The sequence below is a fragment of the Misgurnus anguillicaudatus genome, chromosome 13 (assembly GCF_027580225.2).
Source record: "Misgurnus anguillicaudatus chromosome 13, ASM2758022v2, whole genome shotgun sequence".
Taxonomy (NCBI): Eukaryota; Metazoa; Chordata; class Actinopteri; order Cypriniformes; family Cobitidae; genus Misgurnus; species Misgurnus anguillicaudatus.
Genome location: NC_073349.2, coordinates 11,980,050 through 12,092,500, shown reverse-complemented (window position 1 = coordinate 12,092,500; position 112,451 = coordinate 11,980,050). Strand labels below are relative to the sequence as shown.

General features: G+C 37.7%; 2 protein-coding genes and 2 long non-coding RNA genes across 6 annotated transcripts in view; 2 read left to right on the top strand and 2 right to left on the bottom strand.

Annotated features, from left to right (window-relative positions):
* The window catches only part of acss2 (acyl-CoA synthetase short chain family member 2), a 22,777-nt gene extending 19,546 nt beyond the window's left edge, over nucleotides 1-3,231 (top strand). For both annotated transcript variants that reach the window (XM_073875037.1, XM_073875038.1), the window contains exon 18: nucleotides 1,826-3,231. In XM_073875037.1, the coding sequence (XP_073731138.1) occupies nucleotides 1,826-1,953 (128 nt within the window). In that variant the 3' untranslated portion in view covers nucleotides 1,954-3,231. The remainder of the gene's footprint in view (nucleotides 1-1,825) is intronic.
* Nucleotides 3,232-8,005: 4,774 nt separating this feature from the next.
* Nucleotides 8,006-10,624, bottom strand: LOC141369279 (uncharacterized). The gene is made up of 4 exons (XR_012372864.1): nucleotides 10,156-10,624; nucleotides 9,956-10,024; nucleotides 9,748-9,860; nucleotides 8,006-8,957 (listed from the first exon to the last, which is right to left on the bottom strand). It is a non-coding gene; the product is annotated as an uncharacterized lncRNA (long non-coding RNA).
* On the top strand, nucleotides 10,623-15,027 carry LOC129419463 (uncharacterized). Its single transcript, XR_012372865.1, has 5 exons — nucleotides 10,623-12,387; nucleotides 12,978-13,037; nucleotides 13,137-13,227; nucleotides 13,324-13,403; nucleotides 13,624-15,027. It is a non-coding gene; the product is annotated as an uncharacterized lncRNA (long non-coding RNA).
* Nucleotides 15,028-52,651: 37,624 nt separating this feature from the next.
* mtcl2 (microtubule crosslinking factor 2) lies at nucleotides 52,652-112,241 on the bottom strand. Of its 2 annotated transcripts, none has more exons than XM_055188084.2 (14): nucleotides 111,163-112,241; nucleotides 109,539-109,763; nucleotides 101,446-101,604; nucleotides 78,175-78,234; nucleotides 73,314-74,573; nucleotides 70,596-70,715; nucleotides 70,131-70,256; nucleotides 69,021-69,251; nucleotides 68,799-68,945; nucleotides 68,257-68,427; nucleotides 59,093-59,353; nucleotides 58,092-58,162; nucleotides 56,567-58,001; nucleotides 52,652-56,462 (listed from the first exon to the last, which is right to left on the bottom strand). In XM_055188084.2, exons 1-14 carry the CDS (start codon nucleotides 112,015-112,017, stop codon nucleotides 56,310-56,312), a joined length of 5,274 nt encoding a protein of 1,757 aa, XP_055044059.2. In that variant the 5' UTR covers nucleotides 112,018-112,241; the 3' UTR covers nucleotides 52,652-56,309. The 2 variants fall into 2 exon arrangements, with proteins under 2 accessions (XP_055044059.2, XP_055044060.2); XM_055188085.2 differs by having other exon boundaries at nucleotides 68,257-68,424.
* Between the last annotated feature and the right edge of the window lie 210 nt (nucleotides 112,242-112,451).

Here is a 112,451-nt window from a genome sequence, read left to right as displayed (position 1 = left end):
ATTTACATTTATGCGCTAGCAGCACTGATCTATATAAATGACTGGATTGCGCATGACGTCACAACTGTGAAGCCACCGCGCCGCCATGTTGGTATACCCAAATATTCTATTAAATTAATGGACGCAATCAGATTTTAATGATAAAACATCACTTTACTAGTCTTTGTTTTTATATCTAAAGTCTCCCTGTACATTATTACAACACAAACGTCCTAAGCATGTACATAGTTATTTACTGAAAGTTGTACATTTTAGTTTTTAATCAGTTATTATACATTCATCTTCATTACAGTATCAGATCAGCAGACAGACCGCAGCATATTTAGTATTAATGACAAACGTGCTCATTCTAAAATCTATATAAATAATCATACTTTGTACCGTATGTGCATGCAATAATTTGCTGGTTTTATGTTATGTAAACTTACAAGTTACCGGAACTTATTTAGAGAAATAACGCTGACCGTGTAGCTGAATGTCAAAAAAACCTTTATTTATACCCGTGTCATTAACAGAACGCAGCAGACGCACTCACCTTAACGGTTTTTTATAAATCCATTTTCCTGCCCGATTAAAACATAAACATTGCAAATAATAATATCAGAATTAACAGTTAATTTACGTACACATATTCTAAAAATAATCTTGCGTGATTGATACGCTGTAAAGCTGTTGAATTTAAAACATGATTTTGAATGGAAGTCAATGACGCCCTCTGCCGGTTGGGTATACCAAGATGGTGGTTCGAACTCTGCGCTGGCTTCACCTCACGCTGTTTCATTAAGCGTTCTATGCGCAATCCAGTCATTTATATAGATCAGTGACTAGCAGACGTTTTTATTACGAGTGTCTTACAGTACAGTGCATTCTATCTGTACATTATTTCTGTTTGTGTTCTCTAAGTATCAAACCGATGGCTTTTGCATTGCAATGCAGTACATGATTCATTTAGCTACAGGAACATTAACAAAAAATGTATTAATATTAAAGGGACACTAAAATAGGCTCATTTTCCAGCTCCACTAGAGTTTTGGAATCCATTCAGCTGATCTTCGGGTCTGGTTGTACCACTTTTAGCATAGCTTAGCATAATCCATTGAATCTGATTAGACTCGATTAGGAATGAGAGTATGGTTCCTAGCCATATCGCCCTAGAAAATCGCAACTTTTAATTTTCTGTCGGTCTTAGTACACAATATAACTACAGAAAAGACAAGTTTTAAATAGGAAAAATATCCAAACTCTCTGGTTATTTTTGAACACGATGCTAATGGTCTGATCAGATTGGATGGATTATGCTAAGCTATGCTGGGGGTGGTGGCACCGGACACGGAGATTAGCTGAATGGATTCCAAAACAGTAAGAATCGAATGTTTAACTCTAGAGGAGCTGGAAAATGAGCATATTGTCCCTTTAAAGGTGCAGTGTGTAAATTTTAGCGGCATCTAGTGGTGAGGTTGCGAATTGCAACCAACGGCTTAGTCCACTGCTCACCCCTCGCTTTTGAAACACATAGAGAAGCTACAGTAGCTGCCAACGAACAAATATGTCATTGTAGGAGACAACTTGGTAAAAAAAATTGTCTGTTAAGGGCTTCTGTAGAAAAATGGCGGTACAAAATGGCGACTTCCATATGTAGATAAAAAGGTATCATTCTAAGGTAATAAACACATAACGGTTCATTATAAAAAGGTCTTTATACACCCCATATAATATAGTTTTGTATATAATTTTGCATTTCTGTCAAGAGATTCTTCAAAAAATTACACACTGCACCTTTAATATATGTGTTAATACTCACAAGTGTACATCTTTATATCCAAAGGTAAGATCATGCGGCGGATCCTGCGGAAGATAGCGTCTAATGAGCGGGATTTAGGTGATGTGTCGACACTAGCGGATAGCTCCGTCATTGATCAACTGTTTGAAAACCGCTGCAGTACCGCCGTGTGACCACCAGTGTCACTCAACTCAAACCTGCTGTCAGGCCCTGTATGAGCTGCAAGGGAGGTAAAGTCTGGAGAGCTAGATTGTAGAATAAAGCTAGCAGGCCGACAGAACGCTAAAGGCTTATTCAGAGATATATAAATCCTACTGCAGCTCGGCGACTTCTTTTAAAAAGATCTGGGATTGATTATGGTCTTTCTAAAGGATTCACTTGTATATTAAAAAGCCATTTTTCTTCCCCAAAACTTTATTTTTGTTATTTGCCATGAAGATTTTTTTTAATGTGTGTTTGTTTTTTGCTTTAGCACTATTGTGCAAATGTGTCGTCTCCAATTTATTTGAACACAAACCTGGGTTTCTATTTTAACTGCTGTCTCCATTTCTAAACGCCAGTGGTGTCCTTTTTGTCTCTATTATGTATTCAATTACCTCCTTTATTTGAGTTATTCATATAACATATGACTACATTGTTCTGTCAATTATCAATGTGCCAACATAACAGAAAACTTACATTTCACTTAAAGTGTGAAGATTATGGTCCGCTTTGCTCAGATTTTTAAGGAAAGAGCATTTTCTATACAAGCCAAAGCATACAGTAATGCTTAGCAGGATAACATTGTGTAAAGCAGAAGTATGTAAAAATATCCCTGCAACAGTTTGCAGCTGTTCCTGATGAGTTTGCTTGTGATCTGTCTGATAGTTAATTCCTCTGTGGAGGTTTTAAATAAGCTTTGATTAACCTGCAATAGATAAACACTGTGTATGTGCATCTTAAAAGAGTCGATGGAGATCTAAAAGGACAATAATAGCCATTCTGTTTGTAACGTCAACTTTTATTTAAATCAACGGAAGTGTTGAGGACCATGTGCCATTTAGAAATACTGTGTCATTTAATTGTGCAGACATTTATGAAAGGTCTTTAAGGAGAGGAGTGGTCAAATTCCAGCTTTCACCTGCTCTGAATTTGTCGATATATATTTTTTTAGGGTTTCAGGTTCAGCTGGTGCTGTTCATTCAGCTAGGCATTAATTGTTTTGTCAGTTTTTGTGAGCTTTTTATTGATCCAGAAGTGGATGAATATTAGCTGCGTTTATCAGTCCTCTAAAAAAAACACTCATACTTTTGGGATGAGCGACTGTACCTTTAAATTCAGTTTAATGTATGCGTTTCTTTTTAATCATTTATTTCCTTTTACTTGTAATCTTTTTATTTGAGAGAAAAAAAACAATGTCTCATACTAAACTGGGTGAATTAAAAGTGCTAAAATAAAAGTTTTCTCATGTCTTTCTTGTATTTGTGTGCCTTTCATTTATACATTGTTTACATTTTTTTGCACATCTACTTGTGTCCCTGCTGTTGGTTTCCCAATCTCCACAAGATGGCAGTCACTCATTCTTTCCAGCAGGACAAAGGGACTCTAAAGAGAAACTGTGGCTCTACTAAGGATGTAAATCAAGGGTTAATTTTATTTTCCATCACACAGAACCCTTTTCTGCATGAACTACATGCATGTTAAGTTAATTAACCCATAAGTTCATGTTTGGTGCTCTTTTTCTGGGAGAAAATCCCATAGGCCATCTGTTACTCAAGCAGTGTGAATCTGATTGAATAATTCATGGCACATTGCTCACTTTAGTCTGGGGATTGTGTGCAGCAGAGGGCCAGTCGGTCACTCGTTTTATGTCTACGTGTTTGTGTATTCGCACAGGTTTATTTTTAAAATGTCCTCAGAAATAAGCTAATTTGAGATGACATTTCAGGTGGTTATCACTATTTTAAAGGCTTCAAATTGGACCAATTGAAAAATGCTGTTTCACGTATGAACATGTTTATTGTTCTCACACTGTCCGTGAAAAAATAATGGTTCCTAGCTGTCACTGGGGCGGTACTTTTTTTTTCAAAAAGTACACCTTTGCACCTAAAGAGTTCATAGTATCTCAGAGGTACATATTGGTACCAAATGTATAAATATATGTACGTACATGGTACATATTAGGACATCTTTAAAGGATATTGCCCCAGTGATGGCTTGTGACTATTTTGTTAACAAATTTTCCAGACAGTGCATAAATGTATAAGCATTTTAGAAGGCATGTGTGTTTATTAGGATAAGTCTATTAATTATAAATAGCTATGTATAAAAACAATAGAAGTACACGTCTGTTTATGTAAGTAGATGTGTTGTTATAAATATTACTGATGATCAAGTAAAATTGTGGAACAATTTTTTGTTTATTAATTATTGTCCCTAACACCCCTTTATGACATGGGCTGGGGACAGGCTGTGGCAACAATGAGAGAGGCAGCATTAAAGTAATATAATATTGTTGTTTATTATTAGTGCTGGGCAAAGATTAATTGCATACAAAATAAAATTGTTTTTTTTTGCATAATATGTGTGTGTGCACTGTGTGTAATTATGTATATTTAACCACACACACATACATTCATTTCAGAATTTTTTATTTAATTATAAAAAAATTAAATATAATATTGAATTTATAAATAAATAAATATATACACACATGTAAATGTTTTTTAAATACTTGTATATGAATGTGTGCGTATTTATATATACATAATAATTACACACAGCACACACGTGTATATTATGCAAAAAAAAAACTTTTTTGTATGACATTAATCGCGATTAATCATTGCCGAGTACTATTTATAATATTATTTTTCATTTAGTATAATGATTTATTTTGATCAATATTGTTATTATTAGTATTATTATTTTATTATTATTTACAACCACTTTTTATCATCTCCCTCATCCTTCAACTCCCTTCCTAACCTAATGAATTCATTTTATGATCATTATTAAAGTTATTGATGTTACTTTTGATTGAAATATCCATTGCTTAACCTGTATGCATTACTCTAAATAACTCTTATTGATTTTTATTATACACACGTGCAATCACAAATACACCAAAGTTATCAGAATGGATTTGCAAGGGCAGAAAATATGTACGTTTGCTTGTCTTTTTTTCCTTTTGTATTATCGCATAAAAATGGAGTCACTTGTGTTTATAAATGTTACAATAACAGAGACTGAAAGTAAATTTTTCGGTTAATGCATTTAAGTTTATTTAATTATAAACACGCATATGCTGCTTGTAAACTGATCCAGTTCTCTTTATAAACCCAACAATTATCCATCTGAAGTTCTGGCCTGTCTTATATTAAGTATATTTATACTCTTTCACATTCATATACCATACACACCCTACTGAAAATCCAGCTAAGACCAGCATAACCTGTTAGCAGGTTTAAGATGGTCCTCCCAGCCTGGCAAAGCTGGTCAAGCTGGTGGGCCATCTGGTCTTTCAGCCTAAAGTCCAGCTTAAGATGTGATCAAAACACCTAGACCAGCCTGCTACACCAGCAAAAACCACCAACTCACCAGCTTATGCTGCTTTTTCCAGCTAAGCTTCTCCTTTTGTCCGATTTCTTCATTTTCCCCATCATTTATCTCTTCTCCATCCCCTGTGCTCTCGTGTCTCAGGCCACATTGATGTTTGTTGTACGATACTACTGGGAGCCAACAAGCCCAGTGTCAGATAACTCAGTATTTTCCTGGATGTTCGGCTGTACAGACGATATCTCAGTGGTGTCCGGCTCTTTTGTGTCTGGATGACTGAAGGACGTGAGATCTCTTGTGTGGTTTGAGATGCAGTACAACGAGAGGCAGGTGCAAACTCTCTGTACTGTAAGGATTGACTCGGGGCTATTTCTCAGTTGTTGCTGTTAGAAACAAAAGCTTTGTGTGCTTCACTGACAGTTGTAAGACCAAAACTAACTGTTGTATAAAAATAAAATAAATCAATTATTAAAATAACTGCTTTTCCAGATTCTGCATTAGAAGTGTCATGATGCTAAAGTCACACAAATCCTGTTTCTATCATCAGGTTGATCCTCCTGTTGAAGCTGTCTGCTTTATATTATCTGGCTGACTGCGGGGCACAAGGGGAGGTCTCTAGTGTGTCTGTCAATGTTGGCCCAGCTGTCAGCAGCATTTGACCACTGAACATATGCACTACGAAGCTGCTGTCATTGTTTCTCCTAATAGGCCTTCATTACACACACACTTGTCACACTCCAGGAAGCAGACACGCATGGGACAGGTGGGAGAATAGAGGGCCCAAAAAGACGAAGAGCAAGAAACAAAAGGAGTTATGAGGGATGCGAGAGACACAATGGAGGAATAATAGTGCTTCTATCAACCCAGAAAACATGAACAAGATCAACCCAGTAACTTTGTTTGGTAAGCCATTCTTTGCAAGCATGTCACTGCATGAAAAGAGCTGTATACGGACAAATACGGGATGGGAAATCCCTGCTAAACTTTAGGTTTGCCAGATTTTCGAGGCAGAGTGCTTGGAAAGGTAATACACCAAAGTAAACTTGTGAAACATCCAGAAACTTTACGTTTGTGGATGTATATAGGAACTGGTGGAAGTTTCCAGGAATCCTGTGAGGAGAGGTGGGTGTGAGGTGTGAAGGGCTTTTTATATGTTAATGACCCACAGGTAGAGGTGTCTTCTTTGTTTTCAGAGCTGAGTGGGGTGGGGTGGGGGGTTAACCATGTCTCTTTAGACAGCACATACAGTATTGTGGTACATAAAAACTGTTTTCTAAATACGTTTATTATTAATATAATTTAATTAGTCTATTTAAGAAACTTAGCATCCTTCAAAATAACTAAAATTCAATGGACACAATTACAATTTTAATGTGTGAAAATTATGTCTCTGACTCAAGAGAAATGCAACAAATGTTATTTAAGAATATTTATTTCCAACACTTTGAAAACATGTCTTGAACTGCCCTAGGTCAGAATATTGTGCACGTTTCTCTCAATGCTGCATACATCATTTAAAAGAAGCCGTTCAAATGACATCATGTAACACATTTTTGCTAGCTAGGATGTTGATAATGCTAAGTTCACACTACATGATTTTAAGCCAGATTTAAGCCCGATTTGCAAGTCGTTCGCTCGCCGACAGGTCGGGGTGTGATCGGGTGCAAATCGCGGGGGATTAGCGGGCGATCGACGTTCGCGAATCTGTTGGTATGAAAGAGCCAACAACGCATCAAAGACGCTCGCAGACGCCTCGCAGACGCGTCGCCGACACCACAAAAATATCTAGCATGCTAGATATCTGGAGCTGTCGCGCGACTCAACCTCCTGTGATGTCACGAGCTACAGCCAATCCGACCCGGGGTTCAGGTCACACGGAAAGATGAGTAGCATGTCACAGTTATGAATGCCTGTATGACGTTTCACATATATATGTACAACAACTGCGCTGAGAAAAAGAGACGGTGGAGAGAAATAGCAAACGCCGTAAAACAGCCAGGTGAGCAAATGTTATTATTACATTATCTAAATGTTATAGGGTTAAATGTAAATTAATTCGTCATATTTCCATATACATGGATATTATCATAATCCTATTTTTGGGATATGTCTGTAAAACATTATAAAGTGTATAATTATTTTTACTGTAATTCTGTTTATTGTTATATATTGTGTATTAGAGGATATTCAGCTACATTACAATCTGCCTTTTGTACCAGTCGAAAGAGCTTAAACCAAGGAATAAATTCTCATATTTAGTTTGAATAAACAAATAAAATAAATGAAAGGGTGAATGTAAATATTAACTGAAAACAATGCATTTCTTTATTGATTTTAGACTTTACTGTTGCACAAGTGGACTCACAAACAACTATATACATCAACTTCGTTTGGGAACCATAGCTTTGGAATTGAGGGATATTGAAGACCCAGTTCTCTCATCACATCTCAAAAGAAGCATAATTGTGATGATATACAACGGCCAGGAGACTGACAAAAGTGGATCAATGTTGTCACCTGAACAACCTACCTTATGCATATATCATACATGACATGTGCGGTCCCGATGTGTTTTTGTTTACAACAAACTATTGACTTTACTATGTATTACATTTATCAATAAGGTGATTAAACTTGTTAAAGGGTTTAGATTGAATTTCCCAGTGCTGTTTCATGAAATAAATGGTCTATCGAAAGTAATACATTTAATGCAACAAAGTATAAAACACATTGAGTCATATTTTACAAAAACAGGCAATATGAATAGTGCTTTAGTGCAATGTAGTACATTAGAATGTATATCATGTGAACAGACAAAATATACATTGTTAGAACACATGCAGCGCGCCACATTAACACAATTAAACATTACAAAACTCCCTATGTAGAGCCCCTTTAAGGGCTGGGTGAGATATAAATATCTTAATATAATTGTGTGTGATTGGCTGTTAGATTAATCCACATTGAGTAAAAATGCCCAGAGCTTATCATCACAATCGCCATAAATTTTATCATGATCAGATATGTTGATGTTTAATCGCCCTAGTATAGAAACATTGTTAATGTTCTGTGAATATTGAGTGTGGATCAAGAAATAAAGTTAGTATAAGGCACTTAATTGCAACATGCAGATTGCCTTTATTACATTCCTGCACCTTTTGATTTGTATGCAATTAAAATTTTTTGAATAATAACACAACAATAAACAGAATACTTAAAACAATGAATAAGTGAACCACATGTGTGTTCTTTACAAATACAGGACTTTAGAACACACAAGAAAACAATTGTCCTAAACTGACAATAACTGGCTTTAATCTGCTCTTTGAGGGATAACTCTACATCAGTTCCTTTTAAAATGTGATGAACTTGCCAATAATCACTACCCGCTGGTGAGACAAAGTAGTCCCGCATCAGATTGCGTTGCACTTTTGCTATTGCCATACAATTGCGATGTGAGGTGTATTTCATCGGTTGAAAAGCACCCATCCCATGATTCTTCCACTGCCCATCATCCATGTTGTGGTCAGCAGTCTGCTACAGCTGGAGTGGTAGCAAGTACCCCAAAGCAATGTGGAAACTGCCACTTCCTTTCGAAGTCCATGGCTATTGTATGCCACTCTCCTTCCGTTGATGGTGTCTAAAACAATAGGACACACCAAATGTCAGTGATTAAATTATTATATATTCAAGACTACAGTTTACAGTGGATTTATTTGCATAGCTATATGCAGAACAAAGTTGGATAGCCATGCTTTTGTGAGTCAAACACCTTGGGTCTCATTTATAAAACTGTGCGTAGGATCCTTACTAAAAGTCTACGTATGCACAAAAGCCAAAATGGCATATGCCAAAAAATATTAAGACAGACAAAGCAATGTTCCCTTTCTGCAAGTGTGCGTACATGAATTATCTTCAGATCCCACCATGCAAGCCCATTCTCCTATTAATTTTTTTTTTATAGATCACAACCTTTGCGTGGGAACTGGCGTACACATATTTCAAGACCTGTTTTGTGCGTACACATGCTTTTTAAATGAGACCCCCTCATACTTAATCCATATAAATAAGTATAACGATAAACTAAACAACATGTAGAATAACAAATATTACAATATTAGGTTTGGAAGTAATTTTATATTTATTGCTGTGTTAGTTATCACAATTCATGTTTCTACACAAAATACTTTAATATACACATAGTGTAAGCTCAGATAAAATTATGAAATTAATGTATACAGGTATGTATAGACATAAAATAGAATTACTTTTGCTTTCCAGAACTATATCCCTTTTTCTAATAATACTTTTTACTAAAATACTTTTATCAAAAACAGTAAACTGCTGATGTCCACAATGTTATGGGTGTTCTTTTTTTAAAATGAAGTAGTAGATTTTATATATATCTTTATATTTTGTAATAACCCTACCTTCAAGAAACCGTCCTTTATAACCTGGTACAGAGCAGAACATCCAAAACTATTTGTGAGATGGTGCTGGTCCCCCATCCTGGACTTGAACCTGAGGGACTTGAACGTGTCACCTGCATGACACAAAAAAGTTCAAAAACATACCCAAACAGAAAAAACGTTATGACAACATTCAGTTCATATTCGTTTGAAATGAAATCACACAAACCTGTTGCATAGAATCGCAGGGTCAAAGATAAACGCTCTCCAAATCATATTTTGCGAAGCATTGCCTATTCTATTTGAACGATAATTAAATCAAGAAACACAGCTTTTAAGCACAGTAGACAACACTTTGATATTTTAAATGTGATCATAGCCAAACATAAGCATGCAGCTATATTTCCTATATAAACAAGCTGTACTCACCTCAAATCTTTAATCCCTGCTGTCCGCGTGTGGTTCTGATCCACCTCTCCACATCACATCTCTATATTGTTTTTCTTTTGCGGCTTTGCATCGCGCAAACGGTTTGCAGCACTAATTTCTGTCTGAAGTTTATAAACAAACAAAAGTTTTGCGCGTCTTCTTGTTTCTTCTTCTGTGGGTTTTTACCGGCGTGCGTGTAGTTTCGCGTCATTTCCGGTTTGTTTTATCGCGTGATTTTTCGTGACAGAACGTGGTTTGTAGACAAGATAGAATCGTTGGGTAATAGAGTTGTTCTCAACTCGTGTAGTGCGTTACCTCCTGTTGTGGGGCATTCACGTTGTGTCGTGTGGTGTGAACTGCTCAACAACGTGAACACTCCTGATTTCACAGAGAGCAAGTCATGTAGTGTGAACCGCACAGTTCGGACCTACGTTTCAAAGTCATGTAGTCTGTACGAGCCTTAAATTAGTCAGTGAAATGTAAAGCTGCTTGATTTTGCTGATGTCTCATGATTTGAAGTTCACTGTTTCTATTGTTATTATAATTCTACCCTAACATTTCATTAAATCTTTTAAAATAGAAACAAAAATATCAATAGACAGGTCCATAATCTAAAAGACAGTCTTTCACATGTGAATGCAAAACATGTTCGGTGATACTGACTGACAAACTTGGGTAAACATATCTGCAGATACCTGTCCGCTACTGTACTTCTAATCCAGAGGTGCCCAAAGTTGGCCCACAATAGATCTTTAATTTGGCCCATCATGCCACGTGAGATAAGGAAAAAGAAAACAAAAGTCTTGACGCAGATGTTCATATTTTTAATTAAACATTTTCTAAAATGTATCATTTTTTGTTGTATTTTTACATTACAAAAATGTAAATTAATATTAAATGCAAGGGATTAAAGTGATTTTTTTATGTTTCATGCATACTTGAAGGTGTATAAAATGCACCACAAAACTTAATGAACTCGGGTACTACAGGCTAAAAATGAAGAGGTTTTGGCAGGGGCACACAGAGAAAAGGATATTTAAAATTGATTTGCAAAATGATTTCTTTTTTTTACAAAAAGTCTTGGAAAATAAAACTGCATTAGTTATGCATAAACGGAGTAATGTTTGCTTATTTATTTTTTAAATATTAGAAAATTATAAATTAGGGGTTATCAGAGCAACTTTAATTTTAATATAACACAACACCATTTACTTTTGGCCCACGGCCCTCAGTCAGGTTTGGCCCTTGTAAGGAAAATGTTCGGGCACCAATCAATGTATAGTCTATCTAAGGAGGTAACTGTTAGCATATGAAAATGCATGCTTGTACAAAGTCAGACCACATATTATCATGTTTGTCTTCAATCAATCAATTTAAATAAAAGAAATGGGGACTTTATTAAATAATAAGGGTCCATATATCACAGTGATAAAAGACATACATATATTTTTACTTTAACATGAACTAATGCTGAGTTAAGGCATATACTATCATAAACTAATGAAGAGTCATCATTAACATGACATGCTTTTCATTGTTAGTTAATGCATTCATTTACAATAAATTAATTTGAGTTCATGTTGTAATTAAGTAAGTTCAGTAAGTTACATGTCTTAACTCAGCATTAGTTTATATTTACTTATATTTAAGTAAGAATTCATTTAGGTATACGTTCAATGTTTCCAATGATGAGCAGTTAATCCACTAAACCCAGAGATAATTCCTGAGGCATGTTTAAAGAGTTTTGTATTTCCTCAAGTAAGTGCTGATTCACAAAGATTTTATATTTAAGAAAATCTGAGCATCATTCAAAATAACTGTTAACATGTTTGTCAACTAAACATGTTTTGTCAACGTTATAAACTTTATAGAAATATTCTTTATTTTTTATTAATGACCAAGTATAAAGAACAATGCATGGTGTGAAAACGCGGATTATATAAAAGTATATAATAAAGTGCGAGCAGAGGATCAATCAAACTTGGGCTGGAATGATTGTAGTGCATCCAATGCATCTTGGAATTCGTAGTTTACATCTACAGCAGCATATGGTACAGCAGTGACAACGCCAGAGAAAAGGACTACATTTCCCAGAATGCACCTACACCCACTCATCTGCCCCCACTTTTCAGGTGCGACTGCTTGACCTATGGGCTTGACGGGAAAATTCAAAATCGCGAACCGTTACAGCCTGTGGACGGTGTCTTTGTTTGTTTGCTTATCAACAGTAAGGTAAGTTTGATTTAATTAGTTTGTCTGCATCGCGCTTGATCGGATGCCTATTTGTTCATATTATGTTATTTACTATGATTCGTTTTTGTCTTTATACTAGAACTGTTTGAATTTTAAAGCACAAACAGTAAAACATTAAGGGTATACATGGTACACAGCGGTAAACATGAGGTTAAAAATACGCGAAGTAACATTCAAACCGGGCTGTTAAAAGAATCAATTCGATGTTTAAGTTTTTAAAAACAATAAAAGAAGCCAAGATGAAACGTTCTTTGCTTAAAACAAACATGACAACAGTAACCTGTGTGTTGGAAATGTTAGCAGCTAGCAATTGTCTCTCTGCTATTTTAAATGATACACAAACGATCTTTTGTTGTTTAAAAGCTCATTGCTTTAGTGCTGGTAGATGCTGCTTATTTTTCAAGACGGTTTTAATACCTTTATATTGATTTGTAACAATACCAGCTTCACTTTGAGAGAACCTAGATGCTAATTGTAAAGAAGCTTGGAGTCATAATATATTTTAACGTAATATGTTTGCTGTTCTTCATCTTTTAAAATATGAAGTCTATCCATGTTTGTGTTTACAGAGGTCATGTACACTGTGGTCAACTTTGTGGACGCTGAAGAGGTTTCTGGGTAAAGATGATGTAAGTTTATTCATTCAATTTTTAAAATCAAACAGGTTAAATAGTAAACAGATGTGTTATGATGTATGTGATTTTGATTTTTAATTCTGTGTTTGACAGAAAAATATAATTAAGTAACAGTGGAAGCTAAAACATCAGACTGATCCAGTCACTGAAGAAATTGATGTCACTGCAATCTGGCCAAAATGATGTAAGTTTAATAATGAAATTATTAAATCAAAGAGGTTAAATAGTAAATAGATGTGTTATGATGTATATGATTCTATTTTTATTCTGTGTTTGATAGACAACTAGATTGGAGTAGCCTACTGTAATGAAGCTGCAGAACGTCACAGAGACTCTGAGGACATCAACGCAGAAAATCTAGTAAGAAGATGTACATTATGAAGTTATTTGATCATATATTGTTGTATCTTTGTACAGTTTAATGTAAACTTTCTAAAATGTACAACTTTATGTCATTTGATTTGTCGTGTGTGTGTGTGTGTGTGTGTGTGTGTGTGTGTGTGTGTGTATCTGTATCTGTATATGTATATGTGTATTAGTATTATGCCAAATACTTATATGTACTTTTATATTTCCAAAGGGCTCCAAAGAGATGTCTGTCCAGATGAGGGTGCATCAACGTTACCTTTGCTGACAAGTATATGCTTTTAGCAGTTAACTTAATTCAAACCATTTAAGGAAATCGGTTGCCTTAAACCATTAAGTTTTTAAGAACATACATTTGAGTACTGTGAACTTAAGTCTTGTGCAATTGTGCACTTATATTTAGGTAGTGTGAACTTAAGTATAAGTGCTTAACTGCATGTGACTCAATTTGTTTAAGTTCACAGTACTCAAGTCTATGTGTTTTGAGACTTGAATGGTTTGATGCAACCGGTTTTCTTAAATGTGAGAAATTACAGTGTTACAGTAAGAAATGTTTGAATAATTCCAAGACAGAGCTCTGTGATTGATTCTACACTGCAAACATCACTTTCTAACACTTTTTGTCTTGTTTTCAGTAGAAAAACTACTGTATTTTCTTGATGAGCAAAATTACCTTGGAAAGTGTGTCTAGTTTTTAGACAAAAATATACAATTACAGATAATTTGTGCCTAAACAAGAAAAAGTATCTAACAATGGGGTGAGAAAATTGTGTTTTAATTAGGTTTTTAAGAAAACTTAAGATTTTTTCTCACACTATTGGCAGATATTTTTGCTTGTTTTAAGCACAAATTCACTTAATGTGTGTGTATTTTATTTATTTATTTTGTCTAAAACTAGACTTGTTTTCTTGGGTCATTTTGTTCCTCAAGAAAAAGCATTTTAATTTAAATAATATTTCTACTGAAAACAAGACAAAAATACTATGTAAGAAAGTGATTTTTTGCAGTGTTGGACTGATTTCTTAAAAGCAAGATCAATATAGTTGTTGTTCATTTTATTAAGATATTTACTACATTACAGTGGCAGCTGGTGACTTCTTTTTTTGTGAGCACTTGATGCGAAGTTTGTCACAACATGTATATAGCCCGTCATTTGTGTGGTTCCCAATTTCAAAATATGTGTTTTGCGTGTCGAGTGCGTGTATGTGCATCACGTGTTTTGACTAAACACGTGATGCACGTGGTTTACATGAAGCAACAAACACATATTTTAAAAACACAAGCAACACACATGACACTTTGAACACTTATTTGGAATTTGCAACCCTCGGATGAGCAGTCACGAGCAGCCCCTGCTACATTAGATTGTACTACTTTGAATGTAGTTTTCATTGTTGCTTTTATTTTGTTTTATTTTACTCTAATATTGCTTTCTCTGTCTGTATGTTTATGAGTTTAAATTGTATTGTTTATGTATGCAACTTTTAATATTTGTGTATTATATTATTTTGTGATTGCGACAATTGTGGATTGTTCAGTTTTTTATTAAATAAACGTTTCAAACTCAATTCAAGTTTTTATTTTTTTTAAGGGTTTTGGGGATGTATAGTAGTATATAGTGGGGGTTGTAGTCTATCTGCATAGCAGGCAAATAACCAATCAAGTCACTAAGCTATGAGGGCTTGGGTTGGGCTTAAAACAAAGTGTAACCAATCAAATCATCTCAACTGGAAAGTTTCAAAGTTGTGTCCCAATAGTTGTCAGAGTTTTGGGAGGGGGTTTTAAAAGCAACCAATCAGTGTTGAGAATAAAACACCAATGGGGACACTAGAATTGTGCAAAGGTGTGAAAGTCCAGTACCTCTGTAGGTGTGAAAGTGGCCCCTGCCAAAATCTTCAATGGGATTACTTGCCATGGCAACAAATGGCTGCATATTCCACGGGGATATCCCCTCAGCAAGATACATCCGAATTGGTATCATTACGGGAGTTTCCTAACTTGGTGGAATTAGTAGTTTACCCTCAGTGGAACTAGTAGATACTTCCGAAAATCAGTGGTGTTTACAGGAGTTTCCTAGTACGGATACACCTCTTTTCATGCAGTGTGTACAAAAAATAGGTAGTTCAGATTGCTGTTTGGTGAGGTAGGTAGCAAGGCCAATTGAAGAGTTTGGTTCCAAAACGCAATAAATCAATTTTGACAAATTTCGGATAAACGTGTTTTTTATACAAAGAAAGTGACAAGATGAAAACCACTATTTTCTTTTACAAACTTTCGCATAGCATCTTTAGGTTATAAAAACATAAAAAATATAAATCCATAACTTGATTTTCAAAGATTTATTATAAAAACGAATTATTTTTTCCACAAAATGCAATAAATCCATGACAGTTTTTTTCAAAATGCTATAAATCTATTCAATCAATGTATAAATGTGCATTCATCCTTGCCGTTTTATAATCATTTAGTTGAACAGTTGTACGCAGTGATTAAAAATAAACATTAATGGCATTAATCAAAACACTTACTTTGTCATATTAATAACACTGTCATTGCTGCCGTTATACTGGACGTCGCGGCTTAACATTTTTCACAGCGTTCCGCTGTAAAATGTTTTGGTCCTGCTCGGTTTTCGTTGACTTTGAGTAAAATTATGGAGATTTTCATAAGATCCCCTGGGGTCAGTGTGTTAGCATGAGAAGCTTGATGCTGTCGGGAGAACAAGCAACCGTCTCCCGAGTGCCTCTCGCGTAAATTATTAGATGTTGATGGATTACGTTTCTTTCCCGTCACAGAAAACCATCACAGGTTTATCAATGCCATTAAAGCATTATTTTGTTTTTGTTTGTTTGTTTGTTGATCACGAAGTACAAAGTAGATGAGGAAAACTAGGATTCCGTGTACTCAACGCGCCACCATTGTTTGTTTACATTGTGTGAATGGTGCACTGTAATTTGTGGAGCGGATTTATTGCATTCTGTAGAAAAGGAGGACTGGCGTTTATTGCGTTTTAGGAAAAAAGGGAGACAAGATGACAGAATAACACAGTGGATATTGGATTTTGCGTAAAATTAAGAATTTACTTTTAAATACTGACCTGATATAATACTGATTTTGGCAATAACTCATTTTTTTTTCCAAAATGGCGTTTATCGCGTTTTGGAACCAAACTCTTCAATTACAATAACACTGCCCCTTAATCTGCACTATCCAACCACGGCACTGCCATGTAGTGCAGAGAGAAAGAAAAAAATAATTGACAGCACAATTAAGTTGCAATTGCAACAAACCCCCATCATTGTGATCAGTGTTTGCATTTCATCAGCTCATTTGCATTTTAAAGGACACACCCAAAAATAGCACACTTTTGCTCAGGCCTACAAAATTGCAATTTTAACATGCTGTAATTAATTATCTGTGAAGTATTATGAGCTAAAACTTCACATATGTGCTCTGGGGACACCAAAGACTTATTTTGCATCTTTAAAAAATCTCATATGACCCCTTTAAAATATCTTTCTCAAACTCTAGAGACAAATGTTACTATTTAAAAAAAAAATGAAGATTTAAGTTCATTACTGTATTTCTATAATAAAAAAAAAATAATAATTTATCTAATTTTTCCACATTTATGGATATAATTTATCTAATTTATCCACATTTATCATTTATCCACAGTTTCAGTATAAAGATAATTCCTTAGGAAATCTCCAAAGGACTTCCCCATTCATTCCATCCTCACAGGGAGTCAACAGGGGCAATATTCCCCTAAAAGCCCAGTTTCAAAGATGGGAAAAAACCTCATTACACATCACTTTCAGTTTCTCTGTTGGAGTCTAAGGGGATCTAAAGCTAAATATAAGGCTGACACGTTTGGCAAGAGAGAGTGAGGAAGAATAGAATAGAGAGATATGAAAGAGAGAAAGGGAAACATAAGAGTAGCTGATGATCTCATCCCTAACCAGCACAGACTGTTTACATCACTGTCTACCATCACAGATACTGCAGGTGCCCTTAAAACAGCTGCTTTTAAAACAGAGATCATTTTCACCCCTTTAACACTTGTGTGTCATTTATTATGCATGATTTATAATTCATTCTTCTCAAAAGGCCCAGCGAGCATAGGAATTTGTCCATAAAGCACTGATGCACCATTGATGTATCCGATATCACTTAAACACACCATTACTGGTGATCAATAGGGACAGATGATTGATTGACTTATTGAATACACATGGATTGGATGGCTTCCAGTTGATGTGACTGTATACTGAGTTTGGTAACAAACCCAACAGGAAAGTCTCTACATGTAATTTTAACCACAGATCTCTAAGCACAGAAAGTAAAAATAAAAACGCTATTACGAAACGCTCTGTCCATCTATTTTTTCCGTCTCTTGCTTGGTTTCTTTCTTCGGTCTGTCTCCTCCAATCCATCTATTTTCATCTCTATCTTCACTCACTCTGTGTTCACCACTTTCTAACTTCCTGGCTCATTACCTCATCGGATAAATCTCCGTCTGACAGCCGTGAAGTTGCCCATGCTTGTGAGACATTCCCTGGAAGGGAGATACTGGTGTTTCACGGCAATTGTTTCAGACAGCCATACCAATCAGTTGTGGAGTTTGACTTTTCGGTATTTAAGGGTGCAAGTGTTTCTGTAGCTCAATTGGTGCATTGCATTTGCAATACAAAAGATAAAATGTATATCTTAAATGCACCGTGAGGATGAAAGTGTCTTCCAAATACATAAATGTAAGTTATTAAGCCTGCATGTTATGTACACACCCCAGAAATTGAACATAACAATGTTTGCTTGGTTACTAAATTGGATTGGATATTAATCAGTTTAAAGGTTTGTTTGTTTCTCTTTGTAATATTTAATGTCGTAATTGTGTGGTTTATGATGCATTTGATTTGACGGTGTTGAAAGTTTAACAATGCCGCTTGTGTAACAAGTTGAGCCGAGGTGAATGGTCATTGAGGTCATCTCCTCTGTTTGTGTAAATCGCATTCAATGGACCAATTAAAATGAATAATCATGACATATTTACTGAAAGCACCATATGCCAAAAAAACAAGAAAGTTCTGAAGAGAGTTATTGTTAAATTTGTTAATTTAGTCCTAGATTTGCTATAGGCTATTTTCTAGTGCTCAGCAACAACAAACAACCTTAAATTAAAAGAAAATGACTTCATCCAGACTTAGATGTTGTTTTTGCCTCCAGATATATTTGGAGATTGCAAACTTAAACAATATATTCATCCTAGAGACTCAAAATAATGTTGCATTACAGCTAAATTTAATCGTAATATGCACCATACATTTTGCATGTACAGAAATCAACAAACGGGATTCACATGAAACTTTAATACTCATGTGGGCTGGGTTATTAGACATGTTGGGTAAATACTGGACAGAAAACACTGCTAGGTCAAAATTGACACAATGCTGGGTTGTTTTTACCCATTAACCCAGCATGTGTTCTGTCCAATATTTACCCATGAGTTAAAAATAACCCAGCCAGTAATATTCAATGGTGCTGGTGTGTTTATTTATATATTTTTATAATCGTAAATTATTTAAATAGACCATAGATCATGCTTCATGTTTCACCATTTATGAATGATAGTTTAATGATGCCAGTGGCCGGAGGCAGATTTGAGGTTTGGCTTTGTTCCCATTTGAGAGCTTGTGAGGGTAAGTAATAAAGAAAGCATCATTAGACTGCCGGTGTGTCATCCTCTTCACAACTGTCCTTCTGCATTATAGGCATATAATCATCTTTGTATTTACATCCTAAGGATGATCTTAATGGATAATGGCAGTGCATGAAAAACTTAAAGATGTCCTCATGGCTTAGGTGGACTGGGCTTCTCAACAATGTTGATGAATTATGGATAGTGGAGTAAAAGAACTGGGAGTGCGGATTTCTGCCACAGAATGTCTGCATATCAAAGACTGTGAACATCAACATATAGACACATTAAATGCATTGGATGATACTTGCATTATGTGTATACTGCATTTGCATAGTAGGTTAGAATGTAAGTAAATTATAAAAAAAAATGATTTTTGAGCAAAACCTGGAATTCTAGAATACAGATCCTGTGTCCTAAATTGTCTACTTCCATACTATGCAAAAAAAAACTGTATATGAGAAATACCCAGATGGTTTACTGCTTCCACCGTTATCAATCATTATACAACAGTTCTTTCTGGTTCTCGAATCTGATTGGCTAAGAGCTATACGATATTGTACTGATAACAGCACTGTAGCCGCTTCACCTTTCGTATTATTCCGCCACCTAGTGAATGGAGGTCCTAAGCAGGCTCATCTCTGAATGGAAAAACACAGACGCGCTGTTTTTGAATCACTCTCCGTGTATCTCATTAGTTTACTAGCTCATAAATCAGTCTGTGAATCCCAATCGGAAGTTATTATTGGATGTTACGTTAAAGTTAATGGGAGAAATGTCTTGTCACATCGTGTGGAAGATTAACACTTGGAAAGAGGAATATAAACACTCGTTTTTTTCTGGAGCTATATCTTTTATCAGAACGCGAAAACACCGTGGAACTGCAGGTAAGCCCCGCAGCTTTTAAATGTGGACATTGATCATTTACTTTATCGTGACGTGACTATTAAAACATGTTATGAGATATCGCCACTGGTATATTTATAAGCAGCATGCAAAAACATATCTCTGACACTTATAAAAAACAGTTTTATATAGTACTGACAAGAACAAAGTTTAATAATAATAGTTGAGTGCTCGTATCGCGTTAAGAATAAATGAGAAAGCAATAGTAACGTTTCACAAGTATAGTTTTATTAACTTTTACCTCGCGCCAAAACAATAACAACACAAAAGACACTAAATATGATTAAAAAAACAAGTACAAGTTTGATCATGACACCAAATACTGCTGATTTGATCTCATTTTGACGATCATAAACAAACAAGGCCAACATGAGAGCCAGGGTATCTCTTTCAGAAATGTAACCCAGAGAGGGCGGTGGTCAGCGGGGCGAGTGAACACTGACGTCCGCTCATGCTTTGGTTCTCATTCGTACCGAATCTCACTAAGCAAACATTCAAACAGGCGCTATCTTTACTAATCGACTGCAGATTTAAATATAATACAGATACATTCTCGACTGAACTAATCTTAAAACTACACTTTGTGACCAAGAAACGGTAATATAAAGAAACGGCTTTTCCGTCCATTGAGTTGTTATGAGCTTCAAAGCAGCCGAAAGTTTTACCTGTCATTCTGGCCGCCCTCAAATCCGTGGCGGAAGAAGTAGTTCTCAAACAAAGAGGCTTTTAAAATAACTCCGTTGTTGTTTTCTAGTTTTCGTTTTTCAAACGTGTGCCGTCGAACTGTTGTATAAAAGCAATATCGCTCTCGGAGTCGTGTGATATAGCTCTATATCATCACGGCTGTGATTGCCTCCGGCACTCGGCCTGCGGCCTCGTGCCTCTGGCCTAATCACAGCCGTGATGATATAGAGCTATATCACACTCCTACTCGAGCGATATTGCTTAAGTATGCAACGGATGAGCACTATTTTATCCCATGAGGCCACGGGAGCCGAGGAAAATGTAGTCAATTAAAAATACTGGGAAACTGTGAGCCAAGCGGCTCTTTTCAAATGTGATATGTACCAGGAAATATGTTCCTTGAGGTTGCACTTGTTTAACAAAACCTAAATTTCTTTCATGGTTGTTAGTACATCATACGTGAACAAACATATGGTTCACATGACAATGAAAACAAGGCAGATGTAGCAAGTCTAGATAAAATACTGCTTCCACACATACTAGAATGTACTGTAACTAGGCATCATATGTCACCATATCCGGTAGTCTTCTGTATATTAATTTCTTTATTTTTTGTGATCACTATCATCATCTAGCGATGTAGCTGTCAGGATCCCTTCACCATCCACATCATCAGTCACACCTTCACTCTCTCCTGAATTCTAATCCCCCACACATGTGTCCCATCACCGTATCCCTTTAAATATCTCTCAGCTTCCTTCCCTCTTTATCTGGTCTTATCACAAATGGACACCTATACTCACCTGTACTACTTACCTTGGACTTACCTGTAATATCCTCGTTTGCCCTCCGGGAATCCTCCGATCTTCTCCTGCAAAAGAGACATTATTATTTTCCATCTAAGTGCATTCCAGAACTTCATATATCCAGTTTACTCACCTGTTATTACACTCAATGTGTGATTATAAAGTACTATTATACTTATCTTCAGTCTACTTCCTGGCTCTGAGCGTGATACAGTATCAGACAACAAACGGAAATGCAAAATTACTTTTATTTAATTGTAGTAAAACAAAATGATTTAGTGTAGAACAATACAATTCATATTTTTCTTTATGAATTGGCATTAAGATATGTTTATATTTTGTAAGCAATTTTCTGAAATCGTAGTTGCTATGCTCGGTGTGGGTCAAAAGTTATTTATAAATATTAAAAATGTGTCCTTTTCAATTCATGGGGAGATCAAATAATCTCAAAGGGTTATAGTTTAAATGCACAGGCTGTATTTTGACAGCAAGTAAAAAGGTGAGACTGCGTGAGAATATTCTGGATCTTTCCTCACAAATATTAAAGGACAAGTTCGGTATTTTACACTTAAATCTCTGTTTTCAGATTGTTTATGATGAAATAGAACGGTTTTGACTGAAATTTGGACATATGATGCTGGCCCGAGAATTTTCGGTTTCTGTAATATCAAGCCCCCACCTCTACAATGGCTGCATAGGTGCACTGGAACAATCCTTCCTAAAATGCATTAAACTTTCGTGTACAAAGACGTGAAACTCACCGAGTGGTCAGGGGTGTTCACTGATATGCTCACACAAAAATCGCTGCAAAAGATACTTTCCAACAGGTGTTTTAGCATTCGTTGTAAAGTTGTGGGCCTATTTTTCCAAACGCCTCACACCCGTATATTCTTCCTTTGAGAGCTTGAATAATAAACACTCCAGCCCAGTTGGTGGCGATAATCCGCCATTGCCAATTGCGAGAATACAAACAAAGTTCCCGGCGCGGAGTAATACCGTACCTCACAGCACATCTAATACAAGTCAATGGAGTTGGACAGAAACTACGATAAAACCTGTTGGAAAGCATCTTGCAGCGATTTTTGTGTGAGCATATAAGTGAACACCCCTGACCACTCGGTGAGTTTCACGTCTGATGAGCACATTTCGGAGTGTAAAAATGACAGATGGGACACCCTACGGACTCGTAGACTAAGCTAGCATGCACAATTACAGGCCATGAGACTAAAAAAGGCCACATGAAGTGTGCCATTTGGGACAGGGCCAACATAGTAATAAAACTCACTCTGTAGAGCAGTTTGTCCGTTTAGGGCTACTGTAGAAACATGGCGGCAATTTCCATGTGAGGAGACCCGCAATGTATGTAGATAAAAACGGCTCATACTAATGTAATAAAAACAATACAGTTCATTTAGCAAGGTCTTTATACACCACTGATAATATAGTTATGTAGATTATATTGAATTTCTGTCAAGAGATCCTACTAAAAATTACACAATGCACCTTTATTTCTGAGGTCATGTCTCTCTCAAGATTTTCTGACATTAATTTACATACCAACAACACTTCCTGTCTACACATGTAGCATCTTAGTCAACTCGAAAATTGTACGTACGCAGCAAAATAATTTATCTCCCAATGAGGGCTAGAAAATGTAAATTTGGGGATTTTTGTCATTAGTGAATTAGATGAGTGTGCCTGCACGGCTGCATTGGAAAGCAGAGCTGAGATGTAATACCATGTGATTATGATAGGGGGTGCTGTTACTTTGAAGTTAAGTGTCCAAGATTTTTCTTTTGTGTTTGGCTCAGGGGAAAGGAATCTTAAATGGTGCCAATTGGATGAAATAACAATGTTTAAAACTATGGGCTGACAATATGAAAACATTTCTTGATAGAATGACTGCATGTCTAATCTACATCATCTCTCTCTCTCTTTTTTTTCTTACTCTCTGTTTTTCCTCCTAACTGAAGCAAGAGCTTTTTGCAGACGTCCGATCAATCTTCCATCTCTTGGCAACTCCAGTGTTACTGTGTCAAAGCATAAAACACATTCCCAGCAGACATTCCCTGCAGCAATGCCACGGGCAGTTATTGTGCTCGGGTGTTATGGGCAATCCTTGATGAGCCTCTTATTTATCTATGTCAGCTTCCCAAGTCAAACAAAAGGAGGGTTGGTGATCTATTATATTTGGAGGAGCTCCTCGTGGTAGCATGACCTTACATGGCTCTAATAAACATGCAGCTTTGCTCTGCTGGTCTTTGGCTCACTTACAGATTAATGCTCTGTTGTTGTTTTCACATTGTGTATGTGATGTGAATCGTGATTTGGTCAGACACAATGTATATCTTTGTCTCGCTATCTCTCTCACAAATGCATGCATCTCAGATCTCTTGCCCTGCCTGTCTGGAGAATGCCAGGCTGTAGTGTTGCCGTGGCAACCAGGACACATTTATGCTGCTGGCTCCTCCATCCCTGCTGAGATCAGCAGTAGAGAAAAAGAGCAGGATAATATAGCACAGTATTAAAGTAAAAATATAGAGACAGACAAGCATAGTCAAAGTGTGTACTATTATATAAGGAATAATTCATGATGTCTCTCATCTAAATATGTATAATGCAATATAATATACATAACTACACTCACCTAAAGGATTATTAGGAACACCTGTTCAATTTCTCATTAATGCAATTATCTAATCAACCAATCACATGGCAGTCGCTTCAATGCATTTAGGGGTGTGGTCCTGGTCAAGACAATCTCCTGAACTCCAAACTAAATGTCAGAAAGGTGATTTTAGGAATTGTAAGGGTGGCATGCTTGGTGGTGCCAGATGGGCCGGTATGAGTATTTCACAATCTGCTCAGTTAATAGGATTTTCACACACAACCATTTCTAGGGTTTACAAAGAATGGTGTGAAAAGGAAAAAACATCTAGTATGTGGCAGTCCTGTGGGTGAAAATGCCTTGTTGATGCTAGAGGTCAGAGGAGAATGGGCCGACTGATTCAAGCCGATAGAAGAGCAACTTTGACTGAAATAAGCACTCGTTATAACCGAGGTATGCAGCAAAGCATTTGTGAAGCCACAACACGCACAACTTTGAGGCGGATGGGCTACAACAGCAGAAGACCCCACAGGGTACCACTCATTTCCACTACAAATAGGAAAAAGAGGCTACAATTTGCACAAGCTCACCAAAATTGGACAGTTGAAGACTGGAAAAATGTTGCCTGGTCTGATAAGTCTCGATTTCTGTTGAGACATTCAGATGGTAGAGTCAGAATTTGACACAAACAGAATGAGAACATGGATCCATCATGCCTTGTTAGCAATGTGCAGGCTGGTGGTGGTGGTGTAATGGTGTGGGTGATGTTTTCTTGGCACACTTTAGGCCCCTTAGTGCCAATTGGGCATCATTCAAATGCCACAGCCTACCTGAGCATTGTTTCTGACCATGTCCATCCTTTAATGACCACCATGTACCCATCCTGGCTACTTCCAGCAGGATAATGCACCATGTCACAAAGCTTGAATCATTTCAAATTGGTTTCTTGAACATGACAATGAGTTCACTGTACTAAAATGGTCCCCACAGTCACCAGATCTCAACCCAATAGAGCATCTTTGGGATGTGGTGGAACGGGAGCTTCGTGCCCTGGATGTGCATCCCACAAATCTTCATCAACTGCAAGATGCTATCCTATCAATATGGGCCAACATTTCTAAAGAATGCTTTCAGCACCTTGTTGAAACAATGCTACGTAGAATTAAGGCAGTTCTGAAGGCGAAAGGGGGTCAAAGACAGTATTAGTATGGTGTTCCTAATAATCCTTTACGCGAGTGTATATTATTATCAGTGGTGTATAAAGACATTCCATCAATTTTCTAATGGATGTTTAACTAGAAAGGCTTACCAAAAATTTATATCACTATTTGTGTTCCCCATGGGGATCAGACCCTTGCACTACCAATCGAGTTATTAGAACTTTATAGCTACATGAACTTTAAGATACCATCATATTTATATTAATAATATTTTTTATGCAAATGTGTGTAATTAAAGAGTAATTAAATAATTATTAATTATTTTAAAAAATATGTTTGACTTTCATTCAAAGGCAGGACTTCCATTCCTACTACAAATCACCCATTACAGTTTCTCCCATTAATTTTTGATACGAGCGGTCCGTCTCTTCCTGCTCATCCCGTCTCTGTTCCCGCCCATTCAGCTGCTCTGTTTAGGAGGCAGCCGTCAGTTGAGCCATATGGTTGCGCAAACAATCTCATCCAGCCAAGCTGATCACTATCTATATGACAAGTGACATGAATAGGAAATAGTGTCTCGTCTTCCAAGCAGACATACTGTTCAAATACTGCTTTCTGGAGGCTGAACCCGACCTGTCAATCTCACAGTGTCACCTAATTATTATCGCAGTACGTCTTGCCAATTGTTTTGCCTGAGATGTCTGCTTTTTGTCTACAGATCCATTTTGCCTTGTGGTGGGGATGTAAATAAGTCTGTTCCCACGGTCGCAATAGTGTTGTTGTTAGTAATATCACCTACTGGTTAAACGTGTGTGACGAGATTCTCTTTGAGTTGAATGTTGAAACTGTGTGTTTGATGTGCAAACAGCTTTGATTTACCTTTCTCTATTACTTTATGGTTATTTTTACTCTGAATCACCTCCATGTGATGTAGTGCAAGGTCAGCAAAAATACAGCTGGGCACTTAAGCCCCACTCAGTCACTTCTCCTATTTCTCTTTTTCAAACAGGTTCGATCAAGTCACTGTATTGGTATACACATGCTTTGAAATCAAAGCACAGGATCATGGGAAAGCCCTACAGACGTGTTCAGCCTCAGTACATCCTGCTGAAATAACAAGCATTGCTTGTCACCAACATGTGTTGTGATTTTAGTACTGGTTTCGCCATCAAAAAAATGTAAGTGCAACAATTTTTACACTACATTATTTACTCATTTGTAGGGTGACTTTGACCAGTTACTGACACTTTAAGGCAGACCTCATACCAGGTCACCAGCTACCAGCACCAAAACACAACATATGCTGGTCTTGCTGGTATGCTTTTTTTCAGCAGGGCTGGCACTGAAATACTTTTCTCAGTTTTCACAATAATAGAGAAGTTTACCTACTTTCCTTTAAAGGAGTCGTCCCCTGCATCTGGCCTAGATATGTATAGTGTCCTTTTCTGATGACATCATCATCCATCTCTCTGAAATGTAGCATCTGCATGTGCTGTCTCTCAGACATGGGGCAACTATAAATTTACCTGTGACAAAAACATGCATGCAATAATAATTCATGTTCAAGGACAAGATCTGGGGTGCTTTCCAACCACTTGCCGATTTGTATTGTTTGTGGAGCTGGGAATGTCCAGCTCTTTCCAAGGCAACATAATAACTAAGGGCATTTCTTTTAATACAGCTGTGTATGATGTCAGAATGATAACAAATATACGCTAGGGACCCTTACAAAAAACCCTTAAGGGACTTCAAGATGCGTTTTTAAGCATCTCGAACCTATGTAGTGTTGGGTGTAACTAGTTAAGTAATTAGTTAATGTAATTTAATTACTTTTTCCTTGAAAACGTAAAGTAAGGGATTACTCTTATTTTTCTTGTAATCTAATTATAGTTACATCTGATGTAACTAAATACTGTGTATGGACTGTAAAGCGATTATGTATACTATTATACAATAGTGGATTTAACATGGTTTTAGTTTACAATTCTCATTGATTATTAGCATTAATATTAATGAGATGTTGGCTGTTTATTAATACTTATAGCACATATTAATGCCTGATTCTGCAAAACCTTATTTTACATCCTTAACCCTCCCCATTTCTACCTTTATTTTTTTGACGCGCGGCCAAGATGGCGACTTCACAAACCTATTGGTGACGTCACGGACACTACGTCCATATTTGTACAGTTAGTGGGCGACACAGCGAGAATGTTGCTGGCTGGTTGTCTGAACAAGGGTTTATGCAAGGGTTAGTATGTTGTGGTCAGTGTTCAGCTCACACAAGTCTAAACACAATGATTACTGAAACACACATGATGAAGACTTTACATTTAAAATACATGGCTCAGGATTTAACAACTTTCTCTACAAAACATTTGGTTCAGTATAACAAAACAGCACAAATTCTAAAGGCACTGTAAATTCAGCAAAATGAAAAGACTGTAATCTTTTTATGTATTTGTTCCTCATATATGATGTATGCCAGCATTTGTGCATTAGTGTTTTTTATTTGTGCAAACATAAAACAAAGTCAGCAAAGAAGTGCCTGTTTTGGGTTTTTATAACAGCCATTTAAATGAATTTGGCTGATGAAAGCTGTTTAACAGCATGCTGTTGTAAGCACCATCTCCCAATTCTGCTTTGATGTTTGCTTTGTCATTTTGCTAATGGGTTGTTTGTTGTTTATGTAAAACCACATAAAAGGTTTGACTCTAGTAATTTATCAATTAATATGTGAGCTTTTCTTCTCTCTTTCCCTTTTACTTTCTAACACTATTTCTCTCTTTGTCTCTTTGTGTCTATTATTTGATTGTTTTTTGATAAGGAACTGAAATGAAAACTAAATACAAATAAACAATATTTGGTGCGGTGCAAATCCTACTGCTGTAATGCCAAGATGTTTTAGGTGGTTACTAAAATTTCTAGTGTTGGGTCAAAAAGGAAGAACCCAACCCAATGAGTTGTTTTAATGGCTGGGTTCGTCCCTGTAACCTCTGCATGAGCAAACCTGATCACAGAGCAGTCTGCTACTATATCTGGATTGATCATAATACTGGCTGACCATGTCTGATTAAAACTGAAGCTTGGCTGTAATCCGGGACAATTCACCCTTCAGTCCGGTCACACACACAGACACATCACTTACCGTCCAAGCACTTTCTTTGCCCCTCATGAGTTACGCTGTGCTTTGCAAGATGTCATGGCACGTCAGTTCAGACTGTTTTTGTCTACGCATACATCACTTTGCGTTTGACATCTGCTATAGCAGCCTCCAATCACAAGACACTGTTTTACGCAATACTTGTTTATAAGCGTTGATGAAACGGTTGGATGTGCTGTTAATCTGTGTTGACACACCTGTCCTTCATGGGCAGAAGGGCACTTGATAATTATTTCAAGATTGTGTTTCCACAAAAGTGGTTGTGTGATTTAGGACTGCTGGATTATGAGTGTATATAAAGGGGGGCAGAATATTATAGATTTGGTGGTTGACTGGACCCACATCCAAACACTCTAATGATGGTAAGTTTAGCACAGACATTTTTGGATAATGGAAAGCTCTAGTTCGCTTAATAGCAGAGCAATTAAGGATAGCCCATAAGACCAATAAAAAAAATAAATGCATGAATTATTTCCTTATTACTAGGTACTGTGTAGTGATCTACTGTGGAGTCTAGCCATCATAAATCATTAAAGTGATCATTTAGGTTCTCAAAATAGCATCAATTAGTCAGTCGCTGTAATATAGACACTGTCTCAGCTGAAAGGACACAGAATGATTTCCCAGGAACGCCTCTGAAGTTTCAGTCATTAGCTGGTCTCTGAGGTACAAGTCTGTATTGAACAGCATGTATACTGCTTGTCTGATCTTACAGACGAGTAAAGATGCAGAGAGATGTGGGACCTGAGGTGAATTCTAGCCAGTTACGTACATCTGTGACTTATAGGACCTGTTTACTGCTCTCTGATGGCGTTGTTAATGTCTGTGCTGGATAAATGGCCAGAGGAGGGAAATTTATAGTAGATGGGCTGCTTTTCTGAACAGTGATGGAAAACCTTGTATTGATCCTACCGGGTAATCCTATACGGCAGTTGTTTAAGGACAAGGCAAAGTGAAAAGAAGAGAATCTGGTTTACAGTACTTGATTTACAGCTGTGTTTGGTCCCTCTCACTTTAAGACTTTTACACATTTAACCGGACGGACGGACGGACGGACGGACGGACGGATGGACGGACAGATTGATGGATAGACAAATGGACTGATGGATGGACGGACAGATAGACAAATGGACTGATGGGTGGACGGACAGATAGACAAATGGACTGACGGATGGACAGACGGATAGATAGACAAATGGACTGATGGGTGGACGGACAGATAGACAAATGGACTGATGGATGGACGGACAGATAGACAAATGGACTGATGGATGGACGGACAGATAGACAAATGGACTGACGGATGGACAGACGGATAGATAGACAAATGGACTGACGGATGGACGGACAGATAGACAAATGGACTGACGGATGGATGATCGGATAGATTGATGGATGGCCAGATGGATAGATTGATGGAATGAATGAATGGATAGATAAATGGATAGCTAAATGGACTGATGGATGAACGGACAGATTGATTGATTGATTGATTGATTGATTGATTGATTGATTGATTGATTGATTGATTGATTGATTGATTGATTGATGCATGGATTGATGCATGGATGACTGGACAAATGAATGGATGAAGAGAAGGATAGACTGATGGATGGATGGATAAATGGATTGATGGATAGATCGACTGATGGACTGATGGATAGACTAATGGATGAACGGACAGATGTATAGATTGATGGATAGACGGATGTATGGCTGGACAAATGAGTGGATGTAAAGATGGATGGAATGAATGGATAGACTGATGGATAGACGGATGGATAGACTGATGGATAGACTAATGGATAGACTGAAGGATGGACAGATGGATAGACTGATGGAATTAATGGATGAATGGATAGATAGATAGATTGACTGATGGATGAACAGACAGATGGATAGATTGAAGGGTGGATGGATGGCTGGACAGATGAATGGATGGACAGATGGATGGAATGGATGGATAGACCAATGGATGGATGGATAGACTGATGGATAGATTGATGGATGAATGAACGATGGATAGATTGATGGATCGACAGATGGATAAACTGATGGATGGATTGATGAATGGATAGATAGATAGATAGACTGATTGATGAATGGACAGATGGATGATTGATGGATGGCTGACTGGACAGATGAATGGATGGAGAGATGGATAGACTGATGGAAGGACGGATAAATGGATGGATAGATTGACTGATGGGCTGATGAATGTATAGATTGATGGATGGATGGACGGATGTATGAATGGATGTACAGATGAAATGGATGGACAGATGTACTGATGGATAGACTGATGGATGTATAAATAAATGGATAAATGTATGGATGGACTGATGGATGGAATGGATGGATAGATGTACTGATGTACTGATGTACTGATGAATAGACTGATGGATGGATAGACTGATAGATGGATGGATGGATGGATGGATAGACTGATGGATGGATAAATTAATGGATAAATGGATGGATTGACAGATGGATAGATGGATGGATGAGTGGATAGATAGATGGATGGATGGAAGGACTGGTGGATGAATGGACGGCTGGATGGAATGATGGACAGATGGATGGACTGATGGATAGAAAGATGGATAGATATACTGATGTACTTATGAATAGACCGATGGATGGATAGAATGATAGATGGATAGACTGATGGATAGACAGATGGATTGATAGATGGACGGATGGACTGATGAAAGCACTTGATGTGCACTTTTCCTGGGCCCACTCTTGTGCGAGCTTCACAGCAGACTTCTTCCCGAAAGTCAGTGACGTTACATCACGAAAGTGGGGATTTGTACTAGTGCCATTTAGGACAGAGTCATACTATGTTTTGGTACCCTCACACGTCACAGATAAGAATGCTGATCTTAAATTCTGTGTGATGTCCAGACACTGGCACAGAGGAGTCACAAAATCAAAAGGTCAATCCCCTGTCATAAACCAGCAGCAGTGATGTCCTCCTATCAGAGCTCTGATCTGACAGCATCACTGTCGCAGTGAGGTCAGCAGAGGTCATGAAACTTGACTGCTATGCATGCAGATGACAGAGTCATGAGGATGAGCAGCCGGGATTATTCAGCATATTTATTTTCAGTTTTTAACTGCTGGCTGAGGAAACAGTACATGCGTGTTTTAGCTGTGCTTTAGCTGTGAGAATGCCAGACGGAGGGACCATCTGGGGTGCTTGACTTTTAAATAAAATATGCACTTGAGAAACACTGGTGTTGACGTAGCCTAAAACACTCACCCACCTACACACACAGAGTTTCACACAGTTCCAGTTCTCTATTTTGATTGGCCAAAGAGCATTGCAAGAGTGCTAATATTTAGTATAGCACACCTGCCCTTGTGCTTGCAAAGGTTTCTAATATCTAATAAACAATACTTTTTTATTAAGGAGACTTTAGTCCTTTGCCACCCTACACACACCCACATCTCTTGATCCACATCTAAACAGCCCTTAATGTTCTACCTCATCTATTTGAAGTGCTTGTTGTATGTTCAATCAGGCTTTAGTTTAATTCAAAAGCATTGTTGAAAGTCTCAGTATGACATCATGAGGGCGTAAACTTACCATCACCTGTTAATGTCTAATCAGTCATAATCATGTTTGACAAATTTATATTTAAAATTAAAGAGCAAACCTTTTTGAATACGGTTTGACTGGTGGATAATTCCTACTGTAATTATTGGGAGTCTGCACTGTCAGAACCAATGGTCAAAAATGGTCCCTATGCCTGTGACTGGGGCAGTACTCTTTTAAAAAGGGCACCTTTACACCTCAAGAGAGTTCATATTAGTACCTAAAAGGTATATTTTGGTACCAAAGAGTACATACTCAAAGTATACATATCTTTAACTCAATGGATATTAGGACCTTTTTAAAAGGTACTACCCCAGTGACAGCTTGGGACCAATCTTTGACCATTTTTATTGATCTAATCACTAATAATTAAAATGGTAGCATGGTTTTTCTCATCTGGACCATGCTGTGTTTGAATTAGGTGCACTTGTTAAGGTGAATTGTTAAGGTGATGCAGCTATTTATCATATCATCACCGCAACCAATGAACACGCACGGACGAATCCCCTCCCGGGATAATCCTCCATTAACCCAAGTGCATGCTGGGAAATATCCACTGCTGTATCTCCCACGTTGCTCCCTCCACGTTGACTACTGTTTCCATGGAAACAAGGAGAGCGCACGGGAAGCAAGTGGATGAGGGGTGCACAAAGAGAAAGAGAGAGAGTGTGTTGGGGTTAGGTTTAGATATTGGAGAAAGCAATCCACGGGCGGCAGTATTGAACGGTGAAGTGAGCACTTGTTTTTTTCTTAAACAATAGATTTAGGGATCATAGGAAAGTGTTCATAAACATTCTTTATTATGTTATATTTCAATCAGTTTTTATGGGAATAGAGATGCTTAGAAACTTAATTTCTTAGCTATATTACTGTCTGCAAATTGTACCTGCTTACAGAAGGGGCATGTTGTCTCGCTCTAAAATTACTTTTTCAATATGGTTTTTCCACAATTCTTTTTACATGCTAATTAACATGACTGAATGAAATCAGTGCAGATAAAACCAGTGAACCGCTGCTTTTTTCACACATTTATAACACACACACATAAAAAGGTGAGACTTTGCGATCCAAAAGCCTTGACACTGCGATTTCCAGTCTGGCACAGACAGCTAAAACATCTGCTATGTTGCGCTCCTTAACCTTTTTCATTTGTAAAATCTGCAATTTTAAAGGTCGTTGTAAATATTAATTGAATTAAAACGAGCAGAATCGGTGCAATGCAGTAAATCATAGTGTTGGTGCATAATCCTTTCATATACATTTCATTGAGTCAAATGAGGTCAAAAGAGGTTAATTGTGGTGCTTGCTAGGACAGTATTACAATTGCTCAGACTCAGTGAATTTAACACACCCTAAATCTTATTATCAATTACTTTTTTTGCTCTTTGACCTCTGTATTGTATCGCCAGCAACCCACCATTAAAAACCTTTCTAAACAACCACCCATAGTCTAGAATTGTGATGATGGTGCATTGACAGCCATCATTCACTTGTGTATCTGTGGACAGCAAGGAGAATCTGAGTGCTGTCAACATCCTCTTCAAATAGTATGTAATAGAGTTTTGTGTTAAAATGTGGCATTTTGATTGTGTAACTGAAGGGGCGAGATGGAAAAGTGGGAGAAATTGAGAGAGACTGGAATTGGTTGACCATCATGTAAAGTGAATGGAATGGCATATTATGTGTTACTCCTAACGCAAGACATTAAAGCAAATTCAGCACAATTAATAATAATGAAATTAGTTAAATGTGTTGTGTCTTCAATCTTAAAGAGGCGTTATCCCGAACAGGGATTAGATTAGTCCTAGACTAAAATAAATGTAAGAGCTGTCCAAACTAAAAGCAATTTGTACTGACATATCCTTAAATACATCAGTGTCCTTTGTTTTGCCTTAAAGGCATGTTTGGTTATATTTCTAATTAAACTGAGCCTAGTCCTGCCTTAAGCTAATCCCTTTCCCGGACAAAAGTGTAAAGCTTAATTTTGGACCAAATTGACCAACAAACCCTGTGCTAGAGTTTTACACCCAATGAGATTTGTGTATGATTTTATGGTGCAGTGATGGATTTACTGTACGTGTTGGTGCATGATGATTATAATAATCAGCCAAACTTTCTTTCTAACAGTTTTGTGTGTCAGAAGGGAATTGTACTTTGTCTTTCTCTCCTCCTTTGATTTAATTACAATTCATAATACCACCTGCACAGCATTATTATGATGGTGAACATTTCCAACATTTAATATTTTCAAAAAACGAAATGCAAGAGGGAACACACACACGTATGCACTGTTAAAAATTCCTTGTTGCGCTTAAAGTTTTAGGTTTAATCTACTTGAATTTAAAATTAATTTAAACTTTCTTGACTAGTAGGGAGTTGCTTAAGTTATTTCAACTTTATTTTCATTATTGCATCCCAACACGAAGGCTGCATCCTCCGAAGGTCATATTTGAAGGCCAACGACGGTAATAATACTGTATTCACTGTATAAAAAAATCCAGCCTGATCTCACGAGAAATTGTACATATTTTACGCGTTGACTAATTCGTATCAATTCATAAGTAGTTAATCGCGCAATATTGTACGATTCTCATGAAAAAACAACAACAAATCCGAACCCCTTATCTAACCTCAAACGTCACAGTGGTCAAGGCAAATCGTACCAAAGCTTGCGAATGTGGTCAAATTAGCCAACTCGTAAAATATGTACGAATTCTCGTGATATAGCGTTGAAAAAATCATATCAACATAGGTTTTCGTTATTACGGAGCCCCTAAGGGGACATGGAGCAACAATTAAATAAAGATTAGTTTCGCGTGCGCACGTGAAACTATGGCATGCTCACGTGAAACTATCGACTGTGCACATGAAACTATGGCATGCTCACGTGAAACTATCGAATGTGCACGTGAAACTATGGCATGCTCACGTGAAACTATCGAATGTGCACGTGAAACTATGGCATGCTCACGTGAAACTATCGAGTGTGCACGTGAAACTATGGCATGCTCACGTGAAACTATCGAGTGTGCACGTGAAACTATGGCATGCTCACGTGAAACTATCGAGTGTGCACTGAAACTATGACATGCTCACGTGAAACTATTGAGTGTGCACGTGAAACTATGGCATGCTCACGTGAAACTATCGAGTATGCACGTGAAACTATGGCATGCTCACGTGAAACTATCGAGTGTGCACGTGAAACTATGGCATGCTAACGTGAAACTATCGAGTATGCACGTGAAACTATGGCATGCTCACGTGAAACTATCGAGTGTGCACGTGAAACTATGGCATGCTAACGTGAAACTTTTGCATGCTCACGTGAAACCTTTGCATGCTCACGTGAGTTTCACGTGAGCATGCGAGACTAAACTTTACATTTTTTTTACTCCAATGTCACCTTATAGGGGCTCTGTATGTTTTACTTAACAAATTAAGTTAAATAATTTTATGTCAAATATACTAGTCAAAATTTAAATCTAGTTGACTTGCTTAACCAATTTAATTAAAATTGCATACAGCACTGCAACAATTTTTTACGGTGTTGGCAGATAAAAGCAATTTTCCCCACTAGAGCACATCGGCTTTCTTGATTTTGCCAAGTGTTTGATGTCCTCAGGGCAACATTATACTGACCCTGGGTAACATTTTAATCAACTTATCAGATTTGAGAAATAAGTTTACAGTTTGTTTCAAGTTTAAGCTTACAATAAGGATCACACTCTTAAAACAAACGGTGCTAAATAGCACTAAAAGTGGTTCGTAATCATATGGAAACCATTTTAAGTGCCATAAAGCACCTATGTAGTACCTGTGAAGAACCATATTGTGCTATATAGAACCATAACAGTATAGTGGTGCTATATCTCCGCCGGATGGTTCTTCATAGGTGCTTTGTAGGTGCTATATAAACAGCCGCGTTGCAGTTCGTACTCGAATATTGTATCGGCACAAAATTTTGTATAGGTGCAACCCTACAGTACATTTGTGTGTATAATGTAAACCACCTTGTATAAAGCACAGAAACTGAATCTATAGTCATGGGTTTTCCCCAGTAATGAGATTGTGTGTATATGATGGATGGTGGAGATCCTCCTGTCCCCTCTGCAGAGGTTGAGAATGTCCTATATTATCAGCTTTTACACTGACTCTATCTCTCTTTGTGTCTCTCTCTCTGTTATCTGCACCAGACTTACCCAAACCTCTAGGTCAGGCCAGAATTTAGCCCCGTGTCCTGTTCTGAAACAAACAGTATATCGATGTGACATTGATAAATGAGATTTCTTTAATGAAAAAGAGGGATTCATCATTTTAGACAAATGTAAGTCTGGTAAATGCTGATATGAGGATTTAATTTGCTTGTTTTTGTCTACTAATGTAACACTATGGCTCTTTTGCATTGGGTAATGTTGAGGTACCAGCAGGCTGTATCATATCAAACTATTCCTTTGGGTTGTTTATCTCGTTTCAATATGTGGGATGTTTTTAGAAAAAATCTTGGGATGTAAAGTCTCTATGATAAATGAGCGTCTGCAAGTCTTTCTGCAATAAGTTTATCATACTTTGCACTCCTGTTTTTTACAGATACACTTTTACTTTATTCACATCCTTTCGATTCTGTTTTCAATCTTTGTCCACAACAGTGATAGTAAGGCGAATGAAAATATATTGAGAGCAAAAATAACCTATGGGAATATTTACTTGACCTCTTCCTTCATACACTGTATTGAACTACAATGTGCGGAACATCTATGAGGCTTTTTGTCTACAAATATTTATGGCAAACCTTAAAGGTGCCAAAGAATGCATTGAAATAATATGTTAAATTGTTCTTTAATATTTTTATGATTTACATGTCCATTTAAAACCCTAGGATTTGAAATTTAAATGAAATGGTCTATTTTTGCCCTATTTGAAAGGGTCGTAAATAATAATGTTGAGCTCTGCTGAACTTTAGCCTAAAGGCTAGCATATAGCATTAACTAGCATGTAGCGCTAATTCAACAGTCACAACTTTGTTTTTAGCAATGTAACAATTTTTTACTTAATTTAATGTCACTGTAACGAATTGCTGTAAAAATTAAAGCATTATTTTAAAAATACAGTTTTCTACAGTAATCAGAAAAAACAGGCAAAGTCTGTAAATTAAATCACAGCATTTTTGTAAATTACAGTTTTTACAGTATTCAGAAAATACAGGAAAAGTCTGTAAATTAAATTACAGCGACACTACTGTAAGAATTACAGTAATGGGCTTGCAACCCTGCTGACAGTATTTTACTGTAAAATTTACAGGTAATTTTTACAGTGTGTAATTTAATATCGGGGCGTACATCTCAATTCTAATGTCACAGATATTGATTTGTTTTCCAACAGTCTTTTGCGTGCACAAGGTTAACATAAAAATGAGGAAACAAACATGTTTGCGGCTCATGTTACTACAACGTACAAAGCTCTTTTTATTTATCTATGCCTAGATACAGTTTTTATTCTATGGCACCTTTAAACCCAGTTAACCTGACACTTACAATGATTAAAAACCTCAGATTCTGATGAAAAATAAATAAACACTTTTTCATCATTGTGAAGGCCATCTTCAAAATGTAATGCTGAATGCTAGTGAGAACAAGGTATTCACAAACATTTTTAGTGCTGACAACGTGATGTATGACTATAAACAGGAATTCAATCTAAATAACTTTTTTTATACTTTCACTGTAAAAAGGATTTGTTGGTTATGGTTCAGACCTGGTTGTCTTAATAAAATTTGTTAATTCAACTTAAAAAATATTAATAATATTTTTTATGCAAATAATATATATATTTTTAAATTATTATTATTATTTATATTCACTCAAGATTTTAAGGCAACCAGGTAACTTACTTTTTTAAGTTGAACTTACTTTATATTTTGTGATATTTTACAGCAAAGCAAATCAAATGTAAAACTTCACATGGAGGAGACCTGCAACTTATTTAAAGGAGACATATCATCAAAATCGGACGTTTATGTACTATAATTGGGTCTCTGGTGCTTCTCTTCACCTAGAAAATGTGAAAAAGTACAACCCAGTAGCTTAGTTTTGTTAAACCATTCTTTGCAAGAATGTGAAAAAATAGGTCATTAAATTGGGCTTTCCTTGTGATGTCAGAAGGGGAAATACCGCCCTTTTTTGCACTATCCAACCACAACACTACAATTTACAGCAGAGATCAGCTCATTTGCATTTTAAAGGACACACCCAAAACAGCAAATTTTTGCTTACACCTACAAAGTGGCAATTTTAACATGTAATAATAAATTATCTTTATGTTTTTTAGCTAAAACTTCACATATGTACTCTGGAGACACCAAAGATTTATTTTACATCTTACAAAAGTCTTGTGAAATGTCCACTATAAATATCCTTGATAAAAACAGGATTTAGATTAAGCATTTATTCTTATTTTGTCAGCTCCCTGTTGTGAACCGCTCTGTGCTTTACACATGTCTAGTCTTAAACTGTACTGCTGTTTTAGTCTTTGATTTATGTAAATGTAGATAAATGACTGATTTAATTCAGTAGACCACAGACTGGAGTTGACAGAGAGATTAATGGGTCGCAGCTTTATGGCAGGTGGTTATGTGCCACTGTGAATGAGAATATGTGACTTTGGGGTCAAGGCGAGGGGTTTGTCTTTTCAACAGGAGATAACCTCCATCCAATATCTCCCTCTCGCCTCTACATCTTCATAAACAACAATGTACCAGGCACCTGCTACGATTTCACTGTAAAACCTTTTTGCTGACACAAGCTTCTTTTCATGCCTGTTTGGTTCATCTCTATGCATTAGTGATGCTCTTCACACCCACTGCTCTATTACAACCTTTCTGTGACACTTTTTCATCTAATTCATCTAACACACAGGAAAACCACTCAGCTTTTTCATACGTGTATGTACAGTTCAGTAAAAACCCTCTCTCTGAATCATTCACCTTTAGATAAGAGACCATTAAGACATGTAACCAGCTCCTGTAGACAGTTTTCTCGCTCTCTTTTTAAGCTTGACTGTTATTAGAGTGATACAGTAGGGGTGTCTGGATGGGGAAAGATGATGGGGAAGATAACAGTATGTTTGAAAGTGCAGTAAAATGGCTTTTCTTGGAGATGGCCATTTTAGAGACTTAATGGGGATCTCAGTTGTATTTGGTGTAAGCATCATGGCGCTAGCAACGACAAGGTCAGGGGCTTTATTTCCAGGGAACACTTTCATGGGTGTTTAATGTACTGTAAATCGTTTTGAATAAAAGTGCATCCATTAAATGTCAGATATTTAAAAAGAGAGATATTCCTTCAGATGCCTAAAGGCAGCAAGAGCTATAAAATGTATCACTGTTTATTTTTACAGCTCTTGCTTTTTTAACCATTGTTTCATTTCACTTATCATTTTTTTTCTTAAATAGACACATGGCAACCCAAAGACAAGAATAACTCCTCTACTGCCCAATTAAAATGACATTTACTGTACAGTATAGTTTTAAGTAAGAGTAGGCAGTGAAACAGACAGAAAGACAGACCCCATTTTCAACCCTTTCCCTCCAACAACCTGTGTCAGTCTGTCTGTGTATTTGAGTTGCTATCTGACAGCGATTTAAAAAGCAACTGAATCAATAGCTTGAACCGAAAGGCCCTCTCTCAATGTGTGTGTGTGTGCGTTAGAGACAGAGATGTGTTTTTTATGAGATGTGACCGATGAATATAATGATAGTGATTGAAAATGGAGCCCAGATGGGACAGCTCATTATATTTTTCAGTGTCTAATTTTTTTATTCTTAAAAAAACCTTTTATGTTGAGTCTATAAAAATCTTGAGAGAATCCCTCTTGGAGAATCTGTGTTCAGATCTTTCAGATCCAGATTTCTTCACATAACACAATGGAGTTTTGGCTAGAAAGATGAGAGAGAGGTTGAGCGAGAGGTTTGTGCCAATAGGTTGGTAAAGGTTAAGTGGAGTTCAGGCTAGTTTAATCCCAACAAACTCATACAGTATATGGTTTATTTTCTAAACTTTAGAGTTTACATCAGCATAGCTTAAGCTGGATGTGGTTGTGTAGACGCTGCACTGTAATCACATAATATGAGCTTTAATTATAGGTTGACTTAATTACTGTGATTCTTTATGGTCTTGTTGTGTGGATTGAATGTGTTTTCTGTCTGGGACTCTATGAGTTTATTTTACCCTTTGTTTTTTCTGTGTCTTAACTCAAATTATTTAACAGACCAGCTTTTCTGAGGTATGCAATCCAAATGTACTGTATCTTGTAGCTCTATACTATAGTTTGTTAGCAATTTACTTATTTTTTTATATTTTTAGTCATTTTGGTAACAATTTCTAAGACAAAGAATTGTGAACATCATTCTATGGAGATTTGTTGCATTATACCAAATATATAGATGACATTTCACAACATTTTATGTTTTTTTTACCTTTAGGGCCCTATTTTAACGATCTAAGCACATTGTCTAAATGTTTAAATCAACATGATCTCACAAAGTTCCGTAGGATAGTCACGGAATTTTGTGCTCATTTTTCCGTGGCATTCTCAGGGACTGTGTTTTTCCGTGGCATTCTCATTGGTTACTCAACTGCTTTTTCCTATTTTCAAACCATTTTCGCTTCGGTTTAGGGTTAGATTTGGTGTTTGCGTTAGTATGTCACTTTAAATATTGGTTTATACTATTTTTTCTGATTTATTCTTTTATATTTTCTAAACTTTAAACAATTGTCGCCTGGCGTTGGGGTTAGAGTTGGGTTTGGGTAGGGATGTCATTTCATTGAAATCTAACCCTAAACCGAAGTGAAAATGGTAAGAAAATAGGACAAAATAGTTGAGTAACCAATCCGTGAGAATGCCACGGAAAAAGACAGTCCGTAGCAGGCCCACGGAAAAATGCGGAGATCCGTGAGAATTCCACGGAAAAATGAGCACAAAATTCCGTCACTATGCCACGGAAATTCGTGAGATTTAAATGGATGTGTCCAATGCCCCTTTTGCTAAATTAACGACGGGAAAAATGGTTTGTGCGCCGAGCGCACGGTCAAAAAAGGTTGTTCATATTCTCCTAATGTGTAAGGGCTGTGTTTTGAGTGTAACGTGTAATAAACCAATGAGAGTCTTATCTCTCATCCCCTTTAAAAGCCAGTTGCGCTGGCGCTATGTCTAATACCTATTTAGATTACAGACTTTGTAAATTGAAAAACTAAGCGGAAGAAGAAGACCACCAGTTTAAGAATAATGTTAAAAAAATTTGTTGTTTTAATTTTTATTGAAATTTAAATTTTTTGGATTAAAACCTTTAAAAGCCTTTTTCTTTCAGAAGGACAAATAGCAGGCTTTTAATTGCTGTAAATGTATTGATATCCTACATAATCATTGTAATCTCATAAAATAATTAGCAAATATGCAAAAAAAGGTTTGTACTCTAAAAATACAAACAAGAGATAAAGAATTTACAAACGCGCGGAGAGCCGAAGCGTTTCAGCACTAGAACAGCACTATGTGTGTTTTACAAAGCATTACTTAAAATGTTTCTCATCTCACCATATCCACAGGTACAGTGTCATCATATATAATAAATCTGTAAGGTAGCATTTAAAAACATTTAAAAATAGATGGATTTGTTTAAAGCAAAGCATTTATTTACTTACCAGGCATACAGGTGAAGCATCTCTTTACGCCTTTAAACGTCTCATAATTAGTCCTCATTTATGTCCAAGAGACTCAATAATAATCTTTTACATTTCAATCCTTTAATCTTTCATATTTAAAAGCGTTTTTGTGCGACTGCGCATTCATGTATGTGATAAGCAAACCCGCGTTGTCGTCCCGTTTATAGGCGCATATTAATAACGCGCTCATTAAATAACAAAAACACTATTGCGCCTATTTTAGTTGCCTCAAAATAGCAACGCGCCAACAATGCGCCTGAACACACCTCGTTTTCAGATCAAAACGCCCATGAGCGTAACATTGGGCGCAAATGCATTTGCTATTTAAACAACGTGGCTCTAAACGTGAAAATGATCATTGCGCCGGGTTGAACCTAGTCAAAGACACTTGCGTCGGGTGTATGATAGAGCCATTTGACTGTAAAATCCAGGCTAAAGTCTCATAATCGGTTGATTGTACTCGTTGATATAACATTGATTTTAATCTTTGACCAGTGGCGGCCTGTGACTTCTCTTCCGAGGGACGTGAATTTAAAATATGTGTTCGGCGTTTCATGCGTGTTGCTCGTCATTTCAAAATATGCGTTTGTTGCGTCATGTGAAGCATGTGCATTATGCCTCTTGTCAAAGTACAAGCCTGCTGCACACGCGTCGAAACCGTTTATGATAAAAGAGACGCTTACGTTCACAAAATACACACAAGACTCTCCATTAACCCTAAACTCTGATGACACATGAGATTAAGGGAACACATATTTTAAAATGACGAGCCACAAATATGGTGTGCTACATACATGTTGTGACGAGCTTCGCATCATGCTCCCTCGAAAAAAAGAATAACCTTACTCAGTCAATATTAAAGATATTAAAGTAAAAATGTAACAAAATGTTCTTTACATTATGTAAAACACGAAACACACTGTCCATTAATCTTCTGTTAAATGTGAGCATACCAATCTCCTCTTAATACACTGTGCCCACTCGACCTGTTCGTTTATTCCCACTTTCACCCATAGGAAACGCACACCCTTCCTTCACATAAAGACAAAGTGCCAAAAAACACCTCGCAAACATCTCGCCGCACTTTCCATCGTCCTCCAAGCAATGGAGGGCAGAAAACGATATTTCCCCTCTGGTCTCAGATTCGCTCATAATTTGTGGAGACAGCTTGCCTGCATCCTGTGTTTGTATTTTATCCGCCTACCGCCAGTCTGATGCCTGACTGATATAATCTGCTAGAGTGATTAGTGGGCTGGAGCCGTTTACTCACCTTGTTGTTCTGCTATGTTTGCTTATAAACATTGCAATGTTGTTTACAGTACTGTACAAAAGTCTTAGGGTACCATACAGACACCTAGCCTGACTACATCAGACTTCATACTTCTGCTCAATTTCATTTCGTTTCTGTCTACGAAGCAAAGTGAAGTAGCAGAGGAAGATATTACCAGGCTAACGCACACAACTGTAAGATCTGTTGTTTTACTTTTACACTGTAAGAAATCCACCATAAAATTATGGGAAACAAACATGTAAACATGTAAAAAATACAGTGGCATAATATGTTTTATTATACTTTTTATTTTTATTATTACAGCAAAGTTTTGTATATTTCACAGTTCTTAACTGTATTTTTTCTTGGTAAAGTTTTGTAAATTTCACAGTTCTTAAAGGTATTTTTCATAGCAAAGTTCTGACCATTTCACAATTCCTTACTGTATTTTTCAGGGCAAAGTTTTGTACATTTTAAAATTATTTACCGTAAATTTTCATGGCAATTTTGTGTACATTTCACAGTTGTTAACTGTATTTTTTAGACAAAGTTTTGTATTTTCAAATTTCAAACCATGTGTTTAATTAACTGATGTATGTATGTTGTTATAAATCTGCTTTGTATTTATCACTTACCATAACAAAAGTGGTAAAATGGACAGCCACATGGTGAAGTTTATCACAAGTGGCCTTTCCATTTATTGTTGCCAAAATATGTAGAGATGGTTAGTGCAAAGTGTCATTCACAAAAACACACAACACAATTGTGGTAATACATATGACATGAAAATAATGCTATAAACATTATCTAAACAACACAAAACGTAACATAAAACTAATGCAGCAAATAATATGAGAGTAAACATAATTATTTAAATATTGTCAAATGTGAAGGTTCACGCAGGGAATTGTGGAAATGTTTTTACTGTTATTCACCATAGATTTTACGGTAACTTGTAATTTTAACAGAAACCAAAATTTTAAGAATATTTTACAGTAAATGTAGAATCCAGTTGAGATTTTTTACCATAAAATTTTTTACCCTAAAAAAGGTACATTTGACTTTTAAATTCACAAACATTTCTTACAGTGTACATCTTCATATTTGGAAGATGCTTTTATTTAAAGTGATTTATAGTGCATTATAAAACGGCTAGTTCCAATCCTTGATTCTGATTGGCCAACAGGTGTGCTTTATTCACAATAAAACACTGCTATGACCGCTTTACCCAACGGTTCTATTTAATATCACTGCGCCCTTAGCAACACCCTTAGCAACACATAAACATATAATGAGACAAAGTCTGAGAACAGTTTGTTGTTTTTATTTGAGCTTTCATGTTGTTGTTCGCAGTCAGGGACTATTTTTTCTAGCGGAAGGAATGCTTTTATTGATTTAACTTCATGAAAGTTGCACTAATATTTTTTTTACTTTAATATTGTGTGGTAACCGTTTTATAAAAGCAATAAGGTACTCGAGGCAAGTGCTGTATCGTGAATAAGTAACGGCTGAAGGGGTTGCAGGCACTCCGCTTCGCGTCGTGCCTAACAACGCCCTTCAGCCGTTACTTATTCACGATACAGCACAGCCTCTCGTACCTTATTGCTTACTTACAAGGTATACCTTTTATCATTATGTCTGCTCCCCTGAAAATAAAGTAATGCACACTAAATACTGACTTTTGCAAGTACTTGTACTATTTGCACACACATTTACCAGTTTTATCGGATTGTATCTTAATGGAAAAGGGTGAAAAATAAATATGGATGGTCATTAAAACTTTGCCAAAACAAGGCTGGTGGTAATCTTAGACTTTTGAATTATACTATAGGTGTGAAATAAACTGTTAAAGATGCTGTTTATCACTCTTGAGTCAAAAATAGGAACAGTTTTTTTATGATCTCTTGAAGGTATGTGCACATTTCCACGGACTTTCCTTAGTATTTTTACTGCAGTCAATAGGTCAACTCTAAGTTCCCAGTTCTGCTTCTCTAGAATGACTCTTGCATTAGCATTGAATATGATTGATTTGTACTGGGGGGCTTCGGTCTCAAGAGATCTTTCCTGCCAGGCCAAAGCACTGACGGCGCAATATAGAGGCTAAGCTTCAGAATTGAGTTTGCTCTTATGTGCTGGTTTATTAGCTCAGTGCTCGGGTATTTCAGGTACTCGCAGCTTTGAATCTGTGGCCATCAGTGTTGGGCAAGTTTCTTCCAAAGTGTAATACATTATATATTACAAATTACTGTCATTTGAAAGTAATTACATTACAATATTACTGTATCTGAACTGTAATGAGTTACACTTTTGCATTACTTTTGAGTTACTTTCATCAAAAGAACAGAAGTATGACTAGGCATTATAAAATGTTAAAATGTAGTTTGTTGCTGCTTATAAATCTAGAAGTTATGTGTTGGCCCTCGAGCTTTGAATAGGCAAAGTGAAGATTTATGGCAAAAAACAGTAACAATCACTGTCAGAATCAAAAACATAGACAAATGATCTGGTAAAAGTCTGGTAAATTATGGTACATATACCAAACACAATAGAGCCCACTATAATGCAACCTATAGCCTAATAACATGGCAAGACACGCAACCTCTTTTCATTTCTATTCTTAAGTGATCACTTTTAATTCAGATTCACAGCACAAACCTGGCATGCACTGGATTGACACAACTTATCAAAAAGTGCTATTGGAGGATCAGGCCTCAAGGAATACAGCTCATTTCAGTACAGTATAAGGATTACATGTAGGCTAACATATAATTGCTTAATAAAACACAGACAAACAGAGGAACACTGCTTTTTGCCAAACAATGAATATAGGCTCCCATACAAAGGCTGGTAAAACTTTAAACAGTGATGTTTAAATGTATTAAATTATATTTAGATAACCATGTTTAAGTCTTCACTAATGTTATGTTGTAGTTTAGGTTGCTGTTTGTAATAAAACTGTAGATAGCATAGGAATAGCCTAGCACTGTAACGTTAATCATAGCAAAGCCTACCTTGTCATTGCTGGTGTGATATGGATTTTACTGGCAACATTTGTAAAAGTCTCTTTTACTTCTGAGGTTCAAGCAGCACAGGAGACCGATAGAAACTTTCTGTTGCTTTTACTTAGTGCTCTTATTCGCAAAATTATGCATGTGCGGCGCTACCGGACCTGATTGCGACCACTTTAGTCAATGCTTACGGCCGCGGACTTCCATATGTCTATATTTGACGCGCACCGCGTCCAAATCGCATTTCAAATCCAAAGTTAAAGTAAAAATTAACATGTTGCATACAGCACGTGGAAACAGACATGCGCTGCGTCCTAAACCGCCTACTTCCATACTATATAGTAGGCAAAGAGTACGAGAAGTAGTGCTTTTCGCCCACTATATAGTATAGAAGTATGCGGTTTGGGACACAGCCATAACTATTACACGCAGCTTTTTCATGTGTGGATGCTGGTCGCGCGCATTGGTCAAAAATAAAAAAATAAAAATAACACAGTCTAATTTAGAAATGCATTGTTGTAACGCGCTCGTTACTCAGACTGTAACGAGTAAAATATTACCGAAATTTTATTAGTAATGCGTTATATTACTGAATTACAGCAAAAACTAATATATTACTGTAATATATTATATTTTGTAATGCGTTACTCCCAACACTGGTGGCCATTGAGACAAATTAACTCATTTGTTTTGTGTCTCTCTCTCATACCATATTTCTCACCTGCATGTTCAAGGACGCAAAGAACCGGCACACACTGTAACTACGACCTCTTTCTCTTTAATGTACAAAAGCTCTGCAGTTACCTTTCCACAAATGCTGAAATAAATGTCATCCATCTCAGGAAATGCACAAGCACATATTTTTCCTGGATTGGCTTGACGCAGCATATAAATAGGCCTAGCAGAAAAGCAGGGCTATTGGCTTCAGATCTCCAGTGGCTCTCCATGACAGCAGTGATTATCAGTTTGGTTGATGTTTACGAGATAAACTTTATCAGTGTCTTCATCACTGACCTATATAAGCTCCAGTGGATGCATTTTAAAACATAACCTCACGCAAGCTGCCGATTTACATCTTATCAGGATTGTCTAAGGGAAAGGCAGCACTGCACTGATCTCCTGTAGATCTGCTCTGGGCTTGTTGCATGTGCCAACCAGGTCACGTTTAAAAAGTTTTGGGGATGAATGTTGCAGGATTGTGAGATGTGCTCAGTCGTAATATGACCACATAATAATAATAAAGTCAATATGTAAAGTCAAATCAGAGAATTGGAAAGAGTGAGAAAATATATGGTACTGAATTGTGGCCTTAGATTGTTAAACATGTTTTTATGACATCATGGCTCGATGAGGCACTTGAACCATTCAACGGGTTGCTATAACCAGGCTAAAGTGTCTAGCACGCCAGGCGTATGTTATAATGTAAGAGTTATAAAACTTTATTTTATAACATTATCAAGGAACATGATTTCATGAGATGAAGACTACAACTCATATCGTTCAACGCAACAACAACATCAAGCTATGCCTTTGTTATTGTTTTGCAAGCGGTGAAAAATACATATTGTGCCTTTAATGCACAAGCTAACATGAAAAATTTTATTGGCATTTAAGGTTATATTGCTTAATGTTAGTTTATGATCGATAATGCATTTAGTAATGTAAACAAATACAACCTTATTGTAGTGTGTTACCCAAACATTTGGGTCAATGATGTGACGTTAATTATTTTGTGTCCGTACGGTTCAATTAAATGTAAAAGGATTCAAATGTAAAAATAAATTTGCAGATTACTCGCATACATTCTCTTTTTAGAGGACCAAGTCTAACATACCTGTTTTATTTAATTCTGAAAAAATATTTAGGGGTCTGTGTCAATTATTGTAACTAGAATTTTTTAATGAAAATATAAATAAATTAATACAAAATGTGGAATAAAATATAATCATCTAGTTTAGTATAATATGATTTTTTACATACATTTTACATCATTTGTCAAAGATTATTATGAAAACAGCTGTTTTCAGCATATGTCAGGACAAATATTACAAAAACGCATTAAAATTTACATTTAGAAATAACTAATAATATGTAGTGATGCACCGATGTATCGGCCACCGATATTTATCGGCCGATTTTTGATGAATTTGAAACCATCGGCATATCGGCAATAGCACGAGAAAGGCCGATACCCATTGTTTATTAATTAACTGCATAAAGAAATCCATTATATGTAAAAAATGAGTTAATGATGTTAATAAAATAAATGCTGAATAGCAAAAACCACATTTGAAGGTTGTCATGCTGTCTTATTATATTTGTTTTAGCTTAATTTGTGCCTCTCTTATTATGTTGGTCAGTTGAATGTTAATTAGATCCAATCCATGTTCAGTAAAAATTATTTGATGCAGAAATAAACTAGCTAATAGACCAACTGTATAGTATTGTATACAAGTGTTTAATATCGGTATCGGTATCGGCCAGAAGTTGTCTGTTTATATCGGAATCGGCCCAAAAAAATCCTATCGGTGCATCCCTAATAATATGCTATTTTAAAATGATTTAATATTTATCATTCTTTGGCGCAGTTGGCGGTTACACCATTTGACATTTTCAGGTCCATTCAGTCTTATGCTGTGTTTACACCAGCCGCGGTAAAGGCATGAAGCGTGAGTGATTTCAATGTTAAGTCAATGTGAAGACGCGTTGACGCGCGTCTGGAGGTCTTGTGGCACCGATGAGGCATTTGGCGCGATTCCGCCTCAATTGGGCGAATTGAGCACCTGGCGCGGTACGCGCGAATGGTGCATTTTGTGCATTTTGCGCATTTTGCATTTGACGCGAATTTGCAGCTGACGTCCAAGTTGAAAATGTGAACTTTGGCGGAATTTCAGACAGGAATAAAAAGGACCTCTCTTGAAAGAGTGTCAGTGAGGACTTCGGGCAACCTGGTAAGTTGTAATACACATTTCACTTTTAAGTCACATGACGTTTATCGACCCGCGCCGTTTATTTTCCCCCTATAGTAAGGTTACCAAATACAAACCGGTAACTCTTTCGATAAATGCACAACATCAGTCATCTTGCAAACAGACAACCACATAGCACCCCTCCCACAAGAAGCGGATTTTGCCTCTGACGCGCGACAAATGCTTGCTTTTTCCACACGTCTACTTCGCTCTAGACGCGCGAATGCATTCAAACTGTTCAAGCGGCAAACTAGGCACAGTAGACGCGATTTTGATGCCTGAAAGGTGGTTGGTGTAAACGCAGCAATTGCAAATGTAATTTTTTATTTCATAAAATTAACATAAATACACTATGTGCATTGAAATATAACTTATGCATGCTTTTAAAACAAGTTTTTTAAAAAGATTTTTGAATTTCTCATCTTGCCGAACCGTTTTTGTCACTGACCCATTACATTTATGCTTGCGACTTGCAGTACATTACAATGTATATAAAATTTTTTCTGTACCGTGTTTGTTGGATTCAAATCCATGACTTTGTGCAGATAATGCAATGCTCTACCACTAAGCCCTAAAGGAGGTCAGGGTTACACTTAAAGGGATAGTTCACCCAAAAAAATGAAAATTCTGTTATCATTTACTCACCCTCAATTTGCTATATATCTGTATACATTTTTGTTCTGCTGAACACAAAGATATTTTGAACGGTGAACCCTTTATAGTCTTTGTTTTTCCTTCTATAAAAGTCAGTGGTGCTCCTGCTTTCTGCTTCTTCACAAATATCTTCCTTTGTGTTCAGCAGAACAAAGAAATGTATACAGGTCTGTAACAACTTAAAAAAGGTTTGTGTTACTCCGTGACCCTGAAGACTATACCGGTGGGGGTTATACAACTGGCAGGAACTACCAAGCCAGGCAGTTTTCAGGTTAGAGGCCAGTTTAAAAGCAGCAGGATGATTGGATGAAGATTGGGCTGATATATTTATCATACATATGAATGGTGTTTCTGCCTATGCAAATTAGGACATATTAAATAAGTGTAAAGCTCATGTGCATATTCAAATTCATTTCAAAAGACTTACTTTTGGGTTTATTCAATTAGTGTAAAGCTCATTTGCATATTAAATTGAATTTTCAAAGCAACCTGTAATACAAACAATTACTTTTCATGGGTACTTTCATTGTGTAAAGTTTCATTTTGATCGGAGTAAAGGAAAAAAATAGCCCCATTGGGATGTATTGTTGTCTGGCCTTATTGGCCCACATTTCGAATTGATGAGAAATTAACATATTTCCTCAACTAGGATTTCTTAGGACTTTTAGTATGTTGTTCTGGACACCTCCTAGAGATGATCTATGCTGAAAAAAATTATTTTACAATTACTTCTATTTTTTGCTCCAAAATGAGTTAGTTTGCCTGGACTATTAGTCTAATTTAAGGCATTTGCGTTATACCATTAAGAGTTGAATATGTATAATGTTAACATAGAATATGTATAATCATAACATTACCTAGAAAATGCAAACATAGCCATCTATGTATACTCTCTCTCTCTCTCTCTCTCTCTCTCTCTCCCTCGATCTCTCTTCTCCTCTCCTGCTCTGAATCACATCATGAATATTAACGGAAGTGTCATCCTATTATGACAGGAAGTCTCTTGTTTTTGAATGTCGCAAGTGTTCGCTCATATCCGGTATCTCTCTGTGTTCAGTTTCAAATGTAAACCAGTTTATTTTTAAAAAATGAACCCGGAGAAGGAAAACCACAGATGCTCCAACTCAGACAGACCCACAAATTACGTTTTTTTTTTACTTTGTCAGTTGCTGTTGTGTATGAGCGAATACAGCTGGACTACATACAACAGCTGGACATGAACTCTTACAACCCAGTGCTCCATTAAACACACAGCCCTGTCACGCTCTCTTTAACCCCCTCTGTATTCACTGTATGCTCTTTTTTTCTCTTTCCTGTCTTAAAGCCTTAAAGAGATAGATGAATAATCTCTATTATATGTGGTTACAACAAACTGGTGCATTTCTTTAAAACAAAATGTATTCATGATTTGTAAGAACGTGCTTCCGCAACAAAATCTATAAAAGGATTCTTTGGTGTCTTTGTTATTGTGTACTGTATAAGGTGTGTGTTGTGGATTATCATGTATTGTCTGAATCACAAACATAACCCTACTGCTTATAAAACATTGCAATGTTAAAGATATGAACAAGATAACGTGATTAATGTGGAACAAAAATAAACATGGTCTATCCCAACGATCACAATGTGTTGATTACTGAAAAGCTCTGAACTTTTTCAACCATTTTGAGTTAGCTTCCCGTATGATGTATATAAGTTGAATATGGAAAAAAATGATTTAGTTTTAATGGCAACTGGTGTATTTTAATATATTTCCGAAAACAAAATGGCAATGCTAATCAAGTAACTTCAATTGGTAACACCTAAAAATGTGTTTCACTTAAAGTTTATTTTTTGGTGTTTCCAATTGAACAAATTTTTCAAGACCCAACTTTCACTTTTTACAGTGCAATTCTCTCAAGCATGCAACTTATATTGCATGCATGGTTAAAGATTTGTTGCATAAAACAAAAAAAATTCATTACTGAATTACATTCAAAGCATCAGCCAGGGCCGGGTTTCCCAAAAGCATCGTATGGCTAAGTAGATCGTAAAAACGATCGTACGAATCATCTTAGAATTACGGGCTGTTTCCCAAAAGCTTCGTAACTTAAGTTGCACTTGGAAATCATCGTAGATCTACGAGTGCTCTGGAGTAATCGTTCATTCATAAGTGCATCGTAAGACAACAGAGTTACAAGGTCACCTGCAGGACAACCAGCAAATTGCACTCCTGCAATGACGATAATGTAGTTTTAAATGTTTATTTATTTATTGGGTTCTTCTTTGTTTATTTTATATTAAATATATAATATAATATATTTAAAATTCAAATTAGAAATCAAATTTAAATGACTAAACATAAATTAATAAAGAAGGAAAACGTATTTTGTACAAGTTGGTAAAAGTTTTTTGTATTTTGGTAAAAGTTGGTATAGCAAATTGATAAATGGTTCATACCGATTGCTGCTATAATTCATCTAAACATTGTTTTGAAGGGAAATGGCATCTAATTAAAGAAACCAAATAAATATTTACGGTACAATGCAATAATCCATAATAATAAATAAACATAGATAATAAACAACAAATAATAATAATAATCTAAACTATAATAGAAACGCAGAAGGCATTTCGTAGTGGGACGAGTCCTAACTAAATATGGAAAAGAATATTTAATAAATTGTTAAAACATTTAAAAAGTCATTGAACAATAATGAAAATATATTATTAAAAATATTAGTGCACATCGGCTGAAGATCATTAGCCTAAACAAGCTTCTGCTACAAATTCGAGTCATTCTATTGGTAACATTTCAGAACTTGACAAATGGATAGCGACTCGTAAGTAGCACTTAAAACCCAGCTGCGAATGATCGTTTGGGAAACGCACGTAAATGAACAACGAATGTTCATTAAGTAGCTCGTAGAAAGCGATCTTAAGTGCTAAGTTCAATCGTTATCGGGAAACCCAGCCCTGGTCCCCTCCCAGATGTCAAATAAAGAACAAAAGAAAGTCTATGAAGAAATCTTCAATGCTTTTATTTCATTTTCAAAATGTTTCTATTTACACAAAATATTCCCACATTATTATTTAGGTGAAGAAGGGTACAGAATTTAAGCTCAAAGTTGGGCAGAGACATTCAACGTTTCCTACACGAGGATAGAAAGAGTACAAATTGCGTATTTATGTACAGTATACTTGATTTCAAGTTAAAACATATTGAAAGGTTTAGCATTTTCCACCTGTCATCATCTTTCTATTCAAAAAAAGATTTGAATGAAATGGTGACAAAACAAGAAATATACACGCATTCTTTTAATAATAATTTAGCAAATAATATCGACAACAATAAGCAAAGAGGTGTTTTATATATTGCTAGGCATTAACACAGGGTGATATGATGACATGACGGTGATCAGTACATCAGTATGGTGACGGCCAATCAGACGAAAACATCTCATTATTTTATGTAGACACAAAATTTGATTGGGATTTGATTTAAACTGCAGCATTTGATGAACTGGTTGAGAGTGAAGCTCCTGAGCTCAGGTCTCTCTCTCTGTTTGACTTATGTAGAGGTCATACGACCAAGCTCAGAAGACCAACCAGGTTAAGGGACACTTAAAAAGGATGGATCATTTGTCTGATATGAATTTGTAAAGTGAGCTACAACATCAGATTTAATTTATGGAACATTCAGATTCAGGTTACAAATGGCTTATAAAGAAAACTGATTATCATCAGATCTCACTTTTGTCTTCTCTAATTTGCACTTATATTTATTCATTTTCGAGAAATAGATGGATAGAAGCAAAAGACACCTGAAGTTTCCTATTTGTAAATAGGTAGTTCCTCCAAAATGTATTCCTAACAAAGATCATTGTTGCTTTAATTTAAAAAGGCACTCCAGTGACCTTGAAAAAGCAAAGATGAATGGGTTAAACGTAAGAAAGAAGAGTTTAGAGGTAGCTGTGGGAAATATGGCAAGGCTTTGACCATCAAGTTAGAGGTACTATCTGGGATATACAGGCTGGGTTTTTAAATAGCTAAACATTAATTGTTTTTACAAAGCTAAATTAAGGAATGTAATAATGTTCTGAAACTTCACAATGTAAAAAAAGTATTTGAAAGAGTTTTGTTGCAAAACGAGATAAATCCTTTTTTTTTTTTTTTTGTCAAAACATGTTTATTATTATGTTATCATGTTATTATTTAGTTTTATGGTGCTACTTAGCTGTATTTTTTAAGTTATGAAGGTTTAAATCAAAACAAACCAACTGCAGTTGCATTGAAATTAATTGGAATGCACAACCAAAAAAACAAGATTTCTGAACAATTAAAAAAACGGTGGTTATCTCGTTTTGCAACGAAACTCTTCATTTGCACTTTAATTTTTAATGATCAAATTGGATTTAGAAAACATTTCAACTTTCATTTTTATCTTGACTGATGAGTTGCTGCACTCTAAAAATGGCTGGGTTATTTTTGACCCACAATGGGTAAATATTGGACAGAACAATGACCCAAAAATGACCCAATGTTAAATTGTTGTTATACCACCATGGAGTATAATAACCCAGCAGTTGGGTTAAAATAAGCCCGCATTTGGTTAAATTTTTAACCCAGCACGTGTTCCGTCCAATATCTACCCACCATGGGTCAAAAACAACCCAGCCATTTTTAGAGTGTGTAATGTATGCAATTAGGTTGAATTAGCTTAACTTATTTCAACTTTATTTTATGATTTAAATCACTAAAGATAAAAATTGAAATTTTGAAAAAAGTTAAAATGACTTGTAAATCCAAGTTAATTATACTTAAAATTTTAATTGCATGTTTTTTTACACTGCACTAATGTCTTATTTATAAAAGAGTCATTAAGTCATTTTGGCTTGAGAGATGCATACAAAAATGTCTCTTCTAATTTACTGTCATCAAAGCCCATAAAAGCACTTGAGATAGGACTGAACTTTCATTTCTGAGCACCACTCCAACTGAAGATTGGAGAAAATACTTCACTCGCGTCAGGCAAACGTATGAATTACATAAGTGCATAGCTACAGTATACAGCAAGGGGTCAGATTTTAAATTATATTTAGGATTATCTGATAAATCTCACGGTGGCCAATTACCATTCAATGTTTTGGCTTAAACATCTCTGTTTAAATATCAGCATTATAAACATGTTGTCACTATGTATGAAGCTTGAAAATGTGTATTGGAACTAAAGAAAATTGGATTATGGATTTAAATCAGACTAGATGTCATATGTAATTCCTTAAAGAGGCAATGAGACGCAGCTACATTGAAAAAAATATGGTGGTTATTTTTCCAAAAATGACGAACCCAACCTATTGGGTTGTAATTAAACTAATAATGGGTTGTTTCAACCCAAAATGCTGGATTGTTGTCAAATATAAACATTTTCTGCTGTGATTTAACCGAATGGTTGGGTTCATCCAGTCTTAAAGGGATAGCTCACCATCATTTACTCACTCTCAAGATATTTTGAAGAATGCTTGTAACCAAAGCGAACAGAAGTCTCATTGACGTCCATACTCAAAATATCTTCCTTTGTGTTCAACAGAACAAAGAAATGTATACAGGTTTGTAACAACATAAAATTGAGCAAATGACAGAAGTTTCATTTTTGGGTGAACTATCCCTTTAAAATCAAACCCAAAAGTTTATTCGTCAACATATTTTCAGCATTTTGATGCCTCACAAAAGACATCTAGGAACATAACAGCATAAACTATTCAGCACTGTACCGTACTTCCAATTCTCAAAGCCTCAATTTTACTCTTGTCAAATTAAACATGACATCTACACTGATTAACATCCATTAGGATTATAAAAGCATAATGGCAGAAGATGGAGATGTTCAACAAAAGATGGATGAAGCAAAATGTTGTAGCATCTGTAAAGCTCATGTGGATGAGGCAAGAGGATAGTTCATGTTCACACACTTACAGTACAATATACCAAAACAATTGCTGCCGTACTGTATCTTTCTACTCTACAGCTACCAGCATGCTCTCTATAGACATCTTCAAACAGCATAAGAAGAATATGAGTCTTTATCAAAACACAGATTCATAATTCAATATGAGTAACTTCACTGCATCAAGGCCTGGCTGCTGGAAAATTGTACAGATTTTAAGAGCAATGCTGTCTGTGGGCAGTTTTCTGTTGAATGGAGGCCATTTTGGGGCTCTTGTGTAGTTCAGGGCATGCTGCATTTTCCCCTTTATATCTACATGATTTTAGTAAGCACTGCTGACATTTGGGGTGGTTGTTAGTCAAGTCTTCCCATGTCCTTTGGCTGAATGAAGAACAGAGTAATGGCAGATTTTGAGAGGTCTGGCTGGTTGACTGTGGAATGGTTGAACGGTGAATTTCAAAAGGCAGGACTGGCTGGTTTACTCAAGAATTAACGGAAAATATGGTTGAGTTGGTGGACCTAAAGGGGAGGTCAAGTCCCCCCTTCCTTGGCATTAAAGTGTGCTGGTTAGATTGAGGTCTGGTTCTGGATAAACTAGGAAAAGTGTCCTATTTGTGTTATCCTGAAATCTTCTGAAGGTGCGAAGTAATATGCATGTCTGGGTGGTATGTGGCAGTGCACTTGTGTGGCAGTGCGTGTACATGAGTTTTTATGATGGTTCGTGAGGTCCATCACTCATTACTGGTATCCGGTCGTTCTTCGTTTGCCGTAGACGTCTCTTGCGGGCGGTGTTTGCACTGGCCCTGTATGTGACGTGTGGTGGTACGAGAGTGCCGGGCAATACACGTCGTGAGGTTCTGTGACGTACAGTCACAAACCGAATCCTGGAAAGAAGATTGAAAACATGTTGTACATGAGTATCTCAATTATAAACAATTTTGATGCTCATAAAATTTCAATCCTAGAATCAATTACTAAAATGTCTCACCTCCAAGGCAATACAGCTTGTACTCATCGTGTCCTTTCCGGTGGCTACCAACTCGTCTCTTTGTGTTTTCATAAACCTCTTATTGACGATCTTTGTGATGTTGTCAGTCGCAATTAAAGCTCCAGGAAGGCATTCAGGTTTTGGTTCGTCCACTGCTCCTGTCCTGCTGCAAACATTGCGAATGAAGTCCTGCACCATGCCATACTTCGGAGCTCCTGTTTCTCCCAGGCCGATACCCATGCTAGGACAGGAAGGTTTCCCGGCAGCTTGTCTCCCTGGACACGGATCTGCTTTCCATAAGGACTCAACACTTCCCGAATGTTCCACCACACTGAAGAGACTGGATAATCCATCATTGACGCCACTAAGTACTGGACTGTCACGGGTGGTGGTGGAACGTGCCCAAGCGGAGCCGTTCTGAGATCCGTTACGGTTATTCAGATTCCAGACACTACGTTCCCTTGAAGATGTGGAGGCGGTCTCAAGTTTAGAAGACGAGGTGGATACCCTGCGGGTAAGTTTAGGTGAGCCATATTTTGGTGAGCAACAGGGTCTATCTATGCGGCTGTGGACTTTGTCCAGTGACGAAGAGATCTGTCGGGAACGTGCAGATACAAGTGAGGTGGACGGGCGAGGAGACCACGCTTTCCCTTGAAGGCCTCTAGTTGTCGGAATGGGGCCGTCTGTTTGTAGGCCAATGCTGACGAATTGCGCCGTTTGCGTTCCTGTGCTGGAAACACCCACAGTCTGGCTCCCCGTATCTTTGCTGCACTTTCTCTCCAGGGAACTGGAGCGTATGGCCTGTCGCACACAGTTGGTCATTTCTTTCATGTCATCGCTAAGGTTCCCTAAAATCTCCAGTCCGTGGAATGGAGCAGAACCTCCCGTCCGTCCCTCAAGCAGGTCTCTATGTTGCTGTGAAAGTGAACTCAACCACTGCTCATAAGCTGATGATGAAGCTGCCGTTAAGGGTGCAGATACAGGGACCTGATCCGATTGGTCAATCATGGCAGCGTCCCTAGACCCGAACCCTTGTTGGGACTTCTGCTGGGTCTTTTGCTTGGCCGACCTTCTTTCCATTCTCCGCACCGTTGGAGGGCTATAATAGATGCGGATTCCAGTCTTATCTGGAGCAGTGTAGCTTCTCTGGACGTAATCCTTGCTTAGCTCCAGTCCTGGGAAGCTGCTGTTGGAGTTAGTGCTTGGGCAATCCCACGTCTTGAATTGGTCAACTTTCTCCAACATGGCAGAATCACCAGTCAGGTACTTCCAATTCTTCTTGTTGAGATCACTCAAGTCAGTACGTGCCAACAGGAAGGCATGAGCAGTAGAAGGGTGCTCCACAACGTTCTCCTCTTGTACCTTGTGACCAAGAAGTAAGAGACTGGTGTCCAATAGATTCTTACATTCTGAGAGGGCGGAAATTGATTTGGTCCTGTAATGAAGGAAGGAGAATTATAAAAAATGTTGAAATGTATGTTGACAAGAGAGTGAAGTGAGTTATACCTCATGTATGTCATTTTACCTTTGTAAGGCTGAGCTGTTGTTGGCTCCATCTGTTGATGTTTCCTTCTCTGAGGTTTTATCATGAAGGGGCTGAAATGGAAACAGTCTATTTTAGTGAGGTTTATTAGGGCCTTGGTCATCCCCCCCCACACACACATACACATTTCTCCCATTCAGCTATGTGGTATAACTGAGTCAGCTTATTCTCTTCAGGAAATTAGGTCATTCAGCTAGATTTCTCTGTGGGGATAATGACTTCATAATGTCCATATAATCAAAATGACCCAATTTCTCTCAATTATACATGGTGGATATCATTAAAATAGAGAATTGGGCTTGCTTGTCACAAGGAAAAATATGCAGAGAGCGATAGAAACATAACCATACTTTAATTTCCAGTGCAGACACACTGACCACACTGTCTGAGGCTTTATTCCAGTTTTTCTACACGCTCTCTGAGTCGCCACATGGAAATGCAAAAGCAGCAGTTTCAGACTGAAGTGATGTAACATGTGGGGAGTGTGTCTGCAGGCGCTCTGAGGAAGTGTTCAAAGATAATGTCATGTCCGTCTATTATGTAAAGGAAGCACAGGGCCAGTGGAGGAAGTGTGGGGATAAAGTATGTGCAAGATAAATAAAGTTTAGGGAGAAGCATCCTCACTACCCCCCCCCACATTTTTAAAGGGCTTAGGAATCTGTTTTGCATACAATGAAATAAGATGGTAATTTATAATTCCAGAGTCCAAAAAGCACAGTAAAAGTGTCCTAAAACCTGTAATTTTGTTAGTAAGTAGGTCATTAAGTTTTTAATTAAAAATAAATCATAAGCTGTTTTGGAATATTGAGTAAAAGTTGATTTCATTGCTGTTTTTGGAGCTTGGCATTATAAATCACCATCTGCTTAAGTTATTAGGACATCATGCTTATGAAAAATCACTAAAACAAGATTGGAACAGCAAAATTGACATGACAAAAATTCAATTCATGGTTGTTCTTTTAGGCCCTGTGATAACTGCTGACCTGTGTGCCTTTGCTCTGGGATTCTCGTAAACGTTGTTCCCACTGGCTTCTTTCCTGGTTAAAGTGCTCCAGAAGCTCCAGTCTCTCTCGACTCCAGTTCCTCTCACTGATCTGCAGCTGCTTGGTGAGGTCCATCACGGCAGCGTAAGAGTCCGCCAGCAGGTGTTGATGCTCCTCTCGCTCCTTTTTCAGTGCTTCTTTGAGGTCTGAAGGATCTTTTTCACCACCAGCCACAGACACCTTCCCCACCTTTCCTTCCAGCTGATGAGTAAAACAAAATTATAAAGAGTGAGCTCAAGAGTGGATCCGTGCAAGACACATTCAAGAAGCGTTGTACAAAGATTAAAAGTGCACACATTGAAAAAAGATAGATATTAATTCATCTAAGTTGAGGTAAGAACATAGTAAAATATTGAAAAAATTTGGTGTTTTCCTTTAAAGGCACATATTAAAGGTATAGCGGAAGATTTCCGTTTTCCGGGTGGATCATCAAGACTATTGGTCATCCCAGATGTCAATCATTCTGATTATATGTTGACGTATAACCGTCGTACGTGCTCGCCTCTCGGTTCGCTTGCTGCACATGCGCACATTCACGTGTATGTGTGTTGTGCTACGGTTTCAACCATTCATTGAAGCTTGCGTTCTCGCTGTTTTTTTTTTTCAAAATGTCTGAGGGTCGCAAGAGAAAAAGTGTCTTCGAATTGTATGACAAGAAGAGAAAGGACTATAAAGAAAGAAACAAGACCAGAATGTTTATGGGAGACTATTTCACACGCTGGCGTGAGCTAAAAGGACAGGTTGGGCTTCCCACGCGAAGTTTCTACTGGAAAGGTACATTTTGTCATGCTATTTGGAGAAATCCATTTAAAATCACTGCTAGTTAAAAGTTGATGTAAGCTATGATTGGCGATTCTAGCCCTGGCACAAGTCACGAACCGCACAGACACGGTAAACATGCCGACAGAAACTTGTAAACAGAGCGAAGAGAAGAACTGAGCTCCTGCATGCTCTCTCTCTCTCTGTCTCGTGCACGCGTTTAACAGGCGTTCCCTCTCGGGAGTGTTGCGTGTGCATTTTTAAAAAAATATCGAGAAGCGGTTCTTTTAAATAATTCGAGAAAATCTTCCGCTATACCTTTAAGCAAAATTCACTTTTGGAAATAAATGTGTGTTTGGCAGTGTGCAAACCCAACAACCCTACAATGAAAAAAATCCACCCTCTACATTTTTAATTCTCTTTAAACCAAAGCAGTCTCATTAGACATGCTGTTTTGATTTTCTTGTTAATGTGATGTCACACAAACAAAGCCCCACCCACAGCCACTGACTGATTAATTTTACCCAAAAGCTTTTCTAGATGTGTTTGTTAGCACATTGTAGCACTAATGCGGCTAAAGATAATATTGTCTCAGACTGTATTCACAGGAATCAGTGGCCGGTTGCATAAACATAGCCGTGACGTTAAGACTGCGTCTTAAGTATGATTCTGACTAACTAGCAATTAGTTAGGGCTAATCAGTCTTATTATTTGGCTTTAAATTAGACCAATCTACCTTTCTATGTAACATACTTAAAACAGTTATGATCAGTCTTGAAAAAAAAAATTCATGACTAACTTTAAAAGATAGTCTTAAAGTTTTATGCAACCGGCCACAGATCTATTTTTAACCGAAAGCGCTCACTGTCTGTTGGTAAAGGAGTAAGGAGCTGTAGCTCATTTGCATTTAAAGGTACAGACATGAAAACAGCGCTTTTTTACTCCCACGCAAGTAGGGACATTTTGCTATAATAATTGATCTGTGGGGTATTTTGAGTTGAGACCTTACAGACACATTCTAGGCACACCTGTGACTTACATTACATCTTGTAAAAATAGGCATAATTTGTGCCCGTTAATGCAAAATAGACATCTACATTCAGATGTACACAAATTGCTTTACACCAATAAATGAGTGCAATATGGTTAACAAAATCAATTTATAAGCAGCACAATGCTATGTTTGACAGCGATTTTACCACACTGTAAAGAGGGTCCTTACTATGGTAAAATAACTATAATGCATGGCCTCATGTTGTTGTTTTTAAGTAATGTGATTATTACTCAGCTACATTTATGTGACTCAGTCTGATAAAACCCAACTAAAGTCATTTTTTTTTGTTATTTACTGTTTTACCGAAAATCATCCTACATAATGTAAAGAACATTTTGTGAAAATATAACCGTGATATCTTTCATATTGACTGAGTAAGATCTTCCCAAAGATTGAAATCAATGATTGAAACTTTTATGCTCATAATCTCATTAGATTTTGAGACTTTAGCCTGGATTTCACAGACAGGTTTTTGAACACCTGCTGTCTATATACTGTAGCTCATTGGCCTAACTCACATGTGTCCAATTAGATGTTTGTGATATTTCATTATATTTTGCATTATTTGTAGCAATAATAATTATGAATCGTGCCTTGTCTTATTCTCCATTCTCATTATATTCATTCTCCTTGCTTTTTTCAATTGGAGTTGCTAATCTGCAAAACTCATAAATTTTACGAGCTTAAGCAAGTCTGGTTATTAAAACGCAGCCCCTGCTGGGAACACATCAGACAATCTTGTGACTTGCTTCGCACGCTGATAATGTCTAATGAGTTTTGCTCTGGACCGAACAACGAGGTTAATGGGTTGATGTGGTTTATTAAAGAGGTTGAAAGACATTTATTCCAAATACTTCACCATAAACCATAATGATTATGGGAAAGTGGCAACCTAAGATCTCTGCAGCTTCACATCTTGCAAAACAATCCCACATTGAGTTTTTCTGGCGTTGTGTACAATCTGCTTTCTCTACAGGATGTTAATGTGGCTTTCATAGTAACTATTTCATCGTAAATGAACATTAGGTGACGATCAACAGGAGACTTTATAGCATTACAGTAACAGAATTACATTCCCCCTCTGGTATCAATAAGCTGTCATGTTAATGCGGTGATTAATCATTTGTCTGTGACAGGTTGTTATTAGTGCCATAGAGGTCACAGCTAATACTATGGCATTAGGTCGCTCCTCTCCCATTCCTCCCTTTATCACCCTGCACCACAGTCTTACAAAAACAAAGGAAGTGCCAATGAAAAGGAGGCGTGGCTGAGAGGAAAGCAGTTCTGTATTCTCAACCTATCAGAGCAGTGATGTGAAAGCGGCGATCGAGTGGTTCATTAGGTTCTTTGGAGAGCCCAGGAGTATTTCTTTAAACAAAATATGTCAGTGTGTTTGTGTGTATGCACTGTGAAAAGGAAGGAAAAGGGGTGGTGAGTATTTTGTCTAATCTACCATAACAAGACTGAATGCATGTTCTTTGCATGTTTAAAGTCAGAGTGGCTATGTTTACATGCACAAAATTGTGTAAGTCCGACTGTATTTAATCCAATTGCAGGTTACGACAATACAGTTTACACGTACCCTAAGCATTCTGCACAAGCGCACAGCCAGGGTTGCCAGATTCGTGTATCAAAACCAGCCTAATGGACTAGCCCAAAAACATCCCAAAGACTATTTAGAACCCAAATACCAATAATTAATCAACGAAACTCACTGAAACAGTTTAAAAGTACCCCAAATCTGAAGTCCGCAAAATAGCAAAGGACTTGGCAACGCAGCCCACAGCATCTCTTGTCGAGTTTACGCTTTATCTCTGGATAAATGAAACAGTCAAAGTTGAGTTTTGAGAAAGTTGTTTTCAGATATAGGCAAAGAAAACATGTATGTAATGTTATCAAATGAACGCTGCACAATGTACAACAGGTGACCCCTGTTACCTTAACTCTTTCCCTGCCAGCGTTTAAAAAAAAAAGTTGCCAGCCAGCGCCAGCTTTTTTCATGATTTTCACAAAAGTTCAATGCCTTCCAGAAAATTTTCTTCTTTAAACATATAAACATACAATATATCAAATGAAAGAACAGACGGTATTGCGCAAATACTCATTGGCAGGTTAGCATTAATTGACGAGATAACTCGTCAATGGCAGCAAAAGAGTTAATAATGCGTGTTGCCATAGCCATTGCATGTTTCTGTGACAAGAATCATGTGATGCGTAATTAAGAGGTAAATATAAGACGTGAACTTAAGAACAATTCTTCTGTGCATGTGCACAGGGGTTTTTTACATCTGAAAGAAAATAAGAAAATACTACGATACATGCGTTAACATGCATACTTTTCTCCTGATTATCAATCACAGATCGGACTACATCACCCCTTTTAATATCGACCTCAATCGTATTGATTAAGGTGTTTGCATGAAGGCTTTTTTCATCTAATTGAGCCATCAATACGATTACAAACGGATTATTTAGTTGCATGTAAACATACCTATTGATAATTTAATTCTTTGGAATATTGTGGTATTTTTTTTACAAATGGCTTATCTGTGAGCTTTATTATTTTATCAAAATTCATAATCTTTAATCAAAAATGCTAATATCCACCCCTACTCACAACGATCTCTACTTCTGGTCACGAGGTGCGAAAAGATGGAAAAGATCACAACGATTACCAAGTAGCACCATGAGCCAACTTTAAATGATCCAGTCAGTTCTCATTGGACAAAATTAAGTCCCGTCCTACCTTTTTCTCATTTCAGAAGCCATTTCACTTGGATATACGTTACGATGGGGGAAAACGCTTTGGTAAATCATTAAACAAACCAGTGTTCTCATATAGTATCTATTTGTTTCTCACCCTTACTTCTTAAAGGGACACTTCACCCATTTGCATTAAGCTTTGTATAGTTAGAACCCCAGTCATGTTTTTGAATGGTCGTGCATTATTTCATCAGTTGCCGCTGAGACAGGAGAAATAAAGATTTCAGTGTTGCACTTTCTTCTTTCAATGATGTAAAAATAAAGTCCAATAACTTTGTTGAGGGGGTGAGACTACAAACACCCTTTTCTCTGTCAAATAGGCACCGAATTCTAAATGTATGTTACATTTCGACTACAAATATGACGCACTTTTAATAAAGACAGGTAAAATGCTCCTTTAATCCGACCCATCAACCATATCAATGTCTTTTTTTATCCCCGGCTCATTATTTAAAGTTAGTTCACCCAGAAATTAAAAATCATTTACCCATTACATCTTTTAATGAAAGCATAGACCATGACTAGTTGCTTTTCCATTACCCTCCAAATTACCCTAATTGAAATTAAGAATTCAAAGCATGCCCAATAGAAGCATGTCAGTTTCACAAAAAAAGTTTTTATGCTTGCATGAGGTGGTTTTTTAGGCAATTCAAGAAAGAAATATATCGCAAAACAGCAAATGGAAATTTTTTTTTTTTCCCGCATTTATAGGTCACTCGACGTGCAAAAGCCACATGATCATTCTTTAAAGATGCAATATTGTGTACTACAACCTAGACTCTAGAGCATACATGGGCAATATAAGGCCCGGGGGCCGGATCCCGCCCGCATAGTGCTTCAATCCGGCCCCCGGGATGCGCTCACAATTTGTATGAAACTGTCATGGTTGCAGTGTTTCCCATACATTGATTTATCTGTGGCGGGCCGCAAAGAGCTGGTTGGATTAAATAAAGATTTACTGGGTCGTGGGTCATTACTGGGTCCTGTTTAGTCACTATTTTATAGACAACAGAACAGATAATATGTAAAAATAGCATTCGGTTGTGTTAAAATGTAATATAATGTGACAGATGAAAGAGTAAAACACGACCCAATGACGTGCAATATATGCTAATTGGCGTATGACGTCATCCCCATCACAGTCTCTCAAAATCCTGTGGGAAACACTGCCTGGTGGTTAATACAAAATAAAATAAAAAATAAATTATAATAATAAATTATCTTCTCATGTCTTGTGTGTTCGTATGGTGTGTGTGTTATGATTGTTTGCACGTGGGCATATCGCTTATTTTTTACCATTTAATCATGTAACTATGTTTAATTGCAATTTTCCCAAGTGTGGCCCTCCGCTTACTTTGCCAAAGTCACTGTGGCCCTCGAGCTAAAACTGTTGCCCACCCCTGACCTAGAGTATGCTACAAGTACAATTTAATTTCAATTAAATTTTATTTTATTTATATAGCGCTTTTCATAATTGTTTAATTGTTTCAATGCAGCTTTACATTAGTAGCAGGTTTACATTAGTAAATATAAGAGGCATTTATTTTTATTAAATGCTTGGATAACATGCCTGCATCTCCTTTGATTAAAATGATAGGTAGTAAAGTTGATGCGATATTTGTAAACATACCAACATCAATTGCCATGATATTAGCAATGACTTTATGTTTTAGTTGCATAACATTGGTTAATGGAAACGTCGTCATTTCGCAAGAGTTTTTATCAACATCGCTAAATTTGTAATGGAAACCAAACTTTAGTTCATGAAGATTTTCAGACTTTTAACCACACTCTGCATGGGTCATTATTCAATATAATTGCAGAATTACTTTAATGGTCTTTTAATGTTTTTTTCTTGACAGTCCTTTGTCCACTTTCACAGTGTTGAATAGATCAGCTCAGATGTTCTTCTAAATGTCTTCTTCAGTGTTCCACAGAGTAAAAAAAGGTCATATGGGTTGAGAATGACAGGAAAATGAGTAAATGATGACAGAATTTCATTTCAAGCTATCATTTTACGTCTTAAGGAACATTGCGGTTATGAATGCGTCAAGGAGCTGAGATATTAAACTCATCTTTCACCATCACGCTCAGCAACAAAGCCGTAATGCAGCACACACTGTAAACACACATCTCACCCCACATCATAACTGCTGACACACTGCAGATGGCTTACACAGACTACTGGTGCATGTCCTGACCAACACTGGCTTAAATGAATATCTAATAACAAAATTACAGTTGACATTCTGATCATTTCAGCCTGTTTCACAGCACACTGACTGGGAGCTAATCTGGCAATAACTAGGGAAATGTATCTGGCTTCGGTGTCCAATTGCTTCTCTGCCAGAGGTTTTCATAATAAATCTCTCAAGAGGAATTACTGTAATCTTTGTGTGTTAAATCAATGACTACAGGCCTAAAGAGCAGGAGATAAAACGACTCAAGTGTGGTGAGGCATTGAAATCAATGCTAAAGTAATTACTTTACACCTACACTGTAAGTTATCTATACAATTATTCACCTCTGTGGACTCTTTCAAACATTATGGTCTTACAGTGTATTTAACAGAGATGTTTTTACATACTCACCATAGTCTATCATGTTAAAGGGGACATTTCACAAGACTTTTTAACAATGTAAAATAAATCTTTGGTGTCCCCATTACGTATGTGAAGTTCTAGCTCAATACACCATATAGATAATTTTTTATAGCATGTTAAAACACACTTTGTAGGTGTGAGCAAAAAATTTGCTTTTTTTGGTGTGTTTTTAAATGCAAATGAGCTGATCTCTGCACTAAATGACAGTGCTGTGGTTGGATAGTGCAGTATTATCCCCTTCTGACATCACAAGGGGAGCAAGATTTCAATTACCTATTTTTTCACATGCTTTCAGAGAATGTTTTACCAATACTAAGTTACTAGGTTGATCTTTTTCACATTTTCTAGGTTGATAGAAGCACCAGGGACCCAATTATAGCACTTAAACATGGAAAAACTCAGATTTTCATGAAATGTACCCTTTAAAGTCCCCCAGCAGTCGATAACTTTTTCATGCACAGCTTGAATGTTACTTCCCCCCTACCTCATTTAGTATACACCGAACCATGAATATGCAAATTAGTTCCCGCCTCTACTTAATCGCAAAGCTCAGACCATAGATACGAATATGCAAATTACTCCCCGTCTGCACTCTTTTTTTGCACCACTTATAGATATATATGTAAACAGATGCTACATTCAGCCGTTTCAGACACGAAACTGCCAAGTCCAAATTCACAAAATACATATGTTAACTGCACGTTTGCAGCACTAATATTTTTTAGCGCTGATGTTAACAGGTTCTGTTGCAATCGAGTCTTAAGCAAAATCCATTTATAATAGCTATGGCCCGAACTACTGATCCACTTGTTTAACTGTGATGATGTGATTGATTACATGTCTTCAGAAAAACTCCAATTAAATGAACAAAATACTCAGCAATAGTTTTGAATGATGAATTTGCACAAGGTTTATCTTGTAGCATATTATAAACACCACATAGACATACAAACAACACTAAACACTTGATTTTAACCACATAGGGACTTTAAAGGCGGAGTACACGATGTTTGAAAAACGCTTTGGAAAAGGAGACGGGCCGACTACCAAAACACACTTATAGCCAATCAGCGGTAAGGAGCGTGTCTACTAACCGACATCCTTGCCGGGTTGCGTATGTGTGGGGCGGGTCTATCAACAGAAGGTCCAGATTCTATTGGGGTAGGGGCGTGTTTGTTTAGGTGATTTCAAATATCAACATTGGCTTTCAAACATCGTGGACTCCGCCTTTAAATATAATCGTTTCTATATTCATTTTAAATAAACAGAAAGATGATGGCATGCAGTATTTACCCCACTACAATATTTTTAAGAGGAGCATCTCTAACCAAAGATTTGAATCAAGGAAGACATTCCGATTTAGCCAATAGAAACTAAGGTCCAGCATCTGCCATGACCTAATGCTGCGTTTACACCAACCGCGGTAAAGGCGTGAAGCGCGAGTGATTTCAATGTTAAGTCAATGTGCAGACGCGTTGACGCGCGACAGGAGGTCGCGCGCCGCGGAAGAGGCGTTCGGCGCGGAAGACGCGTTTCCTCGTCATTCGCGCGTGAAGCTCGCGCGAAAGGCGTGAATTGAGCGTTGTGCGCGGTACGCGCGAATGGTGCTTTTGTGCATTTTGCGGTTTACGCGAATTTGCGGCTGACGCCCGAGTTGAAAAATTTGAACTTTGGCTGAATTTCGCGCCTCCGTAACCAATCAGGACAATAAAGACACTCGCACAGCAGTTGCCCCTCCCACAAGAAGCAGATTTTGCCTCGGACGCGCGTCAAATGCTTGCTTTTTCCGCGCGTCTACTCAGCTCTACATGCGCGAATGCATTCAAAGTATTCAAGCGGCAAACTAGGCGCGGTAGATGCGATTTTGACGCCCAAAACGCGTTTGGTGTAAATTCAGCATAACAGTTCAAGACGCAGATACTCACCTGAATGATGATGCTCTTGAGTTCCATCCGTTCAACTTCCCATGATGCTTTGGCACGGGCAAACTGCTGTGTTAACTCCTGCGAACTCTGACGCTCCTCACGCAGCTCAGCACTTAGATCCTGTAGCGCCACCTTCAGATCAGACAAAGTACTGCCAAACCCGCTGGGCTGCTGTGTGAACAACAAAACTTGGGAATTACTTAGATGTCCATAGCATTTACATTTTATGCATTTGGCAGACGCTTTAATCCAAAGTGACTTACAGTTCATTACGAGGTATATATTTATTATCATCATATATGTTCCCAGGATTCAAACCCATGACTTCTGTGCTGTTAGCACAATGCTCTACCATTGAGCTATACAGGATATCATAGTAAATACAATTACTAGGAAAAAAGCAAGATTATTTTACCAATCTGATGTAACCTAAAGAACAAAAAGTATTTCTTGTAAAAGTGAGGATTGGACCAACATCATAGTAGTAAGGGATTTATGTCAGCATATATTTATTTTTTGGCAAACTATTGTTTTTAACCCACCAGTGGGCAGATTTTCTCTGCAAGGCTGTGCTCTTTGGGTGTGGGGTTAAGTGGTTGCTCCTCAGCAGCAGACATCTTGTTGTCTCCATAGTGTGTAGAAAGCCCATCTTCCTCGAGCAGGAGCCGGAGATCCTTCACACTATTAACCTAGACATAAAGATATTTATGATGTATACATGATGTATATCACACGAATGAACCATAATTTCTCAAATAAGGTACCTCCAAAATATCTTTGCTCTCCATGTCCAGTTTTTTGCCCACCCTCCACTGTTTGAGGAGCCAGCGTAGTTTGAGGCTGATGAGGAGGAGGCTCTCCTTGAGCTGCTGAGATTCCTGCACCAGCAGGTTCCTCTCCTGACACCACAGCTTCTGCTGTAGACGCGTTTGAAGGCTCAGACTCTGCAACTGGAAGTCTCGACGTAGGAGAGCCTTCTGATGCTCTTCTTGTAGCTGGAAAGACAAATTAAAACATTTGTATACTTAAAACATGGTAATGGCACCCCCCCCCATGTTTTAAAGTCTGGATTGATACGTTCCCTGGACCCTAAATCCCAACGGCAATTCCAAAAAAGTATGGCAACCCTTTGTGAATCTCCTCAAACCAGAAGAGTGATCTATTATCACTCATTTTGATTGTAGGCTACTATTTTTCTTTGAAATGTAAAGTATTTTTATGTCCATGCAAGACTATCATCCCCCCCTTTTTTGTTGCTATTATTACTCATTTACTTTTTGTTATATGTTCTTATATGTACACTGGAATATGCAAAATTCTAAAAAAAAAAAAAAAACGTGGTACTGTTGTTCCAGGACGCATAAAAGATGTCCTACTTGGCAAAATAAAGCTTCTATCTTTATACACTTAACATTTAAGGGCAACAGCTCTGGTGGACATTCCTGCAGTCAGCATGCCAACTGCACGGCACCCTCCCTCAAAACTTGCAACATCTGTGGCATTGTGCTGTGTGATAAAACTGCACATTTTAGAGTGGCCTATTTTTGTGGCCAGCCTAAGGCACACCTGTGCAATATTCATGCTGTCTAATAAGCATTCTGATATGCCACACCTGTGAGGTGGATGGATTATCTCGGCAATGCAGAAGTGCTCACTAACACAGATTTAGACAGATTTGTGAACAATATTTGACAGAAATAGGCCTTTTGTGTACATAGATAAAGTCTTAGGTCTCATAAAAAATGGGGGCAAAAAACAAAATTGTTGCGTTTATAATTTTTTTCAGTGTACTTTAGTGTGTAGTAACTGTCTGAGTTTTGCGTGTTTCTGAAAGATCTAATTTAGCACACAATGTGTCAGCATGCGTCTGGCACCTGAGAGAGTTTGTGCGTGTCGCTGTGGCGTGCCTGTCTCTCCTGCGACAGCGCGTCTTGCGCACCCTGAGCCTTCTCTCTCTCTTCAGACAACAAAGCGTGAAGCTCACCAACCTGCTCTGATAGCTGGAAAACAACATGGAAAAAGAGAGAAATCAAGCATTAAGTTACTGTATATGTAATACAAACAACATATGAACAATATTTCCAAAGTATTTAAGGTCTTCTATTTTGCATGCATATTTTTCTAGATTCTGTCTGTGATTTATAGATTATTTTATTTATTGCAATGCATTCTGGGATGCCAGAGAATTAGAGAGCATACTATGCTGTTGGCCACTGTTTGTGATAACACATTTGTGCTAATAAAATTTGCTGTCAGGGTAGACAGTTCAGTAAGATGCTTTTAACAGAACCATTGATATACAACTAGAATAGCATGTTTGTGCGCATATAATGGCTCACCAGATCAGCTTTGTCTCCCTGTTTGAAGTCTGGCTCTTCATCCTTGTTGCTGTCTTTCTCTTCTTCTGCGTTGCATGTGTGAACTTTGCCCTCACAGTCTGGCTGGTCTCTAGAGTCGGGCTGTTGCATGCATGCATGGGCAAGTTAATGAAGGAAAAACAAAAAAACAACAATAAAAAAGTATGACAGGACAGAGAAGATATATGGTCCACAATAAGAATATGGTAAAGAAAAGTGAGGTGGTGTAGTGTAAGTACATAAAATATTTCATTTGAGACAAAATGAAACAATCAAGGACATGAGACAATTACAATGAATACCCAATAAACATCTCACAGGACAATGAAAAGTATGTATAGGAAAAACAGTTTGGTCATTGTGGCATGAGACAAAATGGCGAATAAAAACAAAACAATGAATAGTAAAAGCATAATCTTTGATTGGAGGAGAGAACAGGAAATGATGGAGGGGTAACAAAAGAACCATAAAAAAAACGAAATAAAGGAAGAAATGTAACAGTGACCACAGGTCATGACGCCCATGCGGTGAAGATAAAAGGGAGAGAAGGAGGAAGGGAAAAGTCTGGATTGGATCTCAAGAGTTTGGGCCTCTAATGGAGTCTATAGGAATGACTGTGAATTTGGTTCATAATAGCAAAGAACAAAAAGTTTTATGAGAAAACAAAATGGTTAAATATAACTTTGTTAGGGGGAGACGAACACCCTGAAATGTTAATGGGATAGTTCACCCAGAAATGAAAATCTTGTCATAATTTACTCACCCTCATTAAACACAAAAGAAGATATTTTAACAAATGATGGCAAGCACACAGCCGACGGCACCCATAAACTTCCACAATATTTGCTCATCATACTATGGACGTCAATGGGTACCATCAACTGTGTGCTTACCATCATTTATCAACATATCTTCTTTTGTGTTCATCAGAATAAAGAAACTCATGAGGGTGAGGAAATTATGACACAATTTTCATTTTTGAGCGAACTACCCCTTTAAGACACATTTCTACTTAACAGGCAAAGAATACTTTTTCGAAATATAAATGTTATGAAGATTTATTAGGTTCTTAAACATTTGTGTGAGATGCATGGCCATGCAAAATTCGCTAGCATGGTGCTAGGTGGTTGTGCTGCTATGCAGTTGCTAAGATGTTCTTAATGATTTTCAACATGTTGCTATGTGGTTGCTAGGGTTGCCATCTATCCATAGGCTTAAGTTATAATTTGCATTGGAAAAACATTTTCAAGCTTTTGTATTGTTTGTTGTTCCCTACAATGTCTGAAAAACTACACCATTGTACCTACAGAGTGCATATTAGTACCTCACAGGTACATATTGGTACCAAATTATACATATCTGTACCTAAATGGTACTGTACATCAGTGGTTCTCAAACTGGGGGCCGCGAATTGGTGCCGGGGGGCCCAGTTTTATGACATTTTATAAAATACATAAATTTATCATAAATTTTTGTAATTAAACATAAAAATAAGGCTACTAACCAACAGCACTACTTTGTATAATTGAATATGTTTTGTTTAATTAAAATTTAAAGTTTTAGAACTGGTTTTGTCATAAATTTTCTTTGGGGGCCGCGAATTAATGTGCCATACACAAGGGGGGACGCACGCTGAAAAAGTTTGAGAACCACTGCTGTACATATTAGGACCTTTTTAAAGGGTACTGGCCCGGAGACATCTTGGGACCTTTTTTTGACCATTTGTGACCCTGGACCACAAAAAAAGTTGCATATATATATATATTCGTAGCAATAGTCAACAACTGTATGGGTCAAAATCATTATTTTTTATGCAAAAAATCTATGGGATATTAAGTAAAAATCATGTTCTATGAAGATATTTTGTACATTTCCTATCATAATATAAAATCTATTTATTTATCATTAGTAAAAAGTGCTTTATTCGAACAACTTTAAAGACGCTTTTCTCAATATTTTTTGGCACCCTTAGATTCCAGATTTTCAAATAGTTGTATCTCAGCCAAATATTGTCCAAACCTAACATCAATGGAAAACTTATTTATTCAGCTTTATCACAGATTTATAAATCTCAATTTGAAAAAAATTACCTTTATGACTGGTTTTGTAGTCCATGCTCACATTTTTCCTGACAGTGTATTATTTTTAGTTTTTACCCTATTAGCAATTGTTTCTAGAGTCTAAAGATTTAACATCATTGAGCTTCTCAACTAAATTTGTCTTTTTTTAAGGATGTATCGATTTTTCTAGGGATACTCTTATCGTATTTTATCAGACAATTGGAAACTGAATGTCCGTTTGCACAGAAAAGTAACATGCCAATGAAATTTGTCTTATTTTAATCTGGCTTTAAAATGCTCAGCCAAAACAACATGTAGACAATTAATCAACTTAGACACTTACCACAGGTTTTGGAGCCAAATTGCACAGTGCTTTTTCGTTTTATCGACTGTCTATCAAGTCCATTAGAGGCCTAGTTGTTTATCACTATGAGACTTTCTAATGCACTACAAGCATGCATTGTTATAATGGCTTGCAAAAGATTTTAAGGGAAAGTGTAGTGTTAATATAACTCATTAATGATTTTCCGAACAAAGCAACAAAAACAAAACTCGTTGATAAAGACAAAAACCCAATACCCAATGGAAAGGATAGAATAAAATGAGAAATATGGAAAATATTGAATTAGCTTATTTATACCTTCTGTAAGGCTGTGATGTGGTCAACGTGAGCATCATCTGTGTCCTCCGACTCGGACAGCAAGGGCATCTGGGATATCCCATCCACGCTTTCTTTCTCAGAGGATTGACCCAGAGTGTCCACCTTCTCACTGAGGGCGTGCAGCTGAGCCTGGAGGGACTGCAGTCTACCATGAAGGGCCTCCAACAAGGGTAACGGTGAACCCTGGACCTGGCTCTTCTCTGGTTCTGCAGACTCATTGGCTGCAATCTTGCGATAGATAGCATCAGAGTCGTGCGATGTCAGAAGCTGAATGGCTGAGGTAACTATTTGCGCCTGCTCGCGGATAGCGAGGAGGTCTTTGACGCTGAGGCACTGGGAGGTATGAATGTGAACTTTTTGAATCTTCTCCTCCTGAATATCAACATGCTCATCTCCGACCGGCCCTTCGCGGTGTGCCTGGCTTGGAATGCACTCGGCCGAGTCTCCTGCTTCGGCATCGGTCTCCATTGCTGGACGTGCAGAGCCCTGGTTGGAGGCCAAGTCGCACCGCTGGAGGTTGGAGAGAAGCACGCGATTCTCATACTGGATTTTCTTGACCTTTCCATTCAGCTCTGAGATTTGCAACCTTGCAGCTAGCAACTCTTTATGGTTGGCTTCATTAAGGCCCAATCCTGCATCTTCAGATGCACCAATAATGATTGTTGGTGAAGGGATGGATGCGGGTGAGGACGGCTCGATCTCAGTAACAACAGGAAGCTCAGATTTGTAGTGATTGAGTTCGTTCATCAAGAGCTTGTTCTGCTCTTCCATTTCAATCAGGGAACGACGCAGAAGATCCGCCTCTTCTTCCACAAACTGTAAGTGTCGTTGTAGCTCCATCACATTTTCAGCTGAAGAGGAAAGCAGCAGGTGACCTCCGACTCCTCCCGCCACTCCGACCCCACCCGGTGATTCCTGGATCTTCATTTCGTCCATTTCGGCACGAAGGCCACGGTTCTCCACCTCCAGCTCAACGATTCGGCGACTCAGAAGGTTTGCCTCTTCTTCTACCAATTTCAGGTGAACCTTGACCTCCGCCTCACGGGTGTGAGGGGAGTCGGCAACCTCTTCCACCGTGAGCGAGGCATCGACCTCACCGTAGAGAGAACGAAACTTTGCCAGTTCCTCCTTCATGGCCTCGTTGTCTTTCACCATCTTGGTGAGCTTCTTGCACATGAGGGCTGACTCCTCCTTGGCGAAGTGAAGTTGACATTTAAGGTCTGAACTGTCCTCAGGAGGCTAAATGAGAACAATGATGGAAACCAGACATAGTTTTAAATAACAATGACTTCCATTTCCCAGTGCCCACACTGACCCTTTCCACATTGTTCTAGGCAAAAACATTGGCTTTGTATCTTAAACTTGCTGCTTTCAGACCAGGAACTGCTAATGTAAACAACCAAGGGGGCAGTGTAATGTCCTCATTAAGTAAAGTCTTTACAACAACAACAGTCTGGCTGCTCTGACACCACAATATGTGATCATTCTCATTAAAATCACACAGTACAATGTGACAAGCTTACTATTTTTGTCATGCTGGAGCATTACTGCAGCCAATTTAATTTAATTACTTGAATGTATGAAATGAGTTTATTTATAAATATCATGTGTGAAATAACTCCTAAGTATTTTTAAGAGATAGTTGACACAAAAAAAGATGTTTGGTTTCATTCATATTTATTTATGTAATTTATTTTTGGGCTATGATTAGACTTCTATAAAATTTTTACTGACAGCCCAATTTTAGCCAAGAAGTCTGGCCTGTGTTGGGGTGGTACCTTCAAAGGTTCATTTTTGTACCTTTCTGGGTATACAACACATTAAAATGTCTTACCTTTTGGGGTAAAATATTATACCCTAAGGACCTATTGTGTACTTTTACACAATTTTAGTGATACAAAACAGTTAGCAACTCTTTATGGTTGGCTTCATTAAGGCCCAATCCTGCATCTTCAGATGCTCCAATAATGATAGATCATTATTGGAGGTACACAATAGATCCCTAAGGTACAGTAATGCACCCAAAAAGGTACCACATTGTATTATGTTTAGTATACCAGTAAAGGTACAAACCAGAACCTTATGGCGCTTTTCCATTGCATAGTACCCCACGGTTTGGTTTAGGTCAGGTCCGCTTACTTTTGGGGGCTTTTCCACTGGGTGCAGCACGTAGTACCCAATTAATTTTTTTAATACCACCTCAGTCAGGGTTCCAAGCAACCCGAGCTGATACCAAACGTGATGCGTAAACACTGTAGATCACTGATTGGTCTGAGAGAATCTTCACTACCAGTGTCATCACTATAATGTAAAAGATTAGCTTTACCTTCATGCTAGCTTGCGCTGTCTCAAGTAAACCTGTTGTCATCTGTGCTCTGCTATAAGTTCCCAAACTCCCTTTTAGCGATGAAAAACATCCACAGGTTGAGATTCAGGAACACCATAACAATTTTTTTCCAGACTTGCAGATTGTGACGGCACATTGCGACGTGCACGTCCGCATACCCAGATAGCAATGAGTCGGCGGACCACCGGCGGTGCTCTGGTGGCAGTAAGCGTCATAAGGGCGTAATCACAAACAGGTCTGACGGCGGACCGCCGCGGCAGCCGCTTTTGCATAAATTAAGCAGTCGGTCCCCTGGCTGCATGCTGGCGGCATCTCGCAACAAATGAGAGTGACGTATTCGGCGGCAAGAGTTTCATCCCCGCCAGCGGGACGCACCTATAGCCGACAGCTTGGGGCTGGCGGCATAAAGAAGCCATGTGGATATTTTTTGCTATCTGGGCATATGCTTAAATTCAACTTAAATGAGGCTCAGCGGAGCGCGTCGACCAACGCCACGAGTGTTTGTACAGAAACTGTCATGTGAGACAGAGGTAATGATAAACGCGATGTGCAAACATCTTTTTGTGGTGGTCAATTTTAATGTTGTGGTGGACTGAGAAATAAATGAATGTGTGGGGATGTACAACGATGTTCTCACTTGTATGATGTCACAGCAGTATGCAGCGCAAATATAACGACACGCCTATAATCCCTCCCACTGCAAAGTGTTACTAAACTTGATGGAAAAGCTAACCAAGCCAAGTGAGGTGAGCTGACCCGACCTGACCCAACCAAACCAAACCAAACCGTGGGGTACTATGCAATGGAAAAGCCCCATTAGGGTACTGCCCCAGTGACAGAATACCTGTACCTGAATTGGACGTCTTTTAAACACAAAATTGCATGCTTTTAAACATTTATAGCAAGAGCACCTCAGACCTACAACCAATTGTGCTGTCTGGACAAAAACCCTAGCAAATCTTAACAACAGAAGCATCAAAATGTACATTTTAAAACAAAAGAGCCTGAATCAGATGATCATCATGGTGGACAGAGCACAGGACTTAAAGCAATACTCCAGCCAAATATCAAAATTACCCCATTTACTCACCCTCAACCAATCTAAGATACACATGTGCATCATCTTTTAGACAAACACATTTGAAGTTATTTTAGTAAATGCCCTTGCTCTTCCAAGATTTATAATGGTAGAAAACAGGGATTAGTGAACAACTTCTAAAAAAGTGCATTCATCCTTAACAGAGGTAATCCACACGGCTTCAATAACACGGTTAATAAAGGTCTTCTGGGGGTAATCCATGCGATTTTGTAAGAAAAATATCTATATTTCAAACTTTATGAACTATAATAATAGCTTCCGGTAACAACGACATCTCGTTGGTTGCCACGCCATACGTTGCGCAGTGACTCTCTTGTGGAGTCCAAGATGGCGTCGTTACCAGAAGCTAGTTATTATAGTCTACTATAATAGTCTAAAGCCGTGTGGATTACTTCTGTGAAGGATGGATGCACTTTTTGGGGTTTAAAATCAAAAGTTGTTCCCTGATCCCTGTTTTCCACCATGACAAAGCGTGGAATACCAAAGTGGATATTTACCAAAATAACTCTAAATTTGTTCATCTGAAAGATAATGGACGCATGTATCTCGGATTGCATGGGGTTGAGTAAATCATAGGGTAACATTTGGCTGGAGTATCCAATTAACAGACAACCCTCCAAAGGGTTTTTTTTCCTCATAGAACTTTCTATTCCTCCTGGCTGAAATGTGGGAGGTTTTTCTCCTAGGGGGGGTTTTCAACCCCGGGGAGTCAGACAACATTGGCTTAACTTAGTACCCTATTCCAGTGGTTCTCAAACTGGGGTCCGGGGCCCCCAGGGGGGCCGCGAGATGGTGCCAGGGGGGCCCCAATTTTATGACATTTTATAAAATACATTAATTTGTCATGAATTCTGTGTAATTAAACCTAAAAAAATAAGGCTACTAACCAACAGCACTACTTTGTATAACTTAATATGTTTTGTTTAATTAAAATGTTACATTTTAAAACAGTTTTTTGTCATAAATTTTCTTTGGGGGGGCCGCGAAGGAATGCACCGTATACAAGGGGGCCGCATGCGGAAAAAGTTTGAGAACCACTGCCCTATTCTATACGTTACATCATCACCACGCTTGCTTGTAAAGTTTATTCAAAGCCGCTGGATTTATGTTGTCTGTCGATTTTTCTGTATTTTCCCCTGCTTCCATTAATGTAAAGCTGCTTTGATACAATTACCTATTGTGAAAAGCGCTATATAAATAAAACTGAATTGAATTGAACAATGAAGAAGTCAAATCAATTTGACTAAAAACTTTGACGTCTGATGTGATAATAGCCAGCCTGTTGTATATATAGTGATCCTTATATATCAGCAACATAACAGTTCAATAATGTACTTCACAACTCATAATATCACAAAATGTTACAGTATCAAGTGTATTATAGTACAAATTACCTGAGGCGATGCTTTTTTATCAGGTTTGTTGTTTGGCCTGGTTCCCCTTTTCTTCAAGTTCTACAAAAAAAGGAAGATGTTGTAAATTAATAAAAATTAAAATATGTACAAACATATTAATAAGACACTTTATACAAAGAAAGTATTTTGAAACTGAAATGCTGAAGTCCAGTGTGATTACTCAAAACCATGTTTCTTCATCAAAAAAAATCAAACACAAAGGGGTAAACAGGGGTAAACTGCTGTGTAAAATCCAATTGAAGTCTCTTTTCATATGTGGGCTGACAAAATGGTACACTTTAATGGCAAAGCAGCTTTTAATGCCATTAATCTCGCTTAAAATCAATAGATTTGTGCTGAAAGAAAATGGAACTATTGACTTTCGTGTATCGACCAACTTTGTGCCACTTTTCTCATTTAATGTAGTTTGCTGAGACCGTGAGAAGATTTCTAGACATGATGACATTATAGCTAAGTCATTTACTTCAGTGGCCTCTTGGGTCAAGTCATTTGACTTGTAAATTTTCATGTATATGTGCTCTACCTTTCTATGTTTTCTTGTTTCTGTGACTTCACTTTCAATTACATGTGTTAGTAAATCCGGTTCTGGCTGTCCATAAAATCATGCCAAAACTCAATCCACTCTGCAAGGCTGACGCAACCAGCTAGACTTTCTAACGCAACGGCTATGTGTCTCCCACACAGAGACGTCTTCTGTTTCTCACAGACACACTTGATTTCACATGTGCAGACACGAAAAGCACACATATAAATGGTCCAAAATGAACAATTGTGATGTGCCAAAAGGTTTGATCCCCAGGGAACGCAAATACTGATAAAATGTATACAACAATAGATTGAATGCACTGTAAGTTGCTAAAAAACTTGTCTGCCAATTGCATAAATGTAATAGTGGACGTGATGTACGTACGGGATAATGTATAGGCATTATAATACATTATACCCTGCTTATTACATGACTATTTACCTCATAAGTAAGGTAAGGAACATATATTTATTTGAAACAATTGATTTGCTTATTTTTAACGAAAAAAATCCATGATGTTTTTTTTTTTTTTAAATAAGACGTTCAAACCATAGATATGTATAAAGGTTAGATGTCTCGCCCGTGCTTCAGGCCAATTAAGTGGAACGTCCGCATTTGGCGGCCATCTTACCACAGGGCGCTCGCTCACTCGTAGCATTGTGTTTAATGGAGCATGTACTTTTAAATGACCATAACTCGCTCAATTTTCTACCGATTTTCAAACGGTTTGGTTTGTTATAAACGTCAGAGATGTACCTATGATGCTGCATATGTAATGAATAATTTTCATGAATCATGTTAAAGCATCCAGAATTATAGCCACGTTAATAAGGTTTGTAAGAAACCAAACCGTTTGAAAATCGGTAGAAAATTGAGCAAGTTATGGTCATTTAAATGTACCTGCACCATTAAACACAATGCTAGGAGTGAGCGAGCTGTCTGAGGTAAGATGGCCGCCAGGCGATGACGTTAAAGACTCCGCCTTAAGACATCTAGCCTTTATACATATCTATGGTTCAAACGTCACAAACACGCTATTTGGTTTAATCATTTGTAAATATAATGTCATTTATGTTATTAAAAGGCATGTTTATATTAAATTTTTGTGTAATATTAAACTAACTTGGAGCATCTGCGTTACTGTGTGTTATGAGTTTTGAGCGGTTGTTTTCTGGTAATAACAAACCTGCAAATTTCGCAACAGGCAAATTAAAATCAAGAATTCCAGCAAGCCGTGTAATAAACATTTTTAACATACAAGCCATACACATAAAAAATCTGTTATGTGTTATATCGCAGATATTTAAATTTTTACCCAAGTACAAAATGTACTGTCATAGATATCTATAATAAATTGGAGGGGTTGTTTGCCATGTGGTGACACGTACAGTTTGTGAAGCATTCCTTACATTAAGCCATCAAAACATAACTATGGGTCTTCGTGGTTTTATGACAAGTTATGTCAAGTTTCACAGAGAAATAAGGGATGATTTTTATAGATGTGAGATAAAATTGTGCAAAAGATTATGAAAGCACTCTATACAAATAAAAAAGACATACAGCATATGGCCAGTAATTCTCAAATCACAACTGTTGGATTTTTTTTATTTTAGACACCTAAAGGTTATGTGTTATTATGATTATTCTTTCTTAATGCAACTACTGCACAATGTTGCAGTATACATTTTGCATACATTACATTTTGCTCCGCTGGCACACATTGTAGCTTCTGTCATTTGATTCCTGCATTGCTTATCAGCTACCTGAATTTCAACACCATGAAACCTAATGAGGGTACAGAAACCTGAAGACACACACACACACAGAGCCGTGTCCTAATCTTGTGTTAGCTTGACTTGCTCTTATCAAACACTCTCTCTGTCTGTGTAAGGAATCTAATGATGTCACGCTACAGTCAGGGATGAAGAAAGATCTTCACTATCAAACAATAAACTTCATACTCATTACAATAAAAAACAATAGAGCCTCCAGAGTTAATGGAGTATGTGTAATTCAAATTTGGTGTTATGCTCCACCTCACACACTTTATATTCCCCTTTGAGAACAAATGACAGCGATGAGCACAGTCTGTTGTGTAAGAAATACTCAGAATGAATTGTTGTAAGGGAAAGGTAGGTCACTGTTTACATGTTTGGCTGGACCGCCGGATAATCATGCTTCACCGAACCTACATTTAGATCTTCATTTAATGCCTTTAGGTGCTTTACTAAATCTGATCATTTATAGGACTGCAAGAAAGCAATATCAACTATTCTGTGTGACATAACAATCACATCCATTTTAGTATAAAAATATTCATGTCAAAAGCATCATTCAGCTGGCTCTCTGAAAGTGAGAGTGTTTGAAAGATGTCCTTCAAAATGACATGCAAGTTTAACAGAAGACTAAACTCGGATTCTTCAGCTGATGTTTTTTGATGAATCATTCACACCCCAAATAACTCCAGAGACAGAATCAATTCCCTGCATACAAAAATAGTAGGTGACAAACAGAAAAACAATTGAGGAAATTAGATTATCTATTCTGACAACTGGTAGATAAATCCATGACACACACACAGAATGTACAATGGTTAGTAAACAGATGACAGGCCATCTAATATAAGGACAGAAGTGGATACAATACCTTGATACCATACTAGTCATACTATTTCTAAAGTATAGAGTATGTGTACTGTGCGCAGTATGTAAGGTGTTTGTATAGATGGCCTATTACACTTGCCAAAATGTGCAGTATACAGCAAAGCACACAGGATGGATTACTGCATCCCATAATGCAATGCAATGCAGAGCGTGATTTTTTTGGTTCTAGTGTGATGAATAAACCAAAAGTATCATTAATATGTAAGGAATAATTGACGACGGGCCGTTGAATTATTAGAATAATAATGCACCCCCGAGGTGGTGATGCAGCCACGACGTGAAGCGGAGAAAATCGTCTGTCATGTTGTTTTTGTTAGTCCGTTATTACAGTTAACTAAGTGAAGTGATATGCGGTCAAGAGAGCTGCCTGGAACTACGTTCGCCGTGCGTTTCCCAGTAAATAATTGCACACCTAAGAACGTTCATCTGCCAATCAAATTCAAGCATTCAATGGACCTGTAGTATAAAATTTAATAAAAATAACTTATCATCAATATTTACAACATTTTAACACAAAATTAGTTTTAAGAATTTAAATTTAAAAAGTACCTGCACTTATGTGATCACAAATGCATACTAGCTTTTTAAGGGATACTCTGTCTGGACAAATATCAAAATTACCCCATGTTTTACTCACCCTCAAGCAATCAGAGATACATATGTACATCATCTTTCAGACAAACACATTTGCAGTTATTTTAGTAAATGTTCTTGCTTTGCAAACTTTATAATAGGAGAAAACAGGGATCAGGAAACAATTTCAGACTTTAAAACTTTTATCCTTCACAAAAGTAATCCACAAGGCTCCAAGGGGTTAATAAATGTCTTCTGCTGGTAATCGATGCGATTTGGTAAAAAATAAAAAAAAAATTAAACTTTATAAAGTGTAATAACTTGCTTCCGGTAACAGATACATTGTGCAGTGACTCTCATGAATCGCATGAGTCCAAGATGGCTGGAAGCTATTTATTATAGTTTATAAAATTAAAAAAATGTATATGTTTCTTACAAAATTTCAAGATTAACTGCAGAAGACCTTTGTTAACCCCTTGGAGCCATGTGGATTGCTTCTGTGGGGAATGGATGCACTTTTTGGGGTTTAGGGTCAGAAGTTGTTCCCTGATCCCTGTTTTCTACTTGGAAAATCAAGGACATTTACTAAAATAACTTCACATGTGTTTGTCTGAAACATGGTGGGCATATGTATCTTGGATTGCTTGAGGGTAAGTAAATCATGGGATTATTTAGATATTTGGCTGGAGTATCCCTTTAATACATCGTCTACTCCAGAAAATTTTAGTAAGCAGTAAATGAATGCTTTTCCAAACACAGCAACAGAAAGATGTGAGAGGCTGTGTTAAATTAATTTTCACTTTCTATTTTTCACAATTCCCAGACTGAAGTGACATGAGTCCCTAAGCGCTCCAGACAATAATAGGTTCCCATGACGACAGCTTTTGTGAGCGAGTCCCCTGTGAAACTCAATGGATCAAATTGATGAAAACAGGAAGTCACAACCTTTCAAGTCCAAAATCTCTATTATTCTACCTAAAGGCAAACGTCTGCAGAAGATGACCAAAATTGTCTTCATCCTCATAATTGTGCTGACACACTGGGAAGCACATCATTTGCATGATATTTTTCATAAAGGATTTGAATAGCAACTGAGTGCCTGCAGGTGGTACGTATTCGGCACAGCAAAGATCTCACACAAATCTCTGCAGCAACGTCTCTGCACGCTCTGATTTGGAAATGAGAAATGATGCTTTGACTTTTGAAATGTAAACAAAAATACAGAGATATTCACCGTATATATCAACATTCATCCCAAAATTACATTTGAATTTTGGTCAATTGGGTTTCATCTTCTAGTAGTGCATGTTGACATTAAACATGGGTGTCTTGCAATAACAAATCATTGAGGTGCCACTTTGCTATAGAACAAACAACAAAACGTTATCTTAGTTTTATACATATTGGTCTCAGACTAGGTTATGTTTTGTCACGTTATCCCATTTTCCTCCAGCATTCTCACAGTTCTGCAGAACAACATGTGTTTTTTGGGCAGGATGCTTTCTTTATATGCTTATCAGACTGGAGCGTTAATTAGAAGTGAAAACACTTCTATAATTACATGGAAAGCCCTGAGGACCATCCAGATCAGTGGGTGTATGATACAGAACTGGAAGTGATGATGGTTGAATACGATTAAATGGTAATAGAGACAATTATTGATAAAACAAAGTAAGCGTGGCAAAGCCAATTGCGTAGTGAGGAGACGTGGGGCATATGTGCTTTCGGCGACCCGGCTCGAGGTCCTTTCCCAGTCCTGTACCCCTCTCACTACACTGTCCTCCCCTTAACTACTTTCTGTCAAATAGAGACAAAAATGCCCCCCCCCCAAAATAGGGCTGTCAAAATTTAATCGCATACAAAATAAAAGTTTTTTTTTTGCATAATATATTTGTGTGTGTATTGTCTTTAATTATTATGTATATATAAATACATATATAAATTCAAGAAAAATGTTATTTATGTATCTATAATATAAAATCTAAATAAATATATATACACATGTAAATGTTTCTTAAATACATACATGCATGTGTGTGTATTTGCATATACAAAATAATTCCACACACAGCAAAAATAAACTTTTACTTTGTATTCAATTTATCGCGATTAATCATGATTAATCTTTTGACAGCCCTACCCTAAATCATAAAAATAAAAGAAATACCTTAAAGGGTTAGTCTATTTTCTTAAAAAAAACAAAAACAATGTTGATGTCTTTCTTTGTTCAGTCGAGAAGAAATTATGTTTTTTTGAGGAAAACATTCCAGGATTTTTCTCATTTTAATGGACCCCAACACTTAACAGTTTTAATGCAGTTTAAAATTGCAGTTTCAAAGGACTCTAAATGATCCCAAACGAGGCATAAGGGCCTTATCTAGCGAAACGATTGTCATTTTTGCAAGAAAAATAAAAAATATGCACTTTTAAACTACAACTTCTCGTCTTCCTCCGGTTCTGTAACGCGCTAGCGCGACCTCGTGTAATACGTCATCCGTCAAGAGGTCACAGATGATGTATCGAAACTACGCCCCAGTGTTTACAAGTGTGGAGAAAGAGGACTGTTCCGACGTTGTTGTATGTGGAATGATACTAATTAATGTCTTTGTGTCAGTTTATTGTTTAAAATGGTCCTTACGCAATTACGTGAGGTCGCGCTGGCTCGTCACACAGCCGGAGAAAGAAGTTGTGAAGTGCATATTTTTTTATTTTTCTTGCCAAAAATGACAATCGTTTTGCTGGATAAGACCCTTATTCCTCGTTTGGGATCGTTTAGAGTTCCTGAAAACGCAATTTTAAACTGCATTAAAACTGCTAAGTGTTGGGGTCCATTAAAGTCCATTAAAATGAAAAAATCCTGGAATGTTTTCCCCAAACAACATAATTTCTCCTCGACCGAACAAAGAAAGACATCAACAGCCTGGATGACATGGTGGTGAGCAAATTATCCGGATTCTTCTCAAGAAAATTGACTAATCCTTTAAATAGATGGCAACAAAAATCGCAGCGCTAATTTTGTGTCATGTGTTGTATAGAAAAGTCAGAAAGAAGCAATTTGCAGTCATTTCATAACCTAATGCTTCATATGTGTTATATATACAGGTAGCGGTGGATGAGATGATGATCTCCGGGTACTTAAATTTAGATCTGCCTGTTTATTTTTAGTTTGAGAGAGGTTACTATTTAAGCTTTTTGTGTTTTGCGTATCCATCGTGTATGCACATTTAACGCATAACCTCTGACATCTTCCTATTTCTTATACTGTATATCTGATGCATCTTTCCCTCCATCTTAATCTGTGGATGCGCCTGGTGCTGTTGCCTACGTCTGTCAAAATGTCAATGATCTCATCATTCATATATGCCACAATTGAAGCAGTTCAACCTTTTGACACATTGATCATGTGAATGTAACATGGCAGAAGCTAGATGCTTACAGCCCACCGTCATCTGAAATGGTGGGTTTGCTGTGCCACTTGGTTGAATAACACCTGAGAAACATCGGGTAAATCGCACCTGTAGTGTCGGGGGTATAATTGCTCCCAGGTGCGGTCTTATCGAATCTAACTCCAGCCGCATGTTTTTCATTAACACCACTGATTCAGCAATCAAACATAGTGACGGTTTGTTGTACATTTGGGATGTATTGCACAGTTTGTGGGCTTTAATAGACATGGCATCAAAAAAGAATGTTTGGCTTCATATTATATAGGATTTTTATACAGGTGTGCTTTGAATTGATTATCTGTCTGCACTTAATGCCAGTAAGAAAGAGAGCAAAATGTAACATCAATTGCATCCAGCTCCCCACAGCCACATAAACTATAAACCTCTCTTTGCCTTTGCAGCCTTGCCTTTCTCTCACAGGAAGCCCAGGTGCTGGATAAAGAGAATAGCGAGCACTTGATGCCCATTAGTGTGTCAGGTTGTGAGCCGTATGCACCCTGGCAGATGAAAAACACTCCATGCATTCCATTCATTGCTTACTTTGTACGCTCATTCGCTGCGAGGACAGCATTAGGCATTCAGAGAAGGGGGCTGCGTTCGGAGGAGGTTTTTGAAATCTGAAAATGACTGAAAAGGATCAAATTCCTCAGCTAGAACTTGTGTGGATAACAAAGAATGAAGACGTACGATTTTAATCTGCTTTGTTAAAAAAAATGGTTGGTATTATAGAGATATTTGCAGATTTCTGAATGGTCTGACTGAATCAGACTGAATTTAATGAGCAAACAACATGATCAAATGATAAAAAGAGTGTCACCGTTCAGGTGTCTACTTTGGTAAACATGGATCCTGTTCAACACATAATATTTCTCTCAACAATAATGAAGACCCACATCAAAAATGCACATTGCTGTGTATTACTGTGGTGAAGCAAGTCCATTCAGTGACTGTCATAGAAGCAGTCAAGTTTTTTTAATACTCTTATAATCTGCATTAGAATCCTATATGAATGAACACAAAGTTAAATTAATTTAACAATTTGAGTATAGTCTATATGTGAGCATTATAAAGCCTGTAGTATAGTTAGTTTTTTACATGTACGCAAACTTATGCGCACGATCGAATGCACAGCCTTGTAACGCATAGTTTTTTTGACTCGCAACAAATGCGCAATGCGACAAAATGCAATGTATTTCCTGAGCTGCATACCACGCATGCGCGGCCTTCGCATACAAACTGCACGGTTACAAAAATCTGACAGTGCACGTACAGTGCACAAATACTATTCTGATTTGCGAACTTTGCATCACGTATATGCAGACCCTCGCGTATGCATAAAAATGTAAATGCAATGACGTTTTTCTTGTTTTGACTTAAAGGAAAACACCACCGTTTTTCAATATTTTACTATGTTCTTACCTTAACTTAGATTAATTAATACATACCTATCTTTTTCAATGCGTGCACTTAATCTTTGTACAGCGCGTTGTGAATGTGTTAGCATTTAGCCTAGCCCCATTCATTCTTTAGGATCCAAACAGGGATGAATTTAGAAGCCTTCCATGTTTTCCCTATTTAAAGACTGTTACACGAGTAGGTATGGTGGCACAAAATAAAGCGTGGCGATTTTTTAAGCAGATAAAAATGAGAACTATATTGTATGGTGGAGTTTGCAGCACTTTGACCTCAGGCGCAGTAAAATTGATTGAAGTTTGAGCGAGTGGGGGAGTAGTCAGTAGTGATGATGTCACTGCGCACCTAGGTCGAAGTGCTGCCAAAAAAGTGCTCTTCCGCCATATAATATAGTTCTCATTTTTTATCTGCTTAAAAAATCACCACATTTTATTTTGTGCCACCATACTTACTCGTGTAACTACTCATGTAACAGTCTTTAAATGGGGAAAACATGGAGGTGTTTGATGGCTTCTGGGTTCATCCCTGTTTGGATCCTGGGAAATGAATGGGGCTGGGCTGGGTGCTGGCACATTCACGACGCGCTGTACAGGGATTGAGTGCACCCATTGAGGACAGATTATGAATGTGTTGATTTGTCTAAGTTGAGGGGAGAACATAGTAAAATGTTGAAAAACTGTTTTCCTTTAAAATCTCCTCAAGTTAAATGTAGCATGATGCAAAAATGAGGGATATATATTTTAAGTAAATCCAACATAATTTTTTATAGCATAGGTACCAACTTACTACTAGTGATATTTTGGCCATACCTGTATGTAGTGCATACTGCATACTGTTTCACGCTATTATTACAAAAAATAGTAGGCAGCATGCAGTACTTACAGTGCATACTGTGCAGTATGCAGTAAGCTAGTATTTAATTCCAATCATAGCCTTAGTTTTTGCTGACTGTATCACTTCATGCTGTTGGTCCAGACAGATTACATTGAGAAGATGGTCAGGTCACTAGGTTTGTAGTAATGAAGCCATTTGGCAGAAGAGAACTGCTGAAAGTGTGATTCTGACGCGATTCTGATGTGATTAAGTGATCAATCTCACTTCACAACTTCCCATTATCTCTAAAACTGCAGATATTGACCACAGTCACACTTCACAAAAAGGCCACTTCCCCAATAGCAACTGAGATGTCTTTAATGAGCCCTAAGATGACTTATAAATCTATATTTTACCTTGGGGATTCCCATTTTCAAAATAATAAGAGCCAACAGAACGAACTATAATAAATAACCCTTTAATTCCTAAGTGAGGTGTACAGCAGAAAATGAACATTGATAGTTGCTCTCATGCAAAGGCGATGAAGCGTGGCGTGTTATCTATGCTCTATATAAATCAATGTCCCAGAATGCTACATGCACTAACTCCTCTAGTGCACTGTGCATTTGTTGATTGACATGAAATAAGTTTGGGGACGTGGAGATCCTAAGAGCCTGAATGCGAGGAGATGGCTTATGTAAGAGCTGTATCATACACGAAATCAAAGCAACGGCTTACTGATCCAATTAAGAAGAAAGTAGGAGAACTGAGCTAACCAATTCGCTTCACCTAAGAGACCTGTAAATTCGATTAGAGGCCAGGAGGTGCTGGCTGTTTGAGTAATGATGTAACGACCAGCATTAGGACTACCTTTAATCAACATACAGTATAACTTTTTAAACATACTGCATACAGTATTAACAATGCATAGGTACTTCAACAAGCAAGATTATATGAATTGTTCAATTATGCACTGTTAATGTCGATTTGAGAGCCCTGAACTGAATGGTGTAATTGGATACTATAGATTTTTTGCAGACTGAAAAAGAGATTCATTTAACCTCAGTCCTGGGAAACAGTGGACGGAGGCTATAAATGTCAGATAAAACAGCACTGTGGATCAATACAAGTTTGCTGTGTGTCCCGGTCAAGTTATTAGAATGTCTCCTGAATACAAACATTCAACAGCTAATTTTAGCTTCAATATTGTGATGCATTTTAGCGTGAAAAAAATGTTTGGTTATTTCAGCCTCGGACGTCTGGCAGATCGGATAAAAGTCTGCATACAGAAGCACACTTAACTGGAAACACCTCAGCAATTTCGAGGTCGTCCTCTGATTGGTTGAATTATACTGGATTTCCGTGAGACGTGTGCCGCGATTTTTAACAGTCTGCCTGATCGGAGAAGAAAGTTGTCATGTTTACATCGTGACAATTCTTCATCAAGATTGAGCCAATGCTACATTTTTAAAAGTATGCAAGGTTTACTGTTTACATCGGCCTTCATGGAAGAGAACGATACGTGATTGTTGTTTCCAGTAAAATATTCACACTGCGCTGTACACCCGTGTTAAACCTCCATATGTGTGGGTGCGCTTTTAGGGTCACTTTTGGTTTCACTCGCTCCGTATCCGACAAAACAATCCACTTGGTCTGTGTCCGTCCGACAAAACAATCCACGAACTCCGTTTTCTGGGGGGATTAAATATCTTCCTTTAATCCTGTGTGTCATTTAAATCCAACATAAAGAATATACAAACAATATATGACCAAAGAGCGCACTACCCGTCAGAAGCTTCGCAAGCTGTGTCCCAATTCAAGGGCTGCGACCTGTTAAGCATGCAACCTAAGGTGAGCACTCAGTCTTTCAAGGTGGCAGCCTCAGAAGTCCGCGAAGAGAACTGAAATGAGACAGTCTAACCTTCGGAGGACACATAATTTGCGTCAGCTGCTGCACGCGCACACCGCGCCTATCAGCAGGACACATCGGAGACGTTTCTGACTTATTTAAACAAATATGGAATCAGAAAAATGATAATTTATTTTAGAAAATATGACACGTCGTTGACACAATTGTCTCCAAATTCTTAAAGAGACAGTATACAATTTTAACACATTATATATTTTCAATGTAAACACAGAGAATATTTGTCTAAATAATATACAAACCAAGCTTACATATTAAGATATTCAACAAAAATATTCAACGGCTGAATCTAAAGCAAAATAGACTCCTACAGTATTTAAAATAGCCCATCTATATCATTTTATGGTTTGACTGTTCAGTACTGTTCATATTTACATTTAAAAAACAGACATAAAAGTAACTTAAAAGTTACTTTCCCTAGTAACTAATTACTTTTGCTATACAGTAACTGGTAGAGTAATTCAATTACTTTTAAAAGAAGTAACTAGTACCTGTAACTAATTACGAATTTTCAGTAACTTGCCCAACACTGCTCTTCTGTAGTTACATCGTGTACTAAGACCAACAGAAAATCAAAAGTAGTGATTTTCTAGGCAGATATGGCTAGGAACTATACACTCATTCTGGCGTAATAATCAATGACTTCGCTGCCGTACCATGGAAACAATATATCGAAACTCTTTGGTTATTTTTGTAAGCGTGATGCTAATGGTCTAATCAGATTCAATGGATTGTGCTAAGCTATGCTAAAATTGGTACCGCCAGACCCGGAGATCAGCTGCAAAATGGTAAAAATCAACTGTTTAACTCTAGGGGAGCTGGAAAATCAGAATATTTTCAATAAAAGTAGAGTGTTCCTTTAATACATGGCATGATGTTTAACTAATGTAGTTTGTCTTGTGTATCCAGGAAACAACACAATTAGATTAACATTAAAACAGAAATAAACCAGCCAGCTGCTTTACACACGGTCTGTATATTGCATGTGTTCATGAGGTTTACAAATGACCTGTTAGAGCTGCAATCATATTAAATAACCTCCTCACATTATGTGTTTCAATGTGTGTGTGTGTTTTAGAGCATAAGATCCAAGCATCACCATCAATCAAACACACTTTCCCCTTTCTACTCTTCATCGTCTGTTATTGCTGTCGAGTGCTGAGCTCCTAAATAAAAGACACAAAGCTTTTGGCATATTTACACCCTTCCAAACATCCTCCTATTGTTTGTTTTGCGTGTGCCATTTGTTCAGTCGTGTCATTTTCAGTTGGAGGCTGTCGACGATTACATGCTGTCTGGTCTAATATGCACACAGAGCTAATAGGTGGTCCGCATAGAGCAGTTGTGGTTATGACATCACAGCCTGAGTGTCAGACCAATAAGGGCTTTTGATTGACAGGTGCATGCTTGGATTCAGTTCCACCACAGTGACTGTGATGTCAAGTGAGATGTCTAAACATCTTTTGTTCGATATGGTCGAATAAACATGGTCCAAATTTAGCATACACCAAATGTGAGTAAAAATTTGCTTTGGTGTGTAAATAAGTTGCCAGCTGGTTGTTAACTGCAACATAACATAAGGGAGAGATTTCTGGAGGGATAAGACCATTAGTTGAGAATTAAGTCACTGTGTCACCTGCAGAAATATACACAAGATAGCCATAGCTTGGTGAAACTGTACCTTAAAGGCGGAGTCCACGATGCCGGGTTGCGTAGGTGTGGGGTGGGTCTATCAACAGAAGATCCAGATTCTATTGGGGTAGGGGCATGTTTGTTTAGGTGATTTCAAATATCAACATTGGCTTTCAAACATCGTGGTTTCCGCCTTTAAGATGCGTTAAGATGCACATACACAAGACAAAAACTTTAAACATTAAAATATAAAAACAAAGATAAACCTAAAACGGTAAAGCCGGTGAAAAGTCATGTCATTACACTTAGGGTTGGTTTCCCAAACAGGGTTTGGGATACATGTGTGCAGCTTGAGACAAAACAATGGCACTCATATGTTAAGATATGTCTGTGCAAGATGTTTTTCAGTTAAGGCAGCTCAAACATGTATTTTAGTCTGGGACTAGGATAAGCTCGGTAACCATATTGTTTAACCTAAATTTAACCCTATAATTTTATCTTGTTTCAGGACAACCAAGCATGACATGACTACATCACGGGGTCACATCCTCATTCGCCCTATACACACAAACACGCCACTTTTCACTGCTTCCACTACTTCAGCCCAGACCTCCATTGTTCCCAGCTGACTGTCAAAACATAAAAGGGCAGACATCCCAGAGCCTTTAAAAATCCCCTGTTCCTTGACTGACATGTACCGCTGGGTCTGGTGATCTGACGATCAAAAACACCAAAAATAAAAAGAGGAAGATGAGTGTCAGATGAGTCCACTCTGTGCTCAAGACAGATCTGAAAACGCAGCTCGTGCATATATTTGTTTTGCAAAAAAGTGCATGGAAAGCTACATTTACATTTACGCATTTGGTAGTGACTTACAGTACATTCAAGCAAAATATTTTTTTGCAGTGTCTGTGTTGCCTGGGATTCAAACCCACACCCTTTGCACGACTAATGCAATGTTCTACTAATAAGCAACACAGGAAAAAAAATTGTGGAAAACTTATTTTAGTTGGTTTCTTGTCATGCAAATGCTTGCTTGCATGTATTTTGAGATTTGCATGGGTAAGTCTTGCATGTCTTGTGTAGTATGTTCACCCAATTCTCGTGTTTTATGTAGATGTTAACTAGAGCATGAAATCTCCTCTCGCTCCCTGAGGACAGAACCTGTGACTGCATCTTATGTGTGTCAGATTAAGCAAGGCTTTGGCTGGACTTTCTGTCATGTTGAAATATTACAGGTATAAGATTACTAATAGCTGCGTTTCCATTGCCCTTTTAAATTGCGCGCATTGACATTGAAAATATGGCCAATGGAAACACGTCCTTTATTTTTACGCTCGCATGAAGTGTTTTTTTCCAGCCAATTCAGAAAAGGTGTATTTCGCAAAAATGCAATGAAACAATTTATTCCATAGACTGTAAAAACCGTCGCTTCCTTCCATTGTAATGAATTGAAGGCAAAATGTCCGACCATGGGTCAGTTTGGAACCAGGGTATGTGCAGAAGAAAACGTCCGTGGAACCCGGAGGTGGAGCTGCGGTATCAAACTCCCCCCCCAAACGCTCGCGGGCCCAATTCAACCACACCCCCTTGAACGTCTCATTTGTCTGGCTTAATAAAATGAGGTAAGTTAAATACAACTAATTTTGCTGTTGTGTGAAATAACACAGAAATCGAAAATGAATAGTTAGTTATATCTTCAATCTTTCGTCGAAGCTCCAAGAGTCTGCTCAGAGCAGCTGTCAATCACAAATGTCAGTTATAACGACACGCCCCGTTTCTATAAACTGTTTCATCGGGCGCACGTGCGTTAAAGCGATAAGCGTCTGGCCCAAACTTTACTTCCGGTTTCTGTATGTTTAATGGTCTGACTAGTTGCTGAAACTGAACTCTTAAACAAATACCTCGTCGAAAATAACAAATGTTTTGGGTTCCTACGTAATCTATGTGTTGTTTATTTTGCTTGTTATATAAATAAACTAGTCTGAAAGGACTTTGTTGTTATTTATTCTTCGCAGAGTTTACCGGAAGTTACGTGATGACCACGAAAGCCGCTTGTTTATGTTGTTACTGCTGAAACCGTCTATATAGCATATAATTACTAGCTAAAATAAAAACTTATCACAAAAATCAACAATTGAACATATATCAGCGTGATAACAACTACCTTAAAGGACCAGAACCATCTTTCGGAAATTTTTATTTGGAAGTGTAATTTATTTTTTTATAGTCCCGTTCATTTGTACTGAGGTTTATGACTTGTGCTGCAGCCAGCTACCAGGGGCCGATCAAAGAGCCAGCAGCTTCACTTTTCAATATGCATGAACCCAGTTTATTCGCATTTTCAGGTCACCTGATGCAAGTAAGCAACATAAGTATAATTTGAAGATGACACGCTATGTACTAAAACCTCCCAGAAACACCTCAATATGTGTCAATAAGTTTAAGAGGCTTTCCTTGCAAATAATGTTTGGATAACACTCCTACATCTCTTTTGATTTAAAATAATGTACTACTACCTACAAGAAACACATTGCTGCTCCTAAGTATAAAGGGCTTTCCTTGGCATTAATGTTTGGATAATACGTCGTCTTCGGTAAAAAATAATGCCTAGTGTGGTGGATGTGATATTAGTAAACCTGCCAACATGGAATGACTTATCGTATAATATATTACCGGTTAATTTAAATGCCGTCATTTCACAATAGTTTTTTGTCAACATTTAGAAAATAACGCTAAAGTTTTGCGCAAATCTGCAATGGAAAGATGCTTGCATCAAGGCAACCATCAATATTCCTACTATGTCTACTTTTCCAAGCGACATAAAATTAATTTAATTTACACTGCACAAAAAAACAGACTTGTTAGTTCAACTTAAAAAAGTAAGTTACATGGTTGCTTAAATTTAGCATTGCTTTGGGATAGTCAGTGCGTAAGAATGTGTATATCAAATTCAACCAATGTTGGGGCGTGATGTGACCGACGGGGTGGGAGCCAGGATATATAAAAGGCGACCTGAAAAACGCCCTCGCTATATGAAATATACCCAAAGACGGTGTAACAGGTACACAGGAAGTATGGCAAGGGAGACGCAGCGTCTCGTTCCCTTCTCAGGGAACAAGAGTTACATACGTAACCCGAGACGTTAAATCAACTTAAACAATTTTTTGAGTTAACAAATATTTTTGTCTACAAATATTTTTAAGTTGAATTAAACTCACAATTTTAAAGCAACCAGGTAACTTACAGTACTTTTTTAAGTTTAACCAACTTTTTATTGGTTAAAGGACAAACCCAAATGAATAGAATAATATAATAAAGACTCTTGACCTAGCAACCTTCAAGCAACTATCCAGCAACACCCTAACAACCACCCACAACACTCACTAAGAAAAAGTACAATCCAATTCTGTACTATATGCGTGTGCTTGTCCTTGACAACGGGACTGTGTATGTGACCAAATTATTACCTTGTTTTTATTCGCCGTCCTCATTATTTTCCAAATGAGGACAAAGCATCTACTGTCACCATGTCTTTGATGCTGCACAAACAGACTGCACAATACACAGCAAACACAGCTGACAAGCCTTCATAACCTCAGGAACCAGCAACTACTCTGTCTTCATTTAGCTCTCCTTTGTGTTATACACAACAATGTCAATATTTGATATATAAGCAAACAGGGTGATTACAGTCTGCTATATATGTGCAATTCTTTTAATTGTACTATACAAAGGGGGACAATAAGCATTAAAACACTATGTGTAACAACCAACATTAATGAAAAGATATCAAAAGGTCTATTGGACACATTACCACTATGATTACCAACAGGGTATTCTTTACAATAATCATACAATACTACAAGGTATTGTGGTACTATAATTTGATAGCATCACTGCACCACGGTACCATCACAGTACTTTTAGTAAGGAAAATAAATATAAATCTGATTCTCCTGCAATGACACGGTTCACTTATCTGGAAACAGTTTCTCATAAAAACTGTTTTACTGACCCATGACTGTTCTCCTAACCATCCAACATCCTATGAATCAGCCATGACTCTTGGTCGGAATTGCATTGCGGTGAGTTACTTGCCAATCTGCTGATACAAACATCATACCTTAAATTTCCAAAGTTGCCCAAATATCCTCAAAATTTCTTACATTTTTTTCAGTGCACAGTGACTTTAAAGTTTAAATAGCCCTGATGGATGATATCTCTCTCTAAGCTGGAGGTTTTCTCATCGAGTGCTTGTTTCCATCATAGTGACTGTCGCTGAGAGCGAGTTAATGAACACACAGCCCTAGTGACCCTGAACTTCCTTCCTTTCTCAGGGTTTCCCCCCTAGAGCAAAACAAAGATACAGGCTTCCTGAAAAATACAAATAAAGACCCAGTCAGTCTCGTAGCGCTGTTTCCCTTTACCAGTCGAGAATTTAAAGCTTCAAAGACTGAAGTGCTTCATGTCAACAAACAAGACTTTATAGCATCACTTAAATCAAACTCTTTTAGTTTGTAAGCTACTGTACTTGGGTCATTAAATCGTACAGGCAACCGAAAGGCGATAAAGTTGTCCCTAATCCCTCTTTTACTGTACTCACTTCTCACCATGAGCTTATGTTCAAACACCTGATGCTTATAAAACTGCCCCCCATAGTGTGACCACCATCAGAAACTCCTAAACTAATAAAACACACAAACAGCACACATGTGCACCTAATCACCCGTGAGACTTTACAGCCGCTGCCGTACAGATCGATACAGATCGTGTGCTAAATGGAGAACAGACAGAGAGAGGTTGAAAGAGAATAAAAGAAGACAGAGAATCAAAGGCTTGTGGGAAAGGAAAATAAATAATGTTGGTGTTCAGGTTAATGGTAAGCTGGAAAAGCCTGCAAGCTTTTATTGTGTTTATTTGTGTGTGAGGAAATGAATTAGGAGCTTAATAAGATCAGTGTCATTTGCTTGCAAAGTGTTTTTTAACCAGGCCTATAAAATATGTGACGCTGTGTGTGAAATCCAGGTTAAAGTCTCATTCCCCCGGTTTCACAGACAATGCTTAAGGCTAGTCCTAGACTGTCTAAACTAAAAATAACTTGCATAAACAGATCTTAAAATATGCCACAGTCATTGGTTTGTCTTAAGATACACACCAGTAACATATTTTTCTAAGGCATGTTTATAAAAAGTGCTTAATTTAGCTAAGGTCTAGTCCTGGCTTTATCTAAGCCTGGTCTGTGATACCAGGCCATAATTTAATGATGAGATTAGGAGCATAAACGTTTGATTTCAATCTTTGATACAACCTAGTAAATATAAAGATTAAACAATTATTGGGTTTGGAAATCTGAAATCAGGAGATTAATATTCTTAAATCTTACAATTTCAACAAAAATATGCCAAAAAATAATCTATTTTATGTATTTTTTCATTCCAAAATGTGCGAAGCTTACCCAGCAAGCAATAGCTGTCATTTCACTGTCATTTTAACTTCTTCGAATCTGATTCAAGACCAAGACCACTGACTGGCCGTGTTTACATGCACAACATTTCGTCAATCCAATTGCAGGTTACGACAATAAACCTTACATGCATCCTAAACATTGCAATCTGATTAAAATGTTTGTTTACAGCCATATGGACATTCAAAACTAGCCCAAAAGCATCCCAATGACTATTCACAGCCCAAACAGCAATAACTAATGAACGAAATAATAAAAAAAAAACACGCGGAGACAGTGTAAACAGTAGCCCAAATCTGAACTCGAAATAAAGCAGAGGACTTGGCAACGCCACCCAGTGCACAGCATCTCTCTTCGAGTTCACGCTTTATCTCTGGATAAATGTACAAAGCTAAGTTGGAAAAAGATTTCAGATATAGACGGGTTCATTGGACGCACGTGCGCTGACGCGATACACGGCCTGATCCGAACTTTACTTCCGGTTTCGTTTTTTTAATGGTCTGACTAGTTGCTAAACTGATCTCTTGATCAAATGTCTCGTTGAAAATAACAAATGTTTTGGTTTCCAAGGTAATCTATGTGTTGTTTTTTGCTTGTTATATAAATAAACAACGTTTAAAGAACTTTGTTGTTATTTATTCTTCACGGAGTTTACCGGAAGTTACGTGCGGACCACAACAGCCGCTTGTTTATGTTGTTACTGCTGAAACCGTCTATAGTAAGAAGTCACGATGGGAACAACGCTATTTTATTGCTTTATGTAGCTTAATGTTATGAAAGTACACATGAATGCTGCAGAATGTACAGCGCGTGACCCCATTACCTTAACTCTTTCAACGCCATTGACGAGTTAACTCGCCAATTATGAGAAAACGCTTCCATGCCAATGACAGGTATTTCCGGCTTCCGCAATACCGCTATTATCCACCAAATGGCGGATAATCCACCTCTTCCGCAACTTATGCATCCCGGAAGTAACGCCTCAGGTGAAAGAGTAAGAACGCTGTGTATGTAATGAGGATTGCAAACCTGATCTCTATCAAAAGTCCTTAACAAAAATGCATTTATCTCAGCTTTTTGCTCAAAATTTTGTGTTTTTGAAGAAACCTACTTATATTTGAGAGGTGATTACAAGAGAACTGATGAAGGTAGGATGAAATGATCTTTAATTTCATATATTGTAAGTTTATATGTTTAAAGAAGAACATTTTCTGAAAGGCATTAAACTTTTGTAAAAATCATGAAAAATGCTGCCGCTGGCTGGCAACTTCTTTTAAAAACGCTGGTGGTGAAAGAGTTAATAACGAGTGTTGCCAATGCCTTGCTATTGCATGTTTTTTGTGACGAGAATTAAGTATAACGTAAATAACAGGTAAATATAAGATGTGAAGTTAAACACAAATGAATTTTTGCATCCAATTGAAAAAACACTACGATTCACGTGTTAACATGCACAATTTTCTTCCGCTGATCGGATCACAGATAAACTACACCACCCTTTACAATATGATCCAAATATGCATCCGATCGACCTCAATCGTATTGATTTTAGGTGTTTACATGAAGGCTTTTCAATCCGATTGACCCATCGATCTGATTACATTCGGATTATTTGGTTGCATGTAAACGTAGCTACTGTCGAGTCTAAATCAAGACTGAGTCCAGATACAGCTGGATGTGGACTCGGTCTTGACTTGGACTTGACACTCTCTGGTCTTGGTCTTGACTCAAATGAGTTGGACTCTACTACAACACTGCCTCCTAGGTTAATAACTATAGACAAGTATAGCCCAAAAATATAGTTTTTGCCCAAATAACTTGTGAGATGTGTGATATTCCAGTCAACACAGTGATTTACAAGGTGTTTGGTTTGATTTATTTCATTTATTATTGGGCTATGGTTAGATGTCTATTCAATTTTTACTGACAGCCTTGTTTTAGTTTAAACATCTTGGCTGTGTATGAACAGCTATTAGACATATTTTAAATGCAAAAATTGCTTGCTGATTTTGATTTCACGTCAACGTTAATACATTGTGGTTTTATGACTGTATAACCGAGTGTCTGACGTGTGTGCGTATGTCTTAACATATTCCTGTTCTGCAACAAACTCTTAACATAATCCTTATTTGCACTGCTGTTGCATGTTTTTACAAGACTCTTTTAAATCTCCCCATACTTGTCTGTGATGATTCATCTTGTCTTCTCTTCTTTGAGTGATTGGCTATTAATGGCCTTTTTGTACATTTAGTAAAGTATGAACGCTCTCACTCTGTCTGAGTGCATCATCATGCCAAGAATTCAAGCTACAACAACAGCGAATGGCACACATCCTGCCCTGGGGTTTCAGCCAATAAGACCGCAGAACAGACCTGTGAGCCCACCCATATTAGTGCACCCGAGCGAATCAGAGAGCTGGCACCGACAAACACAGCAGTTTGAAACACCCCATAAAATCCCTCTGAAAGAAATGACTGTAATGACCAGTTCTGACCGTTAATTTATACAATAATGCATTCACCCTCGCTTTTCATCACACAACTGGCATGTTAATAGACCACAGATCAACCATTGAGTCAATGGAGACAATCCAACCAACAAGTTATTCCTCATAAAAAAAAGAAACATTTATTAGCAACAGGGAAAAAAAAGAATGCAGCCAAAATAAAGGAATTAACGAAACACAATGCTTAAACTGTCACCGGAAAAAATCTAATGCTAAATTTATATGCCTCTCTTTCAGCCCTCGAGCTGACATTTACACAGAGAAAGTCAACAGATCAGGGCTCTCGGCTCCTAATGTTACACAGATAAAGCATTCACTACAATGATGCACTTCACACGAAACTACGGTGTCAACATTAACATTATCCCCCAAGCCAAATCAAGTCAAATGTAAACACATTTTGCTTTCAGAAACTAAGCTATGTGAAATTTTAGGGCATAAGATGCAAAGCAAAGACACAGTTGTTCCCAATATTACAAGCAACTTGATAAAAAGGAAGGTACAATTATGTCTCTAATGTCAAGTAAAAGCATACTTATACATGCAACAGTTCCCATTCAAAATGGCCCATATCTGTGGCCGCGCATTTAATCTAAGTGGCCATTTTAAATGGGTTTTGGCTATTCGTTATCACGACAATGCAGTTTTGGCGTCCTGTAAACACAAACTGGGTTTCGAAATGAGTTTTTGAAACAACGCAGGGTAAACGACAAAAACGCAAATCTGTGAAAACAATGATGTAATGCCCATGCGTATTACATGTAGGGCTGCAACTAACGATTATTTTCATAATCGATTAATCGGGCGATTATTTTACGATTAATCGACTAATCGGATAAAATATAAATATTTACTTAATTCGATGTTTTCACGTATTATAGCTAAATAAGGCACTAAATTAGGGTATTGACGTGTAAAAGTGTACTTTTAAAAGTACAACGCAGGGTAATTGACAAAAACGCAAATCTGTGAAAACAATGATCTAATGCCCATGCGTATTACATGTAGGGCTGCAACTAACGATTGTTTTAATCTTCGATTGATTGGGCGATTCTTTTTTCAATTAATCCGATAAAACATAAACATTTACTTAATTAGATGTTTTCACGTATTATAGCTAAATAAGGCACTAAATTTGGGTATTAACGTATAAAAGTGTACTTTTAAAAGTACAACGACAAAAACGCAAATCTGTGAAAAGGATGATGTAATGCCCATGCATATAACATGTAGGGCTGCAACTAACGATTATTTTCATAATCGATTAATCAGCCGACTATTTTTCGATTAATCGACTAATCAGACAAAATATAAATATTTACTTAATTAGATGTTTTCACGTATTATAGCTAAATAAGGCACTAAATAAGGGTTTTAACGTGTAAAAATTTACTTTTAAAAGTGCAAAAGCCGCACACTACTACAATCCTTAAATGTCAAAATACCAATTAACAAAATGAATAAAGTCTTTAGGGATGTGCTGAGAATTTTGCCACAGATTAATAAACTAATTTTAATCTTCAGAGAGAGACACATCACGTTTACACCTGGTATTTAAATCCGTCTCTTTCTGTGGGCGAGTCTCTCCGCTGTCATTTAAACGCGAGCGGGAGTAATGACGAGTTTATATGGATGCAAACTAATATTATTTCCGCTGAGTCCGCTGCTTGTGTTGTAAGTAAACATGTGCACTGTGTTTTGTACATGTATATGTAAGAGCTTTCTCTGATATTTCAGCGCAATTGATCAAATAAGTTCGCGCAACTTTCAAACGCTCGTAAAATTAAACTTTTAGGTTTCATTGTCCAGGGTAACTTGTAGTAATAAACAAAGCAACATCGCCAACTATTGGCCTGGCACACACAATACAGCTTTTACAGTTGTTTTCATAGATCCGTGTAAACGGGGGTCATTTTGAAACGTTGTGGTGTGTATGTCAAGTATTTTGTAACTTTATAAACTTTCCGTTTTTAATAAGTTTAGGTATATGCATTTAGCAGACACTTTTAACCAAAGCGACTTTTTCATGTACTTTTCTCAAGAAAATATAAAAATCTATAATTATTTATTCAACATTAGTGTCTTTTTTCATTAGTGTCTGTTATCTGCTTCTCATCAATCTTAACGGCACTCCTTACCCGCAGTAAAATCATTACCATTCACAGGCGCTTGTTGCGTATTGCTTCATTACCCACACATAAATTTTGACTTGAATTATATTTGGAAGAGCTCCACTGAGTATCTAATTATCACACACTCTTCTAAAATAATCTGTTGCCCTTACCTCTCTGGTCTTCTCCATCTCTGCCTGCAGGACCTGCTTGGCCACCTCCAGGTCCTGTAGTTTTACCCTCAGCTCCTCATTCTCCTGCTCCAGACGAGATCTCTTTTTCTCCACAGTGTCCAGCTCATTGTGCAGGCGGATGGACACGTCCTTTGCCACCTAAACCCATAATGACCAAAGGAGGAGTTCAGAGATGTATTCTCAAATATGATGAAATGAGGTGAATGTTTAAATTATGTATTTAATACAGCAGCTATGTCAGGGTGATGTATGGTTCATCAATTTATGATCCATTGCTCCTTAAGGATGGAGAGCTCATTAAAAGCTTTTACACTGTACAACTTTTAAGGAGGCCATTATCAGTGTTAAGCAAACAAAGGTACAAAGATACACAAACACAAACGCCTATACTTAACAAAGTGTAATGTAATGGTGCAAACAGGACCATTCTTGCAATATAATTATGTTTGAATGTTACTTCAGGAGATGCATATAAGATGGATAAAAGTTTGTGTGAAAGAATACATAAGAGTGAAAGGGTCTGTGTGAGGGGGTTGATGAAGGGAAACAGTCACCGTTTGTAAGATGTGCTATACGTGAGAGAGGGTTTTCCTCTTTCTCTGAGTTTGAACCAAAGCCAGAGTGCAGCTGGGTATCCACAATGCTTCTCTGTACCAACACCACGCTCTAATTCATATCAGAAGCTCTCATTCTTTCCCTCAGGCAGCCTCTCTGTCTTGTTTCATCACTCTTTCCTACCAATCGTCTGTTTGCAGGGAGCTGTAAACATCTCTGTTGTACATGAATTTCATCACAGTCTATACAATATACTGTCTGTTGCAGCTTTCTATTTAACTACCATTCTACAGTCTTTTAAATGAAGGTGCCAAAAAATGACATAGACAAACAATTTTTGGCTGTATGGTTTCATAAAGGACCCTGAAATGGGACACATTTTATGCAAAATCTACTTTTACAAGGTGTTTGGACATAAATGTGTGTTGGCAGTGTTTGAACACAAACACCATACAATAAAACAAATCCACCCTCTACTGCTTTTTTAATCCCTGTTAAACCAGAACAGTCTCATTAGACATGCCGTTTTGATTCACTTGTTAATGTGATGTAACACGAACAAAGCTACGCCCACAGACACTGAATGACTGGTTAATATTACCCAAAAGCTTTTCTAAATGTTTGTTATGTTTGGCTAAATATTATAGTCTCAGACTTCACAAGAAGTATTCACAAGAATCAGATCTATTTTTAACCAAAAGTGCTCATTGTCTGTTGTAAGGGAGAGAGGAGCTGTAGCTCATTTGCATTTAAAAGGTACAGACATAAAAACAGCACTTTTTGCTCCTGCCCAAATAGGGGCATTTTGGACTAGACAAACCTTTAGCAAAAATACCACAGTTTCACGATATTGCAAGTGCAACACTAAAATGTGTTATTTTCAAATGCCAGGTAAAAATAAAGCCTTTAAATTATAATTTGCTTTCAAAATATATAATATTTTTGTAATGCATATTAAACGTAAACATCAAATCAATCACATGACTTAATGAATTTTGGTTAAACACAGCTCATACCTTGGAGACGGTATCACAGAACATTTTAGTGGTTTTGAAACTGTTTAAAACCTCGGTATACCTTGAAACCGGTAACTGGCCCATGCCTATTTTGGACATGCTGTAACAAATGATCTGTAGTGTATTTTAAGCTAAAAATTCACAGATACATTCTATGCACACTATAAGGGGGCGTGTTCACCAACGTTTTTAAACGCAGGCGCCGACTATAGGAGCATGCCAGCTTATTACAGCTGAGCGCTTTGGTTGCTAAAATACTTCCGCTTTGTTTATCAGTTGTTTAACGTTGCACCGGTTCGTTGCTGTTATTTGTCCCGCCCCTCCTCCACTGTGACTGGACAGCCGAGGGAGAGATGACATTGACGAGCTGAGAGTTTCACCCAAAGTTGAAAATTTTTCAACTTTCGGCGCTCAAAAAAGCCCGGAAAAACCGCAGAGCGACGCCATTTTTGAAATGCACCGCGCTTCCATTGGAAACAACTGAAAAAATATGGTGCGTGCTTTGGTGTGCATGTTACCTAAAAAGGTAAAAAATTGTATGTGTTTTAAAGAACCTTTAAGAACTCAATGGTTCTACAAAAAAAAAATCTAGTATCTATATGCACAGTAACTTACTTTACAATTGGTTAAAAAAAATTATAAAAATACATTTATGATTACATATTTTTTAAAATTACCCAATTAAAGGTGGGGTCATGATCTCTGAAAGCATATGTTGATATTTATACAAAAAAGTGATACACACACCCCTACCCCAATAGAATCTGGACCTTCTTTTGATAGACCCGCCCCACACATATTTTACAGTTTTTTACAGTTAGTAGATACGCCCCTTACTGCTAATTGGCTACAAGTGTGTTTTGGTAGTCGGCCCGAATCCCTTTTCCAAAGTGTTTTCAAAAATCACGCACCTCACCTTTAATAAGTAAATAATGTTAATTATTATTATAGACAATAAAAAACAATAAAATTCCTTTCGTAGGAATTTTTGTGTTTATTGTTTCTTATAAATTTTCCAAAATTAGCTATTTCGTTTTCTTAATTGTTACATTATCACATACATGTTACTGATGTAATGACAGTAAGTATGGTTTAAAAGGGCAGAGCTAAAGAAAAGCAAACACAGATTTTTTGCTTAGTCGAGCTATAAGCTTTTACTGCATGCAAATGAACTTAACAAAATATACAGTTCCCAAAAGGCCATGAGTTTTGAAGTTTATAGTTTTGGCAACCATACACGATTCTTCATACACTACCTATCAATAGACAGCTTGTAAAAAATCAACGTCACCTTTCATAAATAAATGGCGAGCTTTTTATGGTAATTGTGCTTCTGTATTGTTATGCAAAAAACTTTAATTATCAGAGCATCGAAAGTGTCTGCTGGTCCCAGATCATTTGCATTTGTAGCCTGTAGTCATTTTAACCTGCAAAACGTTACAAATTAGTGCTATGGTGGTTAAAGCACAGCAGAGTCGTGTGTTTGGGAGTATATCTGTTTACAGTCAAATCCCTTGTTTACCCACACACTCCCTAAAGTCTGATGTAGATCAAGTTGCCATATTGGCACCATCTGACCAAACCCTAAAATCAAGGGAGTGTAACCATCAAAGACTATTTACATGTGGCCATGAGTGATAGTCAGCAGTACTTGGTCAAATATGTAAATGGCTCTGTGAAGTGTTTTTGCTGTTGACTATGATTGTGTATAGGGGGCAGGCGGCTTCTCTTTGATCCTGCTTTTCAGGATTGCTCCGCCTCCCTGCTGGGTAAACGGTCATTTCAAACGGCTTCCCAAAAGATTGTATCTGGTTGCATCTGTAGTAAGCTGCCTAGGCGCAATTGCTCTACGAACTTGACTGTACACTGTCTCCAAACAAAAAAACAAGCTGCCCTTCGGTTAACCTCCACACACATACACGTAGCACAGATCATATGAAGACAGTTCAAGGGCACCAACTACTTTAGTGTTGAAAGAAAGCCATTAACACAATTTTTCTACATCTATAAACAGCCTGACACTTTAATTTGTCTGTTAATGCCTGCTTCCGCCAAATGTCACTTGTGTATTTTAACTGCTTTAAATAAAGAAAAAGCTTTTGTAATACTGATATCTATAATGTAATGTATTTCAGAGCAAAACCAGATAGGGCTGCTCAAATTTTCAAATATATCGGTCCAGCAGCACGCACTTTATATTTTAATCGTGCAGTAATTTTTTTTATTTAGCAAAGACTGTAATCCAAAGCAACTTACACAGCATTCAAGCTACATATTTTATCAGAATATGTATTCACTGGGAATCGAACCGACAACATTTTGCGCCGCTTAAACCCAGAGTATAGTTTTTTCTTTACGTGTACACAAACGTATGCGATCAAATGCACACCCTTGCGAATCATAGTTTATTTGACTCGTACATGTACACAGATGTTTGATGCATGCACACTGCAATAAAATGCAATGCATCTCCTGGGCTACTACTTACTACATTCTCCTGTACCTGCATATGTGACGTACGTGTACAAAGCACGCATGGATACAAAAATATGTCGGTGCGCATACTATTCTGATGATGAAATTTGTGTCACGTGCACTGTACATGGACCCCACGTAAGCATAGAAATGGGACTATACTTCTATCTCAAAGGTGGTGTGTGTACATTTTTGCGGCATCTAGTGTCAAGATTGCAAATTGCAAACAACATCTCATCCCTTAATTTCAAAACGCATAAGGTAGCTGCCACAGTACAAACATGTCGTCGTCTAAGACCATAGATATGTACACTAGATGTCGCCTTGGCTACGGCGGTCCATTGGACCGAATGCGTCAACTAGAGCCGCCATCTTGAAACAGGGGAATCCCGCATCAGCGTCATTGTAGGCAATGGTGTAACGGAAATAAAATCACCATAAATCGTCATGAATGCGATTTTCTTCGTTTTCTTTTGGTTCGTTTCAACAGTTCGTTTCAAATTTTTCTAACTGTAATGCATAGTGCTAGTAGCCCTAACATCCATTACGCAGCACAAAAGTCCGGCATCGTCCATGAATTCGAAGTACAGGCGGAGATAGCAGCTTTACCCAGATACTTCCTATGACAAGACCCCTGTCCTAAGATGGCAGCGGTTTTGACGCATGCTAAGAACCCCAAGGCGACATCTAGTGTATATATCTATGGTCTAAGACAACGTAGGGAAAAAACGCGCTCTGTAGAACAGTTTGTCCGTTTAGGGCTACTGTAGAAACATGACGGCAACCTCCATGTAAGGAAACTTGCGGTGAATATAGAAAAAAAAACGGCTTTGTCTAAGGTAATACAAACAATACAGTTCATTATGTAAGGTCTTTATGCACCACTAATAATATAGTTATGTATATTATATTGCATTTCTGTCAAGAGAGCCTTATAAAAGTTACACAATGCACTTTTAACACAAGGTTCTACCAAAAAAAAAACTATTAACATCGACTTTATTTACTTTACATACTGGTGCAATAGCAGACAAGTTCTGCGCTTTCCATGGCCACGCATTGCCTTCCCTTTCAGAATACAAGAGACTGGGTTGTGCTTTAAAAATGGGGCTTTGTTCTAATCTTTGAGTTGACTTTGACGTGTGAATGTGTCACATTAGTGATTATGCATGTGCGCTCCTCGCCCAAATAATAATGAAGGGAGAGGGTGAGAAGAGAGATCTAGGTGTAAGTTTACTGGATTCCCCAGAGTGGTTCGACAGAGATGGAACGGAGCCAGCGGCTAAAGGAGGAAATGTTTATTAATGTCTTTTCTATCTTTCTTTCTCGTTTTATCTCCAGCATGCTGCTGCTGCTTAGCTGATATCTGAACAGGCGAAGGCCAGACTGACCAAACCGTTTTCTCCCTCCCTTATCAACATCTGTCAACCTCACTTCCTCTTTATTTACTCTCGTTGTGTCCAGATGACAATTTTATTGCTTTTTCATAGTTCAGGAGACTTAATAGAGGCTTCATTCAGTCTTTGATGTTTCTCCTCAAATTCCTCTCCACATTAACATTTATGAATTGGGCTTTCAAGATATACATTTTATCTGTATGTGTGATCCCTGGGATTGAACCCATGAAGCTTTTGAGCTGCTAATGCAATGCTAAAAACAATGCTATAAAAAATTTATTGCAAATATATAATAAATACACATCTGAGCTATGATGACCCCCATTTTCTAGTTGTCTAGGCAAAACAATCTAGCACCATACCTAGTGAAGTGTTTTTCCTACAGCTGTATTTAATCTCTGTATCTCAGCTGTTGCTTTAAATGAGCACATGGCTGTTCAGAGGGGAGGAAACAGAGCCAATCTGAACCAAATTCACGAAGCCCCAGCAGCTGAGGAGAAGGTGTGGATCTTTTTCCCATCCTTCCCCTGACAAATCTGGTAGGCGTTGCTCTAACTAGTTGAGAAATGAGGCCAGTGCTTCAGAGAGCAGGATATGGTGCAGGGATCTCACAAACATTCAGATGTTTCAACCCTTTAATCCCCCCCAAACACTCCCTTGTGACCATGACATCATCCCATTCCCCTTGATCCCGAGAGATTCGAGGAAAATGAGAAGACGAACATGGGAAGCTGCTGTATGAGAATTTGAGTCAAAGGGGGAAAATATTCATCTTGTAGCCTGCTATTAGTGACCTCTGGATTTTGTTTATTCATTTAAAGTGATATTACGCACTGACCGAAAATAGTCCCCTTGGTTATTTTCAATAGCAGGGGACTATTTTCAAGCAGTGCGTAATATCACTACGCCTGCTGCAGCCATGTTACGGCAGCAAAGTCCTTCATTATTACGCCAGTTTGAGAGTATAGACGGTTTCAGCAGTAACAACATAAACAAGCGGCTGTCGCGGTCCGCACGTAACTTCCAGTTAACTCTGCTAATAATAAATAACCACAAAGTACTTTAAACGTAGTTTATTTATATTACAAACAAAAAAAACCACATAGATTACATAGGAAACCAAAACATTTGTTATTGAGGCATTTGTTCAAGAGATCAGTTTAGCAACTAGTCAGACCATTAAAAAAACGAAACCGGAAGTAAAGTTCGGATCCAGACGTGTATCCGATAAAACCGTCTATAGTTCTAACCATATCTGCCTCGAAAATTACAACTTTTAATTAACTACAGTTACGATGTAACTACAGAAGAGTCAAGTTTTAAATAGGAAAATATCGAAACTCTTTGGTTGTTTTTTGGCGCGATGCTGGTGGTCTGGTCGGATTCAATGGATTATGCTAAGCTATGCTAAAAGTGCTAGCGCCAGACCCGGAGATCAGCTGAATGGATTCCAAAAACGGTAATAATCAAATGTTTGGGGAGGTGGAAAATTAGCATATTTTCAAAAAAAAGTGGAATGTCCCTTTAAATAATACAACACAAGAAGTTATATGTTCTTGTAGCGCAATTGGTAAAGCATTGTGTTAGCAGCCCATAAGGTTCGATGTTGGGAGCACACATACTGATAAAATGTATACCTCTGGATAAAATGCATACGCCAACATCTGGGCTCTGTTTCGGCATGTGTTACACCATTCAAGTGGTTCAAATTACATTTATCTCCGTAACATTGTAAGAGGGCTATACACACGGGACATATAGTGTTCAACTGTGCTATATTTCATTGTTGGTCTATGTAAACAAGTGCTAGATGGACACCTTAGACAACTGCGACATTTTAGCTTTTGCAAGAACGTTAATAGACACGCCTGAGCTAGCGCTTTTTGCTTTACGTTTTGTTGTTATGTTAAGCTGCTGAAGGTAAAGAAATAATGCCCTTCCTCCTTAAGGCATCGCCCGCCTGTCACCACAGCAATGGAGTATTTAAACCAACTGAACGAAGTAGGACCGGAGTAATTTGACCTTGCTACGCCGGTAGTGCAGGGAGACAATCGACCCAGTGTTAGGAGATTCCTGTTAACACTTAAAGAATTCAGCCGAGGCTGAGATGTCTTCTTGCGTAAACCATCCCCCTACTGTGTTTCTCGCCTTGTTGATCGTCCACAGCCTCTGATCCTAACCAGCTGTGTCGTGAAATTTAAGTATGTGACAGACGGATAGAGTCACAGTGCCAATAAGAGTCACAATTTTGCGTTGGCAGGGGAAAGTGTTCTCTATCTGCTACTGTATACAAATCAGCCTTGTAAGAGAGGAACATAGACAGCATGGCATTGCCTAAGGGAATGACATCATGGTTATTTCTCTTCTCCCTGACAGACCCAAGAAAAGAGGTATTGTGTCTTTAGCCATGTGAGACAGTTGTCTGCTTGTCACCACTTAAAGACCATGACAAGCAGACCGGGGAATTATATGACCAAAACGCGCAATTCCCCTTTTGAGTCTTAAAATAATTTGTTTATGAAAATTCCATTCTGCCATTCATATTGCAATGCTTCCTTATAAGATGCTTTAATTGTGAGACAACAGAAAGTTTGCATGAATTACTGATTCATGAATTACTCTCTCTCACCTTGACGTCTTGCTCCAACGTGCGAATGAGCTCCCCGTCCACTTGTCCGGTCTGAGCCACACGGATGCTCCGTCTCTCTGCCTTTTTGAGACGGTACTGCAGGATTCGACAGTTCTTGTTTGCTTGATCCAGCTGTTGTCTGAGGTCCTGAAGTTGATAAACATCTTCCTCCATATACATATCCCTCATCTCCAGCATCTCGGAGCGGAGCTCCTCCATTTCATCCTGGCGTACACACAAATAATATTTAATATACATAATATAGCACTTGACAATGTTACACAAAATTATTTAACATAATTCCAGGTCATGTTGTTCCACATTTCACAAGTTTATACTTCACCATGGGTTACCCTGCTGAAAAAAACATCATGTACCAGCATGGGAATTATGCTGGTCTATGCTGGTTTAGCTGGTGGTCACCAGCATTCCAGCACCAAAACACAACATAATGCTGGTCTTGCTGGTATGACCAGCATGGGATGCTGGTGCTAATGCTGGTTTAGCTGGTGCTAATGCTGGTTTGGTGCTGGTTTAGCTGGTGCTAATGCTGGTGCTAATGCTGGTTTAGCTGGAGTTTACTAGCACACCAGCACCAAAACACAACATATACTGGTCTTGCTGATATGCTGTTTTTTTTCAGCAGGGTACTATTCGACAATGCACTTCAATTTAAAAATGGCACCATTTTGGGGCAAAGCTTCGTAACCCGGGGTTAAAGCAGTGGTGACCTTTTTTAACATGTGTGTAAGTGTGAAATTGACCTGGGGTTAAATAAGAGATTAACCCAAGGTTAAGCACACAGTACACGCAATATGCCTGTAATATGGCATCAATATGTGTCATTATGATTTTGGTTGGGACCTCGTGGTTCAGATAATAACACAATGTTTACAGAGCTATTTTACTCTGAACCCTGCATATTTCGCCGCAGCCACGCCTACAATCCAAATAAACTATTTATTATTCAAATGGGTAAAAATTAACCATGCTTTTAAGTTGGGATGACCGCGTGCTGTCACACATTTCTGGTGAATATAGGTCAACTACTGCAGCGCGCGCATCACGTGCACACCGAGCAGATAAACAATGGAGTGAAAAGTGGGCGCGGGCTCGCGCACTACCGCAGCGCATCTGTACAAACAGCTGCATATTAGGCAAAAAATCACTATAAGCATGCCTGGTTTTATATTTTTTATATTTAGGGAGGAAATGAGATATCCAATTACTCATGGCCATAGTCTGTGAAACCAAAGATTATAAAATGATCCGTTTTATCTAACACATTATTGAATAAATCATTTAAATGATCATGCAATCATAAAAATCATGCTTGAATCCAGTGAACTACAAATTTAAAAGAAGAATAAAAGAAAAGGCAAAACAACACAGTGACATGTCTTGAAATCATCTGACATTGTGCTTCACTACATCAGTGTACTAATGCAACTGAATGCAAACAGTGCTTATTGACAGGGGGGGGGGTTATAATATGATGACTATTGCAAGCTGACAAGCTTTTTAAGTAAGCTAAAGTTCATAATCAGCCCAAATAAAGTGTTCTATGATCAGTTTAGAGATAAATAAATAATAGCTATCTGAATATATACAGTGATGATCCTACCTTTAAATAATCATTCTCCGATCTTAGTTCTTCAATTTCCCTGACTAGTTCCTCTTGCACCCCATCCATCATCTCTTCAGTCAGGTCTGAAAACGCTAAAGATGTGCTGGCAAGCATCCTGCTGTCCAACGAGGTGAGAGAGCGCTCGTCGCCGGGAGAGATGCTCCCTTCTCCGGTTTCGACTCCAAGGGAGAGCCGGTCCTTATCCACGCCGGTCTTGGCTTGGCCACTCTTATCCGACAGTCCATGTTCAGCTCCGGCTTTGTCTCCATCTATCCCGCCACGGCTGCTGGTCTCGGTGTCACTGCTGAGCGCGTCCGTGGATACTTTATTGTCCTCCGAGGCACAGTCGGAAAGCTCCGAGCTGCTGTCGGTGGGTGAGAGTTTTCCCGGAGCACAGCCGGAGTCTTTGCTCAGATCGTCCGATCCGATACTGGCGTCTGAGACTTTCCTCCGACCGCTTTTATTAGACTTCATGCTGCTTTTCTGTGCACCGGTCAGGGTTAGCGCGGGTTTGCTCTTCTCCCCTTTCGTTTCTTTCCCGGTTATCGGGCTGCGCCTGGACACGCGGCCGCCTAAATATATCGCGCCCGGTTTGACGCTCAGCGTCGGTGTGCCGATACCTCCGCGGATTTTAGTGAGGGACCATCCCGGCACATCTTTAGGTCTTGCGGGTGAAGGTGCCCGGTGTATTTTCTTTATCTCGTGCGTTTGCACCGGCTGCCCGGGCGGCTGCTGCTCGGTGGGGGTTGAAGACGCTTGCGCGCCCGTGCTGCTTTCCATTTTCTGCTTTTGCCTCTTTTCCTTCGACACAAAATGCGTCGGGGAACCGGTGTCAACCTTTGTCTTGGTCATTCATTCCGTTTAAAAGCCACGAATGAAGTAGAAATGTATCTCCTCTTCTCAAATACAGAAGTTACCAGAGCTTCAACCTACAATAAAACCATTTAAGTCAGTTAAATCCCAGAGGAAAAATAGAATTGCAATAGTTGTATCTTGTCATTACTGCGATATTCCCACGTATGCGTGCTCAGTTTTGCATTGCAGCTGCTCTCTCTCTCTCTCTCTCTCTCTCTCTCTCTCTCTCTCTCTCTCTGAGTGAGTTGGTTTCTTTCTCCGCCCAGATAGCGGCTGGACCGTGACGAGCGATCACTAGAAAGAGATGCGGAGCACTACTGCCACCAACATACAGTACAGTACATCTAGTTCCATTATGTACATTAATGTACATCTTAATTTGGTGCAAATACCCATTTTTGAAGGGGTACTGCCACAGGGCTTTTGTACCT

What these genes read in the sequence shown, in the direction of transcription:
- mtcl2 (XM_055188084.2), bottom strand. Translation starts at nt 112,017, where the DNA reads ATGACCAAGACAAAGGTTGACACCGGTTCCCCGACGCATTTTGTGTCG. An exon ending in CGTTGGAGCAAGACGTCAAG is followed by an intron (nt 101,605 to 109,538) that starts GTGAGAGAGAGT and finishes TTATGGGTTTAG; the next exon opens with GTGGCAAAGGACGTGTCCAT. An exon ending in CAGAGAAAATCTGCCCACTG is followed by an intron (nt 68,428 to 68,798) that starts GTGGGTTAAAAA and finishes TTGTTCACACAG; the next exon opens with CAGCCCAGCGGGTTTGGCAG.